The sequence below is a fragment of the Electrophorus electricus genome, chromosome 12, assembly GCF_041902795.1.
Source record: "Electrophorus electricus isolate QZ-2024a chromosome 12, ASM4190279v1, whole genome shotgun sequence".
In the NCBI taxonomy this organism is placed as follows: domain Eukaryota; kingdom Metazoa; phylum Chordata; class Actinopteri; order Gymnotiformes; family Gymnotidae; genus Electrophorus; species Electrophorus electricus.
Genome location: NC_137508.1, coordinates 7,020,215 through 7,164,393, shown reverse-complemented (window position 1 = coordinate 7,164,393; position 144,179 = coordinate 7,020,215). Strand labels below are relative to the sequence as shown.

At 39.1% G+C, this 144,179-nt stretch overlaps 9 protein-coding genes and 1 pseudogene across 16 annotated transcripts in view; 5 read left to right on the top strand and 5 right to left on the bottom strand.

Moving 5' to 3' along the window:
* Positions 1-5,782: 5,782 nt before the first annotated feature.
* Positions 5,783-19,389, top strand: cdhr1a (cadherin-related family member 1a). Of its 4 annotated transcripts, none has more exons than XM_081725181.1 (17): positions 5,783-5,919; positions 6,439-6,534; positions 6,907-7,052; positions 7,140-7,190; positions 7,288-7,377; positions 8,817-8,903; positions 9,904-10,023; positions 11,178-11,321; positions 11,702-11,780; positions 11,956-12,056; positions 12,683-12,886; positions 13,411-13,563; positions 14,106-14,270; positions 15,207-15,274; positions 16,291-16,519; positions 16,615-16,869; positions 18,057-19,389. In XM_081725181.1, exons 1-17 carry the CDS (start codon positions 5,859-5,861, stop codon positions 18,597-18,599), a joined length of 2,592 nt encoding a protein of 863 aa, XP_081581307.1. In that variant the 5' UTR covers positions 5,783-5,858; the 3' UTR covers positions 18,600-19,389. The 4 variants fall into 4 exon arrangements, with proteins under 4 accessions (XP_081581307.1, XP_081581310.1, XP_081581308.1 ...); XM_081725184.1 differs by having other exon boundaries at positions 17,186-18,192; XM_081725182.1 differs by lacking the exon at positions 9,904-10,023.
* A 3,647-nt stretch (positions 19,390-23,036) lies between these two features.
* On the top strand, positions 23,037-28,093 carry rgra (retinal G protein coupled receptor a). Its single transcript, XM_027015785.3, has 7 exons — positions 23,037-23,354; positions 23,587-23,743; positions 25,192-25,313; positions 25,646-25,799; positions 26,177-26,294; positions 27,134-27,247; positions 27,438-28,093. The coding sequence occupies exons 1-7, from the start codon at positions 23,261-23,263 to the stop codon at positions 27,579-27,581; spliced, it is 903 nt and encodes a 300-aa protein (XP_026871586.2). The 5' UTR covers positions 23,037-23,260; the 3' UTR covers positions 27,582-28,093.
* Positions 28,094-36,834: 8,741 nt separating this feature from the next.
* On the top strand, positions 36,835-39,564 carry slc18a3a (solute carrier family 18 member 3a). Its single transcript, XM_027017441.3, has one exon. It carries the CDS (start codon positions 37,273-37,275, stop codon positions 38,818-38,820), a length of 1,548 nt encoding a protein of 515 aa, XP_026873242.1. The 5' UTR covers positions 36,835-37,272; the 3' UTR covers positions 38,821-39,564.
* A 1,307-nt stretch (positions 39,565-40,871) lies between these two features.
* Positions 40,872-49,678, top strand: chata (choline O-acetyltransferase a). The gene is made up of 14 exons (XM_027017442.3): positions 40,872-40,926; positions 41,407-41,598; positions 42,201-42,319; positions 43,535-43,588; positions 43,680-43,860; positions 44,285-44,462; positions 44,790-44,959; positions 45,059-45,159; positions 45,914-46,042; positions 46,152-46,274; positions 46,358-46,499; positions 46,652-46,714; positions 46,842-46,979; positions 49,358-49,678. The coding sequence occupies exons 1-14, from the start codon at positions 40,879-40,881 to the stop codon at positions 49,634-49,636; spliced, it is 1,917 nt and encodes a 638-aa protein (XP_026873243.2). The 5' UTR covers positions 40,872-40,878; the 3' UTR covers positions 49,637-49,678.
* A 2,035-nt stretch (positions 49,679-51,713) lies between these two features.
* Positions 51,714-53,748, top strand: c12h10orf53 (chromosome 12 C10orf53 homolog). Its single transcript, XM_027017440.3, has 3 exons — positions 51,714-51,935; positions 52,148-52,267; positions 53,204-53,748. Exons 1-3 carry the CDS (start codon positions 51,842-51,844, stop codon positions 53,281-53,283), a joined length of 294 nt encoding a protein of 97 aa, XP_026873241.2. The 5' UTR covers positions 51,714-51,841; the 3' UTR covers positions 53,284-53,748.
* A 140-nt stretch (positions 53,749-53,888) lies between these two features.
* LOC145660304 (2-oxoglutarate dehydrogenase-like, mitochondrial) lies at positions 53,889-55,579 on the bottom strand (annotated as a pseudogene).
* An 8,114-nt stretch (positions 55,580-63,693) lies between these two features.
* LOC113581939 (2-oxoglutarate dehydrogenase-like, mitochondrial) lies at positions 63,694-66,336 on the bottom strand. Its single transcript, XM_035531606.2, is given in 10 exon segments — positions 63,694-63,961; positions 63,964-63,984; positions 64,108-64,146; positions 64,180-64,270; positions 65,166-65,329; positions 65,412-65,503; positions 65,580-65,726; positions 65,953-65,995; positions 65,998-66,026; positions 66,314-66,336. Coding segments are annotated over 10 exon segments (870 nt in total). The 3' UTR covers positions 63,694-63,740.
* A 7,150-nt stretch (positions 66,337-73,486) lies between these two features.
* Positions 73,487-98,994, bottom strand: parga (poly (ADP-ribose) glycohydrolase a). Its single transcript, XM_035531488.2, has 18 exons — positions 98,174-98,994; positions 97,881-97,941; positions 97,083-97,787; positions 96,781-96,889; positions 94,981-95,103; positions 94,765-94,845; positions 94,374-94,448; positions 87,523-87,615; positions 86,042-86,196; positions 83,403-83,482; positions 83,232-83,292; positions 82,582-82,657; positions 81,223-81,370; positions 78,084-78,162; positions 76,996-77,104; positions 76,593-76,698; positions 74,993-75,121; positions 73,487-74,192 (listed from the first exon to the last, which is right to left on the bottom strand). The coding sequence occupies exons 1-18, from the start codon at positions 98,322-98,324 to the stop codon at positions 73,978-73,980; spliced, it is 2,556 nt and encodes an 851-aa protein (XP_035387381.1). The 5' UTR covers positions 98,325-98,994; the 3' UTR covers positions 73,487-73,977.
* A 544-nt stretch (positions 98,995-99,538) lies between these two features.
* myofl (myoferlin like) lies at positions 99,539-122,327 on the bottom strand. Of its 3 annotated transcripts, none has more exons than XM_027031163.3 (54): positions 121,888-122,318; positions 121,415-121,470; positions 121,206-121,297; positions 118,828-118,936; positions 118,616-118,712; positions 117,887-118,059; positions 117,652-117,780; positions 117,123-117,185; positions 116,205-116,255; positions 115,987-116,017; positions 115,662-115,777; positions 115,332-115,458; positions 115,131-115,234; positions 114,355-114,423; positions 114,226-114,269; positions 114,035-114,117; positions 113,783-113,824; positions 113,489-113,610; positions 113,045-113,158; positions 111,935-112,112; positions 111,713-111,837; positions 111,508-111,617; positions 111,193-111,385; positions 110,821-110,976; positions 110,516-110,647; positions 110,233-110,396; positions 109,636-109,750; positions 109,100-109,202; positions 108,777-108,910; positions 108,040-108,204; positions 107,671-107,758; positions 107,107-107,184; positions 106,789-106,970; positions 106,445-106,603; positions 106,155-106,256; positions 105,842-106,003; positions 105,452-105,617; positions 105,280-105,353; positions 105,078-105,089; positions 104,871-104,969; positions 104,649-104,774; positions 103,399-103,554; positions 103,200-103,291; positions 102,898-103,068; positions 102,629-102,777; positions 102,309-102,448; positions 102,088-102,176; positions 101,907-102,002; positions 101,563-101,701; positions 101,090-101,189; positions 100,594-100,775; positions 100,194-100,303; positions 99,950-100,097; positions 99,539-99,835 (listed from the first exon to the last, which is right to left on the bottom strand). In XM_027031163.3, the coding sequence occupies exons 1-54, from the start codon at positions 121,973-121,975 to the stop codon at positions 99,800-99,802; spliced, it is 6,141 nt and encodes a 2,046-aa protein (XP_026886964.2). In that variant the 5' UTR covers positions 121,976-122,318; the 3' UTR covers positions 99,539-99,799. The 3 variants fall into 3 exon arrangements, 2 of the variants coding, with proteins under 2 accessions (XP_026886964.2, XP_026886965.2); XM_027031164.3 differs by having other exon boundaries at positions 113,783-113,821; XR_014126668.1 differs by lacking the exons at positions 99,539-99,835; positions 99,950-100,097; positions 100,194-100,303; ... (1 more) ...; positions 101,090-101,189; positions 101,563-101,701 and having other exon boundaries at positions 102,088-102,171; positions 121,888-122,327.
* Positions 122,328-124,179: 1,852 nt separating this feature from the next.
* unc5b (unc-5 netrin receptor B) overlaps positions 124,180-144,179 on the bottom strand; it is a 42,072-nt gene continuing 22,072 nt past the window's right edge. The window contains exons 2-17 of one of the 3 annotated variants that reach the window (XM_035531793.2): positions 137,682-137,906; positions 137,327-137,470; positions 137,086-137,189; positions 136,531-136,711; positions 135,879-136,046; positions 135,385-135,633; positions 134,583-134,615; positions 131,937-132,131; positions 131,236-131,601; positions 131,037-131,124; positions 129,219-129,387; positions 128,874-129,113; positions 128,614-128,763; positions 128,228-128,392; positions 127,613-127,791; positions 124,180-126,832 (exon numbers count right to left, since the gene is read on the bottom strand). In XM_035531793.2, the coding sequence (XP_035387686.1) occupies positions 126,667-126,832; positions 127,613-127,791; positions 128,228-128,392; positions 128,614-128,763; positions 128,874-129,113; positions 129,219-129,387; positions 131,037-131,124; positions 131,236-131,601; positions 131,937-132,131; positions 134,583-134,615; positions 135,385-135,633; positions 135,879-136,046; positions 136,531-136,711; positions 137,086-137,189; positions 137,327-137,470; positions 137,682-137,906 (2,822 nt within the window). In that variant the 3' untranslated portion in view covers positions 124,180-126,666. The remainder of the gene's footprint in view (positions 126,833-127,612; positions 127,792-128,227; positions 128,393-128,613; positions 128,764-128,873; positions 129,114-129,218; positions 129,388-131,036; positions 131,125-131,235; positions 131,602-131,936; positions 132,132-134,582; positions 134,616-135,384; positions 135,634-135,878; positions 136,047-136,530; positions 136,712-137,085; positions 137,190-137,326; positions 137,471-137,681; positions 137,907-144,179) is intronic. The other 2 variants (XM_027031166.3, XM_035531795.2) reach the window with 2 other exon arrangements.

Below are 144,179 nucleotides of genomic sequence, written 5' to 3'. Positions count from 1 at the left end.
TAGGGTGCCAATTCCGTGTCCAAAAACACATCAGCTGCCCATATCCTGTACAAATGACCCAAATATTTCCTTTTTATACAGATTTGTGATTATTCATGAATTGCCGTTTAATATACTATTATGACAAAATTTAATTTGTCAGTCTCTTTTGAAAAAACAAAAATGTCAATGTCTATGGAGTGTGGCTATTAATTTTGTGTTTATTCCACAGATAGCGACCCTCAAATACAGATCGCTGACTACCTGAGAAAAGTTCCCAAAACGTTATGGGCTGAATAAAAGGATGGGCTTGATAAATTGTGAACCATATCAGGCTAAACACAGCAGCCAGCGTGCTACAAGCAATATCTTCTTACTAGTGAAGAGGAAGCAGGCATAGAGAGTGTTATAAATTCATTGAAACAACAAGGCCATTTTACTCAGTCATTTTAGTGTTGTTGATTTTTGTTCACATCAGGTGGTGGTAATTATTAACAAATTATCAACACAGCACATGATGACATAAAAGCGCAATGTCTATGAAAAGATGTTCACATGCACAAGCAACTTAACTGACAAAGCCTTATCACTTCAGTCCACAGCATAATATTTACATCAAATGTTATTCTTGCCTGACTCAGATTTCTTAGCTGAAACATATAACTGTTCAAGTGAAGTTGTGGAAGAATCTGCAAGCAGATCTCTTGCCCTTTAGAACTGGGGGACAAAGTGTTCATTGATGGTTCCTGTTCTAAGCCAGGCAATGATGTTTTTCTTTGCGGTTATTCTAGAAGCCCAGTCAATTCCCTAAAATTTGGCACAAGAAGCTGAACTTGTCAATTTAATTAGAGCAAGTTTTTGGTACAAAGGTCATCCATTAGCAATCTATACAGACAGTCACTACGCATTTGGTGACACACATAACTTTGGTCACGGAGAGGCTTTCGCACAGCTGATGAGTGGAATTCCCATTACAAACTTATTTCTGATCTTTTGTATGCGTGTAATATGGCAACAAAATTGGCTGTAGTAAAAATTAAGGGACACGAGTCACCAGGGTCTAGTTAGGAGGCCGCTATGAATGTATTCGCTGATGAGGTAGACAAAGTTGTCGCATAAAAGCGGAAAGTTAGGCCATAGAGTGATCTATCGCACTGTACTTACACCTTTCTCTCACATACTTTAGCCACTGACCCATGCTTGACCGACATTGCCATAATACAACAAAATGGTGAACAAGCAGATTGTATCGGTGAGCAGTAAAAAGTCAGACGCATGTGCTGAGAAGAGCGAGATTTATTATGGGCAAATCCAAAATCAGAGTCGTTGGAGTAGTCCAGGGTCATAAAGCCAACACGGAGAGTACGAAGATATATCATACACAAAATGAACTGAAGGTAAACTGGGGAAGCAGGCTATGACAAAGACACTAGAAGGACTAAGACTAAAAAACACAAAGGATAGAACACATATAGGCACGGAGTACAAAACTTAAACAGGAAGATACAGGCTTTCCAGTATTAAGACATTGACAGTCAGAAATGCACGACCATCCTTGAAGGACAGGTGTGGAAAATCAAATGAGGTGCGGTGAAAACGAAACTACGGCATAGAACGAAAATAGGGAAAACATGGAACACGGAAGCTGGGAGGGACTAATCGTGACACAGATATTGACTTTTGGAGTGCAAATTGAGTGCACTTGAAGTAGTGATGGCATTATTACCTGACATGATGGCTGCATTGCATGACCTAAATCTTGTTTAGCATTTCTCGTGTGACATTTTCATAGTGTCTGTCATGTCGCACAAAAGGGGATGATAATATTAATAGCAGATTAATTAAAGCAATGCAACAGAGAGGAAGCAAAAAATGGGTAGACTTGCTTCCAGCAGTGCTATGTGAGATGTGTGTGACTCCGAATGCAACAACAAAATTGTCTCCTTTTAAAATTTTGATGGGGTGCCCATTCTCAACACCGTGGGTCACAGGAAAACCAGGTCCAAAGATTAATAGCAGACACAGACACTCAGATCGACAAATTAACAAGCTAATGTTGCCACCTGTCTTCCTCCTCCCACAGGTCAACCAACTCACCCTAACAAACCTGAAGACAAGGCACTAATCAAACGTTTGCTCCCTAGGAAATTAGATGGAGCGGTGTATGGACCACCATGTCCTGTGATTGCTGTCACAAGGTCAGCTGTGTTAACAAATGGAATACCTTAATGGATAAATGTTAGCCGTGTAAAAGATGTTAGAGATATTAAGCCCCCCCCCCCCCCCCCCCCATTAGACCAGGCTGTGAATTAGTGAGTGTGTGTATGTTACTTTTTCTCTTGGTTCCCCTTTTCTGTCTATCTCGCTCGCTCTTTTCCTTATATAGGTTTTGTTGAACCAGCCATTGCCGTATACATGGGGAGATGGTCAGTTCCTGATGGTAGAGAGAGAAATGACTAATAACATGACCTTTTGGGGGTTATTTACAAACTGTTACTCAAACAACTGATCTTAAGTGTCGCTCCTTGGGACTTCTTGCCATCAACAAGTCATCTGATCCTAGCATTTAGATTATTTTTGTTACATCTGAGAAATAACAATGAAAGTTGTGTCATGAGCAATGATATATTCATTTAAAGTGTATAAACACTACAGTGCCCATCTGGGCCCCCACATTCGGGAGTAGTTGACCTGGCTACTATGGCACACAAAATACGGAGTTGGCAATAGCTGAATGTCTCATTTTAGATAACATCATGTCTGAATATGTCTGAACATGCCTGAACATGTTGAACTCAAATTTACATATTTCCACTTACTCAGTGATTTTGTTCTCTATATATACTCATGTATCTCTGAATAAAGCATGTGTGCTTCTCAGCATCTCTGACGCATTTTGAGAAATGTGCCCCAGGGCCCTGAGGAGGAACAACCAGACCCAGGCAAGGCAGATGGTGGGACCCAAGGGACAAGGTTAAGGAAAATAGGGGATTTTTCCTTACAGTGTTAATAAAAACAGATGTTATTAAGATGCTTCCAAATCCTTAGCTAGCACCCTAGGTTTCTGTCATATTTGAGTATTTTATGGCACAACATTGAACTAACCTTTATAAAACCAGATTACTAACTGTACTTAAATCTTTCCACTTCTAACCACTTCTAATCTGTCTGACTGTGGACTGATGGAGGTCCTATCTTTGGAAAAATAGGACTCCTGCCAGTCTTATGAGCTTCAAAAGTATTTCTTCTGAATATTGTAAAATCTGTTGAGCAGAATTCACTTGTGAATATCGTGCAGCCAACATAGTTAGTCTGGTAGATCACAACCCAGACTTGATATAGCTGAAACACCTGGCTTAATCTATGGAACTTTTCAAGATGTTATTATTTTAGAATTTCACCCCCTTTTCCTTAACAGAAGGGGCAAACATACATTTGCAAATAATACAACAGAGCCTACCACATGAGGGCACTGCTGAACAGAGTACTGAACTGTGAACTGTGTATGGATATTAGAGAAAAAAGAAACCTACTGGTTTGGGGGAAAGCAGAAAAACTATAAAAAATTAGTACAAAATAAAAATGAAATCATAAGATTTATAGATTAAAACAGTGATCCAGATTTGCTTCTAAACCAGTGCCGCACTGCATCTGAGTTTTATGATGAAACTAAATATTAATCTAAAATGTATCTGTAATCTAAGAATTGATAGAATTTTACATGTGACTTAATTGTGAGATCTCAACTTAATTTAAGATTAATATAGGATTATATATGTATTCCTTTATATAGAAAGTCTTTTTCACCATTACTGGGAAAGGTAAACAAAAATTTGGTTCGATCACATGTTAGAGGGCAATTACACTCTTAAAAAAAAAAAAAATGGTGTTCTGATTTGATAATCTTGTGATGGTTCACACGGTCTCATTAAATACATTTTGCTCTATATTGTCACGGTTAGTACTAGATTTGCTCCTAATAAATCTCGCTCTTCTCCACACATGCGTCCACCTCCTTACCGCTCACCGTTACATATATCCTCAGAATATGATCCTGTAGCAAATATTGAGCTTTTTGGCACATTGTTCTTATGGCTCTAAGATTTCGACAATTAGGAAAGTAAAATGAGTGTAATATTCGTATTATTAATAATAATATTGATAACTTTACATGTAGATAAATCTAAAAAAATACAGCAAAAAATACTGGCATGTGTTAGTGTCATAAAGACCTTTCTCTCTCTCTCTGTGACCTCACATTCATTTGAACTCTTCATGAATTATTTAGTCTGTAATTCCACTGTCCATATAAGAGTATACTTTGTAATATATAGCACATGGCCTGTATAGACGGAGGCTCCTAGTCTGCTCTGTGAGACTAGGTTGTGTTTACAGTAAAAGCCATATACAGACTTAAAAAATATGAGTATATTTCTGATAAATTACATATTTCTTGGTCATTTCATTCATTCATAGTAAAGAATTCTTTATAAGCAACTATTTCAAAAATACTGACATAATTACATTTTTTTTTTACAATTTCCCATAGTGAGTCATGATAAATTCAGTAATGTCTCTGATAAAATACTAAATTTGATTAATCCTTATTACATCAAATGGTTACTTTACAGAAAAATTGTGAAAGCTGAATTTGCACACCTCTATACAGATAATATGATTACTTGCAGGATGGCTAATGCAAAATCAACATAGTATTATTAACATGATGAGCATGCTCTGAGTTTTATGTGGTGGTCACTCTTGTCCTTTATATAGATGGTGAGTTTCTCCTAGTTTATTTGTCCTAGTAGACTAGCCCTGAGCACTGTGAGATGATGAAGGATTACACTGCTAATCTGCTTGCCTGCCATCTGTCTGCTCCATGAAAATTAAATGTGAAAGCCAAGCAGATTCTACTGGCAAAATAAATGAGCACTGTACTGAATACATTACACATATATATTGCGTATTTTATATATAAAAGGTAGATGCCTAAAAGATGAGGACAGGACAGGAGAGGACACTGATATCAGAAGAACCTGCATGCCATTATGTCATATTAATTGAAAAAATGATATTGAAATTGATAGGACGCAGAAGCACTCGCTTCACAAAGAAGATGCAGATCACTGATAATGTATAAACAAAATATAGGACACAGATATTATAGAGATATATTATAAACAGGAAGTGAAGACAGGGTGGAGCTAGAGGTGGTGTAAACAAAATCCATAGCACAAGGAACTTCTTCTCAAGTTGACAATGCCTGACAGTATCGTTTACCTCAAGAAAAAAATGATGAATAGATAGGTTTCACTTGTGATTTTTCATTTATGTTCCAAATTTTGAAAAAAAAAGTGCATATATATATATATATATATATATATATATATATATATATATATATATGTGTGTGTGTGTGTGTGTGTGTGTGTATGTGTGTGTGTGTGTGTGTGTGTGTGTTAGAGCAGGCTACCACTTTTTATATGTAGTTCTCTGAAATTTGTTTACTTGAATCATAGCTCACAGCCAAAGGTTTTTATTTTTAAGCAATATATCAGCCTTGAATGCTATGTTAATTTGTATATGACATTAAATCCTGACTCCTTGACTTTAAATTATTAGTACAATAAAACATTTATCATTTACCAATGCCCCCTCAGTAACTCCTGTCATGGATGCTGGATAATGTGCTGAAGGAGAGGAAGTGGAGAAAGGGAATATATAGGTTTCCCCGCTAAGACGTGTCACTGGATTAGACTCTTACCAGCTGGTTTAGCTCCCTTCAGTTGTTAACAGACACCTTCAGAGGAACACTCGCTTAGCTATGATCACTTGACTTTTCCTTGGCCTAAATTACTTCATGTCCCTTTTTTAAGATGAATAGTAACAAAGGGATACTTCTTTCACCACTTTTTTGGTTAGTGAATTTCAGCTTTGGTAAGTTCTTAAGTTAATTTCACTTTAAAATATTCATTGGACAACTCAGCTATTACTAGAAGGTGTTTTTAAGAAAACCCACTCGTGAACTTTGGTGGTCTGTTTTTATTACTTTTATTATGCTTTTAGTATTTGTCTTTTTTCAAAATTTACATTGACTGTGTACCTGCTCAAGAAGCAGTAAGTGAGCACACATGAATTCTGGTAGATATCAAGAATGTTAAACAGTCAATGTTTTATATATGTTTTCATCTGCTGGTTCAACATTTTCAAGGCAATAGCTTCAAGGAATAACATCCAAATATTTTAGTATATTAAATCATTGGTTATTTCTGTGCCCTTGACATAACATTAGAGGTGGAGTGAAGACAAGTGAATAAACAGAGGAGAGCTCAGTCCAGTGGCCTAAAAACTCTAGACTGTACATAAATGAAGTTACTTGTATAAACAACAATTGAACTGTGTTGTTATAAATTGTACCACACATAACATGGAGAATAACATTATCTAATTTCACAGCACAGAGTGATTATGCACCATATTTCTATGACAATGGGCCCCACAGTAACAATGGAAATCTGGCACTGTTCAGTCTTTCAGAGGACACGCCAAAGGGTAAGTGAGCTACCTTACACTATGCTAACATGTTTAGCTGTTTTCTAATAGCTACTTTTGTCTCCCCCGAAAAAAGTGTTATAAATTTAACAAATATCCCTGTCTGGACTGACATTTGCAGATTATTAAAAGATTAAAACTGTCTGAATCTTTTATAGAATTGGCCTCTGGCTGACATTACACAGAATTAGCATAACTGCTTTATAATGAGATGTTTATTGCTGTTTTCTTTCAATAATGAACACTTTCTTTGTGAGGCTGATGTATTGCTTGACAGTTGTGTTTTAGAGAGAATGCCAGTGTATATTAAAATAACAAATCATATACTAATTGGATTTAATGAGGCAATGAAAATTGTTTCTCCTACTGCAGGAACACAGATATACATTCTAAATGGAACAGACCCAGAGGGCCAACCAGTAAGATATGGCCTAGCCTTTGATCCAGGATCTAAAGCATATTTTCATGTTGATCCCAATTCTGGTATGGTGACTCTGATAGAGGAACTCGACAGAGAGGTAAACTTCCAAACCATATTGGAACAAAAATGTTTTTCTGAGCATAGACACAGATCTCTACATTTAATAATCTTATTGTCATTGCAGGTGCAGGATGTGATTAAGGTCCTTGTCAGTATTTCAGATGGCCTGAATCAAGTGAGTGGACTAACAGATATGATCAAATACTTGCAGCTGTTAAGTGAATGAATGGTGTTTTTTTTTTTAATAAACACTGCTATTTCATTTGTTTAAGGTAGCTGAAAATGTGAGAGTGTTTGTGACAGATGCAAATGACGAGCACCCTCAGTTTAAGAACTTGCCTACTATTGTGGATGTACCAGAGGTAAGGGCTATGATCTTCTACTGGAACTACGTTTCCTTTACAGTTTGGACCTACCTCAAATAGGACCTAAACAACAGTGTATGAATGGCAAGCATGGCAGGTAAAGTAAGCATTTAACAATGAAGGAATCTTTCTTGTGTTTCAGAAATGTAACAGTTCCTTTTACGTAGGTTCACTGGTGACAAGATGAAAGTGACAGATTGTCATTTTTGTGTTTTTTTCAAAGTTTTAATATGCCGTTGCCTTATGTGCTTTGTTTTCTCCAAGTAGTTAGGCTGCTGTTGGACGTGACAATACAAATTAGATCATTAAAATGCACCCTGTGTATTGACTGGTGTCCTTTAGTTTGAAAGTGCATCATCTGCTGTTTTTTGGACAGGAAACAAGCAATAATATGTGTGTAATGTAATGGAGTAAAAGGTAGAATTTTGTAATGTGAATGTTGTGTACTGAAAGTAAAATGTCTCCAAAAATAGATATACTCATGTAAAGTCGTAATTATACACAGGATAAGATGTCAAGATAGACATAATGAGGCGGTCATAGTTACTGGTATAAAGTTGAAATCTGCTTGACTTTATGGGCACAAGGCTACTTTCGTCGCAACAAAACCCGTTATGGATCGCGTTGCGTCAGAGCTGTCATTAAAAATAATAGTATCCGCTGCGGCGAAGTGGCAAATGGACATAGATGTATATACTGTATATGTCTATGGCAAGTGGCCATGTACTGTTAACCTCTATGCATTTATAATAAACACACTAGTGAACTAAGCACCTTGCATCCATGTATAAGCATCTTGCATCTTGTCTCCATGTATATCGTCCCTGCAGCAAACTAAGCTTACATGCCGATAAAATATGGTTCGGCTAGGTTCTTCAATTACCCACTGCAAAGGTTTTGTAGCGTTGGAAGGACGTCATAAGTCACTCCAAGCAGAAATGTAATATGATTCACCATTGCCTACAATTCTGAAGGCACTTCAGTTTCAATTCTGGTAAAACGGCATCTCAGTGCTATTAATAGCCTTCATCTTTTCTTTCTTCAGCACCACAACTTGATCTTTATAATTTAATGCTAATTGTTTAACTGGTTTTTCCAGTATAAATAAAGTATACATAAATCAAGTATAATATAAATTAATGAAGTATAAATAAAGTATAAATATTTCAAGATTATTTGTGTACAGAAATGAAGTAGTCTGTATGTGTTTTATTGGTGTCCAGCGCTGGTAATAAACCAGTCTTTGAAGCATAAACCTTCCAAAGTTGTTGTAGGTTGTTTCTCTAATGTGATAATATTTTTAGACTGCACCTTGTTACTTTAGATCTAAACATATAAGAAGAAACACACTGTTTTGGTGTGTGTGTGTGTGTGTGTGTGTGTGTGTGTGTGTGTGTGTGTGTGTGTGTGTGTGTGTGTGTGTGTGTAATACACAGAACACACCTTCTGGGAGCAGTATCTTTAAAGTACAGGCTGTGGATAGAGATACGGGCTCAGGGGGATCTGTAAGCTACTTCCTGCAGGTAACAGCACATCTCTCCCATCCAGCTACCTACATCCTCCAAATCAACATGGGGCTTATCTAAGTGGATGTGTGATTCATAAATGCTTCCCTTTTTACTGCTCAAGTCTTTAAAAGAAGCCCTTTATACAAATTGAGGATCATAAGGTAAATCTGGCAGCAGAAAATATAATGTTCTAGAAATACATTTTATGTGCAATTTAAATGTGATCCAGTATGCTTTGCAAATGATTTGCGCTAAAATCAAATTACTAAAAATTAATTTGTGTGAGGTACTAGTGGTTTACTAGCTCTAGCAGAGCTACTGTACTGGAGCAATGGTGCAGTAATATTGATACTAGATTGTTGTGGCTGCACAACGACATAAGAAGAAGTGCAACCGTAGCACATCTGGATATGTGGCCTTTGAACTGACCTTTTTGTTTCACACAGTATGAGCACCATGTGATGGAAACTGCCACTTAGGCAGGTTAAATGGGTGCTCTGGCTGCTATGCCAGGAAGCTGGCTCTTTTATCTGGTGATCAGAGCTCAAGTTCACCTCCTTTTGAACCCACATTCGAGTCCTGGGTAGGGTGGCTGCCTTCAGCCTTCAATACATATGGTATCAAAAATGGGATGGTGGTGAGGACTCCTGATCAGAGGCATGGGTTTGGCCCTGAGGAAAAGGGCAGTTTTGTGCGGACGGACACGTGAAAACTGTTACACGGAGGGGCACTCCCCAGAGGTGAAGGCATTGTGACACAGACAGTCACATTTTGAGGGGGAGGATGGTGTGATGGAGACCATCACTTAAGTATGTTAATTGGGTGCTCTGGCTGCTATGCCAGGAGCTGGCTGTTTGGTCCAGTGGTCAGAGCTCCTGTTTACCTCCTGTCGGTCTCGGGTAGGGTGGCTGCCTTCAGCCTTTGTTACACCCCAAAAAACACATATATGAAAATTAATTACAAACTTACTTGCATTAGTGTATGTTTCAGAATGGACTTTTTTTTTCATATCTAGAGCAGTGACCCAAATATCAAGTTTGCTATTAACCGCCACAGTGGAGTGCTGAGGATAAAACCAGGTGAAGCCCTCGACTATGAGAGATCCAGGATCCATTTTGTCACTGTGGTGGCAAAGGTGAAGGAGGCATTACATTTTTTTTATTCAAGCACATATGAAAACTGTTAAGTCTCAGCTTGTCAAATGTTCCCCAAATAACTCAGTAATTTATCTTGGTCGTGTAGACATTTTACAAATTGACTGTTTCCAGGCATTGTACCCCTGGAGATTATGGGTTTTGACCACTCTTTATTTAATTGCTTTGCCATCGCCAGCCTTAGTTTTACAGTTCATTTTTAAATGGTCTAATATTGACATGGAAGTTGTATTAAAAGAGTAAATTGTTGAACAAGGCACTTAAACAAGGCAGGTAGTGAACACCTAAAGCCACAGTGAGAAGAGTAACTTTCAAACATCTGTAATAGCATCAGATTTGCTAGAAATGTGCCATGCTGACCCATGCACAGCGGCAAAGCTATTTATTATTAGTATTGCCTTTAATGGTGCTTACAAGAAAAAAAAATACAATTAAAGGTTTTAAATGAATAGATTAGAATATGTTGTCCAACTTTATAGTTTAAATAAGCTCAGAGTTGTTATTTTCTCCACATGAGGCTTATTATTGTCATGGAATGCTCTCCTCCCACAAGTCACGTGGTTTGGCCTTGCCGTGTGCAGTGGGAGGGTCTTGTTTGTTTATCGTGTTTGTCACCACACCTGTAAACACTTGCACCTGGTTCAGTCTTGCTGTCTATGTATTTAAGCCCAGGCTGGTGTGTGCAGTACTGTTGGTCATTGTTTATGTTTGCCTCTGTTCATGTTACCTTTGTGCCTTTGTTCAGTGTCAATGTTAGTGTTCACCATTTACGTTTATTAACACACCGTTGTGTGTTAATAAACATTTGTCACTGTCGAGGGAGTCTGTGCGTCCTGCTCCACGCCCTGCTGCACTTGGGCCATCACAATTATTTATTTATTAATTATGAGGATTTTTTTTTTTCAAACAATCTTATAATTGATCATTCAAGGAAATTCCTTGGATTACCACATTTATCATTATAGCTGCATAATTTTACATTTTTTGGAATATTTGTAATATATCTCTATTGATAAAATCTGTTTGATCTCATTTAGCTCATTTTCATCAAAGGTGCAAATAAGTCTCTGTCTGACTGCATAACAAACTTGGAAGGGTTGTAATGGCCAAAGTGACTACTATACATTGTTTTAAGGATGGCGGTGGAAATTATAATGGGAGTGAAAAGATGATGTCATCTTCTGCTACTCTGACAATCAATGTGATTGACAATCAGGACACTCCTCCATCCTTTGTTGGCACACCTTACTTTGGCTCTGTCTATGAATTTTCATCCCCTGTGAGTTTTCCAATCTCTCTTTATAGTTTCTTAAGTCAAAAATGAATTGTTATGTTGGATGTGAAAAAAGCTATTACCTGTAATTTCAGGTCCCTTAACCTTTGTTTTCTGAGTTCTGGGTTCTGTTTTTCTTAATATAACACTCACTTCATCTTATGATTATGAAGCCCTATATGAGATGTGTCAGATGTTTAGTGAAACATGATAATGTGTAAAACATTGTCTATTTCTACCCTGTCTACTTTATTTCTTTACTATGTATACTTTAATTCTACTTTATTATGCCTAATTTATTTCTTTACTATATACATTTATTTCTGCACTATAATGCTTGCTTTATTTCTTTATTCTATATTCTTTATTTGTATTGTTGTTTTTAGGGATCTGAAATATTCACTGTTTTGGCCAAAGATGGAGATGTAGAAAATCCTAATCCAATTGTTTATTCTTTTGAAAGTGGTATGTAGTATTTCATAAACTTGAACTGATTTAGATTAAGGTAGTGTTATGATTTAATTTGTATTTGTAACATGATTTATGGTATATTTTTCATTCACATGGAGATTGCTCTGTTAAAATGTTTTTATTTCCCCATGCTAATGAACACATTTTTGCATGTTTTGTGTCTTTGTAGGAGCCGATGCTGTATTTGACATCAATAAAACAAGTGGCTGCATTACCTTGCTTGTCTATCCAGGCGATCTTAGAAGGGAAATATTTAATATCAAAGTCAAGGTCAGATTTTATGCATAATCAGGCTTGCCCCACCTTCAATGTACTGTAGAAGTGACAACTTAAAAGGGATCCCTAAATTTATACCATCAAATCCTTTAAAATAACCTCATTGAAGCTGAAAAGCACATTACCTGTATTAAAGATGTAACAGTACGAAACACTGGAATTCTGAAAAGATTTTAATCTTTTTCTTATCAAGTGTGATGTTTCTAGGGAATTAATTTGGTGAACATATTCTACTTTTGCATTATCTAATGAGGCAAAGTAGGCATTAAGCCAATGCACTATAAGCATGTTATTAAAGTTTCACAATAACCATGTTATTAAAGTTTCACAATAACCATGTTATTTAATCTATCATTTGGACACACCAACCAAACATACTTTCATGGCTCAAACTGCTATACTCAGAAAATTAGTGATTAGTTTTAGCCTAACATATTATTAAACTGTTATATAGGCTGAAACCTTAATTATATACATATAAAAGGCACTGGTTTCACCTTTAATCTTTTTTAATATGTTTATATTTATTATTATTATTATTGTTTACATCTTTATCTGGTATTGCTCAATCTTGTAGTTGACTGCACTGTACTAAGTTCTTAAACTTTGCCTATCATCAGGCTTCAGAGGTAAATTCAGAAGGAAACTTAATGGACTTTACTGTCACCACTGTCACCATTCGAGTAATGGACCTGAACAACCACTGCCCTACCTTTTATGGAGAGAGTGGCTCACAGAACATGTTTGAGCTAACCATGTATGAGCATCCACCAGAGGGCGAGGTTCTGAGGGGTCTGAAGATCACTGTCAATGATTCAGACCAGGTGAGCTCCTCAAGCAGTATCCTCCAGTAAACATCTCATGACAGATATATTCTAGAATCAAATCTGAGTTTTAAAAATGTTTTAAAAATGTGGTGAAAACACCAAGTCTAGGTCTGATGGATTGCCATAACAGCAGATTGTGACCTGTGGTAATCAGTGTTCATAAAACGAATAGGATTAAAAGAAAGGCTCTAAATGTAATGCAAATATAAACTATTTTAGTAACAATTTTTAGCTGTAATATATATTTTTTTGAAGTTATGTAAATGAAATAGGTTAGCCCAAACAACCAGGTGTACTTCAAGCTTTTGTCATATTAGGCAATGTATTTCTCAAACACTTGCTCCTGCGCAATTGGAGAATTCATTATATGAGTGAAGAGAATATTATTAAGTCCATATAATTAAATATTGACCTTAATGCTAATGTCATTGCTATATTCCTGTGCAAAACTAAACTGCTTTGAGATATATAGGCTACATTACAAACAACAGTGTCAACGCATTTTTTTTTTCTTGTCTCAGGGTGCAAATGCAAAGTTCAACCTGAGGCTGGTGGGTCCAGGCCACATGTTGCAAGTGGTCCCACAGACTGTGCTTAATGAAGCCCAAGTCACAATAATAGTAGAGGACTCTGCTGCAGTAGACTATGAGAAATCTAAGTTTTTGACATTCAAGGTGATCACAGTTTATTTTTCACAAATAAGTGAAGGACCCATACAAAGGAAAGTAAAGAGTATAGCACAAGCATACAGATCTGTATGAATCTCCAAGGTGTTTTTACATTTCAAGTACCACTTGCTGCTTTTTCAATATGCAAACTTAATATAAGCAAGGCATGGGAATAAATGAGTCATCAGTGTTTTTTTTCAGAATCCAGTATTGTAAAATGAATTCAGTTTTACATACATTTATATATAGAGTCTATATGCAGCGTTCGGTAAAATGCCATGAAAGTTGCTTTAGAAACAACAAACATTCTGCTGAAAAATTTTTTTTTTATTTAATGTTTGATACTTTTTACAATCTAAACCCAGAAATGCTACCATGTTTACATGTTATTTACAGATATTCTATATGTATGAAATAAGTTTGTATTATAGTCTTTGTACGAAATTTATAGTTCAGTTTTTTTCTTATGATGTCACATGTTTTTGTGAATTTGAGCCTGAAGAAGATCATGTATAAAGGGATAATAGGTCTTTTTTTTGCCTTTCCAGCTTCTTGCAGTGGAGATTGATACTCCTGAGAGATTTAGTGCCACTGCAGAGATAGTGATACATTTGCTTGATACTAATGACAATGCTCCGAAGTTCTCCTGTGACTTTTACATTGCTCGAATCCCAGAGAACTCACCTGGTGGCTCCAATGTTGTGTCTGTGACAGTGAGTATAACCTACATTCTTCTTTACAGACACTAACAATAATGGGCTTATGTAAGAAAGTAGCATTCATGACGTACGTCATTCTCCTCACAACTACAATGTATGGCAGCTTCTAAAAAGGTTTGCAACATTAGTTCTCAAAATTTCAAAATTTGAAGGTTAAAGGAGTGCTCTACAGAGAGGTAAGCTGGTTATCAGCTGGTTATCAGATGGTTATCACTTTCATTCTGTTGTGTAATAGCAAAGCCCCTAAATACATTTTTGCTTAACACATCAGCTATAATAATACCAGTGTCATCATACAATGTTTTCAATCACATTTTATGAAATCTGTGACATAAAATGTTATAATAAACCTCTCAATCTCAACCAAAGCAATTGACACATGAAACTCTCATAAAATCTCATAAAATGCCTCATGTTTTCATACATAGCTTGTATTCTATTGTATTGTAAATGAATTCTCCAAAGGTCATTCTGAAAGTTATAAAAATGTATTTGGCAAAACGTTTTATAGTTATTTCAGCATTCTAACACCATGGATCAAGTTAACTATGAGTGTTGGTAGGCTTGTCTGTGTTGGATGTTAATATATGTCCCTGTATTTATTTGTGGATAGAGAAAGAGAGAGAGAAAGAGACTGGACATTCTGGGAGAGGGGATATCTAGCAGGGGTTATCCTGCCTCCTGACCACTTCAGTCAGCTAAATGAACTACCAGCACCTGACCTTGACCACAGGGCAATAGTGCAAAAAAGCAGTGCAGTCCAATTTACTGATGTTCTGTGTCATTCTAATGCCCTTTCTCGCTATCATACCCTAACAGACACCATTGAGGTCATGTAGGATGCTATTTGTACAACTCCTGTGTTGACAACTGAGCATGTTTTGTAACAGGTCTCATGACATTTTACTGAGAGTCTCATGGTCTCTGCAGGCCATGGATCCAGACTCTGGTATGTGGGGTGTAGTCAAATACTCTATCTTTGGTTCGGGATCAGACCTGTGAGTATAATTGTTTTATTGTCCATGTTATTCACCTCCAGTTGTCTCTCCACAATCACATTTTAAAGCACCACTGCTTCAAAAATAATATGATGAAACTGTTTCATATTGTTTCAAGACTATTTTTGTCTTAACATAAGAGCTTTAGATAACAGCTCTAACTGTGCAGAACTATGTTAGATTTTCATTGCTTTTATTATTTTATTAGGCTGAAATATCAAAAATAAATAGTTGGAACATTAATGAGGTAATACAGGTCTTGGAAAAATTGTTTTTTATTGTTTAACTGGAAACAGTAGTAAGGATGAAGGGTGGAAGTGTGATGGCTCGAGTGCCGCAGGGCGTTGAGCAGGACGCACAGACTCCCTTGACGATGTGAAACATTTAATAACAAAACAAAGAACACTCGTGGCACTCACACATAATAACACTAATAGACAGGAATACCCAAACAGTATAAATAGTAACAATGACAACATAAAATGACATAAACTCTGGATTACATTTACAGTAGCTACACACTCATTGACACTAACATTCGACACCAACGCTAACAATGACCAACAATGAGGCCCACACTGACAGAGGTTTAAATAAACAGACATTCACTCAATATTAACCTTGTACAGGTGCGTGCCATCATGGAGGGTGTGGCAACAAATGTAAAGTCCTCTGCACGTGGCGGGCCATACCATATGACCTGGGGGGCGGGGGGGGGTGAGCATTCCGTGATAGGAAGCCTTTATAGAGTTGAGATGCACCATTATTGTAGAATAGCTATGCTAAGCTTCCTGCAGGCCTCTCTTCATAACCCATCTGATTTTTAGCATGAAATTCGGAATTAGAATGAAAGGTTAAGGCAATTGAAAAAGCTTGTGTATTGAAAATAACTTGAAAAATTTGGTGTATTGTGATAAGCCTTATGGTAAAGGAAACTTTGCCCTCAGACTTTGTAATTCAGACTTCTCCTCTTTCCTCATTTCACATCCCTGTGCTCATTTATGGTGCTTTTGTAGGTTTTTCATCCAGTCGGGCTCAGGTATCATCTATACCCAGCCCTGGGCCAGTTTGGATGCTGAGGTAAAATCCAAGTACACCTTCTATGTAAAGGCTGAAGACACAGAAGGAAAATACAGCCTGGCTGAAGTTTTTGTCACTGTTTTAGACCTCAATGACCATCCACCAGAGTTCAATGACAATTTTTTAGAGAAGACAATGATCCTTGGTGTGCCTGTGAAAGTAGAGGTTAGGGAGGTTTTGTGTGTTGTCTCATTTTAAGATTTTTAGACTCATTGTGTGAATTGTCCTAATATTTTGCTTAACCATTACTTGTTGTTCAGGCAATAGATGAAGATGCTGAGGAGCCCAACAATGTAATTGAGTACTCCATCATGAAAGCAAAACCAGACAACATCTTTGACATAAATTCAAACACAGGAGAGATCAAACTGAAGCCTTTTATCAAGTCTATGGACATAGTGCAGAACATCACTAATCAGAAAGACTGCACATGGTCTGTGGTGGTCCAGGCCAAAGACAGAGGCTCCCCATCTTTCAGTACCACTGCTATTGTGAAGATTGACATCACAGAAGCGGTAGGTTTAATAGATTAATACCATGCTCTATACATTTACATTTGTATATGTTAATTGTGTGTGCATGGGTATGTTTTTGTAATATAGTGCCTGCTGCTTATCAAGAATAAGGATGTATTTCCCTTTTTTGCTATCACATAATTGTGTCTATGTAATGCTTGCGGTTGTCAACCCATCAACCCAACTCATTATGTTTTCACTGCATTTTAACCTGTAACACACTACTCGTAAATAATATATTTTAGCACAGAATTTAAAGATGACACTTTTTTAAAATTTGAAACTTATTTGTGTTGTTATTGTATTGCCCTTGCAGATCAAGTTCAGAATTATTTCATACTTCTTGAGCCTAAGAACTCAACCCTGGACTATTTTCATTATATGTGTCAGCACTGTCATCCTCACCATCTTATTGACAGTTTTCATATCCACCATAATTTACTGGAACTCTGTGCAAAGGTCCCAGGTCCACCCACGGGGCAAGATTAGAAAGATTAGGAGTCCCTGACCATCATGCAGTCTTCCAGCTCTGTGCAGTTTCATCTTAACTGACATCACCAATGCCAAACTTTTAACACGTTTTACAGTCTGTAAAAAAGTACAGGAGTAAGAGTACAGTAGCATTACTCACTACTTAAATAAACTAGCTATATTTTTATTTTAACGTACCTAGCTTGGCTAAGTGTTGAGTAAGTACCCATTACAATGCCATTAATTTTTATGTTTATGAGGGTACTTGGCCTCAAATTTGGGCACCAGATTTTCAATCTTTCTGATATGGTCCTAAAGTCATTGTAATGGGTACTTACTTACTCAACAATTATTTAACTAGAAAATATTGTGTTATTTAAAGTTTGATTAGCCAACCTGGCAAACCAAACTTTAAATAACACAATATTTTCTAGTTAAATAATTTATGTTCAGTAATCAAATAATTTTTTAGAATTCTCCAGGTATCACTTAACATTAACTTAAATTCCAGTTTGTATGTATTGAGTTCAACAGATTTTCATCTGTAAGCTACTTCTTTGCAATGAATGTTATTTTATTTTATTGCTGTATGTGTGCGGTAATATTGATCACACACATTATTCCTTAACAGAACACATTTTGAGTTGCTCTCTGAAGCCTGTTGTATAGATCTTTGCAGTCCCATGGACATGATTGCGCTTTGTGCTCTTTTACAGACTCAGCGTATGGGACCATTGGCATTCTTTTTTATGCAAAGTAGAGAGAACCCTTTACAAATGTTAGGCTTGATTGGTGGTATCATTGTACTCATAGTTATTGTGACAGCCTTGGTCTCCACGGCTATGTTCATGCGAACCAAAAAATCCAACAAGATTTTACCTTCACAACGCATCCTAAGAAAGAGACATAGGTACCACAAGCAATGGAACTTCCAGAATTCCTTTAAACAGGAGAAAAATTGCAAAAACATTGTTGGAAAAGAACCTGTAGTCTCAACAACACAGACTGTCAACTGTAACAATAATAGTGTCAGTGCCCTCTGGTCCCACCCAGCACCACGCAGTGCTCCAGTACCTCCCCCAGTTCCAGACAACTCCAGGCCAGGAGAGGAGCCGAAACTAGTATCAACTGTTCCAGCAATGATGCGTTTTAAACCAAAGAGGAAATGCTGCAGAAGCAAAGAGAATCACATCAACACAGCGCTGGTTTCAGAGATCAAATTAAGACGGGAAAAGAAGAAGTTGATGAACAGATATTAGTGCTTGAACATACCTGTATGTTTGTATGTGCTCATGTTTGCACTGCCATGAATAGACATTAATGTATACAAATGTAAATATATAGAGCATGTTACCTCTGGTATTAATCTAGTCACATTTTAATTGAGCATTTGTGTGCAAGGGATGAGCACTAGGCCAAGACCCCAATCAGCTGTGCTGCTCTTCTGTTTCACTGGCAAGCATGCAAGCTACTCACTTCATGTTTTGTAATGGTTTTAAAAGTTTAGTACAATTGGGCGAGGATGTTGTGAGAAGATCCAAGGCTCAGGATCACATCCTTCTAATCAGTCTACGAATATTCTCATATTGCTCATTTCCCGCACAGTGACAGAATTAGCATACAGTTTGACAAGGTAAATATTTCACTGTCTTGTAAAAGTGTAAGATGGCATCTTTACAATGCCAAACTTCATAATGCCAAGTTATTTACAGTGACTTGTTGCTTATACAGGACATTCTTAGTTGTGATTGATTGTAATATTTTGCTTGTTTGTTTATATATTGATTATTAGATATTCACAGATATCTTACATGAATATTTCTCATCTGACATGAACAGATTCAGTAGGCAATTTATTATGTAGTGATTTTGCCACCAAGATTAGTTTTGTTTAAAAACCTCTTTGTTTGTATATAAAATTGTAGAAGGTGTCATTGCTATCTCTTAATACTGCATAAATCAAGTAAAGAAAGAAAAACATTATTTTACAACATGTAAAAAAGTTTTCAACTATGTGTTTGTAGATCTCAATGTTATTGGCTCAATCAGTATCTGTATATATATATATATATATATATATATATATATATATATATATATATATATATATATATGATATTTTATAAATATTCATTCAGTAAATACTCATTGTATTAACTTGCTCTTTATTAAATCAGATTTTTTTTATATCACTGGGCCGTTTAGATCACATTTTTGTTAGACACTTGGTTTAAAACTAAAAGTGCATTGCTCTTCATGTACTTACATAAGGAAGAATGAGGTTGCTGAAGGACTCATTATGTTTGGCCCTTTCACTGCTGTGTATACCCAACATCTGAAACAGTATTAGCATAGAATTATTTTCGCATGTTTTTGAGATTAACTCCAAGACTAGATTGTATGTATACACAATTACTGTGAAAGTATATAGAGAGTACAAAGCAGTTATAGGAATAAGTAGAACAAGGAGCAAGGATAATTAGTGGTATATTCAGTTATCACTGGTTATATTTACTATAATTATCAACAAAACATTTAGTTAAAATGATATTCTACACCATTTTGTCAAATGGTAGAGGTTTCAAAGTTTCTCTATATATTAACAGTTTAATACAATAATTTCTTATACCAGTACACTGGATTACTGTCAAATTTCATAGTTTGAGTATCTGAGTGACTTTTTAAAAAAACATCTGTGAGGCTGTATGGTTGTTTTTTCAAGTACTCAAGATGCAAGATTTTTGTCTTTGTCATTGCTTTGACAGGTTTGTTTATTTGAACTCCTCTGAAAGTAAAAGCAGTCTCAGTGAAAGGCCCAAATGGTGCTGAATTATGTTATGCAGGGACTAACAGGGATTACTACTCTTCAAAGAGGATTACAAACTTGTAAAGTGCATTTATACACAGGATAAAAAAGCACAGCACTCGAAACAAAGATGGACATATTTGTCCAGAGCTTCATGAAGTACTGGGGGATCTAAACATTTGAAAAATAAAATCACAGATGACATCAAAGAGCCAATAACCACTTTTTTAAAGATTGAATAAGGGTCAAATTGTAGGCCTTTTGTCATTGAAGGACATCAGGTTAAAAGCAACTAAGGTTTCATCTAAGCATCTAAGCGTTCATCCTGATCAAAGTCAAATGGTATTTGCTGGAGAGAAAACCACCATACTTTGAAAACCAACATTTCAAATGATGTTTGATCAAAAAAAAAGATTAAGCTTTCATATTCAATGTGTTGAAATTGACATTGTGCCTCTTTGAATTTATACCAAATTTACATTTGCTATACTAATTAATTATAGCACTTAACACATAAATCAAAAGTTTATCCTCAAATAGCTTTAGTGACTATTGGGCCTTGACGTTCTCAATTATAAATATGAAACTGAAGTCAGTCTGACTCACTATAATTATCAATATGTCACAAGGCTCTGAGATATCACTGCATTATCTGAGATATCACTGGATTATCTTAACATTACAAAGTGCCTGGTGAAGACTTGTCAACCTTTTCCCCACACGGGTCGGAAGCAGTTTTTTTTTATTTGTGAGGCCATGATATTCAGATGGAATGGAACAAGCATCAAACACCTTAATCTTCTTTTATACTACTGCATTAATCTGTGGCGTAGGTTTCATTCATTCATATGGTATGCATTCAAATAACTCCATTACATAATAACCCTAGCTACTGAAAATAAACAAACATGCAAGATCTGACATTTACCAATCAATAAATGTATCACAACCTAAAATAAGTAATTCATTATCAGTAGAATATATTCCTGGCCAGTACTTAAAGCACAGTAAACCAGCTAGCTATATGGATTAAGTCTGAATCGGTTATGTCTGGGCCCTGCTAAAGTGGTTAAAAAAATGGTTAATTTTTCCTATCATTTTTCTTAGCCAAGTGCTAAGAAGCATATTGGGTAAAAGTTGCCAACACACTGCTGACTCAGCATCAGCACAAGAATCATGTACCATGAGTTTCATGGCATGGGTTTCCATGGTTGAGCAGCTGTATGCAAGCCTTATATTATCAAGCACAATGGAAGCATTGGATGGAGTGGTGTAAGGCACAGAGCAGTGGAAACATGTTCTGTAGAATGATGAATCACGTTTCTCTATCGGACAGTCTGATGGATCAGTCAGGATAAGGTTACCTGCCTGACTGCATTGTGCCAACTGTAAAATTTGGTAGAGGAGGTATAATGTTATGGCATTGTTTTTCAGGGATTGACCTAGGTCTCTTAGTTCCAAGAGAAATCTTAATGATGAGCTTTGGCATTTAACTGCACTTTTCAGTTAAGGCTCATAGACTAATTTGTTTCGATTTTCCTGCATTTCATGGAAAATCTGAAAGCCGGGAAAAGGCTGATCGTGTCTGTGATATGATTTTCATGGGCTTGAATTTGGTAGGGCCCTAGATATGTCCCATCACTGTTTTTGCAATCACAATGTAGCTCTCTTCATCAATAATTTTACAAAGAGAAGTACCAACCAGAGGCAGAATTTCTGGGAAACAATAAAAAACATTTAAAAATTAAGAACTATAATGAAAAATGCAAATAAGTGATCCTCATTAAAGAACTACATTACAACATGATTTCTGTGATCACATGATGCTGTGACTTTAACATAAAATTTTGTCCCTGATCCTTTAACTGCAGCATTAAAAAATATTGTGTAAAACTTTGAATGTCTAGATAGGCTGTATATTTTGTATTGTGGGGATATTGTTTTTAAAGCTCTGTTTATTTTCAAAATTTTATCTATAGATTGAGCATTATTTGGCTCACAGTCACACAGTCAAAGCAGTGTCATGGGTGCAGACATCCCTGCTGGAACAATTAGCATCATGCCAAAAATAATGACCACAATATGAATACGATTCTGCCTCTACTCCTTTTCACTGCCCATTACAAACACAATGCACCAATCACTTCAGGTTACTTGATAGACTATGACATTATGTTGTCATACTTAATGGCCAATAGCAGGTCTGTGATGGAGCAGGTCTTCCATTGCAGATAAGCTCCTTTTTGGCTGTATTGCCCTAAGCAGATAGTGAGCCAGGTCTCCACTCAGTGTTTTCCTTGGAAATACAGATATCAATGTAAATGTCCTCCTTATGGTCTGCAGCAGGAAAGACTGGGGAAAGTAGAAGCTACAAATGAAGAGATTTGTCTTCTAACAAAGATAACCTAAAATGACCGGATCTGATAGATGCAATTCCAATGAAGTTGATGGCTGTGCAAAATCAGACAAGTGCAGGGATGGGATTACCAGTTGATTGTGACTACGTTTTTATTCACAGTTGTGTTCTCAGCCTTTGGATCTTGCCCAATCACGGTGTAATCGGTATCACCAGTGACTTTGACTGAGTGAACCACTGTCAGAGTCTTCCTGCAGAGAGGATTTGTTGGCTGTTAGGTTTCTCTGGGAGGTTTCTGCTAGGGTCTCTAGGAGTCCTTCAGGATTTAATGGTTGTGTATTTGCCCCACTGTTTACCATACTGTCCTTACCAAGATGAGAGCCGACATAAACTAACGGAGCAGGGGATGTATCTGCCAATACGTTTTTGTTGATATGTTGCCTTCAGAACAGGTTTGGGCAATGAGAGGATGAAAAAGTCCATGCAAAACAATACGTGCTTGAAAACAAGCCAGCTGGAAACAAAGAGATGTTGTGTAACTGAATGAGTGCTTTACTGTCACAGTATGCAATACGTATTAGTGGGGTAATGGTCTTTTGTTCATTAAAAAATTCTTTTGCGGATTGGAGCATGGAGAGGGATTTTGAGAAGTACATTCATGCTTTTTCTTGTGAAATGGTCCTTTAAAATAAGCTTCTTTTGATCACATTTAGGGATATCGTGCGACCGTAAGGTGACTGTGAGGTCTGCTATTTTCTATGTGCAACAATTTAATTATGAGTTCTTATCCGCTACCAGAAGGATTCTCTGAGTTCGACGTGTTTTCTCTCGGATCTTGTCTGCTTGTGGAGGGTAAGAAACAATGTCAATGAACCATTACTTTGTTTATTCAAAACAGTCGAGCATATGGTCAACATGCAGGGAGAATTTTGGTGTAACTGACAAACGGTCTTTTGGCTATGACAATAAACGTTAATTCAGCCTAATTTAGGACTGTATCTGTTCAGTGAAATGTATCCATGTTCGGTTTATATACACAGAAAACGCCTCTAACGCCTCCAAATATGTTTCATGTCTTCCAAAGGTCTCCTTGGATTCCTCCTGAATTCTGTCACCGCTGTTGCTTTCCTTAAAATACGAGAACTGCGGACTCCGACTAACTTCCTTGTGTTCTGTTTGGCTCTAGCAGATATGGGGATTTCTACGAATGCTACAATTGCCGCATTCTCGAGCTTTCTGAGGTGGGATCTTTTTGTCTCACTTCTAAAGGCTGGCATAGACAGATTTAAAAGAAGTGCTGGTTTAGAAGAAGTGATGTTCGCTGGATTTGTTCTCGTGCGTTCGTGAGACTGGATGCTATTAGAAGCAGCTTCTGTATATCTGTGACATCCCTTTAGGTTCGAAGTAATGTCTATGGGTTCACCCCTTCGTCTGCCTAAACCTCCGCGTTCGCGTCTGTATCAAGGGGAAATCGCTGTCTAAATAGACCTATACAATATCCTTTCCGGGCTACTTTCAAAATAGCCTACTACATACTGTATACTGCATACAGGACTCAGTATATACTATATACTGTCTAATGGTCCCGTAATAGTACGAAACATAATATCCAGTATGCGACAAACGCAAACCATCCTATGGGGCCACGCGAACGTATGAAGTTCCGCCTTCAGATTTTCCTCTACCGTAGATAGCTCTGGTCGCGTACTAGAATATTTGGCCAGAGTAGTAGCTACATATATTCCAAGTATCTTCCGCGTACTGGGAAAAAAATAAAAATAAATGTGGTCTTATACTGCATACGGCATACTGATTTGGGGCCCAGCCAGTACAATATGCCAATATGCAGGCAAGTTCGAACACAGAATGTTCCTGCACTAGCTCTACAAAGGCTGCGTGAGGTTTATCTGCAACAATGTACTTTGGAAAAATCATGTTATATATACATTATTGTTTCCAAACTGTAGTAATGTTAAAAGCGTTTGTATTATAAAGCTTAGTATTCGTGTTGTACACTAAATTCATTAACATTTAATCATCAGTTAATACATTTTCCCACCTCCATTAATGGGGGGGGGGGGGGGTGAAAGGATAATGACAATTACAACACCCTTCAAGACCCCTTCCAGTTTGCAGATAGAGCTAACAGGTTTGTAGATGGTGCACTGCATTCTGCTGCATGTGCCCTGCTCTCAAATGTATTCCCATATTCTATTTGTAGACTTCAGCTTGGCTTTTAATACCATTTTATATATATATATATATATATATATATATATATATATATATATATATATATATATATATATATATTTTTTTTTTTTATTTTTATTTTTTTTTTTTTCTTGAAGTTAGAGCTTCAGGCAGTTGTACAACAGTTTATATTATTGTGTTGCTGCTGTTACGCCCATTTAACTTTCCAATTTGGAGCAGATCATAGACATTACGTTGTGTGATGTAATGTATTGGGAGGGGTTTTAGTCTCAGTTGAATAGGAGATTATACTTGTGCTACAACAAGTGGGTAAAATGCTTGGGTGATCAGATTTTATTCTGTTCTTAATATGTCCTTGCTCCATTTACACCTGCAATTTTGTGTGCATAGTTCTTGAAGCCTAAATTCATTACAGTGTGAATAACAGCAAGTCGATGACTAACTAACTACTATTTTTGGAAAAATAAACTCACAGATACTGGCCGTATGGTTCAGAAGGGTGTCAGACCCATGGCTTTCATGGATTCCTAACTGCCCTTTCCAGCATCCACTTCATTGCAGCCATTGCTTGGGACAGATACCACCAATACTGCACCAGTAAGGAGCAAGACCAAAGACAACAATTAGTCATTATCTGCATTGTAATTTTCACAGAATTTAAGTTTAATGGGCTTATATGTCTGATATTAACAGGCTTTTCTCCAGTCAACAAACAGTTAGATGTTTTATATGTCATATCTTATATGTCCTGAGACATATGCATTTAGTTTTTCATAAGCTTCAAGGCAATATACAATCTACTACCACAGAAGTTCAGACATTTTACTGCCATTTTAGCCAAGTTTCTATTTTGGAGAAAAAAAGCTAAAAGTGCTAATGTTGCATAAATGAAGAAAAAGCATGATTTTCTGTTGTTTTTCATTATTAAGGAACAAAGTTGCAGTGGTCTTGTGTCATCACACTGGCCATCTTCATCTGGCTCTTTGCTGCCTTCTGGGCATCCATGCCTTTGATTGGTTGGGGAGAGTATGACTATGAGCCACTGAGGACCTGTTGTACTCTGGACATGAGCAAAGGAGACAGGTACAATACAGGTTATGATCTGATTGTTATTGTTGAATGCTTCAACTATAGATATTTTTCTTTTTATTCTAAACATTATTGACATTACTTGCATAAAACATCAGTATGCCATTTTTTATGTTGAGCATTAAATCTACAAAAACCATAGATATATGATTATCTTCCTCAGCTGACATTTAACTACTCTCTGGAATTGTTAATATATGAAAATTTTATATTGTTAATATATATAAATTACTAATTAAACTAATTTTCTTAGCTGTCTGACCAGAGGACAAGCTAGATACAATTAGACCCATGTTTATGCTTTGCATTTCATTGCACTAAATAAAGAGAAATTCAAAATCCAATAAGATTATCTCATCCATTTCAATTAGGAACTATGTCTCCTATGTGATCCCAATGGCCATCTGTAATATGGGAATTCAAGTGCTTGTTGTGTTTTCCTCGTACCAGTCCATTGGAAAGAAATTCATGAAGACTGGCCAGGAAAGAGTAAGCAATGCTCTCTTCTGTATAGTATTAGCATTTGAATGTGGCATTATGAGGGCTTAGTTGGAGTTGTGTAAGCACATTAGTTATGGTTCTTGTGGAGATTTTAAAATACCTTTATGCCTGGAAAAAGAAAGGAATCTGACTAGAGTAAATCTTATATAACTCTCAAACATAATCATTCACATACATTTCTCTGGAAAAAATACCAGCTAATAATTAATGATTCGCATCTCACTCTTCCAGTGAGTGATCGTATCTTTTTTCCTCAAAATTGAGCTTTCTACCAGAGGTCTGGGAGTTTGAAGGTGTGGCACAAGTAGTTTTGCTGTTCCTAGGAACACACACACATACACACACACACACACACACATATATATATATATATATATATATAAGAAAATTTCAGTTGAGTAACTGCAGTGTACTGTAATAAAAGAGATGTTGAGAGTGAAGTACAAAAGATTTCCAGAGAAACAGGACACCTAGTGTACAATAATGTACAACAATATAGTGTGCAGGTGATTGTAGAAGGTTAAACCAAAATATTTTAACTAGTGGGCCTAGTGTTCAGGCAGATTAATCCAAATGTTAGATTTTAACTACACAGTACTTTCTGCAGATAATCACTATTCACAATATAATTTATTTCAATTCTAGGCTTAATTCCTCTTGAAATCTAGTTTCAAAGATTTTCCCCTTTAATCATTTTTATATGATATTATGGAAGTATGTGTATTCAGTATCATGTAATCATTTGACATATCAACAGCATATGATTAGAATGTCACATGCAGACGAGCCCCATGACTAAACTAATGATGCCTGCTTTCTATACACAGTTCAACTGTACCACTCCCATGAAGACTCTGCTCTTCTGCTGGGGTCCTTATGGGATCCTAGCCTTCTATGCTACTGTGAAAAATGCCAACCTTTTATCTCCTAAACTGAGAATGGTAACAATAATACCAAGCTTCAGTTAATTCAGTGTAATTTATACTCTGTTTGTAATTATGAAATTTACTAAGGCCAGTCACATATGTTTATTGAATACATAGTTAATTAAAGAATATAGTACAATCAAGCATTTTGTTTGTATTTCCACAGAGCACATATTTATTTATTATTTGTCTTTTGTCTTTGCAGATCGCTCCCATCATGGCTAAGGCCTCTCCCACATTCAATGTCTTTGTTTATGCTCTTGGAAATGAGAAATACAGAGGAGGAATTTGGCAACTGCTTACAGGACAAAAGATTGATGCTCAAGCCACTGAGAACAAGTCCAAATAAGCTAAACATACAAGTAACTGTGTTTAATATTATGGCTGTTTCTGAGAAGTTCGATGCATGCTTAATCTTACTGTCACACCGTAGTTAGCACCCAGCCAGCCACCCACACCTGCACATACCATTTACACTCCCCAATCACATCCCTGGTCAAAATCACCAAATTATTAGTTCATTGTGTGCACCTGTTTCTTGATTTTTTCTGTGAACTTATTCTTGCATGTCCCCATCCACAGCGTTTTGCGCTAGCCTCTGCAAAAGACTGAACATTATTTTATACCCTGTTTGTTCATTTCCAAGTTTTATTACTAAACATGCCTTGCTTCCTGACTTCAGCACCATATCACACACTGTCTTTGCCATATTTAGTAGCTAAATCGTAAATACCTTTTAACATAATGTATGAAGTATTACTTTTGACTCTTGCCCTTAATGTTATAATTTCTGCTGCAGTTACCTATTAAATGTAATGTTGGTGGCCCGAGTGCCGCAGGGCATTGGGCAGGATGCACAGACTTCCTCGACAGTGCAAGACATTTATTAACATTAAACAATATACACTGCCTGGCCAAAAAAAAAAAAAGGGTCTCCACCTGGATTTAACTAAGCAAATAGGTAAGAGCCTCCCATTGGATAGTTACTGCATGGGTGATTATGTTTCAGCTGGCAACAAGTTACTTAACCCTAACTGATGCAGTGAGTAGCTTCTCATTTGTTAAACAACCATGTGGAAAGAAACATCCTATGGTAGTGGAAAAGATGTTAATCTGTTTCAGAAGGGTCAAATTATTGGCATGCATCAAGCAGAGAAAACATCTAAGGAGATTGCTGAAACTACTAAAATCAGGTTAAGAACTGTCCAACGCATTATTAAAAAGTGGAAGGACAGTGGGGAAACATCATCTTTGAGGAAGGAATGTGGTCAGAAAAAAATCTTAAATGATTGTGATCGGCGATCACTTAAACGTGTGGTGAAATCAAATCATAGAAAAAACAACAATAGAACTCAGAGATATGTTTAAGAGATATGTTTGCACAATGCAAGGGGAACTCAAGAGATTGGGACTAAACAGTTGTGTAGCCTTAAGAAAACCACTTGTCAGTGAGGCTAACCGGCTTCAATTTGCTAGGGAGCATAAAGATTGGACTCTGGAGCAATGGAAAAAGGTTATGTGATCTGATGAGTCCAGATTTACCCTGTTCCAGAGTGATGGGTGCATCAGGGTAAGAAGAGAGGCGGCTTAAGTGATGCACCCATCATGCCTAGTGCCCATCATGCCTAGTGCCTATGATCTGGGGTTGCTGCAGTTGGTCATGTCTAGGTTCAGCAATGTTATTTGCCCAAAGAATGAGGTCAGCTGACTACCTGAATATACTGAATGACCAGGTTATTCCATCAGGGGATTTTTTCTTCCCTGATGGCATGGGCATATTCCAAGATGACAATGCCAGGATTCATCAGGCTCAAATTGTGAAAGAGTGGTTCAGAGAGCATGAGACATCATTTTCACACATGGATTGGCCACCACAGACTTTGTGCAGTGATCCAAATCTCCCATCATCAATACAAGATCTTGGGGAAAAATTAATGCAACTCTGGACAGAAGTAAATGTGACAGTGCAGAAGCTTGTGGAAACGATGCCACAGCGAATGCGTGCCATAGAGCTAAAGGTGGTCCAACAAAACATTAGAGTGTGTGACCTTTTTTTAGCCAGGCACTCACATACAACATTTACAATGAACATGACTATACAATTAACATTAAATGAACAACACATACACTTTAACACAGGACTACACAAACTAACGTTACGGCTACAGAGATGAAATTGAGCACACACGTAGCGACAATGACCAACAAGGGAGCACACACTGTCAGTGGTTTAAATACAGACAAACACTTAACACTAAACCCTGTACAGGTGTGTGCTATCCCAGGGGGGCATGGTTACAAATAATACACACATGAGTCCCTCTGCACGTGGTGGGCCATACCACATGACTCGTGGGGCAAGGAGCCTTACGTGACAGTACCCACTCCCAAGGGGCGCGGCTCCCAAAGCGTCCCATTCCAGGACAGCTAATCCAAGGCCACTGTGCACACATACGGACACCGCATGGCCATCCCCGATGCCCATCCAACACAAGGCGGGCCAGGAACCGCCAGCCAGGGAGACCTCTTAGTAGGAGGGAGAAAGGCGTAGGAGGGAGAAAGGCGTAGGAGGGAAGTATTTGTGCCTCTCTCAGGGCAGTCTGGTAAGCTCCATGTGACATGTTACACCTGTAAACATACAAAAAGGCACGAGTACACACAAACAATTATGCCATTAGACCAACACATATGGTGCTGTGATGCAGCGCCCGCTAACCCCGCAGGAGTTGGAAACGTGTCCTCGGCCCCGATGGACATGCGGGGGTGCATGTCCGCCCCGGGTTCTGAGCGTGCTTCTCCCACTAACCGACCTCCTTACACCTGCCACTCTAGTAGTGCCCCAGAGGAACTCCCCCACCGGGGCTTTGGGCGAACCCTTCCAGTTCTCCTGGTGAGTCTCTGGCATTCCCCTCCTTGGCCAGAGACCTCACTGACTCCACCTTACCACTATCACCGCGGTCCTCGTGGAGCACCTTGGCTCTCCTTGGCCCCGGCCCTGACCCCAGCTCCGCGGGCTGTACCACGTGACTCATGGGGGGAAAAGCCTTCCGTGACATTAAAAGTCACACTACTTCAGTGCTTAAATTAAGAACAAGAGCATTACACATTAATTAAATTAAGAACAAGAGCATTACACATTAGGTATGAGTAAACATTATATATATTATTATATTATATTATATTATATTATCTTATATTATATTATATTATAATATATCATTATATATATATATATATATATATATATATATATATATATATATATATATATATAAAACACAGAACTGCTTATTAAATTTTGACACCATAAGCCAGGGAATATTAAAGTACAAGTGAAAATAATGATTCTCACATCATAAAGTGTGCTATATTCATTATTTTCCACAAAGTAATACAATAACATGCATGCTAGAGATCATAGTCATGCTTCAGAATGTAAATCCCCTTTGCTATGAGATGTCATCCATGATAACTCTCAGAAAGAATTAAACTAGATGAACAAAATTTTATAATCCCAGAAACAACATTGCCCTTCATGATAACAAATTCCCTCTTCACATAGTACAATTAGATATGCTTTCCTCCCATGCTTCCCTTCCTCTAGCCAACTCTCCCACAGATCTTGTTAATGTTAATGTTAATGTTAATATGTATCCAAGATCATTATTTAAATAGGCATAATGTAATAAAACAGGAGAGTTAAAATAATCTAAATATCTAAAATGTCCATTGAACATCTTGGCTTCAATCATACTTTTCAACATTGTCACTATCAATGGCAGTTTTTACCACTACACCAAACCACACAAATGCATGAGGCCCCAGGGATAAAATGGAAAAAAAAAAAAAAAAACCTAAACACATTAATTCTTTCATTGTTCAAAACCAAAGGGATACTGTAACATGCTGGCTATTATGCTGTTTCAGAACTATTGAATGCAACCAGGAATTGCTTGTATCTCACCAACACCCATAAAATAAAACAAATTAAGGGAAAGAAATCAAGATTGTTCTGTTCTGACTGCAGTAAGAAGATAGGTAAAGATTGTACATGGTGGGTAATTATTGTATTTTATTGTAAAAATAAAAATGTCTTTGATTAGAGCCCCAAAAAATAACTTTGCTTGGGGCCCCAGAAATGCCAAATCTGGCCCTGGTTACTATATAAGACTCACCATAAGTTGGCCTTCATGTGACAGAATGAGATTTATAATGACCTTATGCTATATGAAGACATGCAGAAAAAAATGCTACATGCTGAGTTTCTGCACATGAAAAGCAAAATCTAAGTAATAAATAATTACATCTTTTGACTCTAAGATAGTGACAAATATGAACATTTTAGTGGTAAGATAAATACACATGTCAAAAAAAGTATTTAGCATTTGTCTATTACAGGATTTATGTTGCAGTTCCCATGGAGCTAGAGTCAAGTGATTTTGTTTATGTTCTTTTTTCGGTTTAGTCTCCGTCCTGTCTTATACTCTGTATGTGCTTTTCAACATTGTCATGATTCATTGTTTTCATCTGTGTCTTGTCTCCCCATAACCCAGTTGTTTATATATACCCGTCTTCCTGTCTTGTTTGTATGTCTGACTCTACTAGACTCTCTCACTCTGTCTTATGGTTTTATTTTCTTCCTTGTATCTCCTGTTTGGTTTCATGTCTTTTCCCCATGTTTTCTGATTATATGAGCCTGTCTCCCAGCAGCTTGTCATGTTTGCATCCTGCCTCGGCTCACTCCTTGATACAGTTCCTCAAGCAATATACATCTTAGCACAGATCTGTGGCCTACGTCAGCCTCAATTTACAAAAAAATCCTTACACTTCACTGTTTCAAAGACAGCATACTAGCATTAAGATGGAACAGGTTTCATGTAAAACAACACATGAATGACAGATGAACAGGACTAATTTATCTCTTCCTATATTGCAAATAGATACAGTTTGTGGTAAAAGGTCATTTGTGACTTTTTTTTTTTTTCATTTTTTCCATGAATTTTAAAAACTTTGTATATGGCGTACTGTGTCAGCTGTTATAATCTGTGTTATCATCATTTATAGTAAAGTGCAAAAACGCTGTGTATGAGAACTGTATTGTATTGCTGTCATATTTTAATTAGACTATTTTTGGACACAAATGATGCCATTTCAAGTTTCAAGTTTCAAGTTTCAAGTTTGGTTTATTTGTCACATACATAGTCATACACAGTATAACTCGTAGTGAAATGGTTGAGAGTGCTCTGTCCAAACTGAGGAAAAAGAAAACAGGGGTGCATAGAGGAATATATATTCTATATATGTACAAAAATATATTAACAATGTATGTACAATATATGTATATTATGTTTATATACACAATGTACAATGTATATGGTTGTGTATATATGTATGTACACAATGTACAGAATGTACAGATCCATTTTGTAAAAAGACATATTTACAGTTTTTATGTTACATGGTGGTAATTGAATATATATACAGTTATGTTACATGGTGGTGGTGGTGGTCCCCACAGTTTATCAGTTTCCCTGATTCAGGGCCCGAATGGCCTGTGGGAAGAAGCTCCTCTTCAGTCTCTCTGTCTTGGTCTTCAGGGAGCGAAAGCGCTTCCCTGACCTCAACAGAGAGAAGAGCCTATTATTGGGATGAGTGGGGTCCTTCACAATCCTCCTGGTCTTGGTCTGGCACCGCTTGTAGTAGATGGTCTGCAGGTCAGGAAGTTCCATGTAAGTGACACACTACCCTTTGGAGTGCTTGTCTGTCCTGCTTGATGCTATTCCCAAACCAGACTGTGATGTTCCCTGTGAGGATGCTCTCGATAGTATAGGTGTAGAAGTTCTGCAGTACCTTGGAGGGCAGTCTGAAGTCTTTTAGGCGTCTGAGGTGGTAAAGACATTGACGAGCCTTCTTTGCCAGGGAGTTGGTATGACGGGACCAGGACAGGTCCTGTAGATGTGAACACCAAGGTACCTGAAACTATCTACTCTCTCCACCATGGTTCCACTGATCCTCACAGGTTGGTAGTGCTGCTCCTGCTTCTTGCTGCAATCCACGATCAGCTCCTTTCTTTTACTGACGTTCAGGAGGAGATTATTTTCCTGGCACCAGTTTTCCAGGTGCTTAATCTCCTCCAGGTAGGCCCTCTCATCATTGTCCGAGATCAGGCCCATGACAACGGTGTCGTCAGCAAACTTGACAATGATGGTGGAGCTGGAAGTGGCTGTGCAGTCGTAGGTGTACAGTGAGTAGAGCAGGGGGCTTAGGACACAACCCTGAGGAGCTCCAGTGCTGAGGGTGAGAATGGATGAGGCACAGTTGCCCACCTGTACTGATTGTGGTCTGTCTGTTAGGAAGTTGGAGATCCAGTCGCACAGGGATGTATGCAGTCCTAGATCCTCCAACTTAGTAGTGAGTAGGGAGGGGATGATAGTGTTAAATGCTGAACTGTAGTTGACAAACAGCATTTTAACATAATTACGACTCCCTTTGTCCAGGTGGGTCAGTGTGGTGTGGAGCAGATGTGCAATTGCATCATCAGTGGAGTGGTTGTAGCGGTATGCAAACTGCAGTGGGTTTATATAGTATATATAGCCATTTATATAGTCCTACTCAAACTGTACAAAGCAGACCTATCTAAAGTATTTTAAAAATTAGCATTTACAAAACAAATATGCACGTGACACCTGAACAATGTGCATTATGTGTGATATACTGTCTGTCCATCATATCTGTGCATGTGTGATATATTTTGAATATGTGTAGCTTTAGTCAGTGCTTTCTACTTCTTCAAGTGCATTTTGAAAATGATTTTAACTTGTTCTTAATATCAGTAAGAATAGGCAACTTTGTCACTTCTGTGGTGCTGTTTACCAAGCCATAGTGAATTTGAAAGACTCTTTCTCAGATAATCTGTTTCTCTGAATATTACTTAAAGTTTGGCATGGGAACAGTTTATTTTAACCAAAACAAACTCAAGAATTGTTCCTCAAGAATTGGTTATGAAGCTGATTAACCAAAACACTTTCTTTTATTAGTGTAGCAACGTTTCATAACACTTAAGCATTTAGAGTAACCCGAACACAATGGTTATATGGATAAATGGTTAAATATTTAATGAGGGTTAATGCGGAGTAAATGTTAATAATCTGAATGTGATGTAATGCTCTGCTGTCAAAATGGGTGATAAAAAAGTAAAACTGTTATTAAACTGTCTGTTATTAAAACCTTAAAACCTGTGTCATTTAAGTGACCATAACTTGTAAACTGACCAAAACAGTGCAACATCATATGAGACATAAAAAATATAATATATATATTTGATCAAGCATTAGAACACTGTCTAAAGTCTTAGTGTACCTAAAAGCAGGTTAATATAAGCTCTACTCTGAAAACAATGACAACATAAACATAAATAGGTGAAGGGACATTTCGTGAGTCTAACATGATATAAACTTCCAGATAACATAAACCCGATCACTGAATCCTATCATTAAGGAGTAATGAGAGTACAGTGATTTGGGTTTTTAAAGCTTTGAAGCTTTAAAATGTTTTTGCAATTGGACAATTGCATGAATACTAATTGTATCGTGTTTATTGCTTTTTCATCACCAGATTCCACTTAGATATGTACCCCTAATATTTCAATTTCTGCAGAAATCTTGTTCCCATATAGGGAATTTCATTATTCCAATTGGTACACTTCTGTTAAACTGTAATAAAACAGATGTGTTTAGGATTAAATATCCGTGAGCTATAATTACATGAGATCATAAAATTAAAACTTTTATTCTTTTGAATTTCTATAATAAACAGCTTTTGTTGTAATAGACTGAGTACATTTAACCTAATACTTTCGAATTTAGCTTACTAATTTTTGTAATGGTGCACTTGTTTTGCCTGTGAGCTTGCAGATCTTACTTCTGTTGAATTAACCTTTCGTTATCACATATACTTACCTTTAAATCAAACCTCTAGATGCCACTGTTGCTCTTCTAAGAAGTAGAAAGACACCGTTTGGACGCGAACTATTTTCGTAGGAGAAGGCGCCAAATTGCAACTATCAGCACCTCGATCAGCGCATTCAAAGATCACGTTCAGCATTCAGATTTATATAATTTAGATTTTTATTTAAGATTAAGATACACGTTTTATATTTAATATTAGATCTTCTATGACCTTATCGTTGAAGACTTCTAAAGTTAAACAGGTGTTAAACTTCAGGCTCCAAAAGCCCTGTTGTGATCTTGTATATCCCACTTGATTACACTGAATAATTCAGATGGCTGGCTCCACCTAATTAGCAAAGCTAGCCCGTGGAAATAAAATCCTGGGAAGGATTTTTGCTTTATGAACGTAAATGGTCGCCCGGGAAATCAGTATGTAAATTTGTGGGAAAGGCTAATGGAAGTAGGGAGCTGTCCACTTCTAGGTACTGAACTTCAGCTGTATCTTAGTTTAATAGTAGTTACTGACATTTAACATCTGCCAATCTCAAAAACACTGTCAAAGTAAATTCGAGTGTTATTTGTTTCAATCCGCCAAGATAATACTCAGATTTGCTATCTCTAGGCCTACCTCCACCGAAATATAATTTTTACACAGTTAAAATAGGTTTTATTTATATAATCGTTGTATTTTAATTAAACACATTTTTACATGAAATTCACAAATTATGCCATTTTACAAAACACCTTTGTTGTGTTTTAAGGGCTGTAATTCAGTGACTTGTTGGCTCCAAAGTTGCATGCAATTATTTATTTATTTTTACTTTGAATTTTGATTAATAAGTCAGCATTCCAAAATATACTTTACTCCTCTGTGTACAAATAAATGCAACCACCGAAGACTGATAATCGCAGTTATGTCAACAGTAAGAGATTATGGAAATCTCTAGTACCAAAATCTGCAAAAAGAACCACAGGCACCTTCGTTCAAAGTAAGGTGTATAAGACCTATCAGAAGTTGTTTTGCTGTAGCAACAACAAATCATTTTAATCCGATAAGAAATAAAAACAAAACATCACATTAGCTCTTAAACTGTTTATATAACAAAACGATGCGTTCATAATAGATGACACATAAGACATAATTTGAGTGGGGTTTTTTTTTAATAATTTGTATATTGTTAGCACTATTTCGCAAATATACCACGGCCCTGCGCGGTTATTGCTTCGTTCAGGAATTCTAAGTTAAATACATATTATTTGATTTTAGAAGAGAGTGGTACTCCTATAACTTCATTTTTAAAAAACCTTAGTTGTGTGAGATGCTATAGAAGTGAACGCTCTGAATATTACAGAAACCTGTTTGCAACTTTATTAGCTATGCTTAAACACATTAGCTTATGATTGAAATAATGTTTCTCTTAGCTCAGAGGTATCTTGACGGAACTGTGTCTAAGAATTTATAAGAAACTTGCATTTGAAATCAGAGTGTGTCTTTAATTAAAGTGTTTTAGTGTTAAATTATCTTAATAAATGCGGCTTCTAGGGGAACCACTGGGGGGCAAGCAAGCATTGCGTCACATCCCTGGAAAAAAAAAAGAAGAGTGATTTCAATGGACTCAACAAACACGCGAGTATATCCACCTACCCGTTGCAACAGTACCGAGTTTGCTCAACTGAGATGATGGCATGCCTTGTAACCTATCAGGTAAATTAATCTATTAATGTGAGAGGTCTTACCTTTTCTGGTTTGCGCGACACGGTCTCTTAAAAATAACTCATAGAGAATGAGCATATGAATTTCTAACCTAAGAGCGACTTTTTGAGATTTCTTCACGTGAATGACGGTGCATATTGCAATGAAACAACTTTGGCTGACGACAAAAAAAAAACGTACAACTCAGGAGGGAGAAAAAGCAAGTATAATGAAGGACTGCAGCATGCGAAGCAAGAAAAAGTTAATCATCTGAGGCTTGATTGTCCAGCACGCCAACAGGAGAAGAGCCAATGTACAACTGCAGTGAATGTTCTGCTATAGCACAACATAGAAAATAATTTTGCTGTTTTGTTTGAAACAAGAAAAGTTTGTGAAGCATGGCTACAGAGGAATCCGCTGGCTTGGCGCGGTCTGCCGCGGTTAAACTGTCCGAGATGGGCGAAAGAACTAAACAATTAGGCACTGCTATTCAGGACCCTGAACGACAAAGCAGGATTGTTCTAGTGATTGTCTGTGTGGCACTTTTGTTAGATAATATGCTTTACATGGTGATCGTACCAATTGTACCAGATTATTTAGCCCGTCTAGAGAGTGAATCAGAGCACTCCCACGATGTGATACATGCAAATTCCTCAGTCAACAGTACGCAAAATCAGAACTTTGATGTGCAGATCGGTGTTCTTTTTGCCTCAAAAGCTATTTTGCAGCTTATTGTCAATCCCTTGACGGGCACCTTTATAGACCGTGTCGGATACGACATCCCTCTTTTAATCGGACTTTCTATTATGTTCGTTTCCACCTGTATTTTTGCCTTTGCTGAAAACTACGTAACTCTGTTCGTGGCACGCAGTCTACAAGGTCTTGGATCAGCCTTCGCAGATACTTCTGGGATTGCTATGATAGCAGATAGGTTCACAGAGGAGACAGAGAGAAGTCGAGCCTTGGGCATTGCCTTGGCTTTCATCTCCTTTGGAAGCCTGGCGGCGCCCCCCTTTGGTGGGGTGCTATACGAGTTTGCAGGGAAGCGCGTTCCGTTCATCGTCCTCGCCTGTGTATGTTTAGCTGATGGTATTTTATGCTTGACTGTTCTTAAACCATTTTCCAGCAGGACTAGAGAAAATATGCCGGTTGGGACCCCAATTTACAAACTAATGATTGATCCCTACATAGCAGTAGTGGCAGGTGCGTTGACGACGTGTAACATACCACTGGCTTTTCTGGAACCCACTATTGCAAACTGGATGGAGGAGACCATGGATGCATCCCAGTGGCAAATCGGACTAACCTGGCTGCCATCTTTTTTCCCTCATATTTTAGGTGTCTACATCACTGTAAAACTGGCAGCGCAATACCCACATCTACAATGGTTCTATGGGGCTCTTGGTATGGTTATGATTGGTGCAAGCTCTTGCACTGTGCCAGCATGTAAAAACTTCGAGCAGTTAATTATCCCGCTGTGTGGCATTTGTTTTGGTATTGCATTAGTAGACACGGCTTTGTTACCCACACTTGCGTTTCTAGTTGACGTACGTCATGTATCTGTGTATGGTAGTGTATATGCTATTGCAGACATTTCCTACTGTGTCGCCTATGCACTGGGACCTATTGTAGCCGGTAAGATAGTTCATGACCTCGGTTTTGTGCAACTCAACCTGGGAATGGGCCTTGCCAACGTGATTTACGCACCAGCGTTACTTCTACTGCGAAATGTATGCCTAATGAAGCCATCTTATTCCGAAAGAAACATGTTGCTGCAGGAGGGACCTACAGGTCTCTACGACACTATTAGGATGGAAGAGCGTCAAGGCAAGAACGAGTCACACAGCACCGTTGCAAACTGTGCGCATGTTGACGAACATGGCAAATTTGCTCGAAACTCAAGTTCATACTCTGAAGATGAAACATTTAAACCTGAATACATATAAACTGACCCGCGCGTTTAACGTCGGGCCGATTTCCAGGACTAATATTAAGGCTAAATAAGATATCGTAGTAGAGAATCCCGGTTGATGATGTTAGTGCAAGAGTAGCCTTAAACTGTGTCTGGAAAACCAGCCTGTAATGTAGCTCAGTTGCAGTCCTTACAAAGTGGTGCAAAATGAACAATCTACAAAACTTACTAAAACACTATATTACTCCATAATTTTATGTACTAATCACTGTACTAATCACAGTCATAGTCTTATTCGAACTAAATTACTCAACGCTTTTTAAGTCTACCAGTAATCAATGTTTGCTTTAAAAATCATTTTTAATAGCCTAAGTGTGTTGCTTTACCCTTGATTTACCCTTTATGAAAAACATCTGTATCGTATAACTATTAAAATAACTATTAAATTCATTCAGGGATATAAATAGCCTACAGTGTACGTGCACATGTGAAAATGTGCGTCAGTGTTTAAATATGCTTAAGCTACTGTTTTGCCAGGTTTGTGCTGCTATACGTAAAATGCAATATCACTTGACACTTTCATTGATTAAATGATGATCTAAATGATCTAATGTGTACCCTACGTCTCCATTGTCCGTGTCGTGTAGCCTGTTACATTGTTAAGAGTGTACTTCTGGAACGCGTCATAGTATGTTATGAAACATGAATTGTATATAATGTGTATATTAAATGTACATATAATTAAAATAATATATTTGGGACAGCCTTTCCCTACGGTCATGGGCCTACGTGTGTTTGTTTATTTATGTTTCTTTTATTTGCTACTACAACACTTTTGGAGTAGGAAACTAGTACCCCTCACTCATTCGAAAACTGGTTTGAGTAATACAGTTTTGTGCGACAATGACAATTGGTAACCAACTGTACAATCCCTCCAAAACAAAAAACAAATAATAACTGTACTGTTTTTTTAATGCAGAAATTCACCTAGGACGTTCACGGATTGAACCAAATTAATGTATAACATATAGTAGATAAATTCAGACAATTTGAGAGAAATGTGTTTTTAGACAGGCCTTAGCCTAAACATTTACCTGGAAGTGAAAAAATCAGATTTAATCGGGCTGATTTGAGGACTAACATTCCCCACTCGTTGCTTGTATTAAGACTAATTAGGATAAAATGTTCGTAAATGGTCAAATAGATTAAATTACACCGAAACCTGAAACGAAGGCTCAAGATTTGACCTGAAGTGAAGATGAAAAAAAGCTATACTAATAAGAATTAGCTGGATATTGTTAGACCAGATATCATTAACCCAAAAATGAACTGATAAATTGCTTTATGATCGTATAAATCACATATTCCACTCTGAGACATGTTGAGAAATGCAAACTTTGATAATGGTAAAAAATATTCTGGTCTTTTTTCGGCTGGTGGGGTCTTGGGGGGTGTTGGAGAAGAAAACATGGCAAACAAGACCCTCCACGCACCTCGATGGGAGGAGCTTTGCATGGCAGGGCGAGGTAGGAGAGCCCCACCATCTAGCATCTCTACGGAACCAGCTCCTGTCCTGCAATGGATGCAAGTTGTGCTCTCCAAGTTGTTTCAGTACTTTAAGAACATTCGAGAGAAAATGAATATGGATAATCTCGGGCTCTCCAAGATCTAAGAATATCAATCTGGTAAGTACAGACAATCGTAAAAGTTAGCATTTTAAGTTTTTCTACCATCCATAGATACTTTTACCTTTATGTCAACTATGAAGTAATGCCTTAGGGGAGCCAGTTTTTAATGTAGCTTTTGTTCATCTAATTCGTATTATTATGGCCTGCTCTTTGTCTTAAATTATTAATTGAACTATTCAAACTGAATTGTAAATGATTAGCTATATGTAATTAACATATCGATGATTATAATAAATCCATCCATTTGGGCGCACAAATGGTGTAGATAACGGATCGGTGCTGAAAAGGTCACTTTTTCGTTGAGACATCTCAAGGCTTCCATTTGTTCAACGATCATCTGTTCCAGAAGGCGCAGTACACAGTATCTCCTTTTCTCTCGATTGAATGACACCAGAAGTTTGAGAATGCCGGTTTTGGAAAGGCAACCGTCAAGAGACCAAGGGGATCAGAGTGTAGTGTATATTTATCATTATCCATTATTCACATACTACTTCTAAGCTTGCGTCAATACATTTTTTGTAATTTAAATTATTGTGAACTTTTAACGTAAATCTTCAGTTACTAAAATTGCGTAATTTAAGCGCAACATGTATTACTAAGATTTTACAGTACAAAATTGATGACGCTGTTATCAGGTCTAAGCATTTTGATGGAGCTGACGACTATGTACAATGAAAACGGCTACAATTTCAGTTGTTTCATATTTTGTCCAAAATAACGCCTTGCTAGTCTTTGACAGAAATATCAGGAATAAGTAATTAGGACATGCTAAGATGCCCCATAAAAAGCAAATTATGAGACACTTATTGGTTTATGAGCAAAATCTGAACATGGACAGGATCTACTTAATGACTTAATTAGATGTTTTCTCTTATGTTCAGTAGTATGACAGATTCAGTGCTCTCCATAAGGCTGTACTCCTCTCTGATTAGGGTCTTCTGAAGTTGCCAGTCCCAGCCTTACAGCAAACACTTGACATGTATCTAAGGTGTATGAGACACCTGGTCTCCGAAGAGCAGTTCAGAAGGACAAAGGACATCACAGAGAAGTTTGGCGCACCTGGGGGGCTAGGAGAATTACTTCAGGAAAAGCTACTGGAAAGAAAAGAGACTAAAGACAACTGGGTAAGGCCCTTGTAGCTACTCTCATCTTGTGCTAAGCTGGTGACCTCCCTCTGTTAAATGTTATTACCTATGAGCTCAAAGAGATTTAGTCATTTTCTCTTTGCTTTATAGCTGTTCTGAGTTTATGTTAACATATTGCACAGATTTATAAACTTTATTTTTTAATTTATTTTACATTAGATACAACTGTTCAAGGTAAAGTATCCCCAGTATTAGGCATGGGCCTGATGTTACAGGTATCAATTAGAGGCCAATTTTAATTCTGAGGTTCCACATGAGCATTTACTTTTACATTTGTTAAATATGCAGCTTGCTGTAAGTACTGCCATAAGACAAAAAAAAAAACAAAAAAAACCCAGTTCATTCTGAAAATGGGCATTTGTTCTAATGATCACAATGTGTTTATGTTTCTCATCACTCAACACCTTAATCTGTCTTAAAGTGAATAGATGTTTTACACTATTTATACTTTTCTAATGCAACACCTGTTTGAACATGCTACAGTATAAAGCCACAGCCTTAAACGTCCCTTCTGGAAACTTAACCAATGTGCAACTTTCCTGCTAACACATAAAAGTGTTTAAATATTTTCATTTCTTCAGGTATACGACTACTGGCTTGAAGATATGTATTTGAATAACAGACTAGCACTACCTGTCAACTCTAGCCCTGTTATGGTCTTCCCTAATCAGAACTTCAGGGCTCAGAGTGACACACTCAGGTATTGGTCCCTGAGGCTGGAACTGGGAGCATTTCCATTTTGATTTTAGAGCTTAAAACATTCCAACAGAAAACATAGTTATTATTTTCAACCTGAACTGAATGTTAAAGTTCTAAAATTAGATGAAATTGAAATGGAAATTATCCTACCTTTAGTAATTTGTACATTCTTATCATTACACTGAATGCATCCATATAAATAAATGATGGATGCTTAGCATGTCTGGGAAATGTTCTGAACTTCATAAAGATTATGTAAACCATAAAGTCTGTGTGTTGCATGCTTTTCCTTCCATCAGCTGTACAGTTTCATATGTGTGCGTTATGGAGGTGCTCTTCATACTAGTGTCTATTTGCAAGATATCTCACTGTGCAAATGAGTAAATGCATAAGAAATATTGCACATGTCTTAAATAACCTATAGATGGCTTACTGCCTTAACACCCTAAAAGGTACCATCACTAGTAAAAAGCAATCTGTCAGCTGTTCTACTCTGAGCACATTACCTATAATAGACAAAAGCTTAGCCATTTTAACACCTAAAATATGCATTTCCAGATGCTCCTATCCAGAGTGTCTTACATATTTATCAGTATGACAGTACATGTATTCCTTGGAAATCAAACCCAAGACCTTGTTGTTACTACCACCAAGCACAATCTGATTATCTACCAGGGGAGCTACAGAAGAATTTCCATGTCAGATATTCCCATGTTTTATGACATTAGGTCAGCAAATTGTAACCTGGGATTCGTCTAGAACTATGCATTTTAATCTTACGCTGTTAGAGGAAAAATCATTTTAAGACTTAATTTAATAAATCCATGATTAAACTTTTCACTATATTAAGTTAAGCAACATCCAGAAAGCCACTTTTTATAGCATAAGGTTATAATAAAAATGTTCTACATGTTGGGGGTTTATTAATTGCTGTACAATTTAATGTTGTGATGATACTACTGAACAGGAAATGTGATCTTAATAGCTGATTAAATAAGGCACTTGGGTGAGGCAGTGGAGGCATGTGTGAGAGGGAACTGAGGGGCAGTGCAACTTCAGGACCAGCTAGAATGGTATTAACTCACTCTAAATCCCACAGTCATACATTGCATACGTTTATTCTGTTTAGTACACAGAGATTTTTTTTAGTATTTTCTTATGAAGATTTTCTGTGAATTACAGTTAAATCTCTGTTCCTTCTTCCTTTATCCAACAGATTTGCAGCTCATCTCATTTCAGGTGTGTTAGAATACAAGTATCTACTTGATGGGTAGGTTGTACCTTGTTGCCACCAATAACTGCTTGATCTAATTCTGTGTTCCATTCATTCGAAGCATCCTGGTTGGGCTGTGTTTTTGCAGGCATGCCCTACCAGTGGACTATGCCCGGGGCCAGTTGGCTGGGACTCCCCTGTGTATGGAGCAGTACTACAGGCTCTTCACCTCCTACCGTCTACCTGGATCTAAGACAGATACCCTGGTGGCTCAGGAGAGCAGTGTTATGCCAGAACCAGAACATGTCATAGTAGCTTGTAAAAACCAGGTAAGGCTGTACTGCCAAGGCATACAGGAACTATTTGCTGGGTATATATGTTGATTTAGTTGTTGGAACTGATTAGACCTAATCCAACAAAGAGTCTAAATGAGACTAAAGCAGTTTTGATGTACAAATCCCCTGGGTATTTGATTTCCTGTTCTACACTATAATTAATAAGCAATGCCCTCTAACAGGTGCTCACTGTTGATTTAATGAGGATGGTTACAAATAATTTTTATGCTTGAGCTGTTTTTAATTATGCAAAAGACAATCCCTTTAAATGTCATAATGAAAAGTTACAGGCACTCATTAGGGTACTACACTTGCACTCTAAATGTCTATCAGTGTGCTTTTATGTCATGAAACTTGCATCACTGTAAGGCATTAAGTTAATTAAACAACTGCATAAACTTCATGTTATTTTTGTCAGTTCTTTGTTCTTGATGTAGTAATCAACTTCCGGCGACTCAGTGAGAAAGACCTGTACACTCAGCTACAGAAGATCAAGAGGATGGCAGATAGTGAAGAGGAGCAGTTGCCTCCTATTGGACTGCTCACCTCAGATGGCAGGACAGAGTGGGCAGAGGCTCGCAGCATCCTTGTTAAAGGTCAGAGGTTGAACTGTAACCACAGTCCTCTCCTGATAATCGACACTGTGTTCTTGGATCAATATATCTCCTATAAAAATGCAGACTTTAAAAATCTACAATTTTACATCTATTTATATCTTCAAACTATAAAATACATATAAATTGTACAATGGACTTACTGACAATTACTGAGATGTACAATGGACTTTCTGACAATTCATCAAACAACAACCAACAGCACTGACAGAAAACATACACTAACTGGAAATGTTTTATATAAAAAGTGCTGCATTCAGACAGGCTCATCAGATATTAAACCATGCTGAATATGAGCATCTGGTGCAGATTCTACCAACAGGGACTCTCTGGATATGATCGAGCGCAGTGTGTGTGTGGTGTGCCTGGATGAATCCTGTGGCATAGAGCCGAGTGCCACCAACCGAGCCATGATGATGCTCCATGGAGGAGGAGCAGACAGGAGCGGGGGAAACCGCTGGTATGACAAGCCTTTGCAGGTAAAGCATCTACAAAATTTGGGTGCATCAAATAAAAAATATGCATGTGTTGGCTTACAGTGAAAAGAAATTTTGCTATAAAAACATTGCAACTCTCAGTTTGTAGTAGGTGCAGATGGGTGCTGTGGTGTTGTTTGTGAACACTCACCCTTTGAGGGGATCGTGCTGGTCCAGTGCACAGAATATGTACTGAAGTACATGTAAGCTAAGATATATACACATTTTTTTCTTCATCTGCTCTCCATTATCTTTTACATTTTGACAGGACATGACAATTAAAAAAAAAAATGGAAGATTTATAATATACTGTGTTTTACTGATTACTTGACTTATAATTGAAAGGTTTCTGGTTCATGCCCCACCACTGCCAAGTTGCCACTGTTAGGCCCTTAACCCTCAATTGCTCACGTTGTACTCAGTCTTAATTGTAAGTCGCTTTGGATAAAAGTATCAGCTTTGTAAATGTAAATGAAATACATTTTCATACAATTCAGAATTAGCATCTGAAAATGGAATTATAATACCCCTTTCACATTATACAAATAAAGCTCCATTTCATGCATAGGTTCCCAGGACAGTCTGCTAAGAACCCAACAAGCTTTTTCAGCTCTGAAAACATATGAGCCAGTAAATGCGAGTTAGCCTGGAAGCATGAATACTATAAAACTATGGACCATTAGAGGTTTTTGAAGACCCAGAAGACCAAGGAAATTGGAGGTTTTTCACGCTTTGGGTCTATTTTCTAGGCTTGTTCAAGTGACAGACAATTAGTTATTCCATCATCTAAAGAGGGTGAAATTTTGCAATAGCTTGAGAACAAGTACTGCTTGTATTAATAGTTACAGGTAATTGCTTACACAAAATGTTTAACTAACTACTTTGAAAAAATAAATGGCACACAAGCAATGTATAGACAGTACACACTGGCTCCATGTGTGTATTTCCCACTCTTAGGAGAAACAGCCCTTCCAAGCTGGTAAGGGCAGATAGTGTGAGTGAGCTGCCAGCACCAAGACGTCTTCGCTGGAAATGCTCGCCAAAGATCCAAGAACTCCTTACTGCTTCAGCAGACAAATTACAAAGGCAAATCAACAAGCAATATTTGTCTTGAGGATCATAGTCAACATACCTGCATTGTATATCTGTGTCAGTAATATGAATTTGTGATTTAAAAATTGTCCATTTTATTTAGGCTTGTTAGAAATCTTGACATGAATGTCCACAAGTTCAACAGTTATGGGAAAGACTTCATCAAGAAGCAGAAAATGAGTCCTGATGCTTATATACAAGTAGCTCTGCAGTTTGCATTTTACAAGTTAGTTTGCTGTTTTCTACCTCAAAACAGATATTCAACAGAGGCACACACCATGCCAAACCTGACTTTTAACCTATTACCAGATGTCACAGAAGACCTGTTCCCACTTATGAGAGTGCATCAATTCGTCGTTTCCATCAGGGTCGAGTGGACAACATTCGCTCTTCTACTGCTGAGGCTTTGGTGTTTGTGAAATCGATGACAGATAAAAATTCCAGTGTGACGGTATGTTATTACAATGGTTCAGATTACTTACCATTGTTTTCATTAACTGTTAAGCCTCATTCAGTAGATATACTCATACATTATTTTAATTATCTTATTGCAATAAAGCTGACATCGTAACATCATTTTACTGTATTCTATTATTTATTTAGGATGCTGAGAAGATGGAGAAGTTATGGCACGCTATTAGGGCACAAACCCATTATACAATCTTGGTAAATAAAATGGAGGCTGCTATGCAGAATTACCTTTTCCACTAAATGCATTTATTCATCACTTAATGACATTATTCCATCAATATGAAGCTATTATTCTTGTGCATGGAATCACTCATTTTAACAGGCTATCACAGGAATGGCAATAGACAATCACTTACTTGGACTGCGTGAGATAGCTAAGGAGCTCAACTTGGAGGAGCCTGAGATATTCACAGATGAGACTTACGTCATCAGCAACCAGTTCATCCTCTCAACAAGTCAGGTTTGTAAGAACAAAAACACTAGGCAAGTCTAACCAGTCCACCATCCACTTCACAGCATTTTTCACACAATTGCCACCAGTAAGACATCCTAAAACACTTGCCAATCTCTGAAGGAAGCATAGGATGTGAGTGGAGTCCAAAAGAACATACATATACTTACATACATAATGCTGTTTAAGACTTACAAGTGTACATAATTTGGAATGTATTCAATTTGTTAGCTATATCATATAATGTATCATTTAACATTTCTTTTTAAACTCCAACACCATTGAATTTATAGTGCAATGATATAGTACTTCAACATTCTTGATGTTTTGAGAATGGGTTATAAAACAAGTTTTGGGTCATGTGCTTTCGTCTAATGTTTACGTACATACATATAGAAACACGGACTTATGACTGTCTCATTCAAACTGTTCATTAACTAACACCCACTCATACTGCCCTGCCTGATCTTCATCTATCTTGCACATAAATTTAAGGATTACTTCTGTTTTTTGTGGTTCACAAAATTCACAGCAGTTAGAAATGAACCCTTTACATTATAATAAAATATAAAAGACATCCTTTACATCAATCAATGCCCATCAGACCCCAACATTAGCCTTGAGAAAATAAGTACATTTTAAAGGCAGGTTCTTCCTTGAGGCACTTAACAGCAGTGTCCATAAACTGTTTTATGTTAAAATAATCCTGATCTTATGTTAAATACTGTAACGGTGAGCGGTGATGAGGCGGACCCATGTGTGGAGAAGAGCGAGATTTATTATGGGCAAATCCAAAATCGGAGTTGTTGTAGCAGTCCAGTGTCATACAGCCAACACGGAGAGTACGGGGATACAATACAAACAAACAAAAACACACGAAGGGAAACAGAAAACAGGCTATAACAAAGACTAGGGAATACTCAGGGCTAAGAAACAAAAAGGCTAGGATACACTGAGTACAAACTAACATTCAAACATTCAATACTACACAATGAAGTAAACACAATGAACAATCAAGACCAAGGCCACAAGGCAGGGTTTAAATACATTAACTACACGAGGGACAGGTGTGGAAAATCAAACGAGGGGTGGCTGTTATGTTGGGAAAGAAGGTCTGGATCACAATTGAAACTCCAATTCATCCTTAAGGGGTTGAGGTCAGGACTTTGTGCAGGCCACAGAAGTGCCCCTACACCAACCAAACCTTTCAAACCAGGAACACATTTTATGTACATGGGCACAGTCATGCTGCAACAATTCCCCAAATTGTTACAAAGCTGAAAGCATATAGCTGTCTAAAATGTCTATGTATGCTATACCATTAATATTACCCTACATATGATTCAAGGGGCCTATCCCAAACCCCCAAAAACAGCACCAGACCATTATCCTTCTTCCATCAAACTTTAGTGTAGGCACTTTTGCATTCTGGTAGGTAGGCTTCTCCTGGCATCTGCCAAACATAGAGTAGACTATTAGCCTGCAGACAGATCATTGATCACTTGAGCAATTGAGGGTTAGAGTCTACCTCTTTGTGGCTAAAGTTTTGCTACTCATAGATGTTTTAATTTCACAATAATAGCACATACAGTTGGCCAGGCCTGATTTGGCAGAGCAGCAATTTTATGAAGTTTTGAGCCAAAGGTTGCATCATATGGCAGTCACTGAGCTCTACAGTATGACCCCTTCTTCTGCCAGTGTTTGTTTTGGCTTTGTGCTTGATTTTACACACCTGTTAGAAATGGGTGTGATTAAAGCACCTGAACTCTATAATTAACAGAGTGTTGGTAGCTAATAAATATGCATGTTGGCTTACAAATGGCATCTCCTGTCCCAAACAGGAAAATAATCAAACAAACAAATAAATAAACAATCCCAATGGGCAAAGGGGAACCTGCTAGATTAATATTTAAATTGATCATTGTCAACATCACAAACATCATGGATGTCATGAACATTGCACATTACAAGCCAGAAAGATTTAAACTCCAATCAATCTCCAACAAAGCCACTAGCTAATGTTAATGAAAATATTCGTTGCTCAATGTAATTCACCCCACCCATACTTTCCACTTGTAACAACCAAATTACATGATTAATGGGAGAATAATAATCACTCTTCACAGACAATAACATGTTTATTGTGGTTTTCATCATTAATTACTTTGTGTCTAGTACTAATTTAGCTAGCTAAATACATAGCTAGTTAAGTAAAGGCAACTTGACTAACTTAAGGGAAAAGCACAAAGGAAAAACAGGTAATAAACATGCAAAAGGTGCAAAGCAATTTCAAGGAACTCACAGTATTATCCATACTGGAATCTTTAATTCTATGAGGCATATGTGGACCACCAAGCACACTCTAATAGTATGATCTTTACAAACAGGTCCCCACAACTGTGGAGATGTTCTGCTGCTATGGCCCAGTGGTCCCTAATGGCTATGGGGTCTGCTACAATCCCCAGTCAGACCACATAATTTTCTCTGTGTCCAGTTTCCATGACAGCCCTGGGACCTCTTCAGATATGTTTGTGAAAGCTATTGTGGCATGCCTACGAGAGATGCAAGATCTATGCCGCATTTCTAATACTCAAGTCAAACCACATACTTCCACAGAGAGTATGGAGGATGTCTCCCAGACAGTGAAAAATGGGGGAAAGACATAACAATCCTGACAAGCTAGTACTCATCTGTGATGTTGAACTTTTGCCAAATAAAAATTTTTTGTGCCATTTTTTTTGTCCACAGTAATTATTTAGAGTAATATAAATCTGATTCTGAAGGTTATCTTAGATATCGTGTATGAACTAATACTACCACCATTACAAATCTGCACCAAGTAAAACTCAACCATATATTTTGAGTTTTCCATGTACACTGCTAGAAGGTCAAGGGGCAAAAAGAAATGTCTATGTCCCTGTGTGTGTGAAATTAAGTGCAGCAATATGTGATTCATGTTTAGCTTATAGCAAATATTAAAGCTCCTCAATGGTTTGAATATTCCACAGGCCACCATCACTCAAAGTATTATGATCACAGACATGTATCAATGTTTTACATCTATTGTTAGAAGTACATCACCCACTGTAAAATGGTAAGGAAACTGTATGCTGTGTCTTATATTATTATAGTACTATATTATTATTTCACTGTGTAACATTCCATAATTCAGGATGGATTGATTTCTTAGAACTTAATAGTAGTTCTAAATACTATATTCTGTATCTAAACAAGACAATTGATTAGGAGTTAAATTAAACATTTGAAAACCTATTTTTAATTAAACATGTTAAGAACATGTTCCTATACACTGGTCTGAAACTGTATGTAGAATGAAGCAAATGTCTGTATGTGGTATTTATGTGTAAAATGTATGTATACATTTTGTGAATAATTAAGAACAATGTATTTGATAAAATTGATACATTTCAAGATGTTTTGAATATAAGCAAAGTAATAAAGTTTTGGTGGAAAATAACAGTATTGTGAAGCACAAATGCAAACTATTTTTGGCATTTTTATTTGTGTATAATTTTAAATATGTTACACTAATTAGCTGTTTGAAAAGCTGAAAAGCATGTGCTACTTCACGGGATCTAAGATATTTAAAATTATTTTTACTCTTCCTTATATACATACCCTATGCCTTTACTTTTCATGCCTTTGACCTCTTGACAAACAAAATCAACTCTAAGGACATCCTCTCCCCATGAAACATCTAGCTTGAGAAAAATAACATTTGTCTAGTTATTGTATATTATTGGAGAGCATATATTGCAAGTGGGGCACTGCGTGTAACATGATGGGAAGAACAAGGAGTTGTATAAGAACTTTATATCTCTGAAAGACATTAGCATCTGGGATTTCAATCAAGTAGCCTACTGGCATATTGTAGGAATTATTTTTGTGCCACTACAAATTTAAAAGACTATCATCCAGTAACTTTTACTTCAGTGGTTATGAAGTATCCTGTGTGTTAACTATAGTTCTGCTTTTAATACACGAATCGTGAAACTGATACTGTCATCAGCAACTGGATTATGACATTATCATTTCTAGGCAAAAAGGTTTTCCTCACGACCATACTTAATACTGGATCACCACAAGGGTATATTTAGGTCCACTACACTTTTTTTTTCCACTCATGACTGTGTTGCCAGTTACAATAGCAGTTGTTGTTTGTTTGTTTTTTTGTTTGTTTGTTTTTTGTTTTTAATTTGCTGATGAGTCTGCATAAGGTTTTAGCTACATTAGCTAACTACCCGGCTAGAACTTTCTCATTTATAGATTCAGGAATTTCACCATTTTATTTTCCTAGAAATGGATAAATCAGCCTTATAAGAGCTCAGCAAGTTTAGCTACCTAGTTCTTGCCTATTGGCATTTGGTACTCGAAATCGATCCGTCAGCGCTCTGACAAGTCATTCATGACACTTTCTCGTTACATTACTGTGTAGACCTATACAAGAAAATGCAGCGAGCGTACGTTGACTATACACAACGTCCTTACACCACAATTTGCAGTGCATCGTGGGTACTTAACAATGAATAATGTACAGGGTGTTAAGTTGACTATTACTTAACATAGCTATCACCAACGTTTTGTTTTAGCTAGCTAACTAAGTATTTTATGTAAAATTACAGAAAGGACTGTAATGTGGCTTTTCATTGTTTCTAAACACTTGAAAAACATGAACCATTCTGTCTAGTTACAGTCGCGTGACTGTAATCTGTTGCTAGGGGAACGGACAGCATAGATTGTGTGGTAGAAAAGAGTTGACCATTTTGTGTACTTGTAGCTGTCGGTTGTTTTTGCTCTTTGCTGTTGCTGTTGGTTGATCTTTTGCTGTTCTAGTTTAGAAATCTGAGATTATGACACATACTTCACCGATCATCGTCCGATATGGTCCTTACGAATCGTGTGGTATTGTTGAACACAGGACATTTCGCCTAGAAGGTCTCCAAGGTAGATAACGCTAACTAGGTAGCTAAGCTAACCCTAGCTAACTTACCCGATATAAGATTTCATTTGTCTTATGGTCAATGTGTAATTAACCCCCTCTGTTCTGTCTGAGATAGCTGTGAAATTAAGGACATATATGATTAGGTTTGTTGCCTACAGCATCACGTACATCATTATAAAATTATACTTGATGGTTTTTGCTTTATCTTCGTAAGCGACTCTGAAAGAATGTGGCTACATCTGGGTTCTAGAAAAAACGTCAGAATGGAACCAGCTGGAACTCATGATCAACGGAGAATGCGTCTATAAATGTAACATTAACGATCTTGAATTCGGTAATAACCCTCATTCAGCATCAATAATAAATGGCACTTCATTGTCACAATGCAAATATTAGCAATTCGCATTTGATATTACTTTTTAATTTTTTTTTCTCGATCAGGTGTTCATCCCAATGTAGGCCTACACTTTATTGTTCTCTATACACATTGGCTTTCTGCAACCAGCAATTCCGTTTATGATTTTTAAACATTCTCTAAAACTATTAAGTTACTTTACTGGATAAATGTCTACCAATTATGTTTCACGAATTCACGAATACACATTCTTTATGATTTCATGCTCTATTGCCTATTGTTTTTGTTTTTGTTTTTGTTTTTTGTTTGTTCGTTTGATTGTGTTTTGTGCCTTTCAAGCTACATTTATAAGTATCTAAAGTGTTTGTTAATAGATAGGCCTAATATTATACTGAACTGTCAGCCACCAAGAATCCTTGGTTCCATTAAAGTTTTTCTTGGATTAATGACAGAACAGGATTTTGAAATGGTGAAAGCACAAAAAAGTGAAAGCTATTAGGAAAGTTTGTATAGATGTCTACACATATGATTTCATGCTTTTATTGCCTTTCTGTTGCCTTTTCAGTCACAATTATAGGCAAGGGTCAATTTTCAGTCACAAAATAACTGCATGCACAGCACCATAAAAATAACTGACATTACTATCCCTTTCTTCTCTATGTAATGTTTAGTCCTTAAATTTGGAGGTGACTCTCCTAGAGAGTGTATGATGGAGTTTCCTGATTACTAAGGAAATAGGACTTTGTAAATTAGTAAATGTAATATTTTCATGAAAAACTGAAAACTGTTGATAAAATTCTGTACAGTATGGGGGAATTTGTAACCCAGAAAAGCAAAGTATATACACAGTGTGGTGGCTGTGAGAAAATGTTGGTAGTAATATTTAATATATCTAACAAGTTATGTTTTCACTAGGGGGTGATGGACGACTTGATCCACTGTGTCAAGATGCCATAGACACAGTAAGGAGTGCATACCAACAACACCAAATATAATATGTATTTTGTGCAGTTTGATAAAAATGCTAACAAATATTTCACAATGTTAATTTTAGTATATTATTGTTAAGTAACCTTGTGGTCAGAAGTCACACCTCCATTTTGTGATAAAGATTCCACTGTTTTATATTAACCCTCTTTTTCTTTGGTATGGTTACATTGCTATATAGAGATACAACAGGGTAACTGTTCTATGTCCTGAACTGTAAAACATTTGTGCTTACACATTATCACATCTGAAAATAAATTCTGCATAACTTATTAAGACCTGCTTAAGCACATACATGGTACACCATTAACTTGTTTCTACAGGTTATGAGAATACTGTTGGGCAATAAACACTGCCAGTTAAATACAATCTAATTTTCCAAAGGAGACTTAACAATGGCATCATCAATTATTGTATTGCTCACTGTGTGAAAATATATGCAGTAAAACATAGTCTTATCTGACGTAAGATTACCAGTGCGTACTCTTCCTATTTATTGCTTCCTGTTTTTATAAGCACACTGATATTAACACTAAGTACATTCCCAATGCTGAACCTTCAAAGTATATCATAGTCCCGACAGGTAGAGTGTGTTTTGACAGCCACAAAGTATATTGTGGCAGCCAAAGAGAATATTGCTACTTGTCACTGTGCCATCTGTTTAATGTCTGCTGTACTTGTGAATATGACTGAATAGTCTATTTTTAGTTCCTCAAGCAGATGGAGATAATAGTGATATTCTGAATAGATGCATTAACATTCTAATTCTATGTCTAAATAAATATAGTGCATTGACAACACAGTTGAAGTAAACCCATGAGAAGAATGTTTAAATCAACAGATTAGAATCAAAAGCTCCTGCCTTCAAAGGCACCGAAATCAAATGCAGTGTCCATATCCTATTGAGCTCTGCCAAGTGAGCCAACTTGCTTCCAGTGGCAGGCGCTTCAGCAGTGTCATGGACAACGTACCTGAAAGAGGGAAGTTTAATTGGGACATGGAGACATGTTCTGCTTGAAGGATGTGAATGGTTATAAAGGAGGACATTAACCATATTGGTTTCTCATTGGACAGCACTGTTAGGAAAAATGGTCTTCATAATCACAAACTCATGTTCTTATGTTCTTCTTGACACCAAATGGATTCAGTGTTGCTATATGTCTGCTGATTTTGCCCTGATAAGATAAAAGGGAAATGGTGATATCTGAATATGTAGATATAAGAAAAAATTATCAAGATTAAAAGTGTCCGAATGTGACTTTGTGTTAGTAGTAGAAACTAATTTTTCCTTCAATTTTTTCTTTTTTAGTTTTACATTTGTTGATAATACCAGGTTTTTATGTAAATATTTGATCCCATTTTTTATCATCAATGTTAGCATGAGAATGCACTTTTAAACATATTTTACTTGTGCTCTGAATCCAAATTTAAATGCTTGTAGTTTTATTCCATATCTCTTGACAATACCACCAGACTCAGGAGGACAAAGTCCATACATGTTTCTCCAAAATGTGTGAGCTCAGCCACTATTTGAAGGCTCATCTGCACAAGTCTGCTGAATCTCATCACATTTGGAGAAAGGGTTTAACCACTTCACTTTCAGTGAAACTGAATATATCTGGCTGCCACAGGTGGTCTGCATGGATAACATATTTCCCTCTGCAAAAGAGAGGCAGTGACCCCTATCATCCAGTTTTCCATGAGAGTTTAACCAATTGCAATCACTGAACAACCAGGAGTGTATGCAGTACACTGTAATTTGCAAAATGTGTTTTAGTCACTCTTTGTAAGGCAGAAGTCTAAGCATTATGATCTTGTGTAGGTTTACAAAGCAGTTACTAACTGCTTTAATGTTTGCAGCTAGCCTTCAGTTGTCATTGCTATTTATGATTTTACTTTAATTACAAAAATCCTAAATGTAACACAGGAAAGACTAGTATATGAAGTTACAGGTCCCTGAATACAGCATTCTTTATTGGACATTGGTAGTTTTGGTGGTCACCTGCTCCAAGCAGACAATTGCAACAGTATCTTTTAGTTTGGGCTGTTGCCTTTCTTTTGCCAGTTCTTAGACTTCCCAGTGCAAAAAGATGTCTCTCTTCACAACATTTGGGTTTTTAGATGCAGAGCTCTCATCTGGTCTGATTGTTCTGAACTTTGTTCCTCTAGAAGAAATTATTATGCTTCCCCCTTTTATTCCCTCAAAAGACTGATAGATCTCAGTTGTCTAAAATTGTGTTAAGCAAATTCGGACACACCCATACTCATGAATTAAAAGCTGGAACGGGCCTCAGGGAGCCTCATACATCATCACAGTGAGACAGAACTAGTGTTTACTTTTATAAGTTTAACTTTGAAGAAATTGTACAGTGAATAAACCTCTGAAAGGTGTGAGTCCAACCAAGACAACAAATTAAGAGAACTTTTGTACAAAGCAAACACCAGCATCCCCAGATGGCCCGTTTAATTTGCTCAGGAAGAGATTTTCTCATGCTCCACAAAGCACTGCATCTATCTGCAACTGGGGAAGGCAATTACTGTAGCAGAAAACAAGTGTGTGGGGAGAACCCTGAAATATTCAGTTCATGCTGTTTTCTGCCCATCAGAACTGTCCTCATCGCTTTTATTACAGTAAGAAAAACTACAACCATTGCTCATAAGCCTAAGAATAAAATGGAGCACTTGGTTTAAAATAGCAATATAATTCAACAATTTACAACAAACAAATACTTGGGCAATGCTGAGATTGAACATCACAAATAAAAGTTGTAAGAAAATATTTGTCTGACTATAAAGGACAGTGTAACGCTGGCCCGAGCGCCACAGGGCGTGGTACAGACTGTGCAGACTCCCTCGCCAGTGAGAGTGATGTTTATTAACACACAACGCAGACATTAACAGTAGCACTCGATGTGCACATGTAACATTTATGAGTAACATGACTCCACACGTAACAAAGCTAACTAACATGCAACGGAAGATTATACAAACGGGCATAACAGCTACACAGACGTTTCCACATTACAGGGCTACAATAACCAGTACAGGTGTGTGTTCTCATGGAGGGTGTGGCTACAAACAAACTAACCCCCTGCACATGGCAGGCCATACCACGTGACTTGTGGGGGAGGAGCGTTCTGTGACAGACAGGAAACATGTTCTCTTTCTGGATTTCTGAAAGATAATAAAATCTGACTTCTTAGCACATGAAAGTAGTTGGCAGGTGTTGAGCAGATGACCATGATCCAGTTTGACCTCAAAGTCTCCAGTGAATTTCTTAATTATAAACAAATGCTTGTTTAGGACTGAACAATAATAATGCAACACAATTTGTAAACTTACAGACTTATTTCATAATGAAAAACTTAATGATGTTACACAGAATTTATATCTGTTGCTTTTTGTGACTTCAAGCTACTACACAGGTAGTTTTCACATGTTCATTATCCTACATTTCTCAGTCATATAGCACAAAAAGAAGGGTAGCCACATTATTTGGGCAAACCATGGAAGAATGTGATTTATGATTTTTGCATTTCAAATCACCAGCAAAAAGTGCATTTTCATTCATTCATTCATTCATTCATTCATTCATTCATTCATTCATTCATGTATTCATTAATAAAATTCTGATTCTGGTATATGTCCCTCCAATAGCTATCTGCGTGGGATGCTGACTGGTAACCTGTGCTCTTTCTATAAGACGTGAAGTTAAAGACTTCATCTTCTTAATCTGCTGTGCACTGTCATGAAAGCTCATTTGGGAAAGAACAACATTTTCAGTTCAGTCTTAACTTCCCACCAAGTGAGAACATGGGCAACACAGATGGCAGTGGCATTGTAAGAAACCAAAATCTGGCATTATTTGGCATTAAGGGGACATATATGAACTTGTAAAGCTCTACTCGACTAGTCAAAATAATTTAAAGAGTTACTCCTGTAAAAGTCCCAGATTTAGTTATAGCCATTCACAGTCTTGTAAGTACTTAACTTGCCTTGCCCATGGGACTCACACCTAAGCAATAAAACAAAAACATTAACGATGGTGTCATTCAGCATTCTCTAAACAGGTGTTGTTCAAGAGGTTCCTGTAAAGTGACTAAAGGACAGAATTCCTGTGAGTATCAGTTTGAACTATTTATAAGAGGATCACTCAGTGAATAGCAATCAGGGTCATCCTTACTCATCTGCAAGAAACGCTCAGGCTGTGCTGATGAATGCTCTGGGCCCTAGTAATCACACACAGAGACACACACAGAGACACACACAGAGACACACACAGAGACACACACAGAGACACACACACACAGACACAGCAAGCTAAGCTGAAGAGTTATAGCCTCATTTGGAAGGCCATGACTTGAGTCATCATCATTGATCCCTATACAATTACTTGGCCTTAATGTAGAGTTTTAAAAACATGGACACTTTTTTCTTTTCTTTCCTTTTTTTTGCTCTAGTACAGATTTGGTTCAGTGGTAAAACCGATATGGTCCACATGATTGAGGATAATTGTTGTTGCATAATTGTAGCTCTGATAGTAGGGCAAATACAACAATAACGCAACAACCTTTAATAATGCATGATAATATTAAACAACACCCATATTTTATTTCATTTGCTTGTATTATTGTAAAAGGCATTCAGTTATGAATTCTTTAACTCTGTTAATATGTACTTTATTAGATGATGATTTGGAAGTAATGAACTGGTCGAACTGATGAACTGGTCAATGGTGCCCTGTGCCATGTTGTGGAAGTCTCCAAACTGAACCTCCCAGCATACAAGGGCATTCAGACTAGCCATAGCAAAACACAGCTCAAATCCTACAATATGTTCTAATAATGAACCAGAATGACAATTAAAAATAGAATATAGCAAAAGCAAATGACTACATTACTTTAAACTGTAGTAAAATTAGTTATTTCAGAAATCAGTGACAAATAATATTATAATCTTTTCTACACCAACAGAATTGACCAAAACACACACATGCAATTTTGGAGGTTTCTCACCCAAACTACATACTCAGACAGAGAGCTGTTGCACACAGTGTAAGAGGCTTAGTTTTTTCCATAAATTATTCATTGGTGCACATATGTGTTTATCCACTTACTGGACATGGAGAACATGATGACGATGACTGCAAAGTTAAAGTGCAGTGTAATCACTACCATCCAATACAAGACAACTTTCAGACAACCAGGTGCCTTAAATTATTTTTAGGAAACCAAACAGCAAGAAGAAAATGCATTTTGACAAATGCCATCAAACTGAACATTGAATTTCGAGGAAGAATTTCTAGCTAGTTTAACTGTTAACTGCAAATGCTTAGGCTGCTTGAGGCCGTGATGATATGGCATGGATCTGTCAGAGAGGCAGAAAACATACCCATCTCCCTTAAACATCACTTCACCCTGCTGCTGTGTCAAACTATAGCAGAGAAGCTCACTCTCTGTGTCTCTGTCTGTCTGTCTCTCATTCTCTCTGTCCATCTCTCGCACTCTTTCTCTCTCTGTCCCTCCCTCTCCAGTCAGAGATAATGAGAGAAAGAGGAAAAGAAAAGAAGGGACAGTAGGTTAGCTCAGAGATGTGATGTGTATTGCCAGGTTGCTCAGAAACATTTCTAAACCACCCATCAAATCCAGTACAATGTAACAAGCATTTAACATTTCTTAAACATCACAGTACTGATTAAGCAGTAATGCGGCCAGATTCAGACAGAGAATGACAGTTTTTCATATAATAGACAAATAGATCAGCTTCAGATGACTATTTAGAGAGACTAGATAGAAGTGACTTCACAGAGAATCACATGTGCCCTGTTGCCTTGTAGATTTACTCTAATCATTCTAATGTTGTGGGTAAGGACTATATGGCACTGCTGGTCCTTTAGTTACACTTCAGAGTCCATTAGACACACGTTGCTTTCAAAGAATGAATCACAGAGGCAATGGGTAATTCACATTGTTAGATAACAATTGGAAATGGAGAGTGTAGCAAAGCAAAACAAATGGAGCAGGAATTAGCCATAATTGGAGTCTGTTTGCTGTGCTCATTTAATCACAGCTGTGATTTGAAAGTGGCTCTTTGTATTACAGTGCAATGGCCCTGTGGAGTCACCGTGGAAACACAGAGCAGCTAGGGGGTAAACACTGTCTCCACCTGTTATCAGTAAAGGGGCACGCACATTCACAAACACAGATGACTGAATCAATTACTCATAGCCATTAAGTCCCTTGGTAATGTCTGGGAACAGTAGACTGAAGCAAAGAGATGTATTTCCTCCTCTGGCCTCTGCAGGAGGCTTGCCAAAAGCAGGGTGACAGTGCACACATACACCAGTTCTCAGACAGTCCACATCAATAAACAGGCTTATGAGACAAGCTGCTTCTCCGACTGCATCTAACTAACATATTCTTTCAGAAATGTTGTAGATTAAAGCCTACATTACCTATAATAGCCTGTTTGACAGAGTTAAATCAGGAAAACCAAAAGTTATAAATATGAACTGGAGTAGCAAATAACATTGCTTATGGAGTTGTTTTGTGGCAAGAGAATTTTGCCTAACAATTCTCTGGGACTAGCAGTTTCACTTGAAGGCACAACAATACATAAACTCGGCCAGGTTCCTCTCACAGGACTGAAATTAGTCAAAGTGGGAGTGCATATGCCTGTGTCACACCTGTTGTGGTGTGTTATCAAAAGGGTTTCCTTCAGTGTCAACAGAAGCCATACTGTGACAGCACCATGTGAGTGTCCATCTCTCTCCCACAGGACAGTGAGACAGACTGATGTCATCTGCCACTGTAGAGACAATAAATGAAGCTGGGTGGCCGAATTTCACTCTGAATGATGAGACAGCTGGCTCATTGCGGTTTTTAGGTTAATGGAACTGATGAATTCAGTCACAGATGGTCACAGTCAAGGTACATTATAAATAAAGGTATCCTACCTCAAACACCCAAAGTGTGGGTTACAACTGTGTCTATTGTGGAACATTTTAAGTTTGTCTTTCAAAGCTCAGTCAGGGTGCAAGCTGCTTTAGAAGGCTTCCACATGGTGGTGTGCTTACCTGAAGGTTCCTTTCTCCACATCTTGTCCGCTCATGAATCTGATCTCTGAGCAGGGAGCCAAAGACCATGTACTAATTTGCTAATCAGGTCATTTCAGCCTTATAAGATCCTCAACAACCCTGGGATTTAACAGTGAAAACAGGTACAAAAAAGTCATAAAAATCCAGTCAAATTCTGGGTCTTAATATTCCATTTCCATCTTTCCATTTCCAAGAACCTCCCTATCAAGACCTGTTCATGAAGGCAGGGATACCCACCTTCAATCATGGAGGGCCAGAGTCCAGTATTGTATGATGATTTTCCTGCTAAAACTGATTCAACTAGTTAATTACCAGGTTTCGCATAGAACATATTCACCGATCCGTGTTGGTCTGTGGCTCTTCAGGAAAGAGGTTGGGCATCCTTGCAGTAAAGAAATCCCAGGTAACAGTGCTTACCATACAGGTTGATAGTAGTTAATCACCATCAATTAATGAGATACTTGTATGAGGACATGTGGCCAATATTCCTTGAGTAATACAAGGAAGAGAATAAAGCTCTCAAAGAACATCTTACTGACAACTAATCAACCATAACTTGATTCTTCAGACATCATAAAAAAAAAGTCCATAGAACGAATTTATCTTACTCAGTGTGGAGGACTTATGTACTGATTGGCAACTGGTGAGTGAGTGATTTGTATTCAGAGCCAGGTTTTAAAGAAGGATTGGTCAAAATGATTCAGTGGTAAGGATGATTTAGGAGTGTTTGGGGTCGACAGGCTTATGCTGGTGGCTTTAGTTTAATGGTCCCTGAGTGTGGCTGAATCATGCCTGTGGAGCTCCTCTATATTACATCTCAGTGAGGGAGTACTGAGACATCCCTGCATCTCTGCAGCTTCAGCATCATAAGGACCATTGCTAATCATACACAGCAATGCCATCACCCTCCAGCACTGCCTTTGTCTGGGAAAGTGCAGAATCTGTCAGGCATAGCAGACAGATATCTGTGATATTCGATAGACTGAGTGATGTCTAAAGCTCACCACTGTGAATGAAGAAGTCTTGCAGAGGGACAGAGCTGGCAGCAGTGTGACTGACCAGTGGGCTTCAGGACATCCTCAGGCAGCACCATGGGGGGTAGCTCATATACTTTGGTTCACCCTTATCTGAGAAGGAGTCTAAACAAAGAAGCAGATCATGATGAATTATTGACAAAGGCTCTAATTTTGCCATGTAGCAATTCATGGTTATGGATGAAACTCAACAATTGTACTTCGCCAAGTTGAGTCAAGCCAGTGGCAAATGTGCAGTATCTCCTCATCTTTGGAGCTGGTGTATGCTTCTTCACAGATTTAGTGATATATAGCCACTTCCTCTGGCAACCAGTTACCAACATGTGTATGCATTGACAACATGTGATAGAATACAGAAAACAGTTATCTTAAGTCACAGTTTATTCCCACCGTGAATTCTCCTGAGCTATGACAGTGAGTGCAGAGTAACAGGGACACAGTTGTAAATAAAACAAGCTGTCGTCTGGCCAGACAGAATTTCAGTCATACCCACTGCAAGAACAGCAGTGTACAAGCTTTAGTTTCTATGGCAACTCTGATGCTGAGGGGCTTCTGGGCATAGCAGCCAAAGTGAATGGGTGGGACACAGGACAAATGCAGCAGCACCAGAGTGAAAAGTAATTGTCCTAGCAACTGAAAACCACTTTCAACAAGCATCAACAATAAAATACAAATAGATGTAGGGAAAGACACAATTCACTTATGGTGTAGATAGAATACCTTCAAATGAGTGATATAGGTTACGTTTCCAGATTGGGCTGGAAAAAGTAGCCAAAATAAGTTACATTAGGGAGTGACTCAGAACCAATGTCCTTCGGCACAGGGGATGGAAAGCCCACGTTTTAGGGGCTCAGTTCTCCATGCAGTGTACGTAATGCCTTCCGTGTATGCCTGGCTCCTGTGTGTTGTGCCTGACCTGCACTAGAGCGAGCTGGGCCACCTCGTACTGCTGCGCTGCTGGTTCTGCACGCACTCCCTGATGGTGGCAAACAGTTGTTTCTTGACTTGCACCACTTCCTCCTGCAGCCGGTGCTTGTGCAGGTGGGTGTGGGCCAGGTCGCCATGCGCTCGCTCCAGCAGTGGACGCAGGGCTCCGCCTGCCTGTGGCAGGACCTCCTCCTCTGCCAGCAGCTCCTGCACAAGCTCCTCCTGCTGCCGCTGCAGGTGCCCGACCTCCTCTATGCATGCCTCAAAGGCACATGCCACCTCCTCACCCACACACCATTGCACGAGATCACCGCTGTCCCCCAAGGAGCTATCCCGGGCTGGACGTCCGTGCGCTCTGTCCACCGCACGTCCCGCCGATGCCGCTCTCTGCTCCGCAGGTTCTTCTCCGTGTTCTCCAGTCCAAAAGCTCCCACTGTAGTGCTCCTCCTCTCCTGTGAGGCTTCTCTGAGAGTCTACTCCACCTGGAAGCATTAAACACCTCCTTTCTGACTCTTCTCCCTCCACCCAGGGCCTCTCACACTGCTCCTCTTCTGCAGACCTGCTGTCGGAGTGCATGTCCTCGCACCCTTTCTCATCCTTGTCCATCTCTGTATGATTCTCCCCCTTCTTTGACATCACCTCAACCTTTATGGCACTGGAAGACATTTGAAATTGTGACCTTGGACCAAAAGAAACAGTCCTTGAAAATCCGGCACACATCAAGTCCCATCCGCCTTTGTCATTCAACAGAAAACTTCACTGTACAAATTTCTCTGGCATTTCCACAAAACCATGATGTGACCTCGTACATAGACGAATGAAATGCACTCAATCTGCCCGGCAGCCTGTCTCCAGTATGACTTTAAGGAAACGCTATAACTATATTTGGACTGTTTGTGCATATAAATAATTGCAGGAATTGGGGGGGGGGCTGGCTGGCTGTGAGTCTCTTATTAGCTCTTATTATGACCAAAGAAGCAATCCTTGAACTCCAGCAGAGTAACCACTCCCCCTGAGATGAGTTTGTCTGCATACATCTACAACACAGACTCATGCATTTGGATCTGCTTGTACATGAGAGGCTGATGAGTTTGTCTATCTGGTTGTAGCCAAAGCACCAGTAACAATCCTACAAAAGCAACATCGGTCATGGATTGATAATTTGATAAATATATTAAATTTAGTGAGCTGTTATTCAGGTTCTATGTAGCTTTACAGACATTAAGATATCATTGCTACGACTAACCCAAGTAGGTAATAGCTACACAAACAGTTCATCCATATTATGACCAAGGCATATTCACTTCAGGGTTAATCAGGGTTATGAATAAATTATGGACATTTCTGATAGTGGTATTATGCTCCTCATAATAGAATTATGTCATTTTCTATATATCATTTCTCTTATCTAATGGACTGAGCCACCCTGTGGGATTGGGAGCTCTGTTTGCTTTACTGACTTGACTGTGCTCATCTGGTTTATGGCCACATCCTTGTTAAATGTGTTCCTCAATTCAGCAACCACTCTGCAGACATGCATCACAGCTTCAGGGTCATCCGCAATACCGTGGAAGATGGGCGCATTGACCACTGGAGCCACGAATGTGGGGTAGGGAGAGCGATGAGCATTTGCAGATCAGTGGTGAAGCCAAATACAGATAAAAGTCATCATTTTAACAAATATGCAAAGGTAAGGAGTTCCATTCATCTGGACAAACAGTACGCGATTTTAGCTGATTTTAAGCATTTACCATCTGATTTCAGTATTAAAATAGTCACATTTCTCAAAATAGCATTCACTAAAAGTGTTGAGGCTTAACCTTTATCTGATTGTTAACAATGTGTACTGTACAAGGGGAGCTCACTGAGGTGGACTGTTTCATACACAATTCCCTGACCAGCAAACACTGCATCAACATCACCAAAAAGATTGTGTGTGTGTGTGTTTGTGTCTATACATATATATATATACATATATATATATATATATATATATATATATATATATATATATATATATACACACACACACACACACACATATATATACATATATATATATATATATATATATATATATATATACACATATATACATATATATATATATATATATATACATATACATATATCTATATATACATATATATATATATACACATATACATATATCTATATATACATATATATATATATATATATACACACATATATATATATATATATACATAGATAGATAGATAGATAGATAGATAGATAGATAGATAGATAGATAGATAGATAGATAGATAGAGACTTACCGTTTGTTTAAACAATCAATCAGTCTTAATCTCATAGGTGAATAGCATGAAGTCACTAATTTAATATTCTGCATAACCAACAGTTTTCTATTGTATTAAAAAGTAGAGTTACTTTTAAGGTAAATTATAGAATGCCACACTGTTTATTCTATGTGTTTAACTGATGAAAGCTGCTTCTTTTCTAAGTTAATTACATTTTTGTTCTTAATTACAGTGCCTGAGAACAAAGGAGCAACACTGTAATGGCAATCATACACCTAAAATGTATCCATATGATATGCATACCTCTTAAAGTATTTAAATTGAAAGTATTTTCCCATTTAATGCACAACCTTGATTGTTCTCAACTTCTCATTACCACGGTACATTCCATATTTATGACCATGGATAATTGTCTATTTACTGATTTTAAATGTCACAGAAATCTTATGGGAAATCCTACTTGGTGGACCTTTAGACTGCACTTTTAAAGGGCTGGATGATCCTAAAACATAATTAGTCCATGGCTTTATTTGTTTGTTTGCTGCAGCTATCTTATTTCCTGTGAGGTCTCCTCTGTAGAACTGTTTTGCTTTACTTTTGCCCTGTACCGCCAGGTACACTGCCTCCAGGTAAGAGGGGTTAGCCATGTTCTTATCCATCTTCCTGTTGAGCCACTCATGGTACATACCCAGGTGATGCTTCACATTTCCAGAGCTGTGAGGTGGAGGCATGTATGCATCTGTAATTTGCACTTGCTAACAGAGCATATAACCAGCAGTGTTCTGTCTCACATCCTACCTTGTCTGCAGCCTCAAGCTTAGGATCAAACTGGCAGAAAATCTGATCGAGATCTTTCCAAACAACATTGGTCAGGACTTTCATTCGACCCCTACTCAATAGTGTTGTTACTGTTGATGAGAGCTCCGAAGTGGAGAGTGAAGGTAAATTAAGTAGAGGTAATGCACCTGTGGGGCATGCCCATGATTACACTCTTTGTGCCGGCTTCACTAGACTTGTCGATAATCATCTTCGCTACAGGGATAAGAACCTCACAGCTCTCTAAACCAAAGCATTTCTCTCAATACCATTTGCATGCCAGGAAGTCTTCAAAGCTGCACCATAAACATAAGCATGTGTATCAGATGAAATAATAATTTTTTTTTTTTATAATTACACTGTAGACTCTTTGTAAAACCATGGAAACATGTTCACTACTCCATACAATGTAGCCTTTCCTCACAATTTACTCATAGTGACATTATAAAAGAGTACCACCATTTCAGTGGTTTATGTATTTGTTTAGTTTCAGACTGTTCTGTTAAGTCAGCAAACACTGACTGTGTTGAGTGCACCAGCCCTGCCAGCAGTGTCCTCGTCCTCTGTCAGTAAACTTCATGCCTGGAGCCTCAAACCTTTACCAGATCCTCTAATATCGCTGCATATTATGGTCACACTAAGATGTCTGCAATGCTCAGTATACACATATACAGTATATGTAACCAAAACAAAGTTTCAAGTTGAGAATCTCTGAAATATTGTTACGCTAATTATCTTGGCTGTTTCTTAGAGATGATGAGGTGTGAACAAGGAAAAAACATGCTATGGTAGGGAAATTTTTTTAAATCACTACAATATTCAGTGTTTGTCTCTGTGATACACTTAGAGCCACTCCACCCCACCCCAAACAGTTGCTATTTACCTCAAGCCTGTGAATAATTTCATCTCATGACCTCCAATAAATGCTGTCAATGGTAGCCAAAGGTTTTGTCCTGATTAGACTCATCTAACCCATAGACCCCTGATGACAGTGTATTGAAATGGCACAGCGCGGAAGAGAGGTTAAAAAGCGTAAGTGTCAAAACATGTTAAAAGCTAAGAGATTTTACAAGTTCAAAATACAACAAAATGAAATATTAAAGAATTCAAATGTGTATGATTAAAATCAAATTTTAGTGAATGTAAAGCAATTTTCATTAAGCCATTCTTCTATACTCAGAATGGTTTGCATCCGATCCTGCTGATAGACCTTATCAGTAAGACTGGGTATGCTCAGCAGGGTTGCCACAAGAAGAGACATGAAGATGCATGAAATTAAATTAAACCACAATGCAGATAAAGATTCCCTAGAATATAGGGCTATATCACATGACTGCAACTATAGCCCACGGGTCTGATATCTGCTTTCATTAACTATGTGGTGGCTCCTTGAAACAATATGGTCAAATATGATCTGACATAAATAGAGGGTGTATTAAGGGAAGAAAGTGAGTTTTGAGAAGTCTTTAGTAGGTATTATTTTGTCTTTTTGATCTGTTGTGAGAACATGTCCTACATCCCTTTGGTTTCTTGGCACTAAAAACAACAGAGCATGGCATGAGCAGATGGAAAGATTTCTTGTCCTTGTCCTCAGACAGCATAAACCTGGGTTTGTGCTTCAGTTCTTACACATGAGCCCATGTCACTGTTTTAGACTAATCAGACTAGGATGCTGTACTGACTGAATGAGCAGTCCTCCAACTGTCCAAGCTACAAGGCCAAGCTTCTTCTTGAAACACGCCTCACACACTCTCTCCAGTCAGCCTGCAGTACTGATTTCTATGGTCCAGTATTACTGAACCCTATAAGCATGTTAAAAACAAGCAAACACAACCCCAGGTTTGTGTTAAGAGAATATTATCTTTACTGTCAATAATATCAAAAGCCCATTAGTATAATTTGGTTTTTACCAGTTAGTGCTTTAAACTCTACTAGTTCTAAATGGGTTTTTTTATTGAGGAATCCCTTTTGACAGCAATTCTGTCAACCCTTACCTGTGTTGATTGTGAAACTCCTCTGTTATTTCTTTGATAAATTGATTACATAATATGCTTACCTCAAAATATATGATCATATATTCCTAACCCTTGACCTATTCCTATAAATCATATAATGTCTTTGTCTGGAATTGCTGTTATGAAAGCAATCAATTGTTTGTCAGCATTGACCAATTGTTGGTCAACTGGGTTAGCTGCAGTTAAGTATCTCATCTAAAGTGAGCATAAAATATTTATTTCTAAATAATTAATTAATTAGTCTTTGGCTGTTGGGTAGCAGTCATATTAACATACCAATATACTGACAAACCAAAACATCTGCCACTCTGTGAGCTCAGTCACTAACCCTATAACACACTACTCACACATCCCCATGCTGCAGTGCTAAAGAAAGTCAACTGAAAAAAACACCACCACAGAAATTCAATGTGACGCAGAGTACCAAAGAGAGTAGGACATCTGTGTTAGATTTTTATCAAATATGGAGAAGAACTATGTAAAAAAAAAAAACCTATACTAGTAGACAGTGTGTGTCTCAGTCGACAACAAGACTTACAGTGCCTGACAGGGTGCTGACCAATGAAGGAAGGAAGTGTCCCATTTGCAAATGTTATGACCCCAGTATAAGCAGCGTGGCTGTAACAGTGACACTGAGTTATATGACAATAACAGGGCTAAGTGGAATAAATGGACCTGAAACAAAAGGTATATGATGAAAAAAATCTTTTACTGTATTGTCAGTATCAGTATAACACAAACTGGTGAATCACCAGGAGTGATTGAAGTGCCAAAATAATAAACAAAACCCACACCGCAAAATAAACACCAGCGCTATCGACCGTCAGTGAAAACTATACAATTCAACAATGACTCCATAACCAAAAAACAGACAAACTCCAATCCCAAACAAACAGGCAACACTCCCTTTACCCAGTAACTATTTACAAATATTTATAGCCACCAAGATCTTCTCACACAGGAAATAATTTATTGGGTGTCATTAGCATTGCAGTGGTAGGAGAAGCTATGAGCAGATATCACCAAGAGACCAAGTATGCCAAGAGAGAAGAAATGGGCCTAACACTAAATCCTGGGGGACACTGGTGGAGAGTCTACATGGATTGGATGTGGATCTTCTTCATGTTACCTGATAGGATTGGAACCATTTCCACGCAGAGCCAGTCACACCGAGGCTGGAGAGAACAGAGAGGAGGATGCTGTGGTTTACTATATCAAAGGCTGCCGAAAGGTCCAGAAGAATCAAGACGGATGATAGCAGTGAAAGAGAAACTGCCAAGGCCAGTTGAATGTGCCAGTTTGTAGCCAGACTGATTGGGATCATGGGCTGGTTCTGAGTGAGGAAAAGAAATAATTGATTGTAAACTGCTCATTCAATACATTTTGAGAGGAAATAGAGAAGTGGTACCAGTCTATAATTGCTTATGTTGGAGCTGTCATGTGTGGCCTTCTTTATGTTTGGTACCACCCTAGTGGTTTTGAATGCAGTTGGTTCATGTCCAGAGGATAAGGAACTGTTGATAATGACAGAGATAAAAGGAAGCAGATCTCTCAAGATTGTCTGGAACAGAGTGGGAGGAATGGAATCCAGTGGACATGTAGTCAGATTGCTGGAAGTCAAGAGTTGAAGGATTTTGTTTGAGGAGAAAGGAGAAAAAGAAGCCATATAGTTGGAGGTAGGGACATGAACACTGTCTAATTATTGTAAGGAAACAGGGAAGATTAACAGCTTTTTGTCTTTTATCATAACTTTATTTTCAAAGGGGAAAAATGTAGAGGGCTAATTATGTTTAAATTAATCATATGATTATTGCAACAAAGATCAAGGCACCATACCATAACAGTCCCTTAAAACACAATGCTTAACTTTGGAATGTTTCTTTATAAAGGTGATGCAATCAACCCTTAGGATTATATACATTTCCTCAATTTCACAAAATATCTTATTGTTGCATAAATTCTAATGTCATGGGTTTTGTAGTTTCCTAAACAACCATATCTCAGAGCTACACACAAGCAGGACAAAAATCTTAAACCAATGTTTTTCCAAGATCTCTTCCATTGCTAGAGGTCTGGGTCACCACATATGGTAAGCTCGGATAAGGGTGTGGTGGACAGCTAGGTGATCTTCCACCACCTTCTGGCACATGGCTGGTGTGTGGGACAAGGCCTGACCCTCCAGAAGAGTGGATATTTCTCCCCTGCTTCCCCCAGTGGACTCTTGGCTTTAAAATGACAAAAATAGGAATCCCGGGACCACAGCAAAAAATATCCAAAAACCTATCTACCTCAAACTGTTCAGGAAACATTTTAAGACTTTTTTGATACTAAATCTAATACTTCATACTAAATATAATTCCTTTAGCACTTGATATAAAAAGAACAGTTTGCCTTGGAGAATCTGTTAACCAGATACAGGAGATCGCATGGAATTTAGGATCCTGTTTGTATTGTTGTAAGTGTCTGATATACCTCCTGAAAATGTTTTTGGTCTTCTAGCCAAGCATAGTAACCCTCTTCCACGCAGCTGGAGCTGAGGGCTGCCAGGGGCTGAGAAGCCCCAGAGGACCAGCTTCGGCTGGGGTTAACCACTTGTTTTCTTGGTATTGCATGCCCCTGCATCCACAGCCTGCTTCCTCTCAGGACACCACAGAGTGATCGAAATTGACTCATATCCACTCAGCCTGATAGACTACAAAACACTTCTTATATAAAAACGTATGCTATCTCACTTATTATAACATACATAAATAGTGTGTCTAAAAAATGGCAAAAACCTTTTCAGGACTGCAGGTAAAAGTCAGAAAAATACTATCAATAAATATTTTCTTTGTCACTCATCAGATAATGGTCGTTTAGAATACTATTAAAATCTACCATTAATAATTTTTATTCATTATGACATCTTACTTAAAGCCTAGTCATCGTTAGCCAGCATCCATCCACCACTGCTACAAGTAAGCTGACTAATTCAATTGGCACTATGAAGCAATTCATGTGCATGGCTTTGCAATTTCAAATGGACTTGGCAATAATTTGCGATTGTGCCCAGGACAGTTGCAACAGTTTAGCGCTGGGTGATTTGTTCTACAGTATTCACATTGCTATGCATACAGTGCCAGTGTATTCTGCAAGAAAAGTTATGTTTTAAAGGTGATTACTTAATCTCTTTTCTGAAAAAAAAGTTGTTTGTTTCTGTCTGCTCCAATATACCAATGTCAAATCCTCAAAGTCCACAATGCTCTAAAGGAAATCTGCATTAGGAGCAATAATTAAAAAAAAAAAAGTCATGTGACATCCGTAAGAGGCCTGGGCCTGTGGTGTGACGATGTATAAATTGCGTTGATGGGAGGTAAAGGGTAGTAAATAAACTAACAGTAGTAAGGAAGTATAAAGAATGGGGTTAACCATTCATTTAATCATGGTGCAGCTGCCATAGCTAAACCCATGGGAAATATTCCTTTCATGACAAATTCATGTTTAAACCTAGACCACCACTCATTAATTATATACAATCACAAAGGTCACTGGAAAGATGCATCCTTAAAAGTACAATATTTCAATTTACCACAAATCATATAATCTGAAGAATAGCCTGATGGAACAGCGTTCCTGTCTGATCACTGCTATTAGTAGAGAGCGTTTGTCAGTCATAACACTATTATGGAATTAAAGCCTTTTATTGGAATACATCTAGTGATAATGGGCAAATTTTTAAAAAGGCACAGGCAACCCTTCACAACATGTGCCCTTCAGAAAACATAATAAACAGGCTGATTTAAGTGTGCTTTTGCTTGTGTCTTACCTGTTCAAAGATTAGACGCTCTCACCTATAAACAAGATCACTGTTAAGACAACAAGATTTCCCTTGCTGCTGACTTATCATCCTACAAATAAAAAAAGAAGTAGCTGACATTATACTTAAACATTTCAGAATCCTCCAAGATGATGCAGAGGCCACATCCCTTTTTAGGATCCTCCACTAATCTCCTACCGACAAGACAAAGATATCAAAAGACATCCTTGTCAAGAGTGAGATGAATGATCATTCAAATAATGGATGTAGTACTGTAGCCTGCAACCACTCTAGATATGCCGCATGTAAATGTATTAACACCACCAGTAACTGGCACAAAACGATCAATTGTCATCACCCATTTCTACACAGGCATCTCTGCGGGAGTGGTCCACTGTATTACTTGTAATAGATGTAATGTTTTTTTTTATTGGAGAAACCAAGAGATTGGTTTGTTGAATAACTTCAGACCAGCAGAATTAAGGATTTGTCATTTCCATTGGTAAGGCATTTTAATACTTATGGACAATGCATTAATTACATGTCTATTTGAATTGCCACTTGTTGCTATGACAGCAATGAAATGAGGAAACTCAAAGAGAAACAACTGATCGTCACTCTTGGAGCTTTAGAACCCCATGGAATACATTTTATAATTTAAACATCTACTTTTTCGTAAACTGACTCCTCCTACTACTAATGCAGAAGCACTTTGCTTGCACAACCAATGACCTCTGTCCAAAACGTTGTTTCTCTGAAAACTCTATAATTTACTTCAGTTTTGAATATATATTTTAGTATCTTTATTTCTTTAGGCTTTCAATCTACACTTTATTAATTCCTTACTGACGTCAAGGATATGAAGGTCCATAACGATAAACAAACAAACAAACAAATAAATAAAGTACACAAGCAGGCAAGGTCAAGCAATTATGATTGAAAATGCCATTTTTGAGCCCTGACTCTGGATCTTGACAAAGATGGAGCTATGAGCCTCCCATTTCTGGCATCTTATTAAAGCATTCATTGTAAAATGGCCCGCTGGCAATGTCGAACACATAGCTTTGTGAAATTGCCACCTTTTGGCATAATCACTCCACAACAGGCAAACTGTAAAGTTCTTGTTCTCAATGACACCAGTTCTTTTGTTGCAGAAGAGGTACAGATTACTTATTGTATTTCTCTGACATTTAAATTCCAATTACAAATTGACCCTCTGATGGCTTCACTATTCAACACTGATAAAAATGTAAATGCACTCGCTTTGAAATGTTTGTTTATCGAAATGACAAAACTGGGAGGACAATGGGTTGTTGAACAATGTTATGCCAACAAAACCGCTGAATGATTGAGAGATTAATTACTGACAGGCCTGTCATTCCTGATTAATGCCAATTAGAAATAAAATCTGCTAATGTCAAACAGCAGATAACACAACTGCTCAAAGTCAAATAAACAGCTATAAGAAACATGCCATGATTTAAGGGTGTGATTCAATGGTAATGTGCCGTGTACATCATAATGCATTCTACTGCTGACTGACAGTGATGAATGAGTTGTCAATTACTTATTGGTGCTTCCTTTAGAAAACTACACAAGCTGTACCTGCCATCTCAGTGCAACTTAAACCTTACAAAAAAAACAAAAACAAACAAACAACTATGACAAAGATTGCATAAATATTTGCCATCATTACACTGATATGTAATAACTATCTATTAAACATAAACTGGCTATTACACAAAGGGAAAATTATTACAACTAAATACCATTAGTCTCCCTACTGATCACTGGCTGTGCTGTAAATATTCTGTAAATAAACCTTTGCTGCCTTGTTCAACATAGGTCAGCATATGTCAGATATGAATGATACATAGGTCTGTGTATCTAATTCTTCAGGCTCAGTTAATCCTGGTTAATGCTGGAAATAAAAACAAAGCATTTTCAAATACATCAGGGCTGAAAGTATCTATTTTTGGTAATCCATGCAGCTCAACTAAAAAAGTCCCACTTCTTATGGGTCTTATGGGGGGAGAATCACCATTTTAAATAGATTTGTGAATTTAAAAAACTGTAGAAACATTAGGCATAATAAACTGCTAAAAAGTTACATGCTAAGGTGATGGATTTGTCCACAGTTCAACATGGGAACAGTAATTTTAGCCATGTGTTTTTGTTTCTTTCAAAGGGAAAACCATTTTGGAACCATTATAGCAACAATATTTAATAATTTAATATTACAATATTTGCCTTAACATGGAGTTTAATTTTGAAAACAGAATTACAATAATACATTTCCCATCCCAATATGGCAAAAAGATGATTCAGATCGATACATTTTCATAATCAGGTGTGATAAGGAAAATCAGTGTGTATTTAGTCTCATGCATATAGTATTACATGGATCTATATGGTACCGAATCTGTTAGTGCCCTGCTAATATTCAGTCAATCAAAACTAATGTCTTAGTCACTCAAACTACATACTGAACAATTCAAGACCATGCAGTAAATTTGGCCACAGGTGTCTGTAATAAATGAGGGAATGCAAGAAACCCAGCAACCAGGATAACTATTGCTATATTCTCAGGCCCTATATATAGTATATTATGACTTGAAACATACCAGCTGAAAAAAGGCATACATTACTTCCATATAATCAGAAAACAATTACCCAAAAAGATTTCTTGCTAAATAAGAAAAGACAAGAGGTATGTGAGCCTATGACAGGCCAGTATTAATGGCAGTCTGAAGGACTGGAGGAAACTGCAGTGGTCAGACGGGTGCTGCTGCTGGGGCCAGGGCTCGGATCAGGATTGCGATCATGATCTGGATCAGGATCAGAACTAATCTGCTCATAGATGAAGCCATAAAGACTGACATCAGGCCTCTGACTGTGACAGTTTTTACACACCACACTGAAGTACCTCTTCAGCAGGACATACAGTCTGCCTGAAAAAGAGTGACATAACGATAGAAACATCCATATAAGGAGTTAGTTAATAAATCAAAGGACACAATGGAGACTCCAATTTAGTAAGTACATGCCTATAGGTGCTTTTTCAATATTATTTAAATTAATATCACAGTGGGGGAAAAAGTGCTAAGATCAGTCAGAAATGGGCAATGTTGCCTGCTTTGGACATATGAAAGATTTGATTATGGACAATAATAGTTTGAATAAACAAATGTATCAATGATTTCATGTGAAAGTAATGAAGGAGGGTTAAGAGCATTGTTACTGGACTATAAGTATTTCTCTGCTTTCATTGCACATTACTAACTTCTTGGACTTCTTGAACCTTTTGAAAAACTTCACAGCAAAAAACAAGGCATAAAATGGACAATGAAAAACAGAAAAGCAACTGTAATATAATATTTGTATATTTCATGTGAAATATTCATAATAATCTGGGAGACAGATGCTGTCTAACCTATATATATACTTGTTTGGGAAGGCAGTAATGAAAACCTACAGTACATGTGGATTCTCCTTGAGCCTACATTGTCATCTTAATCATCTTGCACCTCAAAGTCTAAAGAAGGAAAAGGTGATTTTGACCTGCCAAAGATAACTTGATATGAACTGCTTAATACTCTGAATGTGGCAATGAATGTAACAATGAGCAGAAACAGTACATGTTCATGAGTTGATGGCGAACGAGAAGGCTTGGGTTTGGCCTCGGTTCTGCAGAGGTGGGGATGAAAACCCGGCCCTAAAACAGCTCTCTTTGGCAGTAAAGCACCCTTACCCACTGTGACGCGCCTGTCTGAGAGGAAGGTGTGCAGATCGTGGACGTCTCTCATAAGGTCAGCGTCACCGAAGGTGAAATAAGCCACGTCTCTTCCGGCCTCTGCAGCTGCCATTATCTGCAACAGGGCTGCAAAGACAAAGGTACACGGCCTCAGGCTGACTCACAAGCCACTCAGCACTGATGTATTGCATCCTGACAAACACTGGCGGGACATTCATATGTCACTACTTAATCCAGCAGCCTTTATTCTTTAGAAGACTGATGCAAAGAATTTGAGGCTCCTTTATGGATAATGCACACAAACATATTATTGCACACATACATTACTTAAGATACTGGCTATTATTCTTGTTCATTGCTCCTGATAGTAGACAGTATTACTGATGCCATCTCTCATATATATATATATATATATATATGAGATATATATATATATATATATATATATTTTATTTATTTTTTTAAGTAATCCACATATAACATTCCTTATTAAAAGATTCAATCATACTCACACAGCATCAAACAATAGAAAAACACTTTAAATATTTTATGAAGCTGGTTACAGACCACTGATTAATGACTAATGCACTAATGAGAGCTGCTACCTACAATCCATATTATTACCTCCCCCAGCATTGGCATAAACTTCTAAAATGGCGAGTGCAAAAACCCCTGTATAGTCAGCTTCAGAGACGAACCTTTTTCAATTCTAATTCTAATTAAGTTTACACTAATTTGTAGATGCCATGCAGACTTCTCTTACATGACTTCCAAGGTTAGGTCTGTCACATTTATGCAAGTTATTTTAGATAAAAAAACAGGTATACCTCTAGATAACTAAAGGCTCTTACAATAAAAAAAGATCAGCCACAAGCAATGGATTTATGGACAGGGCTGGTCGATTAGTTAGACTTTGGAAATGGAAAGCATAAATGTGTCATACTTGTGTCAGCTCTTATGCACTGGAAAGGTGTTCGGATCAATAAATGAAAAATAAAAAATGCATCTGAAGCAAAAGGAGAGCAGTGTGGAGTGATGACTCTACATAATACAGAGGAAAATGCTCCTCTCTCGGTCTCTGTACATGGAAAACTACCTTCCTCACTATCAGTATACTAGTAGGAACATTTCACATAGGCTACATCTATATATAAGAGCTTTTAAAAAAAACAAAAAGTCATATTCTGAATCCAGATTCATTAACTATAATAGTCATCAGCAGTGGAAGTGGAGGTATTGATTCGGAACTCAAATACTAAGGAATTTATCTGTTAGTTTTCAGTTGCCAATGAATCAGTTGACATCACCACTAACAGAATATTTGTCATAAATATTGACATCCTGACATGAGACAGGGAGAATAAAAAGACTCTAATAAGCATGTACATTAGCTTCAGGAACTGACATGTAGCTAAGCAACAAGAGGCCTCTCTAAAGGTGCTTGTATCATTACTTATTCATTGGTAAACTTATTTAACATAAAACAGCTGGTATATTTTTTTTTAATCATTCCTCATTAACTGGAAAGGTTCAACATAGAAATCAGCAGATGCTTTATGTTCATTCATCTGGCAAGCCCCGAGCTCATCAGCTCTACCTTTGAGCCGTGTATCTCCCCCAAATGCTCCACAGCCCCAGTTTCCTGTGGCAATGGCAGAGAGGTTCTGGGTGTCAACGCCAGGCCGCACAAAGCCGCAGTATGCCTGGGGGGGGGGGGACACGGACAGACAGACAGACAGACAGACAGAGCAATCAGTAGCTTCTCGTTGGGAATGTAACTATGGGTACAAGACATAGGAAACGCACAGAAATCTCTGGGTCATAAACACTCAGTAAACATGTAGCACCAAGAAATGGAACTACCAGTAACATTGTATATGAGTTACCAAGTTTTGTCAGGGATTCCTTGCCCTTCCCCTTCCACCCCCACCAAAGGAAACAATCAAGCTCCACTGTGACGAAAACAAAATTTGTACTTGTGCCAAGAACCTCTTGCTGACCTTGTTGAGTTCCCTTTTGATCTTGTCAGGATGAAATTGCTCCATGAAATGCCTGTACTTGAGTGCATCCAAAGCCACAATCTCCGTGCATCTCCTTTGCCAATCGTCCCTGAGCAGGACAGGAGAATATGTACATCCAGTTTAGCAAAAAGATTCAATTTATAATGTAACATATTTATTTGTGATGCAATTTACTGGGTAGCAATACTGTCAAAAAATCAGACTGAAGCAGTGCTCATCTAACCATATGAAACAGCAATGTCCAGTCCAGGATCTGGAGTAACACAACACTGCATGCTTAATACAGTCAGGGCTAATAAAGCACTACCTCCTCACACAGCACTGTGCATGGCTGTAGTACTGATCTAAAGATGCTCTGGCTCACAGAATACAAAACATTCATTTTTCATTCTATTTCCCTAAACCACATCTCTGTGTGAAGCCAACATTAATTAAATATTAATTTAGCTTGACTTCACACATACATTCAAAATCTCTATGATGGAAACAATGTATGTGAAGAAATCACAAATGCATATCTACTCAGTGGGTATTACAGTTAGTGCACTGCAAATATTATAAAAGAGACAAGAATGTTTCCAATTGTGGTTAGTGTTCCCTTTAAGCCTACTATTCCCAGCAGCCACTTTATTAAAACACCTACAAGACAAACAAACAAAAAAACAACACCACCACTGCTGTAACTGAAACTTGCTCATAACACTACCATGCCAGTATTGGTGCTCTGTAGAGAATGGCCTGTTACCCAAAACATATCTAATTGAGAATGGTCCGATGGGCAAACACTGACCAGTGGAGATTGCAGTAAGAGACTGCTAACAAATTGTGCTTGGGGCCAGATGAGCTATAGTCCATAATTGTACACCTTTAAATTATTCCTAAGATAGGTACCTACTTTAGATACAAGATAATAAAAAGTGACCAGTTACTGTAGATATAAGGTAGGTGTTTCTAATAACATAGATGGTGAGTGTTTGTTGTAGTTTATTCGTATGCTCTATTTAAAAAATATTAGGGAATATGTGAAAAATACAACATGCAGAAAGCTTCAGTTTCCTACTGTTTACCTTGGTGTGTCATCTTTGTGGTTGTCCTTCCATCTGTAGCTTTCTGCATAACCAGAGTATTTACTGTACTGCTCTGTGCCTGAAAATATAAAGCAAAAAATTCATATCAACCAAAGTAAGCAGCATAGGTGATGCTGAAAGCCTTTAACCACACCACTCGAGGCATGAGACTAAAGCAAAAGCACAAGACTAAAGTTACATGATGGTACAAACCCACTACCTAGCCAACTCTTCTAGTGGAGCAGTATAACATTATGGACTGAATTCATAATCAATATTAGAGGAATTGCCTTTAGACTTCAGTTCCCTTCTCATCATTAAAATCCTTGGAGCGGTGCTACAGGGGCAGCTATTTCTAAGTAAGACTAGCTAAGTTACTTGTGTCTGAGTACATGGCTGGTCTAGTCTCTGAGGAGCTCCAGTCTAGCCAGCACAAAATCATGTCTTTCATCGCCACTTAGTGTCTGCAGCTGCACAACAATCCTGAACCCAGCAACCAGGATAGCATCTGTAAAAAAACAGATACTGTGCAAGGTGACACACCCGAGCATGTACTGCATAAACAAAAATGCTTTGTTATATATCAGAAAGATACTGCACACAGTTGATGTCTAGTGCATGTGCAAATACCTGCAAGCTTAAAAAAAAAAAAAAAAAAAAAGGCTCTGAACGGGCATAGCTCCAGTCAGGTGACACATCTGAGTAGATGCCACAGCAGTGTCAAAACATTCTAGAGCAAACGGCACCATCAGCAAAATGTGTGTTCTCTGGCTCGATCCACTTTATACCCATAACTAACAATCGCAAGATTAAAATGCAACCATATGCTGGGACCCCAGCTGCTCTACCAGATCCAAGCTTTATGGAGCTTGTCTCATGGCGCATCATTGTAGGAATGCAGCTGACAGTGACGGTCAGTGGCAAACTGCTTCAGAACTGAAGCAACAATGGACTTTTATGTTGTTATTAAGGCTATGTGCATTCTCTGCCACTTATTCTTTCTGCAAAGTGGTAAGATATATATGAATGGGCTTGGAAAGAGAAGTTATATTTGATAAATAATGAAATAGAACTTGTAATAACTAGTTTTTTCAATGTCAAATTGTGGGAATATCCCAAATGCTAGGACACCAACCAATCATATGCCAAAAACACTCAGTGCCTTGTGGCCAGTTCTTCTTGGTCAACCAAAATTTAGCATGTGGATGGATGAGGAATGGTTGAGTCTGCAGGTGCAGGAACAGTCAAGAGGAAGAGCGCATCCAAGCAAGCAACGTCTCCCACTTCAAATTCCCCAGCAGAGTTTTTATTCATCTTCTCTACTTGGTAGGACTTCAAAGTTCACCTAAGGAACAAGATTAATCCACTGGGCAACTCTGAAGCTCTAGTGTTGTTTCTCTCACCAGTGGTAGCAGCTTTACATGACATGAAGTAAGACAAATTAAATGCGTCTCATGAGGAAACTGAAATATAGGAGCCCATTTCAATAAATTATGAAGGCATTTATGAGGAAGCTGACAATAAGTTAAAGATCAAAGATTTTGTACTAGACACATGGACTGCTTTAGACACGCCAATATCTATAACGACTAATAAGCATGTGAGGTGTACAAAATGCAAAAGTGTTTTCGTACTTTACACCTACCATGAAATTTGAGAATAAAAAAGTAGTCCTTTATACCAGAAAAAAGCCAGGTGCTGTTTTACTTAAAATAATGTGACTAGAATGCAGTTTTACTGACATCAAAATCTGTCACACAGTAAGCAAGGCTATCCACATATGCACATTTCTGTAAGCATTACTGCCAGGAGTAAGGAGGTAAGCTGAACAAAGCAAGCAGTACTAATACATCCAGATACAAACGAAACAGTACAAATTAATTCTTAACAAAACAGCTAGCTTCCCTAAGTATTGCTTGGCATGGCTGGGATTTAGATGTGCCATCCATGATCAGATGTCCCTGGCTGGTTTTCACGGCAAGGCGCTCAGACAGGGCGTTTCTCTTTCTTTCCCTTTCTCTGAATGCTCTGGGAGAGCAGTGGTAGGAGGGGAATCCAGCAGGCACCTGGCTGGTGAGAGGGAGCTGAGGCAAGACATTGATGTGTTTGGGATGAGGCTGATGCAGGACACTAACATACAAGCTGGACTTCTCCTCGCTGTTGCCGCACAGTCGGCAAGCGGTCATGGCAGGGACAGAAGAAAATTAAGGGACAGAGGGGGCCGGCTGATTTTAGTGTGTTGACTCAACGCAGTGAGTTGGAGGGTGAAAAATAAGGCAATTCGGCTAGGCAGAAATGAGGAATAATAGTGCTGCCTGGAGTGAATCAATGTAATGGATTTATGTCCAAATTGCATGGGGAGGAGAGCAGAGGAGGAATAGATGGAGCTCAATGAATACATAGGCCCCAGTGAGCAATGGCAAATAACTTGCAGAGGGAAAGAAAGACGGATGGTCAACTCATTATATGACTGGGGAGAAGTTGTGGAGAAGCAGTGAAGCCAGGACAGTCGTACATTTACATCATTTAGCTGATGCTTTTTATCCAAAGTGACTTACAATTATGACTGAGTACAACTTGAGCAATTGAGGGTTAAGGGCTCAGGGGCCCCAACAGTGGCAACTTGGCAGTGGGGGGTTTTAATCAGCAACCTTCTGATTACAAGTCAAGGACCATAACTACAGAGCTACCACTGCCCTCAGTGGTACTGTATAAATATTTCACAAATATGACAATCATTAATCTAACCATGTATAATGAGCTAAAATTTTGCATGACTGAACATGCTGCTCATATAAACCTACTTATTTTATATAACCACCCTCACCTGGACTGATATTTTACTTTGGGAAAAGCAGTAAAATTTCCATGCATCTAAAAATAATCTAAGCAGTATCACAGTCGGAAGGCCAGTTGAGAAGAAAGGAATCAGTTGGCTGAGGAACAGATCAGATCCATCAAACTAATGGAGAAGTAAGATGCAGGAAAGGACAGAAGGAAGGGAGGAGCAGACTAGCAGCCATGTCTCTGAATGGATGTGAGAAAGAGGATACTGCAAATTAAGTGAAAACTGTGAGAGAAGGGAGGCAAGAGAGAAAGAGGACAGTGAAAACATGTAAAAAGGAGAGAGCTTGCTGACCTGTAATGATAAGACACTCATTGTCGTCCAAGACTTCAGTAAAGAGGCGGGAGACAATAAGTTCTGGGTTGATGAGGAAGCGGATCTCTTCTTGAACCAGGCCCAACCCTGTTACCCCTCCTCCAACCATCTTGTTAGCAAAGTCCACCTGCAGCAAGTGAACACAATTGCATGCTTTAACAACTTGCTATTAAGTTAATTTACAAGTTCTCCTTCAGACAAGAATAACAACTCCGGTAGACATCAGAAGGTATGAGTTTCCGAGGTCAGACAATGCAAGCAAATGGGTAAAGACTTTATTCAAATGAAGTTAACTGGGTCATGGTAGACTGGTTGTGTCCAATCTCATAGTTTTGTGTCAGAAAAATTATTTTCCTATTTCATACCTATTTTCACACACTGTAACATTGCCAAGCAGATAACAGCTTCTGACAAAACACCTACAATTACTCAGTGTCTTAGTTTGCAGCTCTTGTGTAAATAGCTTTTACTATGATCGATGATCACTAATTGTTAGTCTGAATTTGGTGTCCCAGTGGCCTGCAATCTGCTGTACACATAGAGAGACGTGGGCACTCAGCACTATCTCTAGGTAAGCAGAGTGCACAGGAGTAGGAAGCTGATCTGAAGCTGTTTTGCAAACTGTCAGGTCCGACTAAACGGGACTCTGCCTCTTGTCTGCATGTGCAAGTGTTTGAGGGTGGGGTGGAGTGGCAAGCTGCCAGCTGTTCTCGCTGATCAGGTCACTCAGACTGGAGGTGCACACAATCTCTCGCAAGTAGTACTGACAGCCTGTCGGCCTGTCCCACCCTTCTGGAAACAACTGTCAATCCAGCCAGCGGGACCCAAGACCCGCGGGACGTCCCAGGGTTGCTCATGTGTGAGCATCAGCTGTCAGCGAGTGCCCCACCCCACTGGAGGAGAGTTGAGTGCAAGGGAGGTGCGTCAAATGACCCTCGGCAGACACGCAGGCTGATGGATTCGGAGGGTAAGGGGAGGACTGTGCTCAGGTCATGTGGCCCATGCTGCCACAGTCAGGCAGGCACACCCAAGCTGCCTTGGATTCTTTGTTTCATCAGTAAACAGTGCACTCATACACAGCTGTCCAAGACTATAACTGCTTCAAAAATCCTAGGCAGTGTCTCACACTTGCTGTCTATAGACACAATGATCATAGAAACAATCATCGGTCATTAATACTCATTCGAGTGAGACCATTTGATATACTAAAACACATCATAAAATTCTGAAATACTGAGCAGTTACTACTTTTTAGTGAAATTGGTAGGTTTTTGCTGATTTCATGTTGCAAATGAGACCTTCAAAGAATGACCTAAATCTGTAATGGAGCCCTTTCACCTGAAGCATGCCATATCCCTGATCCTCAATGGTCCCCACACAGGTGATATGAAGCCGTGTCAGCTGGGTAGTAGAACTAAAAGTAGGGTGAATAGAAACAATTAACTACTACACCAAACAATTGTCATTATATAGTTTACAGACCAAGACAGGATGAAAAAGTTAAATACATTAGTTTAATTAAATAAAAGAACCTATAAGAATTGCAAATTTAAGTAGATACATTTCAAAAATATTAAATTCAGGCACATAGAGAGGCAGGGTTGCTCTTAATTCAGTCCAAAGCTTTCAGCGGACAGTTTTCCAATAAGCTTAAAAGATAGGACATTCGACTTGATGCAAGGCTCTAGACTATGTTTTCATGTCCCACTCTTAGACTCTGCTTCCAGGGTGCACTGCCTGCAAAAGCAATTGGCCTGAGTGTCTACACAGTGCTATGCTTTATTTGTCAAGTGAGGAGCAGTATGAAATTATATTTCTAAGTGGATTGCAGAAAATACCAGAGCTCTCAAAATCTCCCTCGTTGAAAATTAACCTGCTTTGCAGGTAAAAAATAAAATAAACCACATCACCCCCCACCAAAAACATTGAATATTTCTGCCTAAATTATGTTTTATCATTTTTATTTGAGTGAAGTAAAGTGAACATACCTTTCCCATTTAGGAAAATTACTAAGGCTTTGTCTTGTGAATGTCACAAGGCCAGTGGGCTCTGAGAATGAAACAACAAATATATAAGTGCAAACCCTATTGCAAAACAAACTGTATCCTCATATCTAAAGAAAGTGAGGAATGGATGCCATTCAGAATTGCCAGACTTACCTGAAGTGGTGACTCTTCTGAAATAGCAGAGCAAAGTTTTGAGTTTCTCTATCTTCCGTGGAGAGGAACCCTCAAACAACCTAAAATGGAATCAAGACAAGACTAACAACTCTGTTGTTTCAGCATAGCAAAGAAATGTAAACTTCTTCATTTCAACCCAGTGTCCCAGTCCCTCCAGAGATGCAAGTTCAGTGAAGCTTCCAGGCCACTTCCCTGAGTGTAGCCGGCCCACGGTTCCTGCATATTTCAGTCAAACAGCTTCAAGGCCTCAGGCCTACAAGCTCAACGTCACACTTGTGAGCTGCAGCTCAAAAGACGGTGGGCAGAGGAACACAGCCCCCTTCCCTTAAAAGACCTTTGAAGCTCCCAAAGAGCCCACATTAACATTAAAGCTATACCCACTCCCTCTTACATAGCTCTCTCCATTATGGACAGCATGGTCTTCAAGCCAATCATGCACTTGCATTTATCATTCCTCAAACATACTTACGAGGCATAGAAAGTGGATAAAGTGGGGGCCAAATTGAAATGACAAAAGGAACGGCAAAACACTAAAAGCCCTTCAGGGAGAAAGAGAGCACTCATTTATTAAAGCCAGTTCCTGCATGGCCTTCCCTCCCTTCCACTTAGAGCCAATTTTAAGTAAAGCAGTTCTGTCTTTAGTTTAAGATACCTGCTTGGGTGATAAAGGGAGCTTTATAGTAACCAATCACTGGTTATTACCTACAATACATTTATGTATTTAGCAAAATTTAAATGCATGTATTTAACAGGACTGCAAAAAATGGTAGAACTACCAAATTCAGAAACACAACAAGTCTGCACAAGTAGGAATATTAAAATCAACAGGAATGGAATGTTTTGCTAGTGTAAGTAATACATCTAAACCTACAATCTAATCACCCAACTTCTCAAAAATAATCTAAAATCACGCCTTGATTCAGCATGTCATTTCTGAACAATGTAGGCATTTTTTCTTTTTGCCTTTTTTAAAATTATTTATTTATTCATTTATTTATTTAAACATGGGACAATCCTCTTAAAAACACTTATTGATGCAAGCACCTTAATTTCCATGGAGAAACCTGTGTTGGCATGCATCCATTTATATTAATATTAATAAATGTGTGAAAGCTAGTCTGTCATTTCAGAGGGAAGCCCCTGACAGGTCTGCCAAACAAGCAATCTTGAAATTGCCCTGTGCTCGATTACGGTAGCGAGCGAGCGGATAAGTAAACTGATGGACAGTCACTCAATTAGAGTGGGCTGCACCATAACGATCTGCATGTCTGGAATCTCTGCTGTCTTACTAAAACTTGTTTTCTGCTGGCTTGCTCCTGCCACGGGGCAGAATGGGATGCTGATGCACTGGCTGACGTACATGCCCCATTGCTGCACTCATCAGAATAAGCCATCTAACTTAATGCAGCAATTCCTCAGGCGATCACAATCCCACCCACTTCAGCCATTCCCAGACCAGGGAGATAAACCCCCAAGATAAAAGAACAGCTGTAAATGTGAGGCTAAGATATTGAATCATCCTCTAGTCATATGGGCAAAATGTGGGAGAAGACTACATTATGAAGGAACATAGCAAATGACCGTTACCATGTACTTTACATGGAGATGAGACCTAAGCAACATCCTTCTACTGTGAACCAGTACTATGCATCCAGACATGTGCAAGCACTGCTGGTATCTAATGCTATCTTAACTACGTTTCAACCTTTGTATACTCAATAAGTCTCAATATTACTCAGGTACCACATTCAAAACACTGCCATTAAGCATTACCAGTTCTTAAAAAACAAACAAAAAATAAAAGACCCAGAACCAAACCAAATAGCTATAGCTGTCTGTAAATATGATGGATGCACATGAACCTCACAACAGGTCAGTGAAGAAATTCCAATAGAGTTTCCAAATCTAATAAGAATTACAACAAACCATGCTCATGAACTGAGACTGGATATTGTCAGTCAGTGAAAAGCTTTCACAAAGAAATTAAACTAGCATAGGGAGACATACAGCAGACGACTGGGTGTGCACTTTACACCAGGTGTAATGGCCAGAACAGTGGTCACATTAGCAGCTTTAGAATACAGCTATTGCAAAAATAAAGAAAATATATACACATACACGCGCACACACACACACACACACACACACACACACACACACACACACACACTCACGCGCGCACGCACACTCACACGCGCTCACGCGCACACGCTCGCTCACGCACACACACGCGCTCACGCACACACACGCGCTCAGAGTAGATCAGTGTTGATTCTTGGAGTCCTTTAAACAGTGCCCCATTATGGAATGGATGCTAGCCTAACATTTAAATAGATTCATCATAAATTTAAGTTCAGTTTGTAATTAAAAATTGAGAATCACACAAAAAAGTAAATTGCAGTAAAAGGGTAAAAGGTGCTACAGCTAACACTTGCCTATCAGGCTGAGAAATGTTATGTAAGGAGACAGACTGATGAAAAGGCAGGTTGGTATTATGAGGTACCATGAAATCTGTGATCAAACTAAACTTCTTTCAAGATCAATTCTTATACCTTATAATGCATAAGAGGTTACAAAAGCCATGATACCCTGAGTAATGTTAAAAAGAGGCAAATTACCTGAAGAAATTAATCTCAGGGTAGTTGGAGTACTCAGACTTGCGTGAGTTGCGTCTTGGAAATGTACAGAAGAAGGCGTTGGCCAGCAGGCAGGCAATCTGCTTCTGTGACATGGTCAGGGACTGATTCATGCTCATCTTAAGCAAGGGGATTGGCTGCAAAAAGAGAAGGGCAAAAGGTAGGGGGAAGGACATCATTAGTTTAGCAATTGACCAAACAGGGAGGCAGAATTACATTAAACAAATGGCCCGGAGTAATTACAGAGCCCTGCTGGATTCTACCATAAGCCAGCAGCGCACACCAAGTCCAATCCATCTTCTGTAATTGGACTTAAAGACCCTCTTAAGGCCAGTGTAGATGACTAATCAATAAAAGCATTAATGACCAGTACATAAATATAAAACTCAGAGATTTTCATTTTTAATCAGCAAATAGTTCAATTCCTTGATGGCAAGATTTGTTAGGATATTGCACAAACCTTATTTTTCTTCTAACTCTTAAGAGTTAGAAGAAACCTTTTCTGAATGAAAACTATTTACATGATCCTGCAACATAATCCAAAGAATATAATTCTTCCTTGTATAAGTCAATATACAAGATGAAAAGGGTGATTTGTGATTCTTTAATCCATCAGTTGCTTGCTTTGTCTCTGTGAACCCATTTCTGTTTACACATGGCCATTAAATGCAACAATGTATTTTGATGGTATATTGTTTATTTTGATTGTATCTAGATTATCCACATAAAAGACACCTAAAACACACTTAAAATGGATTTAAATCTGATCACTGAAACTACTTCAAGAGGTGGTCTGCACTTCAAGCCACAAATGACAGCCAACTGCACTGGGGCCCCTAAAATTTCAATTGGGCCCTTTCCGTCAGGGTACACATCTATAATTCATGAACAGATCCGTTATCTTAACATTATCCCTCACCAGTCTGCCTAAATATATATAAAAATCCTGGTTATAGCACTTGTATATCACAAGTTAGATGTCAAGTAGATTGGCAGGATTTTTTCATGCCAAAATAGCAATCAGATTTTAATTTGGCTGATTAGAGACACATCTGACTGCAAAGTGAATATGAAATTTTTTCTGAATACTAACCAGCTACAAAAATAAATTATGAAAGGCATGTTGGATTTTTCGTAAGAGATCCTCATTAAGTGGTTTTGAAGCCCCTCATTTAGTGCACAGGGCAGGAAAGTGGTTGCTGCATTAGTTTTGCTCATAATGAGGCTGCACATGTGCCAGTGTCCTTCACTAGCTGTCTCTTTCACCTAGTGGCCCTGAGAGCCTGTTAACCTAGAACAGTCACCAGACACCTGCCAAGTCCTATTATCACATTCCCTCTGTCAATTCTGGTTAGCAGGTGCCCCACACATGCTTTCTGATGACCAGGGAAAAGATGTTGATGAAACAGTAGCGGTATTACAGTTTTGCTAGACCCCATACTCATGTGCAGTTGAAGGCTTACCTGGGTACAAATCGTGGGGGCATTCAGGGCCAACTTCACCATCTCTGGCAGGATGGAATCAAACAGATACTGTACCTCAGAGTGCTCCAGCCCCTATAGATGAGACAGTGAGGGTTAGTAACTACATGAACTGTGATAGTGACAGGACAGGAGATGAGATAAAAGATGCATCAAGGAGTAGTGCAACTCAAAGCCAAGAGTCACTTGTACAAGTGGCTGCATACGGTAGCAGTGGGTGAAATGTCTCTACCAATTGGTGGTAACAAATTCACAAAAACCTGTACAGTAAGGAACAGTGCATAACAAATCTACCTGTACACAGTGTATCAAAGGAATAAAGATCATTTTAACTGGCTTTTCCCATCATCAAACTGAACCCTTCTAGCACTTATTGTTTGATGAGCATTTTGGCAATACTATTTTGCGTTTAATTTTAGGCATCAACACAAACCTTTATTTAGCAGTATTCTACAGTTCTACAGTATAGAACCTTTAGAATAGTATCTGACTCTAACCTACTAGGATACATTCTATGAGTAGATGACAGCACTTTTGTAAATCCTTCTGGATAAGAGTATCACCTAAATGGTGTAAATGTAAATCAATCAATATTCTTTTTTTCTTTTGTTTTGTCTGCAAAATGCACCTAAAATGAATTTAAGCGCTTTCTCAAACAAAACCAATGGTTTACTGCTTACAAAGAAAATATCAGTTATTTCATATCTTGAAAGAAGGTAACAAAACAAGATCTAGTGTGCAGAGGTTAGAAAAAACATTACTGTGAAATATCCAAGGAACTCCCAATGGCAAATGACATCGTTGGAGTGGAAATAAGAAGAGTGGGCATAGGATAGCTTTCAGTTCACTTTTGTCAGAACAAAAATATGGACACCTACCCATGCCATAAATCCCATGCCAGACACAAAGCACTGCTTAGCAATAACCAGCCTCACATTGAGGGATTCCCAGCAGCACCAGCTCAGCAGCCAAGTGCGACCCCCACAAAAATATGCTGCTGTTTTATCATTACAGAGATTTACAGCACACCTATTTACAAACATATTGGCTGCGATCGTCATGTCAATCAATCATGGGCCTCATTTCATCAAGGTTACTGGGCATACTCGGCTGATTAAATGGAATTCCTGGAACAGGTGCAAATGGCTGAGGAGCCTGAGGCAGCACCACTGGCTACTTCTGGACAGAAAGGACCCAACTGACAGTTTTGCCAAGGAGCATAGTTGCAAAGAAGGCCTGCCTAAATGCTGTCATAAGTAATGACCCGAATGATATCATAAAGTTCTCCCCTGGGCATAATGAATTAGGCTGGCTGGCAGGTCGAACGAAACTGTGCTGAAGTAGCAAGAGTTAAGGCTTTCTAAATCAAAGCAGCTTCATTTCACAAGCCTGACCATGCAGCTCAGGGAAGGGACCAGGATAATACACTTACTGTGTGCTTACTGCAAAGTCTACCCCTTTCAGTTTCTCCAATTGATAAAGGAGGTAGACAGACATTAAGACAACCTGCACCTCAATGGAGGACCTCAGCCAAAGTTCTGTTCAAAATTTGGTCACCCCTTAAATCACTATGTATGGTACAGTGAGATTGTCAGAGGGGCTCAGAGGATATTGAGAAGGGGGAGATATTTACGTACAAGCTTTATGTGAGCAGAGGATTTTTTATAGGGCAGGCATTGCTGACATTTATCAGAGACCACCTCACTGGCACTTCCATTTCAGCTGCACTTTTAGCAATGTACAAGACATGCCCTAATTTCTATTTTGCTTCTTTCTATAGCCATTATATCTCAGTTGCCAATCAAATGGGTATGTGACACTTACTGTATTTGAGTCACCAAAATTGGATCATGTTTTGGAGTAGGGTGTAGCATTTGCCATTTTTAAATAAGCAACCGTTACACAAACCTTACAGGTATGACATAATTTAGGATGGCAAATATGAGACCGTGTGTAGATCAATATGCTCTAAAAATATATAAAAATAGTTAGGTTTTTTTTTTTTTTTTGGAAACTGTATACACTACAGTTACACCTTGGAATATTTGTCATTAAGGACATCTATAAATAGCCAGCTGATAAGGGTGGAGCTATTGTTTGGAGAAAAGACCTTTATAAGATGGAAGCAATGACAGTTTTCTTATACAGCTCTGACATCACTCCACAGTTACAGTTCTCCATTCAATCCAATATTAATCATGCCATTTCAGTAGGACACTGCACTGATTCTGCACAGAATCTAATTGTAGATTATCCTTGCTGTAGCCATTTCTATCTTCTCCCTAAAATTCATTAAGGAAAACAATCCTGGACATCCTATTGTATCTGCTTGTTCCTGCCCAAAAGAATAATATCCCAGTTTTTGGATGACATTTCTGAACCAATTATTCAGTCTTTACCTACATATTTTAAAGAAACACTATCTACAAATCCTTGAATGCCTGAAAGAAAAAAAAACTACCTGCCAATTCCTTACTTTTTTCAATGCACATTAAAGGTTAACAGTCATACCTAATGAAGACAGTTTGAAAGCTTTAAGAAATTTTAAAACATTGATGCAAGACCTGAGAAAAGCCCACAGATACTCTCTTAAGACTGGTGGAACACGTTAACTCATACCTGCTTCACCTTGGACTCCAAGTACTACTCACAAATAAAAGGAGTTAGTATGGAATATAGCACATCCTGAAATGAGGATAACATTTTTGGATGCTTCCACAAAGTCCATTTTTGTTTAAATTCCTCCATTGCTCATAAAGCTATGGACTCTCATTCCTATTTACAATACAATAGAATTCTTCACACCTCAAGGCCTGCAAAAACTCCATTCCTTATTCACAGCTACTAAGACTGAAGCACATTTGCAGTGAGAATCAAGACTTCCTCCAGAAACATATAGAAATTTGTGAATATTTTCATAATTGTGGGTTTCCTACAGAAGTCATAGATGATATGTTGGCCTGTGTTGTACCTGTTCAGAGAGTGGACACACTGACATACTAACAATCTACTGTTAAGACAACAAGAATTCCTTTGGTGCCGAAATATCCTACAAATAAAACAGTGGCTAATATTATACCTACACTTCAGAATCCTCCAGGATGATGAAGAGACTACATTCCTTAAGGATCCTCCACCAATTTACTCCAGACGAGACAAAAACATCAAAGACATGAGTGAAATAAATGGCCATTCAGATAATAACTGTGGTACTGTAGCCTGCAACCACTCTAGATGTGGTATATGTAAATTTATTAAACACAGCTACCAAAATAACTGGCACAAAAGGGTCAATTGTCATCACCCATTCCTCCTCATAGGGTGACAACAATTACACAGATGCAATTGAATGATTGACGAATTACAAATGGCTGAGGACCCTTAAGCAGCATTGGCTATTTCTGAACAGGAAGCTCCTCATTCCTCCTCCAAGGAGCATTTATGCAGCTGAAAAGAAAGCTATATGACGACATCTGTTTGCACTGCCAGTTGTTGCTACAGCAGCAATGAAATTAGGAAACTCAAAGTAAAAGAACTGATCTACACTCTCAGACCTTTGAAGCGCATGGAATGAATGATATGATTTAAACATCTACGTTTTAATATAAACTGGTTCCAAATTCAGAAGCACTTTGCTTACGCAGCTGATGAAGGACCTCCGTCTCTGAAGGACCTCTATCCTGTTTCACTGTGGACCTTGTGTACTACATGATAATTTTGATCTATCGATATCTATAGATATCAATAGTTGGCTAGATAGATAGCTAGATAAGATGCAGAAAACAGCAGTGGTAATAGATGTGTCAGTTCCAACTGATAAATATTCAAAGGAAGGAATATAAATAGTTGGAAAAAATATCAGTGAATGAAAAAATAAATAGGGAAAATGTGGAATATTAACAAGATTGTTCCAGTGGTGATAGAGGCAATTGGGGTTGAGACCCCCAAGATGGAGGAGTGTCTCCAACAGATTCCATGAATGACATCAATCTCAACCCAGGTGAGCACAGCCCTAGGAGCAGCGAAAATACTGTGCCGCACCCTCAAACACTCAGGCCTTTGATAGAAGGCCCAATTTTGAGGGAAAAAAAAAAAAAAAAAAGACCACCCACTGGTAGAGTGATGTTAATTATTAGTTACATACACATGTTTCTTTCACAACAATCTAATAATCTGTTCTAAGAATACATTCTAAACTCCCTTTATCCTATCCTGAAATAAGAGTGCCCTCTGTTGTTTAGGCAGTGAACTGAGACTCTATAAACAGAAGCTTTGGATGCATACTTACAAAAAATATTTAATCGTGCTATGTGTGTTTACAATTAATACACCTTGAGTAACAGTAAACTGTAGACACACCTGATTCTATACTTTCATAATCTTAGACATTTTGATCTAAAGGCTTAAGCTGTTTTCTAAGATAAATATAAAAATTGACAAATTACAAATCAATTTTTTTGCAAATAGTTTTCATTTAGAATTTGACCCTGCGTTGGCAATGTGGGAATTTTTACATTTTTTCTTTTGATTTGACTAACTCTTGACTAACTCTGTTGACTAACCACATAACAATAATCTTGGACTGGGAACAAGATTCAGCAGTTGCTGACAGAAAGAATGTCACCTCTTGGTTACACGTTACTGTTTTTATATATATATATATATATATATATATATATATATATATATATATATATATATATATATATATATATGTGTGTGTGTGTGTGTGTGTGTATATATATATATACACACACACACACATATATATATATATGTGTGTGTGTGTGTGTGTGTGTATATGTATATAAGTTAATTATATATATATTATCTGATGAAAAGAAAAAACTTGTTTGGCAAATCAAGAAGTCTATTTAATAAAATGCCTCAATAACATGTTTCATTAAAACAAACCACACTTTGCTAATGGCTTTCATTATAGCCTTATGAATTTGATGGCTTAGTTTAATTAAAGTATTTCTAATTTGCTTTTTACTGATTCTGGTGATATTGATCTACATAAGGCTGATTCAAGTAAAATGATTTAAGCAACAAAGAAAAATGTTAAGCTCTTGGCAGAAGTCCATGAGTTAATTAATGAAAATAATAGGTGGGCAGAGAAATGTCCATGACATGACATAATTCACCATGTTCCATTTACAGTATAGAGGAGAACATTTCTCCTCACAGATTCGTCAAGCTATACATATTCTTATACTAAAACCTTTGGTAAAATAACTAAACCCCTAAGCAGGACACAGAGAAACTATTTCTTGTTAAGCTTTGGGCTTTAAAGTGATCGAAGAAAATATAGGCAAGGTTTTTTTTGTTTTGTTTTGTTTTTTTTAAATAATAACTATGCGGAAAAAAACAAGTCACTGCAACTAGCAGGTTAGCTTTAAGCAATGCAAACCCAAAAATACATACACTGAGTGCTCTGACTGTGAGTACATTCAGATATAGGCCACATTAAAGATATACATATTCTATAATTTGTTAACTTATCCATTAAAACATTTCAGATGAAAACATCCCTCTCCTCCTCCCTTTCCAGAGGTACACTGGTCAAATACATGATGCATCAGTCAAGCAAAATATATTAATGTGCAATTTGTGACCAACAGTTCCCACTTCAATCCCTTCCATTGCAGAGTTAAAGTTGATCCAGTAATTAGAGAGCTAAAAACAGATGGAAGATGGAAAGACTAAATTCATGTCATCTCATTAGTGGACATCTTATGCACTAAACCTTTCCTTAACTCACCTCTAGGTAAGATCCATGGCCAGGATCTATGTTGGCCTAAAGCCCATCTGTTGAGCATGTTTACTGGCAGTGAGCAGGTAAACAGGGCCCCTCTCTCTGTGCCAGCTGTTGCTCATCACACTGAATGCCCAGCTCTGTCTTAATTGGTTGGTGTTGGATTGCAGGGGGCCCCTGGGGACAAGGCACCAGAAGGGCCAGATGCAGGCTGCTGGGTGTGCAGCCACACGGAGACTAAACTGTTCCAGCACTGTGACTGAACAACACTATGCCCTTACTGTGGTACTAAATTAATGGCAGACATTCTTTAAGCTTGCATTAGATAAATTGTTTCATCTGTCTGCTCCCAGAGTCTAGCTAACTCTACAGTGACAGAGCAATAAACATTTCATGCCTCATTATTGTATATGCGCTCCTTCTTTGTGCCAGCACCAACCATCAGTTTTGTTTATTTTTTAATGAATGAAGGGGTATTTATGTTAAAGTACTGTAACATTAACTTTAGGAGCTTATAGTTGTTAGCTTGGCATTAGCCCTGAACGTGAACACTTTTAGATAGGTCAGTTCATACTGAATCTCTCACTGATGTACATGTGCCTACCCTTGTTGTTAAAGTAAATTACTCATCACTGATAAATCCTTTATTTGCAGAGAGGATTTAATTAATCACTGTCTAATTTGCTTTCTACTGATTCAAGGTCCTGTTTCAGCTGTAGAGTTCTAAAATAATAAAATAACAGGTAGAGTTTCAATGTCAAATAATGTGTTACAAGTCTGACTGTTGTACACAGCATGCACACTGTTTTGTTAGCTGATTTTCTAAAATAAAATAGTTGGTTTGTACTTAAAACAAGTTTCTCATATTTGGGGAATATTTCAATGGTGTAATATGGCGTTAAGATGCTTTGAACCATGTTCAGATGGCTTGTTTTAAATGCATCAATAGCACTTCTATATGTGCACAGGTTTTAGTATTTATACTAAAATACATTTATATTACAATTTATATGCACACATGGTTTTTGTATTAAAAAAAAAAAAAAAAAAAAAAAAAAAGTAGATTACCACTTACTTCTGTGCAGAGAACATTTAAAGCTGTGAAGTCCCATCTCTTGGCATGTGCTATGTTGTAGCTCAGTATTGCATCCTGCAAGGTAAAAACGATCTACTGTACCAAAAAATATGGTCTGTTGAAATCTCTCATCTTCTGGTATACACCCTCAGATAAGATATTGGGAAACCAATTAAAAAAAATAAAAATAAAAAAAACCCACAACATAATACAATCAAAATTACAAAAAAAATAAAATCTGAAATCACTAGACTGACCCCTCAAAATCAAATATTTTATAAAGATGTCGCCATCTCCTGGTCATTTTAGTATAAACCTTAAAAGAACTAACTCAAAAAGAATGAATGTAGAAATAGCTATTATACGAATACAAGGAATCCATATAAGTTACCCGAATGTCAAGTGAACTCTTGCATCCACTTTTCAAGGCAGATCGGATTAGCTCCCATCGACTCTTCACCCTACTTCCATCCTGGAACATAAAACTGAGTATTCATCTCACCTAAATCTGTAACCCAAATTTCTCATTGATGTTAACACTCAGTAATGTAATTTCTCTATTAGCTTTTCAGTTACAGACAGTGCTTAACCTAAAGTTGAGCGATACCTCATTCTCCACAGGAAACAGGTTTTTTTCTGAGCAGGGCATCTTGACATTCATGTCATCCCAGGAATCTCGGAATTTGTTAGGGTAAGGAAAAGGGACTTCATCTTCTTTGAGCAGGTCTGTCTATTAAACAGGGCCATATCAAGGCTTCAGCAATGTGGTTTTTGTTTAGATCTAACTCATAATGCAACAGTACGCAACAATAACCTTTTCATTGTACATGTCAGCTTTTGTCAAGGCAATCAGGAAACATTCAATTGATTTTTATATCTATGGTGACAACACAAATTTTCATTCCATCTGAAATGTGAGTCTTAACCCAACAGGTTAAGCACCTGTGACATATTTCTCAGTGGACGTCTCAATTTTCTACAGTTAAATTATAACAGAGATGACATTGTTACTTGGTGGTAAATCTAAAGATTCAGTAAAATCCTTGTATAAGAAATGAAGGGTTTTTTGTGGTAAATCTGAAGTTCAGAACCAGGAATTTGTTTTTGATTCTGGTTTCATCAGCCATTTAAGTAAGATTGCTCAAGTAGCATCTTATTAAAAATACTGTTAAAATAAGTCTCCACATGATGCAGAAAAACATGGTATTAATTATAAACAGAACTGATTACAGTATTGTCCTGTTCAGTTGTTGACGCTAGGGTTGTTACAGTGTCACAATTTCATAGTTATTGTATATACCGATGGTTACACCACTATTGCCTTTTTCAAAAGGCTGATTACAGCCTACCCATTTGAGTTCCTTATACCTTTAGTGTCTACACCTAACCAAAACGTAGGCCGGAGTTTGCAGTCTGTTTCCTTCTAAAATCATACTATGGAAAACTTCAATTTCTTGCAGGGTACATGCACTGAAAATAAATCCTTTGGGTCTGTAATCTGGTACTACTGCAGTAAACATGGTAGTTTAGATTTGCTGTCACTCGTGTTTGTAATGTCAGCATAAACAACAGCTATCAAATGTGCAGAATAACTTCGCAAGCCTGACTGTAGTTGAATAAAACAGCTATCTATTTTGGCCTAGAGATGGTGAAGTTGGCTGGCCTTAATTAAGAAGGAAGAGTCTGTCTTTCATATGGAGGACAAAGCATATGCACATGCCACATTTAAGGGTCATCAGTGACCCACTCCTAGAAAATGTAGCAAATAAATTAATTTGCATCCCAGTCACTAGTGTGCCCTCTGAACGGGTTATAGCTTCCCCTGTTGTTCCCAATTCAGCATGGAAAATGTGAATATGCTCAACTTTCCACATCACCTTTTTTAAGGTTCAAGGAATAAAAGAACAAAAGGGTATTTAATCTTTTCAGTTGCTTTATCATACCTTTGAAAATTGCTGTTGGCTCCCCAAGAAAATATTATATCCCCTACAACTTGTGCAAAATGTAGAAATACAAATCTTATCAAAAACAAAAAGAGAGCACATAATCAGCTCTGTTTTAATAGAATTGCAGGGGATAACAATATTCTTTACATGTATTATATTTTAGCAGTATTTTATTATTTTATTTTGGTCACTTGTTACTTTTTTCTTTTTCTCCATTTGTAAAGAACTTTAAGATGCTCTCTCTGTGTGAAAGCTACTCTACAAGTAAAGCTATAATTTTATTATTATTCTATAATAATAGTTTATTCTATAAATAGCACATTAAGGCATTCTCTCACGTGTGGGCACAGTAGTGGCCTAACAAGACTACCTACTGTGTGATATGACTGAAACTGACAAAACCCCAGGGTTCTGGCTAAGGACTTCAGTGCCACCAGACTGCTCCAGAGTGTAAAGCTTACCGTGATAAGCACTTTGTGATTATCTGTTGTCCTGAGGTGGGGTAGGGGTTGACCACACTGTGGCATCCTCCTCAGTGTTTCTATAGGAGTTCCCAACCACTTCTCATCACTGTAAGGCACACACAGGTACCAATATCACTGGTGAAAACCAGACTCTATTGAATAATAATACTTATTATTGTTTTTATGATTATTATTAATAATATTTTAGTGAATTATTTTTTATTATAATATGCTTTTGCTATTATTTTAATGAATGCATCCAAACAATACTTTTCAACATTTAGTATCCATACCCATACCTTGCCTGTGACTGTTTTGACTGCTTGACACCAGGATCTTCCTTGGCTGTGATTTTTGGCAACAAAGAACTGATGCTACTTGAGTCAGGCATTTGGAAATCGTCAGTTTCCATGGCTATCACTTCAGACTCTTCACTCATGACAACGGTTTTCTCAGCTCCAGCTGCTAGATTAATGGAGAAACTGGAATCTGCAGAAGAACCGGGTCGAACACAAGGTGCCTGGGGTATAGCACAAGAAGTGGCCCCTTCCTCTGAGCTGCTGTATAGAGAGTTTTTGCAAGTTGGAGTCTCTGGACTAAGCATCTCCACATCAGCACTAGAACTTACATTTGGAGATAAACTGAGGTTCATCTTTGTCTTCTCCACAGGTGTGGTTTTAATCTCACTACCCTTGGCATCCAGTGAGTTTGATGCAAGAGCTTTTTCTCCATTGGCGGGCTTTGTCTGGATGACAGTGTTATCACTGTCAATGGTATTTATGTGACTCAGGCCACTGATCACTTTTAAGTCCACATTGGAGTTTGGCAGTGTAACGCTCCCTTGATTTTTCTCCAACTGCTCACCTGACTCTCCGTGTTTTCTTGAAGCATCAAAACACTTGTCATTTTCTTTTAGATCTGATTTACAATCATCCTTTCTATTGCACTCAAATGACTTAAAATCATTTCTTATGTCATCTACACTCAAATCGCCAGTGACATTGCTGTGAAAAGAAAAAAAAACAGTTATGAAACGAATTTAGGGCATACAACAAACAAGGCAACATTTTGCCTCTATGTAAAAGTCTGAAGTCTACCTGTTTACTTCTTTTCCAGTTTTATCCATATTTGCTGTCAGCACATTGATAGACAAATTACCTATGTTAAAGGGTAAAATTAATATACACTTAAATCATAAACCAGTCTTTTATCTAAACAGGCAAGAAAGTGCTAACGTCACTAGACTACAAAAACTGAAAAGGACCACAATAATTTACAGGTACAAACAGACGAATACAAAAATAACTTGAATACTCGATATTAACTCAATGTTAAATATCACTATGTCAAAAACGCTGTAGTACTCGATGAGCCAAAAGACGTTCCAAACCTCGATGACAACAGCCCAGTAACGCCGTGCCATCAGTTTCCTGGACACCTTTGGCAGTGAAATTCTTGTAGCAATCTTTGAAGGGTTTGTGACAGTCAGCTTCCAACTTCAATTTCTTTTCAGTTACTTCAGTATCTGACAAAGTTGTCATTCTTTTATGACCCTATGGCTATGGTTAAACTCTTTGTATGCTAACAATTTTCTCAATAATGAATAATCCTTTAAACTAATGCGATACTATAGGTTAAGACTTTGTTATTTTTAACATTAGCGTACTAGCTAGCTGCCTAAATTAGCTGTTTAACATTGCCCATAACGATTGCGACTGCAATAGAGAACGTTTGGAATCAGGTTGCTGCAAAAATACACCGAGGTCAAAGATAACGTGTGCAACGAGTGAATGCTGACTTCCAACTTGCAGCAAGTGTTACCAGACGATTAGCTATCTAGCTAGCTAACCTACAAGCTTTTGTTATGTAGCTACGGCCAGCTAGCTACAGAGTGTGCCACCTGGTTAGACAGTTAGCTCGCTAGCCAGTAGCTATCAAGGCTAGTTAGCTAGCTCGTCAGTCAACAGACATTCAGGTCTTCCTATCGCAGTCTAACTTGCTTAAATTACACATTTGAAGTGCTTTCTAATTAAGGAAACGCGAGGCTTAAAATTGCCTGCCATCCCATTTCCTTATTTTCCTAAGCAAAAAAAAGAATCAAAATGATTTACTATTTCGACAATATCCGTAATCCAGAATTGTTCTACTTTCAGCCTTTCCGCACTCAGTTACGGAAGGCCAGAGAAACCAATCCAAACGACGAACTGCCACAATGGCCGGCCCTTACATGTAGTAACTTAGCAACCGTAGGAAAAATAAATTCGTCCGGTCGTAAGCCTCGTCCACGAAGGCATTTCAAACTTAGTCTTTTACAAAACTGTATAAGCTAGATTCCAGTGAGTCGTTTTACAGCCTTTAGAGATCAGATTTTTTTTAGAGAAATTTAACAGCTCAGATTACGGTGGACAATTCTTTGTGATTGTGAGTATTGCCTATTGAGAGTTCCCTTTTAACCATAATTTTTACGACAAATTCTGCGATTATGGACCGTCAAATAGCTTCTATTACCTGTTTTTGTCACCTCTTGACTGTGTTGTCTTGTCTACATAAAGTAGATAGTCTAAAGGCACTGTGATCATTGTAATTAGTAGCTATTAGGCTTGTTAGTGTTTGAACACATAGAGTCCTCCAATACATAGTAAATCTGTTTTTAACTCTGTATTTTAGACTTTAGTTATACCTTTTCATTGTTCATAATGCCCACAAACTAATGGATTTATTCAGTAGAGTTGAATAATACACAGTTACAGCAATCTGGCTTGTAATTGATTTTTTTTTAATTATTATTTAAATTTTCTTTGACTTTGGAAACAAAAACATTTTTTTTTAGGTAAGACTGGTGTATGTATTTGGTAGGCATAGCTTTCTGAACAGTAGCTAAAACTGCAGTGAACATTAGTCTAAAATGCCATTATTGAATAGGCTTTCATTTTCATATGAATTAAAGTATAAAAATATGAAGAATTTTGGTTAATTCAACATTCCTTGTTGGTGTTGATAGTCTTTTAGTCTTCTATTAGAACGGCTTCACAATTTTCATTGAGATGTAGTTCTGGAAAACCAAAAAAAGCAGCAATAAGTCATGTCAAATTAAAATCATTAATATTAACTATTCTTTACCAGCAATAGTGGTAAATATATACAGCACAGAATCAAAAATGCTTACTGGTAAAGAGTACAGTAGGATTCCTACAAAGAGGCCCACAAGTATGAGAATGATGACTCCAATGAAGATCCATTTAAATCGACGCCACACAATAAATTTCATAGTTTTACAAGGATTTGTGAACCAAAGGAATGATGTATCTGGACGGCTATTAAAAGAAATCAGTTAATATTAAAGATTAATGCCACATCAAACAATTATGAATGCAGTAAAATAATCAGTTTTCTAGAAAATGATCTCTTACTTTGGTGGCTCTAATTTCGGGTTCATGTTGGGCTCATCTCTTCCTTTCCCAGCAGGCCTCTCATCAGCCTCCTTCTCATCCACAATCTCCAATGTCATCTCCACTTTACCCTAACATACACAATAGTATTGTCTGTTAGAAGGGTCTATAATAAACCAGCTGGGTAATATTTATCTTTGTGTAACCACTGGGCAACCAACAGGCCATGTTCAATTAAAAGCCTTTTATTACTCTATAAAAATGAGCTACATGTAAAAATAAATCTTTATCTATAATAAAGCTATCATTCAGGTGGACAAGTGCTTATGGATAAGTTGTAACAACACAGAGCATAACTATGCTAAGGCAACCATTCCACCATTTTCTATATAAACTCTATGTAGAATATAAGTTTACTTACAGTTAAAACTTTCTTTCCATCCTCCTCCATGGTGCAGGGCCACCAGCCTCTCACAGACTTCTGGGCAAAGAGAGATTTCGCAGGGAGATGCTTGCCTGTTCCCTCTGTTAGCATGTTAAGACTACACTTCTCAGGAGTCTTAGTTGGAGGGATGAGGTGAATTAAATCCAACTCTACTGTGCCTGTTTGACAAAGTTGAATGACAAGTTGCATGTATGTCTTTTTTTTCTTTTAATTTATTTTCACTGTAAACTTTCTTTCCAAAGAGCATGCTGGATTGGAATGAGTCTTCATAATTTGAGTCTGTTCCCAGCAATTCAAATAAACTGCAAAGACAAACCTGAATTTTTATGACATAAGGAATCTTTCAGCTGATTGACTTGTTTTTGTCAGAATAATTCCATGTTAGGTTCTCATATAGGCCACAGAAACTAGATTCTTCATCACTTTTAAATTTCTAATGAATAAATAATAGAAAGAAAATTAACTGATTCACCTAAGTAGTCATCCAAAGAGAATTTGTCATTGTCCCATATCTGGATGGTCAGTTTGGGAGGAATCCTGAACTCAGTTTTGTCCAGACTCCAAAAGTGCTCCTGGTGACAAAATAGATTTGAAGAATTAAATTCCACCTCCAAATAAAATAACCAGCAGTTGTGAAATGAATACTATGAAGCCCCCCAGGGGTCACTAAGAAGAAATATTTGGATAATATGGAAATCCGTACCCATGGTTTAGAAATCCATACTCTCGATTTCTAATCTGTATCCACGGATTTGTAAACCATTCCTTTGTTTTAACAATGGATTTGGGAACTGTAATCTCAATTCATCTGCGCCCACAGATCCGTAGGCAGATATGTGGGTCTTGCTTGTTAAATTGAGAGTGCCGTTTTCAAATATGTGGGCACAAATTGCTAAATCTGTGGACAATGATTGATTGAGACAAACTGAAAGAAAATGTACACACTTTTTTGGATACAAGGCACAACTGCTCAGCTGGCAGGTAGTCAAAGTCAAAGACAAATCTCCAGTTGAAATTTCCATCTCCATCAAGAGACCTATAATGGACATCGGTCTTCTGTTTGTCCTTCATACCTGGCATCCACCTGAAGAGTACACATTTTCTCAGCATTGGAATAGTAATTCACTGCTTAATCTGGTTTAGTACATTTACGCTACATGTACTATTTTTCTTTCTGAATATTCTGATTTTTTAAAGAAAATTTCTTGCTATTACGTAAAATCATTCATTCGTTTGTATTAAAGACTATATGTACTGTACAGTATACTGTTTAATGTGTTAGTTTTTACCCTTTCACATAGATATCACTCATATGTTCCCCAGTAATGCTTGTATCATCCAGAATGACATCAGTGGTATTCCAAATGACAGCTCGTAGGATGTACCTTTAAAGCGGAAAGGAACATGATTGCATATAGCACCTATCCACGAAGTAAGAGGTAAAAGAAAATGAGGACACTTGGATCTTACTTTTTGGCTTTACGAGGAGTAATGTCAACTGGGGGTCCAGGAATGCCAAGGCCTTTAGGGAATATGTCCACCCACATCTGAATCCTTCCCTTAAAGAAAATATAAAAAAATAAAGTTGAGAATGTTTCCTGTTGTCACGAATGAACTTTGTGTTTTGTGTGTGCCAAGACAGGAGAGCTCAGGCATGCGGGTAATGTGTACCACCGTGGCCATGGACTCACCTGCGAGAGCGTGGGCTGGTAGGAACTGTGCAGTGTCCTGGTTTCCACATGCTCAGGCACCAGGCCCTGCTTACGCAAAACATGCAGGCAGATGCGCTCCCTGGGTGGCCCCAGGTGCTGGTGCAGCACTTTACTGGCCTCTAGCAATGCAGTGTCATACAATAACAGCCACCATCAGCACCACACTGACACGTGCAATATCGCTGGTGCTGTGACAAAATGGTCTGAGTATTGACCAATTACTGAAACATGCATGCTCCTAAGTTTGTTTTTGTTTATGTGTTCATAAACTAGACTTTCATGCATAGTGCAGTTAATACCCAAGTCTTGCAGGTTGTAGTCCCGTCCTCCGAAAGACAGTGAACTGCCATCATCTGCGATGTGAGGAGGGGGGAGTCCTCTCAGTCTGGCATGGTTTTGCAGGATCTGAGATGGCTTAAGTTGGTCCCTCCACTGGTTTACTCCAGTGCTACTCATGATGTATAACATAAAATATTCATATTGCATAGATCTATATTAGGTTATATACACTGTAAGTCCACATAAATGTAGCACTGAAAACGGAGTGGGGTCAGTGGAAAGCACTTACACACAATATGAGTGTGGAAGGCCACAGTGTGCCCCAAATTGAGAGAGAAGCCGATTCTCAAGGTCTATAACTGTGTCCCCAACCTTCTCATCGCGGCTTAGCAAATCATAGTCATAGATGCTGATTTTGAGGTCTTTGTCTTGTGGCAGAAAGCAGGAGAGTTCAAACATTCTGCAAACACAAGTTATGGTGTTGTGTTGATGGGTTATGGTTGATAATGTACCTGTAAAATCTTTATTTGACAAATTCCATACACCATTCAGTCATAGTTATTCCTAGTAGCATCCAAAAGCATTTCTGACCTTCCAAACTCAGGGTTTAAGCTGTTTGGTTTGTAGTTATCTCTGTCATCAATGGTTTTCTTCCCCAGAGAAATCTTTATGTATGGATCACACTGGACAAAAAGAAATATATAAACACTGAAAAACCACCAAGGAATATTGAGTTTTGCATAGTGTATAACAAGATTTCAGTGCTGTGGTTCTTTGTTTGACCCCTCACCAATCCATTGTTGTCTTTAGGCTGTAGGTCAATGCAGCGCACCACGTAGATTCTAACCAGGCATTCCTGAGGCCTGCTTTCAGGTAACTCGCGGAACTTCCGAGGAGGTACTGGGATATCAGGGTCATCCGATAAGGGGTAAACCCGAAATGAACCCTGCAAAGACATTCATAATGTCTGAATTAAAGCACAGCTGCTGGAATACTTACTGCACTATGACCAGTGTTATTCAAATATGGACCTTGAATCCAAATTCAGTTCTGCATTTTATACTCCTTTGTAGCTGATTAAATAATTAATGTAACTGGTTGGGCACTTTGTCACCTGACAAATCTGTAGTACCTGAACCTTGAGGATTATGATTTGAATACATCTGATGTAATTTGTAATACTGCAGCATTGTGTTTATCTTATGTCAGATATAATTGTATTGAAGCTATGGTTGAAGAATTTTCTCTGGTTCTAACAATATCTATGTCACATTTCAAATGCAAACATATGCACTCATGAAACTAATGGAGCTGACCTGAGATTAGGAGTGTCAAACATGCAGTCTGTGGGCCTGGACCAACTTGACTATGGTTCTGATATGTCACATCAAATTAATCTAGAATGACTTAAATTAAAATCATCTTGTGCTCTGCAGTTGAGTTGAAAGATCCTGCCCTACAAACTGAAAATGAGCTAATTTTTGTTATTCCACTAGGGGGCCAAACAAAGCAACAAACTCAGGTCCAGATTACAGAATACTGACAAAACATTTATTACACATCTAACAATTTAAAATTGCAACCATATCTCTTTCTAAAAGAATAATTTAGAAAAAAAAATCTTGTTTTTGGGCAATGGATTGAATTCTGTTTATCTGTTTTGTTTTGTTTTTTTGCGTGATACACGCGCAGATCTTTATGTGTTAGATAGATAGTTATTGATTACATAACTACTACCTAACTACTTTTTGGGTCACCCACTTGACACCCCTACCTTAAGTTAATAAAACATTTCAGACTCAGTCAAAGTCGCCACCAGGGGGCAAGCGAAAATCAATTATCATCAAATGCCAGTTGGCACTGCAACGGCATTTAGCTAAAGCTGTCCTAAATTCACTGATACATTTGTTCTACAGCTGTTTTAAATTCACTGAAACATTTGTTCTACAGCTATTCCGAATACACGTCCAACTGTCATGTTAAAGAGAACTTTCTGAACAGCAGCTTTCAAAAATACTGTGTACATTAAAGAGTACTTGCCTTAAACTCCCCCACCACAGAGGGGTCTTCCTCATCATCAGTCTTTCCTCTGTACAGTTTAAAAGTGTGACAGAAGTCTGTCAGCCCATGGAAATCTGGAATCTCCTCAAGGGCGTGTTCATAGAGCTGAAGAGACATGCCCAGATCATGTTTAATCATACAGGTCATGCTTAATCATGAATCCAGTCTGGCTCAATGGGAGGGGGGGTTGCTTGAACTCACTGTTAACGTGGCATAACCCTTCTGGAGATATGGGCCACACTTCTCATGCTCCCCAGTGGATGCATAGAATTTGCTCCACCAATCCACAGCTTCATCCACCTCAAATAAAGTTTGTAAAATAAGACACCGTTTGAATCAAAAAGCAGTTTCAAGTCTTTCGTGTATAGAACAATGATAATGCAAAGCCATTGGAATTGAACAACATACCTTTTCAGCGGGCTATAGAAACAAAGGAAAGAGAACGGGAGATGACTTTTAAAATGTTTTACATTTACAATGATATTTACATTTCTGCTCTTGAAACATGCCAGAAAAAAATGATCCTGGTCCACGTGAACCTGAAAACTACTTTAAAAAGCCCTCAGGAGCAGTACTTCTTTGCTATGCTTCACAGAAGGATTATATCTACCTGACTGTCGAGGATTGGTCTTCTGTCTTCAATGTCAATGATCACATCTCCAGCGACTGATGACATCAAGGCCACTAAAACAATATGCATACAGGCAGTTCAAAATGTTATTTGTTATTTAGAATGACAAAAAGAATATTTGCAAAAAATGAAGTAAAAGAGGATCTCTTACCTCTGGCAGTTCTGGCAACTTCAGTGGTACACATGTTGGGATCACACCTGAACTCTTCCAAAGAGTCTATGGTGCACTGTCCAACAATTGGCTTGCGGCCAAAGGGTCTGTGGTCTATCACCTTTAGCACAATAGGTGGAGTGTACATCTCTTCTTTAGGAAGAAGCTACAGAGAGAAATTAACTTATTTAGGAATTAAAGAGTTTATTATATGAGTAGTGCATGAAGCCCAAAGGAACGTGAAACTACTGTAAGGTGAGTTCGCTCATATTATGACCACTTGTATTTTGTAATAGATCACATGACACAGCAAATAAGGCAGGGCCAGCTGAGTCCAACATTAGGGATATTGGTGTTAACAGTCAACTTTCATGAGTAAATGGACCATACCACTTTCAGAAACATGACTGAGCCAGGGAAGTTTGGGTTTTTCTTTAAGTTTTTGATGACAGCAGTCTGAACTGTGTGGCCCCCACATTCCACAATGAGACTGGGCGAGGACACAGCAGCCAACTGGTAACTCTTCATGTTCCGCAAACCCCAGGCTAGGATCTACACACACACACCCACGCAGGCACACACACCCACCCACGCACACACACCAAAAAAAGCATGCTTGTGGTGAGTGACTGCCTTTTCTCTTCCCTGCTAGGTTTGCCTAATGCTAAGGGAATGATGCAAATGACGGACTTGACTACCTTACCTCAATGGCAGTAAGCTGCACCACAGGCCTGATCCCCTGAGGCACCATGTACAGCTTCTCACCTCTTCTGGGTGGAGCCAAGGGTAGTTCTGCATCATTAGTCTGGACACAGCAGAGACGGACACGATGGTTCACTTCAAGTGAACTTCAGGTTAACACTGTAGAAATTAAATTACTAATAGCAAAAAGTTCAAATGTGTAATACACCCCCATCATCATATAAGTGAAGAATACTGCCAGCACAGCAATGTTCCTGCACATGAAGGGCAGCGACAATGATAATAACATACTTTATCTTTCAGCAATAGCTCAGCTCCCACCAGCATTTCTCCAGCATGTCGGCCCTTCATGGTGATGGGGAACCAGAGCAGCTTTGGGGTCACTGGTGTGCTAGGGTTTAGCTTTACTACTGGAGGACAGGTACATCTTCCCATGGCTTCATCCTTCCCCTGCAACACAGCACTGCATAAACACAGAAGCTTCCCTCCACTCTCAGAGTGTATGAATTGATTTTAGCAATAATTTTCTGATGATTCATTAAAGCTTCTGCTGAGTGTGGGTGAGAACTCAGTAGTTTGCCAATAGCTGCTGAAGTAAGTGCTGTAATAAAGCCTTTAATTAAGGAGGTTCATACCACTTGGTCACTGTCAAAAAACTCCAGGACTACACTGGGTGGATTATGAGCAATATTCTGAGGGTCCCCGTAGATTTCAATATCATTAAAGATGAGTGTCTGGTCCCATGTGGGATTGAGGTTGGCTTTAATGATCTCTGTGGTCTTGCTCACATGGAGAAAAGACACATGACAGTATGGATCTGTAAGAAAACCAGATGCAAAATAGCAACTGACTACAATGAAGTGGCCACATTAATATCAGATGAAAAGCATAGGCAGAAATTGTACTTCATTTGAAGGTTTTGTAGCAAATCCATTCAGTGCAAAGGTTCTCACCAGAAAAGCTGTCTTTATCCATTGGAAGAAGGTTCCGGGCTTGATATACATACACTCTGAGATGGTACATGTACGACCCTGGGAGTATGTCAGAACATACTTGTAAAAACATATTTAACCATATTTATTTAGAATATTTACTTACAGTAAATATCTCACAGTGTGAGATGTCAACAAAATCTACACAGCATTAAAGTAGTAATGTATAAACATATAGCAAATGTTCTTTGGAAAATTCTAGAGCTGGAATCATTCCTTTTCTTGAACAATGAACTAATGTTAGCTACACTAACACGGTTCCTTAAATCTTTGCAGGAACTGCTTTGCTGTAAAACAAATTAGTCCTATATGCCCTTGGGTTTTTTGTACAGGAATGTCATGTTATTATTCATCAGTGCCATTCAGAGACCAAACTCAAACTTTTCAATGTGGTCTAATCTAGCTTGTTTACAGGGTCCAGACTTCCTCAGAGGAAAGGGAGTGGGTCCTGGGAGCACAATCACATCAGCAGCAAGGATCTTTTACATGGGCTTTAATTAAGTGACATAAATCAACACTACTTACTGGTGAAGCTGCAGGAAACTGTGGGTGTGTTGGCACCGAACAACTTGGCTGCATCCTTTTTACTGGTTTTTTCATCAATGTCTACCCCCTAGAACCCAAATACAATTACTTGAGATAGCCACTAGGTGAAAGCCGTTGTGCACTACAACCCAAATAGCCTAGATCTGTCTCGCCTCACTGAAGCCATCTGCAATCCTGTTGAGACAAATACAGAGTACTTCCTGCCTAACAAGGCCAACCTAACAAGACAAGCCCCATCACAGGGTGCTTCTAATCCTGTAATTTGTCAGGGATCCAAAGGATCTGTTTATACAGTATCACTAAACATTCCAGATAGTCTCATGTGAGCAGAAGTGAACTGGTTCTTACCAGCGCCCCCTCCAGTCTGAATATGGCTGACGCACCCATGCTGTCAGATGGGGCCATCTTCCTCCTCCAACGTCTGCGACGGAATGTATCTGAGGAACGCTCCTTCCTGTGGAACTTCCATCCAATCAGAGAGGAATATTCCCAGCCGTCATCTGACTCTTTCTTCTGTTAGGACATAAAGATGACCAATAAGAAAGAAAAAAGTTATTAGTATCTACATGAGGGCATTTTAATATGGCCATGAGTATGTGGTTATTGTGCAAATGTGCAATTACAACATTGTCTGAGACTGAAGGAAGAGACAAAACATATGAGCAATGCCTTTGAGTTACATAAGAAATTAGATCAAACTAAATAATGAGCATTGAGATTGTTTAATAAATGAGGCTGAAAACATGTTGCTGTAGTCCTATAGTTATAGTAATAGTAATAGTAATAGCACTATTAATTAACTAATGAACTTAACTTAAAATACTGTTATTACCATTCCAATATAGTAGGATCATAGCTGTTTTGATTATAATGTGCAGACCTTATTGCAAAGCTGTGGCTCTCTCTTTATGATCCCTTCACCATTCGTTGGTTTAAATGCTTACCTTGACAATGCTGATGATTAACATTGTCTCTTTTTTTGGAGTTCATACCAATGAAGCTCATGGAGGAAACATGTCTGAACCTCGATTATGAATTACAATATTCAATCATCAGGGCTGAACAATGGGTTAATAACATCACACCTCTACTGCAGGGATGTTTGCTATCTTCTTACGAGGTCGGACCAATCTCTTCCTGCGATGGACATGGTACATCTTTTCTGCTGCTACACAGGAGCTGGGCTTATCTGGAGGAATAGTAATGCCATACTCCCAACCTGGGGTGCAGCAAAAATACACCACAAGATCAACTTTTTACATGTCACACACATTCTCTTATGCACAGTAATAAAGATTAGGAGTTCTCCACAGTAAGAGCATGCATCTGTACCAAACTGGTACAACTGGATTATTGCACTAAATTGGTAGGAAGAATGTTACATTTTCTAGCCATCATATTCTCAGACCTTTTTCGTCAACAGCCCTGTTGCTGTCAAAGCTCCATTCCTGGACCCACTTCCACCCTTGAGGACACTCGATCTCGTCTGGACTCTGGGCCTTCTCTCCATTCTGCACAGTACAAATCCGCCCCACTCGGTATTTTTACACACACCTTATAATACAGCACCATTCAGTAGCCTGAACAAACAGGTGCATTCCAGCTGACTAGCAGACCCATTGTCCAGGGAACAGGATCAGATTACAGCACCTGGCTTGCTTCTTCAATGTGGCTTTGACAGGTATCATGTGGTTAAACATTGGGTTTAGATTAGAGTCTTGTGGTGGACAGTAAAGCTTTGTCTGGTTTAAACCCAATATTTTCAGAATTTTTTTATTATTTACAATATTAAAGATATTAGTGTTTGGATGAGAACATGATAATGATTTACTACATGACTCAGAAAAAACAGAACTGTTTTCCATTCCTGCTGTGGTGTGGTGTAATGACTCTGCTTTGCAGGAGTCTACTGGAGGCTGTGTAGTGCTGATCTCTCTTCCTCACCACGTCTGTGAAGGCTTCAGCCGCTGGCTTCCACTCCCCTCCGGGGAAACGGCTCTCATTTTGGAACACCTCATCTGTGAACTCTGTGTGCCCTGCATCAGCCTCCGTTAGCAGACTGATCAAAACACACACACACACACACACACACACACACACACACACACACACACACGACATTACACATATACATGCACACACGTGACAATTTATCACTTTTTCTGTTGCGTGCTCCCTGAGACACAGCACTCCATTTCCAAACCTTGGCAACACGCAGTTGAGGAGAGTTAGAACTGAGCACTCACAGTACAGTGTGTTTATGAAATGAGGTGACTGCATAAACACAGCAGAGGGTGTAAGAGGCTGACTGGCTGAATGTGTGTACCAACCCCCTGACCATGGCCTCCATTTCCTCTGTTTGAATACCAGATAGGGCAAACAACATTCCAGAGAGTTATAAACCCACACGCTCTCATTTACAGGATGTTTCTACTTGCTGCTGAGTTATTGTTCAAATATTTATTTAAAAAATACTTGCATAAACACATAATATGTCATCACAAGTTTTTATGGTGATGTTTGGTGCCAACCGATACTTACCAGCGTGCGGGGTCGACAAACCAGTCGTCTTCCCACTGCCAGCCACGCGGGGGCAGGAAGAACTCCTGCTTCAGTTTCACCTTCCCTGTCACATCAGAGAACTTGTGGCGGCCCACCAGGCCCGTGGTGCTCCACTTCCCAAACACCTGAGCCTGGTTCTCATACTGGCCAGGTTGGGGTAGGGGGGTCAGAGAGCACACACCATTACTTATATGCTCCTCCTGATATGCTTGTACCAGCATTATGCTGTTGCTTTAGAAACAAAGTGGCAAGCGAGTGTTACCATTTCAGCATAGACGCTGAAAGTTCCCTCTGAGAAGCTGTTGAACTGCTTTTCATGAGCAGACAGACCCAGCCACATGTTGAGACGCAGCTGCACAGGAATCTTCAGCCCTTTGTTCTTGTCCATTGGGTACTGAAAGTGATGTGACAAAGCACTTTAGAGGCACAGGCTCGAGAAGTCACCGATGTAATCAATGTCAGCTATGTAGAGAGGAATGGAAGTTCATAGCAGAGCACAGTAGAACTCTCTCCTAAACTGTTGCATACAGTCAAATAAATGAGTTCTACTAAAGTTATGTGCTTTACCTGCATGAAGATGGTTTGTGTTTTTCCGCAGTACTTTCCAGTAGCCTGGTTGCTGTGGGTGGAGAAGAGCACCCGATTGGCTGGGATGCGGGCATAGGCCATGCGCTTCTCTCCTCTCAACATCCAAATGATGATGTCAGGAAGGCTGTTCTGGGGCTGCATCAGGAGGGAAACGCTTATGTATGTAGTCGTATTTACAGTTCTAGTCCTATAGAACCCTGACCCAAAGATCAGAGGACTTAAGAGTTATTTATTACCATAATGATTAAGAATATGGCATATGACAACGCAGAATTAAAGAGATGGTAACAATTATTAAAAATAATAATTGGAGCTACACTGAGAGCAATAAGGCAGTCTGTGGTAGGCTACCTCATCAGCAATCTGCTGTAGGCACTCAAGCCATTCCTCTATGTCCGAAAGAGTGGCTTTAACATCTGTAGCTTCCTCTCTCAGGCGGTGTGCTGCTTCCCTAATGTTGACCAAGGTTCTGTCTCTGAGCTTTTTGATCTGAATATCCAGCGTCGTCAGGTTAGCCTTGCCTTCCAAGTCTGGAAGCTGGTAGCTAACAAACAGTCAAGAGTTTATAGCAAGTATAACAGGGCCAGTGGAAAATGTCTCAGAATGATTCAGTGGAAACAGTGAATGTTAAGTGGAGGCATATACATTGCGTCTAATTATATTCACCTGGTGAGGTCTTCGATGAGCTGGTTGATAAGTTTCAGCCAGATCTCAGCTAGGCGTGTCTCAGGCACATTAGCCTGCATGGCCATCTTCAGTGAGGTGATGTTAGCTTGCTAGTGAAGGCATGAAAAACAACCTTTCTAATACAACTGTATGGCCCTAAACATAGATTTTGTGCATCACAACATTTATGGTTTTAAAATCCTACCAATCTGTCAGCAATGAAAAGAATGATGTTCACTGAATCCAAACGATGACTTATGTCCTCCCAGAAGGAAGTTAGGATTACGACTGGCTTTGTGTCAGCCCAGGGCAAGTAATAGTAGTGATTTCCTGTGAGAGTACACACAATAGGCATTTAAACTTACACCAGGGTTACCAGGTTAATATATCATACTAGTCTGTCCCAGTATCCTAAAATCAAACTCACCGTCAAACACTGCACAACTGTACTGTGTGGTGGAGGCCAGGGGTTTGCATGTTGAATCCAACTTGTTGCCATAATTGCCTATGCTGACCTCGAATTGGATAGGTTCTCCTGGCTCCTGGAGCATGCACGCACTATGAAACACTGCTGACAAGGAGTATTTCCTCTTCCGTTGGTACTTCTGCTCACAGGGGAATATTTAAAACTACATCACACTTCCTTTTAAAATTATTATTTTATGAAATTCTCATATCCTCTAATCACACATAGAGAGAGAGAGAGAGAGAGAGAGAGAGAGAGAGAGAGAGAGAGAGAGAGAGAGAGAATGACAAAATGGCAGTGAAGTAAACAGGAGTGCTTCTCATTTGTTTGCACAGCTGTTGCAGGACCTCTTCAGCTTTTAAATCAATATTTCGACATTTCTGGCAGTCATTCCATTCCAGTGTCTACTGAATTCCAACACAGGCACTACTGACCATGCCAAAAGACCGCAAAAGAAAGGCTTTGAGTCCAGAAAAACAGGGTTCAATCCTGGCTTTACTCACAAAAGGATAGAGTGGTCAGATAGAGTGATAGAGTGATCACATATATATAAAACTGTCAAATGACCTATATAAAGAATGGCAAATAGCAGCTGGGCAGAAGTGGCACAGGTATGCATGTTTCCCTGTCCTTCTAGGGGTAGGGCTGAAGTCGTGCTAATTTAGTAAAAAGGCCTTTCATCAGTCAGATGCAAAGAAGAGTAAGGCTGAGGTTTGGAAAAGACCATAAGGACTGGAACATATAGGATAGCAGTAAGGTTGTCATCACTGATGAGTACAGTTTTAAGCTTGGCCCAACACCTCATCATCTAATGGTAAAACGCAGACCTAGAGAGGCCTACAAGTCACAATCTGACATTATGAAGTCATACTCTTGCTTTATAAGGTATTATGCATGTAGCTATAACTACATGAGTAATTATACAGGCTTATGGCAGGCATTATAAAACATTATATATTCCAGGATTCATAGGAGGTGTTACCAAAATTTCTCTAATGGTCTTATTGAGTAGAAGCATAATACTGAAACTTATTTGGAAGAGTAATGAGTCTGTATACTGCATGCTCATACCTGTGCTACTAACACGTCATCGTTAGGCATGTCGTCCACCTTCTTGTCAACATTGCCATCCAGGCAGGTAGACAGCTCTATAAGGACCCTCCCTCTGTAGGCCACCCCCTCACCCTATGACACAAAGACCTGCTATAACACAGCCCTGACAACAGCCACAATGCTGATCTTCAGTATGAATAAGGACTACTAATAAAGCAGTGACAAATCAGAATGTAAGCCCTAGTAAATACTTGTCTTGTGAATACTGCAGAACTAAGTTTAATTATAGTAATAGTAATAGTCTAATATACTAGGTTCTGGATCCTGGCATAACTTCTCTAATAATGTGAAACTATTAGAGAAGTTATGAGACTATGAGAGAGGTTAAATTCTACTTAAACAATAATGTGTTCCTTACTGCTTGAATTTTTTGGCTACTTGGAATGAATATGTGGCACCCACCTTTCCTAAATTGAGCTCCTCATATGGGTCAGAGAGCTCAGCGAACTCCCTTGGACTTCCATAAAGGTTTAAGTAACAAGGGCCAAAAGCTGGAAGAAAGCCAACCTCAGTCCCCACACCAGCTGATGAGGGAATAGAAAAGTAAAATGAGCCTCAGGTTTTAACAATTACAAAAGGAAGATATTTCATATCACATCAGCATACCAGAAACCCTTTAGATTTCTGCATGGTTTATAAAAAATCATTACAGAAATATGATCAGAAGGTTTTCCAAATAATCTGAAATACGAATACCGTCGATTGCAGAAAGGATTCCATTGTCAACAAGTGGCTCTGCTAAAGATAAAATGTATTTCAGACATATGTCAGAACATTTTTATTATTATTAACAAATGGTCAAATAAAATTAAAAAAATGCATCTTACTACATTGCATCATGTGAATTAACAACTACGTTTGTTATTCTGAACAAGGATTGGCATGGGCTTGCATAGATGGGTCATCCATACAGTTTGGTAGTTGCAAGGTAGAAATGAGAAAATTCACCTTCAGTTTCACCACCAGAAGATGCTATTTTAGTGAGATTTAAGTAAGTGGTTCCTATAGCATCATTGCTTGAAAAGCGGTCCCTGACAAACGAGAACCAATATTGTCCAGGGGGTTAAATATAAGATATTGAAAGACAGTCCTTCCTATAGTACATTTGAATTAACTAAATGAGCAAATTAGAATCTTACCAATCAAATACTGTAAGTTTGATGCGCTCACACATTGATGGGAACTAAAAAAAAATGACATGCACTCATCTGCAAAATAATTCCAGTAAGAGCATTTATTAACTTGTACCATATAGTCACTCATCTTACCTTAACCTGCATGTTTATCAATTGGTTCCACTCAGGATTTGCATTCTTCTCAATGATCCTGGTGCATAGCTTGATAAGAAATAAAAAACAAAACACATTACAATTCCATAACCAATACTCTTGGAACTGTGAACACACACGCTAACTGAATTGTCCTGGGAAGGTGGGCCTGCTAGAAGAGTCTACAGCTGTATCCCGTGCTGTCTGCAGCTAGAGTTCCCCAGGCAGGGTCAGCCTGATCACGCTGACCCGTGTTGTTGTATGATGCATGAGGCAGCCGGGCTTGTGCACTTAACGTTTTTCGCCCTCAGAGTGCTTGATGCTCTGAGGGTTGCTACAGGCTGCGGAGAACTTTTTGTATAGAAACTCAGGTATGGAGAAAACCACTACTCAGAGACCTGCAAGACCTAGCTGGAGGAAAATGGAAGAACGGTTTTCTCCACTTTTGTCTTACTCAGGTTCATTGCCAGATGCTCATATTAATTTTCATATATATATAAGTGTATCTCATATAAGTGTAGCTCATATCTAGGTTTTAAATCTTTACATTTTTCTCTTTTGGAAAGCCCTTTGTAAGCCCAATGAAAATATGAAGAAATATGGCAATTACACTGACCACAAGGCAGAGTATTATGTTGGCTCAGACATTCATTCTGCCAAAACAAATATATTTTGTCAAAAAAATTAATTTTGTTGTAGAATAAAATACGTTATTCTTTTCTTATTTGGTTCTTACAAAATATTTTAAGAGGAATTCAAATCATTCACAGGTTTACCTTTTTGCCTGCAAAGTTGACTTCCAAAAATGGGTCCACAAGGTTTTTCTTGTCACCCTCTCCTCCAAAGATATGCTTGACAGTCTCAGCAAATGCATCATCCACTAGAAACAAGTGCAAAGCCACAGGAACCAGTTTCACAACTGTTGTAAGTGATTTGAATGAAGGTGATATCCGACTGCAGCGTGGCTGAAGACTCACTCTGTGGCATGTCCTCTGCCCGGTACACCTTGAGAGAGAGCATGGCTGAACGCAGGGTGACTCCAGTGGGCAGCAGCAGGTTGCTTTCTATATCATCCTGTTCTTCATTCTGTTCTCTCTTCTCTACCTGCTCACACAAAATACAAATCAGCAGAAAAAAAAAACAAGCTTATGTTTACTTTAATGAATTTGCAGACCGGGCCACTGGAATACATTTGGTGATGTATGGATTGCTGATTGTTACATGTACAGTATATCACTCAAGGAAATGTCTACAGTTGTCACTTTCTTGTGATAGAAAAGAGATAAGAAGAAATAATGAAAATTCACTGGTGGGTCATCTCCTGTTCCGACGATGATCATGCTGACTTTGAGGTAACCCCGAGCACCGGAACTGGAGTCATCTGGGTCACTCATCAGCAGCCACTTTCTCAAGATAGCATGAGCTTCAGACATTACAGAATGAAAGGAGATATGGAACTGGCAATAATAATGTCATGTATAAAGGTATGGGATTAATGGTTTAAATTTCATAGCAAAATAGAATGCACTGAGATGTACATATAATGTAAAGGTATACACGCAGTGGTATATCCACACATACACACACACAGACACACATACACAAAATTTTGATGTTAAATAGTTCACATACCAGGCTCATCATAGATATAGCCCATATCCAACTGTTGAAAGAAGTAAAGTAATTTCGCTAAAATTAGAGTTTGTAGATTCAAATGCAAAAATAACTTATTTAACTCCATAATTCTAGTTGTGAATTATACCTTTTTGTTTTACAAGCCAATATGACAAAACAAAAAGTACAAGAGGTGTAAAACTTTCAAATGGAAGAGTAAGTGGATCACTGGTTACCTTGAACTCCCCCAGAAGACTGTCTGATCTCAGGGAAAAAGAGTTATAAACCTACATACAGACAGACACAGAAATGCTTATTCTAAATCTTATAGCTTTTAACCATGATCTAGTGATGGTGTATCAGTGCCCCCCTCGTCTGTTTCACTGACCCCACATGATGCTCTGCTCCATTTGGTCCTTTGTTTCTCTAGCCATGTGCTTTCTGTTGTCCTCCTGCCTGCTCCACCCCTTACTTCTGTTACTCCCTAGTGTAAGTCCATCCACCTGTGTCTAGTAATTATTTCCCTCATCCTACCTAAATGTCATTTCCCTCCCTGTTTCCTCCTTGTATATGTTACCCCCGTTTCATGTCTTCTATGTCTATTATGCTTTTGTGGCTGTACTTGACTTCTCAGATGTCTATATGGATAACCACTTGTTTTGCTTCTGTTTTCATTAAATGCTTTTATGTTTAGGACTGGCAACTGCATCCTGCCTCTCGGCACGTGGCATTTGTGTTTGTATCATCTTGTCTGTGTATGTGTGGTTGTGTGTGCTCATTAGCACGCTCCCATCTTATTAGTTACTTATCCGTTTCACCTGTCACTTGTCACAGCCCTTATTAAGGTGTGTATTTAAGTCTCTGTGCTATCAGTAGTGTTTGTTCCTGTGTGTTTTACATGCTGTACTTTGTCATGAGCATTACCAGGTTTTCTGTTTGCAATGTCATTTTATTCTACCATAGTTTGTCCTTGTTCTTTGTGTTTTTATTTCAGTTTTGTTTCTGATTCAATAAAAGACAATTGTTAATCAGGGAGACTTGCCTCGGCATCCTGCTTCCTCATCATGTCTCAATGTCACAGCCATCAGTAAGTAAACAAAGCTTTCACTTCCAAAAAAGGCAAACAACCTATGAGTTACGTTTAAACATCTTACCTGGATGTATATGTTCTCATCAAAAAGTTCTGAAGGCAACATGTTGAAGTTGAAGAAGAACATCTGTGGAAAAATGTACTGCCATCAGTGACAACCATGTGGCAAAACATGTCATAAACCTCACAGGCTTCTTTGGTGCATGGCTTCCCTTCAGATGACTGGGATGGTAAAGTATACAAGAGTCTGCACAGAGTCTGCAAGAGTCTGCACAGACTGTCACAAAACACTGTGCCCTGTGCCTGTGTGAGGAAGCCTGTGCCCCAACATAGCCCCTAGGGAAGGTCTGAGACTCACTGAAGCAGCTGCACGAGGCAGAGGAAGAGAGGAAAAAAAAAGAGCCAGCAGCTTGAAGATGTGGTAAGGGCAGGACAAGGCAGAGCAGAGTCAAAGAGCAATGAACAGAATGGCAGTTAGAAGATTTCCTGAAAAGCAAAGTGATTGCAAAATGTTGTGACTACAGGGAAAGACAACGTTTCAGCATGAGCCTAGGCACTGAACTGATGGATGGAGCTCTTAATAGGTGGGGTACCTCATCAAAGAATGGATTGTTTCCTCTCCTGATCCTTGTCCTATGATTCTGTCCACAAATGCTTACTTTCACAACTGGTTTGATGTTGTTGCCAGGCAACTGCCGACCCTCAATGATTCGGATGCGAATCTAATGAACAAACACGCGGCTGAATTGACAAATTCAACAAGATCTCATTGAGATTTACTTGCTGTGTCTCACAAATACTGCAGAAATTCTAACACAAGGCATATACCTGGAAATCTTGGAGTTTGTTAGCCAGAGCTTTTTGCCTTCTCCGGCCCATTATCTTTTGGGCAGGTTTTCCAGGCTGGCCAGGTGGGGGAGCCCCTCCAGGAGCTCTTGGATCCCCCCAGTCTGTCGCGTCTTCATCACCATCAGCACCCTCTTTTGCAGCAGGGGAAACAGCTACACGTGGAACAAAAAACAGCAGCTCACTCATTTTAATGAGATCAGCTATGAATAAGCTTTCATTTTAAATGACAGTCCCACACAAGAAACGAAAAAATTCAAAACTCAGAGAAACAATCACTAACACAATTATTTAAAAGTTTTAAATGTTTATTGTAGTGTAACAGTGTGCAGTGTCTCTTATGAGTAACTTCAGATATGGGCTTCTGAATGGGTACTGGGAATGTTCTAGTTGTGGTGCCTGTTGTCCCTTTGTGTTTTGACTTTTCTATTTGTCGTGTCACTGATTTGCATCACACATTTTCATACTGTATGAAAAGCCCAGTGATCTGGGGAAAAGCAAGCAGCATTCCTGCATTTGCTCCAGCAGTGCAGTACAGCTCCAGTAACTCAGATCAGGCCAAACAAATGGGAGATTGTAGATAAGGTATAGCAGCAACAACTTTTTCCACTATAAGAGAAATGGCTTATAGCATTATGGAAATCATTCTGATACCAAACTTCCAACGTAGCAAAATGTATAAAGCAGTGCATAGTAAGGACCACATGGAACCTGCTTCTCCTGCTTGGATATCTCCATCAACTTGTCCGATTGGGTTAGGAACAGCACTGGCAGGAGATTCATATCCAATTACTAAACTGATTGTTGCCTGGAACATCAGAAACCCAGAAAAATACTGAATGCTGGTATTTTGGTACACTTAAAACACAAGCTTAAAACTGACATTTCTGCTTTAGTCATTTGCAAATGACTAACTGACTTACGCCTATATCTTGCTTCTTCTCATTGATAAGAGGGACATTCCTTGAAGGCAGTGATCTGGACTGGCCACTGGCAAGATCTCGAAGAGATATTTTTGCAGAGCCAATAAATCTGCAAAACATTAGAATATCACAGCATGAGCAACATAGCAGACCTGGTCTTTACTTACATATAACACACACATCATATAGTGTTCTATGAATCTCTAATATGAAGCATAATATGAAAAATGTCTATTACAGAATCAAATAGTAACCCCTTGTTACCAAATAGCATGCTAATATATCAGGTCTCTATCGCTTAATAAATCTTTGGTTGGCTTAAGCACGCAAACGAGGAGCTTGTAGTGTAAATGATCTCTTTCCCATGCCCACCTATAGCCAGGCTCATGCTCCTACAGGAGGGAACTGGCTCCAGTTATGCAATGGCAGGTGAGTCATGATGACTCAGATGGTACAGCAAGTACTGATCAAAGCTTGCATTTCAACATTTCAACTTAGCAGAGTTAGCTAAGTTCAAAACTGAAGTAAAATGAACAGCAGCCAGCATTATAAGATGCATATGTTATCAACCGGTTCAGCAAACTAAAACCAAAAAATGTCATATTAAAGAAGGACTGTAAAAACAAAAGGACATGGTCACATGATCGGGCCAGGACCTTATTGCCAAGCATAGAAGAACTTCTGTGACAGGATGAAACAGAGCAACCCAAGGGAACATAAGGCAAAACCGAGGCTGAGAGTAATTACCCAGAACCACAGGCATGAGCTTTGGCCAGAGTGAGGCACAGTGAGCAGCCTCAGAGGGTGGAGCCCCAGTTAACAATGGCACTGTACCAATGTAGCCATGCATTTATAGAGCAGTGTGAAAGGGGACTTAGAAGACATAGAATTCTGTTATATGACATAGAAATAATATATAATTCTGTTGCTATCAAACAGCTTTTGTTTTGACATGACACAGTGGCCAACCTGACGGAAAGAAGGGGAAATTCAGCTGCTTGTGCGAGTCACTATTTCCTCATGGTGAAGTTTCATACAATTTCAACATTAGTCTGTGCCAGTGACTAAACATTTTAAATACAATGGCACTTACTAGACAATGAAATACATAAACTTTGTGATTTCCATCATACCAAGTTAAACATGCTTGCACTTATTTATAATGTGTGTATTAGCCAGTAAGATCAATTAAAACACAGTAGGTTAAAGAAGATAATAGTCAAGCATCAAATATTGTTGTTCAAATCATCAAATCGGATGTTCAGAAGCAGTGGGAGCTTCAATAGTAGATAATGGTGACAAATTCCATTTGGTTGATATTTTTAGACTTTGGGGAAAACAAAAGGAATGTAATCCCGTGTGATTATAGAAACTATGAGTCACATCTTAACAAGGTCATTTTCTCCCCCTGTGTTCCCTCTGGTGCATACTAAAGTTTTAGATCATTTTACAAAATAAAAGGAATGACACAAGTATGTAAAAAAGGGTACTTCAAGCAACATGTTTCCATGAAACACTCAACCCCCCCCAACCCCCCCCCCCCCCCCCCCAAAAAAAAGAAAAACTGGATACAAGATGGATTCACAGGCCTTTCCACATTTACTCACCTCGTGCTGCAAGACTACTTACTGCTCATCATGGAAAAAAAAAAAAATGTGTATGTAGTCTGCCCGTGGTCCAAAGTGAGCTACAAATAGTTACTGAAAGGAAATTGCTAGGACAGGCTTTCGGAGCAAGAAATTGAGAAGAGAACACTTTCCCTATAATCAGGATTAGACCATTAATGATTATTTCTCTACTTATGTTGCAACAGAAATAACATATAAAGTTAAAAAGAGTCTTATTTTAGGGAATGAAGTCTGGGATAAGTGTTATGTCTGCTGTAGCGTTTTACACTGGGGTAGATGCAACATCTCTCACAGCACAGAATGGCAAGTACAGACATGGTAGCCGGGTGTGGCAGTAGGTGATGGTTGTACAAGACCATGCAGTTCCTCAGTAATCTACATGAACATGTCACTTAAATAACATTCCTGACACTATGGCACTAATAACAGTTATTAAACACTAAAACTATTAACAGTTATTAAGCGTTAACGATACAAAGCATTCAGACTTCATACATTCGCTCTCAGCAGAGTGGTAAGTAGTGTAATGAGCACCTTTAAAATAACAGAGGTTTCAGCTAGAGCACTGGCATGAAGTCATGCATGTATCCCACTTCTCTGGAGTCACAGGAGCCACTAATGCCAGCAATCCATGACCGTGAATAACTAAATGCTAGGAATGATAGTGAGTGCTTTAGTCCATATACGTGTCCTGATCTCATTTTCGTTAACCTAACACCTATAAAAGACTGGGAAATATGAAGTACATACTTGTCCTTTCCGATGGTCTCATAATCTTTAACAACCACTTCAATGAACGAGGAAGAGTCCAGTGATGAGCCTTTCAAATCAAACTCAATAATCTGAATTGGGGGGGGAAAGGTTTGATTATATAACATAAACAATGTAATAATAATTATTTATTTTCCATAAAGGACCTAAAATTGGTAGATGGTAGAGCACCATTGCGTCACACTGACCTCATTCCACACAGGATTTAACTCACTATTGATGGCCTTTGTTTTCTTTTTTTCACCTAAAAGAGTCACCACAGACCAAATCAGCACAACCATGTACAGTGGGGATTCACTTTTATTTTATTCTGCATAATAGCGCACAGGGTATACAAGCGCTAAATGTGCATTCGACTTATACGAACTAAAACGTTTAATTCGTGTTTCATTTCATTCTGGGTAGCTGCGGGAGGATTCAAGTTTTCCCAGCTAAGCGATGCGCCATTCCAGCCCTTATTTGGAAATGTATGGTACCTCACAAAACAGATCCATTATTTATGCAATTATTTACAGTTTTTATAAATGACCAACATCATTAGTTAACATACGACCCTAAATGACCTCAGGTGGTATAGATACAACACGAAAATGTATTATTTTTAATGAAATTGAGATTTTTTCAAGCAGATAATAAAGTTGAATGCAAAACTCACACTTACCTTTAAAAATGACTGCTGCAATGGGATCTGGAACACCAAGTGTCTTTTTGGGTATTCCTTTAGCGCACTCAACAACCACCTTCAACATGTCGAATGTTGGGAGTTCCCTCTCAGAAGAACATAACTACACTTTCTGAGTTCTGACTAGCGATCTCGGCGATGCGTAAAATAGGAAGCGTACTCAAAACGCAACGTGTATGTGTTGGATGCGAGGAGACAACTGCCTGATGAACTTCAGGTAAGGGAAACAAAATAAATCTGATACCCACCCTTTGATTAAATTCTCGACATGACTTTACTCGTTGCATAAACATTAGCAGTGCCTAAGTAATGGGGTGGTATAACTGCGTATATTTATATTTACAGAATTCAGCGGACGACTTACAATAGTGCTTGTATGTATCCACAAATTAACACATTTTCCAAGGAGGCAGGCACAGATAACAGACAGAAAAATTGGAAATTAGATTATGACTAAACACTTTATTTTCCAAAGATATAGTCTCGAATAACTTCAAGAGGGATGGACGCACACAAGCATCTAAATGATCTAAAATTCTTTAGCGCCACCAAGTGTTCATGACAAAATAGCACTTTGGTCAGAGACGTATTTCACAAAATTGCTTCCATGTTTGATAGACCACTTAAGACAACATTTACGTGACTTAAAGGAGAAATTATTAGGTGTATTTGCAGGATTATGTGTTTTGGGTGTATTTGCGAGATATTACCACCTAGCAAAAGTGAAAACAACTTGATTATTTTGTAAGGAAAAAATAAAATGTCATTTTTTACAGAATTTTAACATGCTAGGTTTTTATAATGTCGGTTATTACTAAAATATCTCAGTTATTATCTGTACATAAAATGTTTATTAAAGAGCATATACAAGCTTTAGTCTACAGTTTTGTAACGTCCTATATTTCTGTAATGTCAGTTATTATCCAGTAGATGGCAATAAAAGATAACCTCTTATCTCCAGGTAAACCCATTTTACTCAGGGATTATTTTGTGTCAAATGGGTTAAGACATGTTTGTAGCCAGGTCATCAGCCCTTACAGACAGCCATCCTGTTCTATTTTAGTTCCCAACATTCCTGAGCCAGGTAACCAGGGCTGTGTCCTTCCTTGCAAGGCTGTGCTGAGAGCTGGAACAGAACAAAAAATAAAAACTGGCTGGGGCCCCAAGGACAAGGGAGCTGAAACTGCAGACTAAGACATATTGTCTGTGGCTTGGTTTGTAATTCTTTGGCCTAAAAAAAGTTTCAGAGAATGTAGTTTTTAACTTTCTAAAACATAAGGCACAGTACAGCCAAATTCTAACATATACTTTTCATTAACAGCATTTGGCACATGCTCTTACTGGGAGTGACAAACATTATTGTCTCCCTGCAGATCATTTTGCCTTAGTACTGATATATATGGGCTTGTCCATGTATAAGGATGCAGCATCTCACCAGGTCAGATATAACATATCAAACATTGTGACGCCAACATCTGTACAGTAGGCTACTCCTAATAATAAGCCCACTGAGACCCTATAAACTCCAAAGAGACAGAACTGGGATTTCTTATGAATTTGATAAGCTAGTATAATAGTATATGATGTTGAAAAAGACACTAAATACACACTGGGGGGATTGAAAGCAGATAATCTGTTTAAAGGGCAATTTTCGATAATTGACTTTTAAACTGTTTACCAATTAATGATATGCATGTTTTCTCTTAATCAAAACAAACATTGTGTATCCAAAGTACTCAGTGGAGTACCCAGACTCTGAGAAGCTTTTCAGTTGTTCTCCATCACTCTCTACTGCTCTCAGGGGGCCTGTGAAGTCTTTTATCACAGAGATAAATCAAATAGGGCTTGTTCTCCACTTCCCTCTAACAAGGCTATAAGGAGAAAAGGAGACTCTTCCTATAGCCCATTTAATCTGAACAAAAGCTCCAAGTTCTTCCGTCAAAACATTGACTTTAAGGGCAGGTAAGTTACATTTTTTAAACATCTACTTAAAAACTTTATTTAAAACATTTAAGTAAAAATTTTATGTATGTGAAGTTCAGGCCAACACCTTCTAATATCATTTAAAGGGGGATATATAGGCAAACCTTTAAGCTGTCACATTCAATTCTGTTTAGTTTTATCCTACAGCTGCATTCAAAATTAATGTTATTCATAAATCATCTTTGACATCACTGAGCATTTTAATCAATGCAAATAAAACATTTTCCCATGCAGAAACCTGACATCATTCAAACAACCCTGTATAAACTGCACTGGAAAGAAAAGAGAAAAGCACTTATTTCTTGTTAAACTAGGAAATATAATTTATTGCATAAAAATTATATTTAGTTACAGTAAGAAGGCTAAACATTTATGTACAATAGAGCTTTACAGTGTTAAATGAAAAAAAGAAGTGTTGTCAGAGTTCTGAGAGTTTACCCACTCTCTTGAAGAATGACATCTGAACAAAATGGGATCAATTTCAACCACAAGAGTTCTCCAGTGAATAGCAACCACCATCCTGAAAGAAGTGGATTCCAAACCTGAAGAAACTTGAAGCAATCTACTCAGTGCCTCATCCCTGATGAGCGGCCTTGTTTGGACTAGGAGGGGGTTAAGCTCAGCGGCACACCCAGGGTCAAAAGGCTACATGTGCTCATTAGCTTTCATTACAGTCTTCGTCATCACAACTGCCAATCCCTCCACTGATGTGGAAGTCCTATTTTAATCCTCTTAAGAAGTTATGCTGATTGTGGTCTGTTTTGCAATGATCCTGACATGCCTCCACGTGTCTCAGCAGATTGGCAGGGATCATTACGTAGCCCTGTCCTAAGGCCACTCCCAAGAGCCATTATGGACTGTCTGTGGCTGCTATGGGGGCCATAGAGAATCTTTTTGCCCTTTAAGGCCTATTACAGCATATGACAGGAACACAAGAAGAAAATTCCCAAACACATACATACACATCAAACATAAAACTTAAAGAGGTCTGTTTTGTACTTGCATAGAACTTGCAAAGACGTAAAATGAAATAGTTACTATGAAATGATGAGGCCCATCCACCAGCACACATTCAATAGCACCAAAGACACACACATAAGAGCTAGTCACTCTTTCTGAGAGATGGACATATACTGCTTGTATTTTTTCAGAGGATATCTGAACACTTTTGCAAAAAAAGGAAAATAGGTAGCAGCATTAAAACAACAACAACAAAAACATGTTTTAATGACAGCATGAACAGATAATGTTAAAAGGCCCAGGAAGGTCATGGCTGTTACATTTCCAAAGCACATGTAGCCAACACAGGGAGCGTTACACCATATAGCTGAAAGAGCAGCTGTGCCATTTTTAAAGGCTACTCTTTATAACTTAACAGAAGCCCCACAATTGGTTGACCCTAAATTCTGAACAGTGGTTAATGCCACCAGTTAAGATACAATGGTTCTATGTACTTGCCAACAGAGGATCACAAACCATTCTACTTCAATCTAGCAATCACCTTTATTACCTGTTTCACTGGCTAGCATTACAGTTAAACTAATATAATGTTAGTCAGCATTTAGAGAAGCTGACCACAAAATATGACCTCCCATTAAAGCCCATTAAATCATTCCCTGTGGGTCAGCCTGTCAGTAGAAATGTAATGCCACTGCTGTCAAGCACAAATGCAGAGATTTGTACTCATTAACATAACAGCAGATACAATGAGAAGAGTGAAACAACCGATGATCCACTAATATGGACAATAACTTAAAAAAGTGTGTTCCCTATAGGAAACGTCTTTCAGAAAGCTCTCCTGCATTAATGATGATGAATTGAAGAGAAAATTTCATTAAGAGCAACCAAGATACTGTAGTTCATTGTAGTATGACCAGGGCAAAGTGGAAGAAATTAAATTCATTAAATAAAGCGTAGTCATGTAATTTATAGAAAGATCCCCACTTCTGTTTGATAATCCAGCAAACTTTCATGACTGGATTTTTGATATGTATTAAAAGAAGGTGGCAAAAATGAAAATTAATCTTTCGATTATGCTTTAACTGTTGCTAGGTGAATTTATCTACCTATGCAATCATATATATATATATTTGTGTTTGGCTGTTTTGTAACTATGTCCATATGTAAGGACATACGTAAGCACATCTTTATGTGTGTGCGTGTATGTAAGAGAGCTTGAGTCACTTCCTCACTGATTAGAGCCAGCTCATAGCTGAATTTTAAGCATCCAATGATAAGCAGGACACAAATCCTCAATCTCAATTTTGCACTGATGCTTTATCCTGCACTTTCACACAAGGCTGCTAGCATGTACTTGTGTGTGTGTGTGTGTGTGTGTGTTAAAGAAGAAAATAATGTATGTGTGAGTGGGGGAAAAAAAGATTTCTGGAATCATGAGCTTGTAATATGGTTTACGCAGGCATACCTTGCTACTTGCATTAGAATAAAAAAAATCTTCATCAAATGACATCACATTTTTTTTCAGTTCACCAATCATGTGATCCATTTGCTACCACTGAGCACAGTAGTGTATGTAAGACTGGGAGATCATCCAGCCAGTGGCAAGCAGCCTCAAGAGCCTGGGCACAGCAGCTCTACATCCTCGGGGGTTCCATACAGACACACTGGAGTTGAGGTAATATTGGCAAGTAATCATGGTGTGTGGGAACAGTTTGTGCACTGGATATAGTTTCCTTATGCCCATCCATTGGCATTAATGGTTTCTTTATTCATGGTGACACATTTCTCTCCTTCTCACACTTTTTGATTAGCCAATCAGCAATCTCCGTCTGTCGTCATGACAACTAAGACCTCACTTTTGCCCATGTCTTCAAGAGCGGTCGCCAAGGAGACCAGGTCTGCATCACCCTGGTGACAGGCTTCCCACAGGTCAAGCAGCACACCTGTGGGGCTGGGTTTAGTTGCAAAGTAGTTCAGGTACCTTAACAGAGACAGGATGATAGTGAGAGAAAGCACAACATTAAATGACAATTTTTAACTTTAAGGAGAGTTCACAAAAACTGCAAACATGCAGCATGTTTGTGTGTTTGCTGTAATGCATAATTAAGTGAAGGACAGCATTGTTCCTTCTTAGGTTTCCAGCAGGGAGACCATCTCTAGTGGGCAAACAGCCCTATTCTACAAGAAGAACAGGCCCTTCATCATACTGAGCGACTGAGAGCGAGCAATGCATTTTGCTTGGACTTCTAAATGAAAATCTAACCATAGAAATGAAAGAAACAATTCCTCAACCCATCATACTATGTACAAATGTTCTGGAATCTACATTTTGCAATTCCACTTTCAACCATTGTTCTTCCTTCCTATGCAACTTTTCCTTCTTAAAAATATGCAGTAGTAATAATTTTGGACACCCAATATATTAATATACTAGTCTTTACAACAATTCTTTGATTTCTTTGTCTGGCATACTGTTTGGGTTTTCAATTATTCTTTTACAATAACTATTTGAAGGGCTGCTTTTAAGGAGGTTCAGGAAGCAAAGTGTTGATTGTACAGTGTTGCTTATTTCAGAATCATTGACCATCTATTATCGATTTTAATAGAATTTAGGTTACTTTAAAATATGAATCCTCTTCAAACAAATGATTTCTTTATTTTGTCTGCCTTCTGTACATATACATGGTACACACACACACACACACACACACACACACACACTCCCAAACACACCCACACATATATATGCAAATGAACACACCTGTCAAAGCCCAGACTGTGTGCAAGCAGTCTCCAGTCGCAGCCGCGGGCGCTTGGGGCGTCCAGACTGGCACAGATCTTTTGGCGGATGGAGACTGGCAGGCGGAAGGCATAGGAGCCCACCTGAGAAGAGGGCAAGCACGTGCCTCCCGCAGGCAGTGGTGAGTGGGGGCGCAATGTCTGACACACAGGCAAACACAGGCACACACCACAGAATGTTAGCTCCTCCCTATGTGTTGTGTTGTGTTGTGTGTGTGTGTGTGTGTGTGTGTGTGTGTGTGTTTGTGTTTGTGTGTGTGTGTGTTTGTTTTAAATAGCATAATAGGTTAAGCATACCAAGTGATTATTTTAAAATGATGCAACAGGATCTACAAATCCTAAATGGGCCACCCAAAATAGAGTAGCAAATATTCTCTGATTATAGCTAATATTCTTCATCTCATAATCACTGATTAGTTTCAAACCCAACATCCTACTGCACACAGCCAAATACAAAAATTGTTAATACAAATAAGTAATAACTGTTCAAGTGTTCAAATACTTTTCAAATGCTTCATTTATACAGTTATCACAGATGAAAGATAACTGTAACCCTAGGCCCCCTCATTCTGTGTACCTCCTGGATGTCAGTGTGCAGCTGGAATATCTGGCCCTCCCCCTCCACCTGTCTGACACATATCTTGCAGCTGAGCTGGGACACAGCCACGCTGCCTCTCTCCAGGCTGAAGGAGCAGTGCAGCGGGCGCTGGCTCCCACTCCAGATATGATAGAATGGGATCTCCTACAAAACAGACACACTGCAGGTAAGGACATGTGAAAGTGGCAATTTCCTGAACTACGTTATGGCAATGTGAAGCAACTAACAGGTCAATTCAAATCTCCAAAACATAAGAAATTCAATAAACTATGAAGTTCTATTATAAGACGGAGAGTTAATCTAGCATGACTAGTAAGATTTCAGCACCACTACCCAAAAACGCTGCCAGAGCCAGCTTCACTCACCTGATACTTGGCGAGAAGTTTGCTCCGCCAGTGAGCATGTGGGATGTCATGAATGGACAGTCGCAGGTTGTGGTAACTGTCCTTGAATAGGAGGGGTTTGGCATCCTCCAACAACACCCCACCAAGACTTCGTTCTAATTCTAACACTTCCTGAGGGTGGAGGAGTTCAGTGAAGATTGAGGTAATAAAAGAGAGTGAACAAAATTTGTGAAGTTTGACTAGTATGTCTATGAACAAAACTGTGGCCATGGTAGACAAACCTTTAGGGCATGTGGGGTGTCTTGTATGCAGTAGACTCTCAAGCTGTAATCCAGAGAGAGGCAGGGTGCTCGTGGGGCAAACAGGGCCAGCTGCAGCCTCTTACAGGCAGGCTGAGGTGGAACTGACTGACCCACCAGGCCGTAAGTGCCCAACTGCTCCATTAGAATGTGGCAGCTGTGCTCCTCCACCTGCAGGTAACATGGTGATGACAGACTCTCCTCCCCTACTGTCAGCACCTCCTAGTGGCAGGGAGGGGAAATAAAGGAAATGTTATTACTCTACAGAGATAAGGCTAGTGCTGGGAGACATTTCTCTGGCCCCCCACCCAGAAGTTAGTAGCTTACCTCCCAGGCTCCTTGGTTGGTTTGCGTTTTCAGGGTGAGACTCCAATCTGGGGTCTCCAGTTGGGCGCAATGGGGCAGTGTCAGGACGACAGGCCGGCTCAGGAGCATACCAGAGGGCCCGCAGCTCACCACCGGACTCAGCACCGTCTGACCGCCTTCCGATGGCAACCTGAAACGGGCAAAACAATGCAAAATTAAAAACAACAAAATGTAGTCGTATTGCTTCATGTCTAGACAATTACAAGTCAGGCCTACTCTATTTTTTTTTTCATGTAAACTGTATTTCAGTACTATAAAACTTCATAAGAAGAAGATTAGGGCAGCTAAGAACTAATTATAATTAAAAATATAGCCGCAAGCAGCAATCACAGGGTCCAAGCACCAGTCTGAGCATTAACTTGCATGTCTGCACACACATTAAATAAATTACTTCAGTCACTGTTGCCTAGAGCATGCAGTGCCTGGGATTCAAACCCGAGACATTCCATTTGGTCAGCTCATGCTTAAACTTGGGAGCCACCATGAAAATTGAGAAGCTAGCCACTTCGTGAGTTTTTGTTGATCGGCTTTTTAAATTTGGTATTTCATTGTAAAATTCAAGTCTAAACATATATTTTCACAGCCATAAACATGAATAAAGACATTTTACTATGAGCCTACAGAATTTGGTAGTTGATTAAACTACATCTATTAAATGCTTGATGACATTCATTGGCTGATAGAGGCCATGATTTTTGAGCTATGATGTCATCATTGAACACCCTGATAGAAGTTGACTCCCTGATGCTGCATATCAAGTTTTGAACTGATGTGACCAATGGTTGATAAGAAACAGTTTTTTTTTCCATGTTATAGCGCCCCCTACTGAACAACATTGTCCAGTATTGACATGTGACCTCAGAATCATCTGCCCTATCAGCATATGAAGTTTCACAAAGAATGATAAAAGCATTGTTGAGATTTAGCTGTTTAAGTAAATGTAGCTCTGTCTCTGATCTGTTGATTGACATATCACAGCCAGAGTTGATGCAATTTTCAAAATGTTTGAAAAAGTGGATGTAGTTTGAAAAAGTGGATGGAACAGAAACACCAAATTTCCCCCCAAAAAACCCCCAGTAAATTTTCAAAACAAAGTGAATGAATGAAAGATGCTCAAGATTTGCCTGATTGAGACACAAAAAGAATTGTGTTTGTATGACATACGGTGTGGAAGTTATGGACTGGAATGTGTTTGGGTGCACTGTAACGCCACCTGTAGGCCAGTCTGCACGGTGTCTTGTGCCTGAGTAGTGGGAGTAACTACTGTCTATTGACCAAGTTTCATTTCTGTAGGATTTATGGTTTGGTCTGCTCGACGCATTTTAAGGCAGAAAAAGAAGAATAAAAAAAAATCTGGAACCCTAATGATCAGTGTGTTTAGCAGAGCACAAAGAGATGTTACAAATATACTCTGTTCAGTGCCAAATCCAGGCTGTGAAAAGGCTTTTCCCAAAAACAAAAGACTTCACATAGACAAGAAGTGTGGTTCAGCAGAAACATCTGCACAGACCCATCAGCTTAACTGTTTTTACATTTGTCTTTTTCTCCTCCCTGAAGTGCTGTCACTTATGCAACAGTGATTATGCAGTTCAAACCAGCTCCTCTACAGCTTTACTGCACCAGGCTGTCTGAAGTGGCAATGTGTAAGGCTGCAAATGACAGATAAATGAAACCCTGAGCCGTGACAACAGTGACAGAGAGAAAGGACCTTGGGGAAAAACCTCTCCACCACAGCAGCAACCGTAAAAAAAAAAAAAGATCTTTATGTGTCCGACTCACGTAGTCTTCTCCCATTTGCTGATGATGAGGTACATCTCGTAGAACTTCCCCTGAGGAATGGTTCCTGGAGGCACCAACAGGCTCACACCTGACAGACAGACAGTGACCCAACTAAACCTCTTCATCTTGGTTAACTGATTGTGAATCTGGGAGCCCTATTGAAAAAATGGTGCTTGGTCACATAGCACTGGTGGATTACCCGTGTTTGGGATGGCAAGACGTCCGCCGAGGCTGCCCAGCGTGGCGCTGGCATTGTACGCCGGCTCGCCGGGCAGCGTGTGCACATAGGGTTCTCGCTGGCCGCTGCCCACCGTCTTCAGGCTCATGATCTCGGCATCGACGGAACTCAGCCCGGCGGGCAGCTCCATGGAGGACATGGTAGACGAGTCGTACACCTTTATCTTCAAGCTGGGGATGGTGTCCAGCAGGGGCGAGGTCGTCATGGTGATCTTGTGGTGCGAGTCTAGTGTGCTTTGCTGCAAGGAGGAGAAGAGCGGCCTGCAGAAGGTTCCGGCACTGGCGGTGAGGTCGGGCGGGGCTGAGGAGTGTGGCAGATGAGGGTTGTCTAAGAGGAGGAATACAAAACAACAGCAAGAGTTGGCTGAAGACAGACCAGAAGTTAGACATTTTTATTATTGTTAGTAGGTTATAGCAGGAGTGAAGGTATTAAAAAGAGAAAAATATATAGGGGAGTTTAAGGAGATTAAATGCAGTTGAAAGAAGAGGAAGAGAGGCTGGGACAGCAAGGAGAATCTGAGTGAGCAGCAGAAGAGGATTAAAAACCTAAGATGCAACTGAAAGGACCAGGGAGTTTATATTAGGTTTGACAGAGTGAGAAGGGGATGTAATAGTTCGAAAAGGGGAATAAGAGTGCAGAGGAGGCCGGCAGAAGGATCTCACCTTGTCTTGGCGGTTTGTAGTTGCCAGGGTGGAAGGCTGCTGTGAGGGCGGATGAGGAGTCAGTGATGTCACCGTGGAGATGGCGGCAGCTGCGGCGGTAAGCCAGGATTCCCACACCGAGCACGAGGATCACACACAACAACAGAACCCCCACGAGCCCTGCATACACTGCTGCTCCTGTACCAGAGTCTAGCGCTGTGGTACACACACACACACGCACACACACACACACACACACGCACACACACACACACACACACACACACACAGGGTTAACTCTGAAAGCTCCTATAGTCTGCATGTGCTGTAGCACTCAGTCCTCAAGTGCTTTTACCCATACATATGTATAGCATGCACCTTAATTCCAGTAGCAAATGGACAAATGGAATAGTTTGTTGAAATGGCCCTGGCCTGTTTGGCTGTCTACGGCCCTGATTCTTAAACAGCAGGGGGAGTCCATGATCCAACTATAACACACATTATCCCTCCTCACCCTCGCCCCGAAGAGCCAAGGGAGAAAGAGGAAAAAGAAAACAAGGTTCAAATGTATAAAAGAAGAAAAGAAGCCTCAGACAGAGAGGGAACGAAGGAGAGATACAGAGGTTGGGCCTCAAGAAAATAAGAAGAAGGTGGTAGGCAGAGGTGCCGAGCACTGCTTACAAAGAGCTGGCACAGTCTGCAGCAGAGATGGGAGGAGAAGAAGAGAAGGGAGGGAGGATGGCAGCGAAGGGCAGAAGGGCTCACGCGGCAAGGCAGGAGTGAATCTGACAGCCATCACAACTTGTTATTCCAAACAGAATTAGGTGCATTACTTTTCATCCTGCCCGGTTTCCTGTGTCACGTTGATTTCTGAATATTAGCATCACCACAACTGTGAGCTGCACGGCTGATCGCTGAGAGCCGGAGAGATGCGCGTTCATTAGCTGCCGTGTGTCTCAAAGCAGCGTTCATTTGCTCAACCGAGCTGGCATATGGGGCTGTGCGATATAGGCACAACTGCCATAATGTGGTTATGATGCCACATATTGCGATTGTGATATGCCTTGCCCTATATTAAAACACACTGGTGAACCTTTCATAAGACATCATTAAAATCTGGCCTGCGTTGTTGTAATTCATCAAAACACCCATGGAACACTCATGTGAAACACCTGGAGTTGGTCAGGATTCTCACAGCCCCCAAGAAAAAAGTTGTGACTTGATGGGGCATTAATCTGCATTTGGAGCATTATGCAAGATCAGTTTTGCAAAGGCCAATGCCACGATAGTGGTTAACAGACATTATGCTGGGCAGTACTATAGGCACATGCATTATATAACTGTCCCAGTGTATACATGTTTATTTTTAATGCACTGAACACCAGTGGAGGACAACTCAGCCTCCACAAAAGTGCTGATATTACAAACCAATACAAACCAAACCAAATGCTTTAGTAATCACTATTAGACTTCCCCAAATGAGAAAAGCTTAACTGTATTGCAACCATTACTCTTTTTGAGTTGATTAGGCAAATAACCTTTTCTTAAAAATGCTTAATGAGCTATTAGTTCATGTTTATTTTACATTAAATCTTGCTCAGCCTCTAAAAGTTGGTTCTTCTCATTCCAACACTGAGAACAACTGAGTGTGTGGCGCCACTTATTCTATTATTAAATTACTTTCAGGGTTTATTTAGTCCTGCTTCATTTAGCAAATATTAAAATGTGTTTTCCACATTCAAATGCTGTGCTATTGATATTTTTGACCTTTTCAACATCCTGAAATTATCATCAGGGTCTGAAATATTCTTTTCCTGACAGAGAAATTATGCAACACAGAATAACATTATGAAATTACACACGGGCTGAGGCAAGAAAGAGAAGTGTGCTGTGTATCCAGTGCTGAGCTACAGCAGACACGACATACAGATACACAGACATATGCACACACACACACACACACACACACACACACACACACACACACACACGCGCGCGCGCGCACACACACATGCACGCACACACGCGCACACACACGCACGCACGCACACACACACACATCCACGTACGCACGCACACGCACACACACACACACACACACGCACACGCACGCGCACACACGCACACACACACGCGCACACACACATGCACGCACGCACGCGCACACACACGCACGCACGCACACACACACACATCCACGTATGCACGCACACACGCACACACACACACACACACGCACGCGCACACACGCACGCGCACACACACATGCACGCACGCACGCACACACACACACACACACATCCACGTACGCACGCACACGCACACACACACACACACACACACACGCACGCACGCACGCACATGCACACACACACATGCACGCACACACGCGCACACACACGCACACACACACATGCACGCACGCACACACACACACACACACACACACACGCACACACACACGCACGCACGCACACGCACACACACACACACACGCACGCACGCATGCACACACAGAAACACACCCTGATGCAGATTGATAGGAAATACTTTGTGGGTACTCTCCCAGCTCTCTGAAAGCGATCTCAGATACAAACTCATGCACAAGGGGTGAAAAATGGGCCCAACTATCTATAAGATAACAAAGACATGAAAAGGTGAACTTACGATGGGTTGTATGTTCAAGAGAAACCTTTTTATCTGTTAAGAAAACAAAACAGAATAAATAAAAGATAAAAAAGCAAGAATGAACATAAAGGATGAACCTATCATGGTGCCAGAAACTTATAAATTACATTAATGAGAACAAACAATGAAAATGAAACTAATAAATGGCATATTATTTGATAAAAACATTGACTGGAGTGATAGCAAAACAGCACTAAGTGAACCGAAATAATGATTAAACATATCGGAGTCTGCAGGAGGTAAATGAATGAGTGAGCGAACATGTGGTCTGTATCACTGATGCTGGTACCTAGGAATAAATTTACAGGTGCACTCACACACAAACACACACACACGCACGCACACACACACACACACACACACACACACACACAGAGACCTACTCACCAGCTATGTATTGTGCCTTTGCATCCAGAGTTTAGGATTGGGGAAGTGAGGTAGTTTTGTGAGGTAGTTTGAGGCTTGTCCTCTCCCAAATCAGCTGTAATCGTAATTCGTTCCCACACATGGGACATGACCTTTGCATTCAGCATTTGGTTTCCTCTCTCCCAAAACCTCACTATTTACCTCCCTCACCATCTGTGCTCTAAACATGTCTTGGTGTGAACTGCAGGATGTGTCCCTCACTGCAAAACACATAGACGTACCAGCAGACACCCAAGGCCCCACACTGAAGCAAGCTCAGCCCTGGCTAAGGCAAGCCCCTGCGGCATCTGCTCAACAGCCATGCGCTTTCAACACCTGCGCATTTTCACAGAGGAGATCCCTTTGCTCCATGTACCTGAAAGCCCACAGGATCCTCCCTGATCCCGAGCCGGCACTAACCATAACCGGTGGAACTGTGACGGGTGGTCATGTGACTCACTGCGGGCACACAGTCCATCGGTGCAGTTCTTGCTCTCCATCATGCTGCCACTGCAGTGATGCCCCCCATTGCGTGGCGCTGGAGCCTGGCACTCGCGACTGCGCCAGTGTGTGCACTCAGTGCTACACGCTGACCACTTCGCCCACTCCGTCCAGCCTCCATCCACTGGGAAAAAAACACATATAACATCAGTGAGCCCATCTTACAGAGGCCATAATGTCCCACGGCAGTTATCGATAAGATCTAAGTAAAGATTATGGACATTTGTTGTGCCTTTGTTTTGCTATCTGTTATTGAGCATGAAATAACTTGTGGGAGTAGCGGCAAGTGGTGCCTGTTTGTAGGGCGTTGTGCACACTTAACTGAGTCATTGACTGACAAGTGAACTGACAAGTGTCATATTGTTTCACCTGGACAGAGGGTGGTGCAGGTAACCCTTTGAAAGGGCTGGCCCTCACAAAAGGCACCTCCATTGAGAGGTGCTGGATTGGTGCAACTTCTTGTCCGTCGCTGCCAACCCCGCCCACAATGTGCATTGCACTCAGACCACTCAGTCCATAACGACCAGCCACCACTCACTGAGGACGAACACACACACAAACAAACACACACACACACACACACACACACACACACACACACACACACATATACACACACACACACACCACACTCATAGATATTCTAAGGAATGCACTGACAGAACATTCTAGATTCACTCAGGCTTCTTGTCAAAACAGCAGCTGGGCTGGCAGTGTGCTCTGAGGGGAATGGGCCACGTTAGCTTCAGTAATTGGGCTGTGAACGGAACAGTGCAGCAGAGAGCCCTGCCACACAGCATGACTCATATGTGTCTATCCCAACTGGGCATCTACTCATACGGATCTCACTGGAAGCATTTTAAGCCTACACATAATAAATCATATATCTTATGACATATACTCAATTATATCGTTTCCAATTAGTGGGCATCTTTGTTTTCTTTTGACTAAAAGCAATAAGTATAAGATGGGAAACGTCAAGTAATTCAGAAGAGATTTAGGAGACTGCTTGGCTTGTTACCATAGACAATGAGCGTAGCAGTGCTGCTGCGTCGCTTGGCAACCACATTTCGGGCCACACATGTGTAGTTTGCCGTGTCAGAGAGGCGAGCCTGCTTGATGATGAGGTCATGGTCAACAGTCATGAGGAAGTTGGAGTCCTGTGCGGGGTCGATGAGCTCCTCGTTCTTGAGCCATTCCACCTGTGGCATTGTGCGAGAGGACAGTGAGCGGCACTTCTGGGGTCAGAGTATGGTGAAATGTAGCGAGGACAATGGCGCACTCTGTCAACAGGCAGGGGCTTTGTGACGAATTAAGAGGACCAGGGGTTGCCATAACCATTTGTGTTACTCGCAGTTCAAATTATAACTGAATTTTAATCCGCTAAGGTTTAATTTAACAGAGGGCCTCGGGTGTTTTAAACATATTGCAGACAAGGTTTCAGTATTACTTTTGAATAATGAGGTGAGTACACCGAATAGGAGAGCAGGAACCGGGGACACTGAAAGAATCCAAATGAGAGGATAAGATACAGAAGAGAGTAGGAAGAGGAGAGGCAAGGATGAAATAAACGTACCTCAGCGGGTGGGGTGCCCTCTGGTGGGCGGCACTGCAGCAAGACTTCCTGTTCCAGACGCACTTCCCTGCTGAGCGGCTCCTGTTCGAAGTTCTTTCTCAGGTCTGCAGAGCACGCCAGATGGCGAGAGACGCTCTCATCAGCACCACAAGCCAACCCACAGACAAAAAATGGCCTCAAAGCACGGGCAAATCTGACCTGAAAAAAAAAGGAAAGGCATGCCGCACAAAGCCACACTTACACGCGATACGGACATATGCCCGCCGGCTCTTGGTGGTGCCCGCAGAGCTCCAGGCCACACACTGGCACCAGTAATCCTCCAAGCCAAAGAGCTCCTCTACCTGAGTCCTGGACACAGAGATATCCACCTCTCGCACCACCAGACCTGTCACACAGCACATCCGAACCATTCAATAATGCATACTGATATAGAAGAGTGGTACAAAGTAAGTGTAATGCCTTATTGTGAGATAGTGCCCATCTATATTTTAGACTGTGTGTGTGTGTGTGTGTGTGTGTGTGTGTGTGTATGAGATAGTTAAAGTCAATGTGAGAACAAAAGAATGTCAGAGAGAGAACAAAAGCCAGACAGATACCTGTGATTTGGTCTAGGCTCTCCCGGGTGACGTGGTCATTCTGGTTGACCCACTCGCCGTTACATTTGAAGTAGATCTGGGTGGCTGGAGCTGCCTTGCAGGACAGCTTCACCGGTCTATTTTTCACAATGAAAGCATTTTCCGGCTCACTCTGGAACTCCGGGAGTGGCTCAGCAGGTGCTGATGGGAAGGAGTCAGGCAGAACCTCAGCATAGTCACTGGCATCTACACCCAGAGGAGAAAACACCCCATCAGCAATGACTCAGTAAACCTAGCCAAGATCATAACACAGCACAAACGTGTGAGGAAGTGAGAGTCTGTGTGTGTGTTTTAATGGTCTTTGACATTTTGAGTCTATGGTGGTATTAGTGTCCTGGCTCAGGCCTGCCAGCATCCCCAGGGAGGGCAGCAAGGTGGAGAGCATGGGGAGGAACAGGCTGACCTCCCACTGAAAGGCCCAGTGATCACACATTATCCCCTGACATTTCTCCAACAACATGTCCCTCAAAGGAGTGCAGCTCATCCAGGAGCCTTGGTCTGGCAGCTCAGGGTCTATCACCTCCAACACGGCACTGGTCTTAACCTTTTAGTTTGAACAGCCAACAGCTCTGCACGTTACTGACCACATCAACCCGAGGTGGCTCCAGAGATGCTTGGGCCAGGGCAGAGGGGCACAGGTGTTGGCTTACACTTGCACTAACAAGTACAGGAAACATATGCGCATGTGTATGCATGCGCATACACATACACTCACACACACACACACACACACAGGCTCTTCACACCTATCAACTATCAGAAATCACATTTTATTTAATTTACTACAGAAAGTGAATTTAATTACAGTAAGTGCTAACAAAGGCTTAAAAATGTCCTTCAAAACTGCTGTTGTTTTCACTTCCCTATTCTGCTATATCACAGTAGCACTCACCAAGTATCAACAAATGTTGCAAATCCTATTTATGTCGCTCTAATACAGACTAGCTGACTGAAGCACTCTTCCCTGTACTCTTTCTGGGCACTTGATGCTAATCAGAGCCTAAAACTGAAGGCTGAAGAATACCACTACTTATTATAAAAGACCCAAGTGCTTCCAGTGGCCAAGCTTTGCTTGTAGCGGCAGAAGAAAGAACATAATACATTCTTTGGTAACATGTGCATACAGGTGATCACAGAACTGAAACCGGTACGACTTCAAGGCATGTTTAGCGATGAAGCGCAAACAAGCAAGGTTCAAACGCGTGCACGCCTTACACAAGCTTCCACGGTGCACCGCAGGGCCACAGGAGCACTGCGCCCAGCCTCCCAGCTTACCAGTGGACTGCAGGCACCTTCCTGTTCTTCAGTGCTATCATGTAAGCATGCGGATATGCCATTTTCCATCCCTCCTTATGGGAAGGGAATCAGTCACATTGCAGGGGAGGTTCGGATCACGTTCGGAGGTTACAGCTGGGGTTAGAACACTGCAGCAAGGTTCGACACTGCTTGTCTGAGAGGTGTCGGCTGCCCTGTGCACTCACTGCATGCAATCGGCAGCTGTCATGAGACGACAGGCTATTTTAAGATGATTCAACCCACTTATGCATTTGAAACCAAACAGCTTGATGTGTGTGTATGAATTACACATATTACACTGTGGCTTATGTGAATAAGTAAAAATGGTAGCTATTATTACAAAAACATGCAAACAAACACATATCTACATGCACACACACACACACACACACACACACACATACACACACACCAGGTATACTGGGAGACCTGTGGCTTAAAGGCCACTAGAAGGTCCTAGCAGAAACCTTTCATTCTCAACATGTTTCCATATGTAACAGCACTGTCCTTTCCACTAAACCGCACACAGACTAGTCAAGGACACACACGCACGCACGCACACACCCAAATACATTCATCAAAGTGTAGCTACAAGCAAAACTCCTCCTCCACACAATTTTCCGGTCAAGCATGGCATACCCCTCCATCTGCAGATTCACCCTAACGTATCAAAAAGTACAATAAGTGGAATCCACAAAGAGACCCAGTCAATGTAAATGACGGTGAAGCGACGTGGCCCTTCTCCACATCACACGCATGCATTGTGCGAGTGATTGGCTCAGCCCGCTACTCCTACCAGCTCTCGCGCTCTTTATCCGTCTCCATCAGCTGTCATCCCGGGTTTCTCAGCCTGACTTCTCTGTCAATAAGCAATTGTGTTTTTCTTTTTCCTCCCTCTCTCCATATGGCATTGATCGTTCCACTCAAACATGCACCCAAAACACAGCTTGTCACATGCATACACACACACACGCACACACACACACACATACACACACACGCACACACACACACACGAGCGACAGAGAGAGCGAGAGAGACAGAGAGGGTGAGAAAGAGTGAGGAGAGAGAATGAGAGTGAGAGGGGAAATGTGTTGTTGAGTGAAGCAGAGTGTGAATTAGTGTAAATACACATTGTATGGTGTGTATGTGTGTGTGTGTTTACTGGCTGCCACAAGCCTGGCCCTAACTACTGCAACGAACATTCGGCTTGGTCATCCAAGCAAAGCTGACTTTCTGAACACCAAACCCCTGGAAGTCTGTTCTAGCAAGCATGGCCCAGTCTAGCAAATGGAAGTGGTTATTCATTTTCTCACATCGTGATGGCTGAGATGGCATGAGTCTGCTTTGAAGCCCAGATAAATACAGAACTTAGCTGTTGAAGCTGGCAGCATTCCTCATTTATAAAAGAGGGAGGAACTCCTCTTCCTCAGCCTTTCTGAACACACAAACAGCTTCTGAGAAAAACTTGGTGCCTTAATGCTGCCTAAGCTTTGCCTCCTGGACACATGCCTGCTGACAGCCCAGCAGGGTGTGGATTCTAAATGACTCCATCTGGGAGTGGAGATGGAGAGAGGTGGAGGTGTGTACAGAGGGCGAGCACGGAGGAGCTATGGATGGAGTAGGCTCGCTTTAATTAACACGCTTTTGCGAGACAGAGGCGGACACGCCCCGGGCCTCTCTGGCCGCCCAATAACCCAGCTTCGAGCAGAAAGATGATGCACGTGGTTTGGAGAGTGCCCACAAACATCCATCACAGCCCACAGTTTGCCTGGAATGGATGTGGCCCTCTGAAAGAGACAGGAGGTCTTCAAAGGCCCCCACTGCAAGTCTTTTATTAGTGTAATGACAGCCAGCATAGAGGCAACACAGACACCTCCCTGCTTCCACAAGAAACAGTTAAGAAAACATACACAGACATGCCCCCAGATCCCACCCCTCACACACACACACATACATACACACACACACACACACACACACACACACACACACACACACACACACACAAACAGGATGTGAGGAATGAAGAACAATAGCATCCCAGCCCACCCCATACACACATAATCTGGGGAATGATGAAGGTACAATAACACCCTCCCAACCAAACATACATAAACACGCATACACACACACACACACACACACACACACACACACACACACACACGCAATGCCACAAAGACAGAGGGAGTCATACAGTGTAATTTTGCTAGCTCCAGAGTGTCTGTGGTCATAAATGTAGTACTTTGTCATTACTTTACAGAGACTCATTACATTACAAAACCAGGGCAAAGGCACATACTAACACACAGGAAGTAGACAGACCCCATATCATTACCTTTTTCTATTTATATTTCAAAGAAGCCACAAGCTCTTTCTATCTCTGTTTTATTTTGCTTCAGTTTTCTCACAAAGGTACATTTATACTAAAATTCAAGCCAGCTTCAGCTGAGCCAGGCACATACAGAAGCTCAGGCCAAAGAACAGAATAAATACAGATTAACCCCAAAACATTCAAAGATGTAAGAACATTAAAAAGGTTATCTAGAATCATATTTAATAAGGCATTCTATCATATCCTCAGTGATGCCAGTCATCTAATCAACCTACACCTCCCTAAGAAAATAAAACACACACATACACACACACACACACACACACACACAAATGCATGTGCCTACACATCTCTGCTCACGAAGCCATCAAGTTACCGCACTCTCTAGTGAATAAATGTCTTCATAATTTTAACAAGCAATAGAAAGGTATAATCAAAAGTTTGTGTGTGTGTGTGTGTGTGTGTGTGTGTGTGTGCTCTAATCTTCATCATCAGCATCTCAACAGGAGCTCAGAGGAACGCAGTCTGACCCAATAAGAGACACTAATAAATGGATAATAGAATCCCCTAGTGCTTCTTAAAAAGACAATTATCAGTGATGGATAGAGTACCCATTCAAGCACATACATGCACACACACACACACACACACACACACACACACACACACACACACACACATTTAGCAAATGACAAGGTAAAGTGTGAAGTGTAGACAAAGGAGAGCTGTGTGTATGGAAAGAGTAAAGTGCATAGGGACTTAGAAACTGGCAACAGATGGGCAAATAAGGAAGTGTCAGCACAAGTGCACAGCCCTGGAGGGTGTGTGTGTGTGTGTGTGTGTGTGTGTGTGTGTGTACATGTGTGTCTGTGCGTGAGTGTATGTATATGCAGTGCAGGTAGCACATCTCTTCAGCACATTAGGAGACGTGAAGTAAAGAACGCTGCAGTGTTAACATGCCTCACCAGTCTGACAGTGTTCTCTGCACACTTTCACACGCTCTCTGTCTCTCATACACACACACTCGTTTGTTTTATGCCTGGTCAGGACTAATGGTTATGTCACATATGTATGTACTTACATATAAATTATATGTAATACGATTTGTCAAGTCTAAATCCAAACCTAACCCTAACCATAAACCAACTCACAAAATTAGTTCTTTGCTATTTTGCTTGTCCTGACAAAGCAAGTTATGGGACCCACTGATTTTCTCTGGTGTTTCTGCATTGTCAGGATATTTTTGTCATAATAATGCCTTAAACACACACACACACACACACACACACACACACACACACACACTCACTCACCAACTATACTCATGAGATGGGGCTACACACACCCACACACACACACACACATATATATATAGTTATAAACCATAAAATAGCATTATTTAAGAATGTTAATAATTCAAAAACTATTTTGTTATGAATAATTATCAATATTTAATTTTTTTATGTTATAAAGAAAAGCTTTCACCTGTCCCTCTCTGTCCCTGTTTCAGTCCCTGTCATTCCCCTTCTGACTGTGCCTCTGAGTGAGCTTTGCACATCTCAGTGATGAGGCTTATTATCACTTCAAACTTTCTCACACACAAACACAGACACATATACAAACACAAACATGCACAAAGTGTGTGAAATGTCGCACCGCTGATTAAAACTAGCATGTTCATGAGCTATTTCTAGCCCTTGCATTTGTGTGTGTATGTGCGTACATGTGTGTGTGCATGTGTACGTCTGTATTTGTGTGTGTGTGTGTGTGTGTGTTTGCGTGTCTGTTGTGGGTGGTAAATGGATTAGAAGTCTTAAGAGTGACAGATAAAGCTCTGGGAGAACAGAGGTTTTTGATTCTGGCTCTTTCAGTACAGTCTACTGACAAGAACGACTCTTGCAACATATTCTCATAAACATACACATACAGACACACTTATGACACACTAGTTAAGGGGTGCAGATGTTAGTGTATAAATATAAACATGGGAATACACAACCACACAAACATACACTAACAAACACACCCTTTGTCATTGTCATCTAATTTAAAATGACATGAGCCACCCCTCCTGTCCAGACACTCCCACTTCCTCAGTAGAAACAGCAATGAGGGCACTAATGACATTGTGTGTGTGTGTGTGTGTGTGTGTGTGTGTGTGTATGTGTGTGTTAATAGCACCCAGGGGGCTGCAGTCACGCCCTGAAACCCGACAACATTCTCCAGACTTATCTGACCAGACAGATGTCCATACACTTCAGTGGCTAGTGTTCCAGTGTTTGTGTGTGTGTGTGTGTGTGTGAGAGAGAGAGAGAGAGAGAGAGAGAGAGAGATAGAGAGAGAAAGAGAAGGGGGTTGATCTGTGCAAATTCACGTTATAGGGTGCGTGAGCATATGTATATAAATGTTTGGCATTAGTCAAGTATCACAACACTTAATAAATAATATCAAATATATGATTTTGTTTCTGTGCACAGTATAGGCAACAGTATCGGAAACTCCAATACAGTACTGCAAAGTGTTTAAAAGTAGGTAGATGTGTACAGAGAAGGAGAAATCCATATATGAGTGGAGGTTTTAAATAAAAAAAAGACAAGTTACTCAAAACCTTAACTTTAATTTAAAAGGAAAAACAGAACCAAGCCCAATTCAGTACACTATTTTTTTCATTGACTTTCTTTGCTTGAATGTGTCCCTGAAATTCTTACCTAAAAATCAACACAGTAAAACCAGTTTCCTGTTTTAAAGCTAACTTTAACTACATATGATCTGTGATAGAAACTTTGAGAGATACACATTGTGTCCGTGTGTTTGTGTGAGTGAGT

What these genes read in the sequence shown, in the direction of transcription:
- parga (XM_035531488.2), bottom strand. Translation starts at nt 98,324, where the DNA reads ATGACAACTTTGTCAGATACTGAAGTAACTGAAAAGAAATTGAAGTTG. An exon ending in TGTTTCCTGTGGAGAATGAG is followed by an intron (nt 94,846 to 94,980) that starts GTATCGCTCAAC and finishes TTTATGTTCCAG; the next exon opens with GATGGAAGTAGGGTGAAGAG. An exon ending in CAGAAGAGTCACCACTTCAG is followed by an intron (nt 83,293 to 83,402) that starts GTAAGTCTGGCA and finishes TTTCATTCTCAG; the next exon opens with AGCCCACTGGCCTTGTGACA.
- slc18a3a (XM_027017441.3), top strand. Translation starts at nt 37,273, where the DNA reads ATGGCTACAGAGGAATCCGCTGGCTTGGCGCGGTCTGCCGCGGTTAAA.
- cdhr1a (XM_081725181.1), top strand. Translation starts at nt 5,859, where the DNA reads ATGAATAGTAACAAAGGGATACTTCTTTCACCACTTTTTTGGTTAGTG. An exon ending in TAGAGGAACTCGACAGAGAG is followed by an intron (nt 7,053 to 7,139) that starts GTAAACTTCCAA and finishes TTGTCATTGCAG; the next exon opens with GTGCAGGATGTGATTAAGGT. An exon ending in TCTATGAATTTTCATCCCCT is followed by an intron (nt 11,322 to 11,701) that starts GTGAGTTTTCCA and finishes TGTTGTTTTTAG; the next exon opens with GGATCTGAAATATTCACTGT.
- c12h10orf53 (XM_027017440.3), top strand. Translation starts at nt 51,842, where the DNA reads ATGACACATACTTCACCGATCATCGTCCGATATGGTCCTTACGAATCG. An exon ending in TCGCCTAGAAGGTCTCCAAG is followed by an intron (nt 51,936 to 52,147) that starts GTAGATAACGCT and finishes TATCTTCGTAAG; the next exon opens with CGACTCTGAAAGAATGTGGC. An exon ending in CATTAACGATCTTGAATTCG is followed by an intron (nt 52,268 to 53,203) that starts GTAATAACCCTC and finishes TGTTTTCACTAG; the next exon opens with GGGGTGATGGACGACTTGAT.
- myofl (XM_027031163.3), bottom strand. Translation starts at nt 121,975, where the DNA reads ATGTTGAAGGTGGTTGTTGAGTGCGCTAAAGGAATACCCAAAAAGACA. An exon ending in AATCCTTTCTGCAATCGACG is followed by an intron (nt 113,611 to 113,782) that starts GTATTCGTATTT and finishes TTCCCTCATCAG; the next exon opens with CTGGTGTGGGGACTGAGGTT. An exon ending in CTACAACCTGCAAGACTTGG is followed by an intron (nt 102,449 to 102,628) that starts GTATTAACTGCA and finishes CTGCATTGCTAG; the next exon opens with AGGCCAGTAAAGTGCTGCAC.
- chata (XM_027017442.3), top strand. Translation starts at nt 40,879, where the DNA reads ATGCCGGTTTTGGAAAGGCAACCGTCAAGAGACCAAGGGGATCAGAGT. An exon ending in GAGACCAAGGGGATCAGAGT is followed by an intron (nt 40,927 to 41,406) that starts GTAGTGTATATT and finishes CTCTCTGATTAG; the next exon opens with GGTCTTCTGAAGTTGCCAGT. An exon ending in CTGCAGTTTGCATTTTACAA is followed by an intron (nt 46,275 to 46,357) that starts GTTAGTTTGCTG and finishes ACCTATTACCAG; the next exon opens with ATGTCACAGAAGACCTGTTC.
- rgra (XM_027015785.3), top strand. Translation starts at nt 23,261, where the DNA reads ATGTGCAACAATTTAATTATGAGTTCTTATCCGCTACCAGAAGGATTC. An exon ending in TGAAGACTGGCCAGGAAAGA is followed by an intron (nt 26,295 to 27,133) that starts GTAAGCAATGCT and finishes TTCTATACACAG; the next exon opens with TTCAACTGTACCACTCCCAT. An exon ending in TATCTCCTAAACTGAGAATG is followed by an intron (nt 27,248 to 27,437) that starts GTAACAATAATA and finishes TTGTCTTTGCAG; the next exon opens with ATCGCTCCCATCATGGCTAA.